The 135,807-nt window shown below is 38.4% G+C and overlaps 5 protein-coding genes and 5 pseudogenes across 5 annotated transcripts; 4 read left to right on the forward strand and 6 right to left on the reverse strand.

The window, feature by feature from the left end:
- Positions 1-8,332: 8,332 nt before the first annotated feature.
- Positions 8,333-9,270, reverse strand: LOC134389107 (olfactory receptor 7D4-like; annotated as a pseudogene).
- A 17,438-nt stretch (positions 9,271-26,708) lies between these two features.
- LOC134388400 (olfactory receptor 7E178-like) lies at positions 26,709-27,668 on the reverse strand. Its single transcript, XM_063111406.1, has one exon. It carries the CDS (start codon positions 27,633-27,635, stop codon positions 26,709-26,711), a length of 927 nt encoding a protein of 308 aa, XP_062967476.1. The 5' UTR covers positions 27,636-27,668.
- Positions 27,669-36,348: 8,680 nt separating this feature from the next.
- On the reverse strand, positions 36,349-42,056 carry LOC134387572 (ataxin-3-like; annotated as a pseudogene).
- Positions 42,057-43,804: 1,748 nt separating this feature from the next.
- LOC134387573 (putative gustatory receptor clone PTE01) lies at positions 43,805-44,558 on the reverse strand (annotated as a pseudogene).
- Positions 44,559-44,585: 27 nt separating this feature from the next.
- Positions 44,586-53,128, forward strand: LOC134387574 (putative gustatory receptor clone PTE01; annotated as a pseudogene).
- A 7,987-nt stretch (positions 53,129-61,115) lies between these two features.
- LOC134388399 (olfactory receptor 7E178-like) lies at positions 61,116-62,066 on the forward strand. Its single transcript, XM_063111405.1, has one exon. The coding sequence runs from the start codon at positions 61,140-61,142 to the stop codon at positions 62,064-62,066; it is 927 nt and encodes a 308-aa protein (XP_062967475.1). The 5' UTR covers positions 61,116-61,139.
- A 12,316-nt stretch (positions 62,067-74,382) lies between these two features.
- On the forward strand, positions 74,383-75,321 carry LOC134387842 (olfactory receptor 7D4-like). The gene has a single exon (XM_063110339.1). It carries the CDS (start codon positions 74,383-74,385, stop codon positions 75,319-75,321), a length of 939 nt encoding a protein of 312 aa, XP_062966409.1.
- Positions 75,322-89,480: 14,159 nt separating this feature from the next.
- Positions 89,481-90,419, reverse strand: LOC134387575 (olfactory receptor 7D4-like). Its single transcript, XM_063110009.1, has one exon. The coding sequence runs from the start codon at positions 90,417-90,419 to the stop codon at positions 89,481-89,483; it is 939 nt and encodes a 312-aa protein (XP_062966079.1).
- A 15,771-nt stretch (positions 90,420-106,190) lies between these two features.
- On the reverse strand, positions 106,191-124,399 carry ZNF699 (zinc finger protein 699). Its single transcript, XM_063109513.1, has 7 exons — positions 124,362-124,399; positions 123,944-124,033; positions 120,418-120,470; positions 118,597-118,730; positions 115,508-115,570; positions 113,250-114,710; positions 106,191-107,157 (listed from the first exon to the last, which is right to left on the reverse strand). The coding sequence occupies exons 3-6, from the start codon at positions 120,463-120,465 to the stop codon at positions 113,252-113,254; spliced, it is 1,704 nt and encodes a 567-aa protein (XP_062965583.1). The 5' UTR covers positions 120,466-120,470; positions 123,944-124,033; positions 124,362-124,399; the 3' UTR covers positions 106,191-107,157; positions 113,250-113,251.
- LOC134387576 (phosphatidylinositol 3,4,5-trisphosphate 3-phosphatase TPTE2-like) lies at positions 108,669-110,574 on the forward strand (annotated as a pseudogene).
- Positions 124,400-135,807: the final 11,408 nt, after the last annotated feature.

Below are 135,807 nucleotides of genomic sequence, written 5' to 3' on the forward strand. Positions count from 1 at the left end.
GCTATACTACAAAGCTATAATAACCAAAACAGTATGGTACTGGCATAAAAACAGACACACTGACCAATGGAATAGAATAGAGAATCCAGAAATCAACCCTCACACTTACTGCCATCTGATCTTTGACAAAGGCACCAAGCCTATTCACTGGGGAAGGGACTGCCTCTTCAGCAAGTGGTGCTGGGATAACTGGAAATCGTTATGCAGGAGAATGAAACTAGATCCATACCTCTCACCATATACTAAAATCAACTCAAAATGGATTAAGGATTTAAATATACACCCTGAGACAATAAAACTTCTTAAAGAAAACATAGGGGAAACACTTCAGGAAATAGGACTGGGCACAGACTTCATGAATACGACCCCAAAAGCACGGGCAACCAAAGGAAAAATAAACAAATGGGATTATATCAAACTAAAAAGCTTCTGCACAGCAAAAGAAACAATTAAAAGAGTTAAAAGACAACCAACAGAGTGGGAGAAAATATTTGCAAAATATACATCTGACAAAGGATTAATATCCAGAATATATAAGGAACTCAAACAACTTTACAAGAAGAAAACAAGCAACCCAATTAAAAAATGGGCAAAAGAGCTAAGTAGGCATTTCTCTAAGGAAGATATCCAAATGGCCAACAGACATATGAAAAAATGCTCCACATCACTCAGCATCCGGGAAATGCAAATCAAAACCACATTCAGATACCATCTAACCCCAGTTAGGATGGCTAAAATCCAAAAGACTATGAACGATAAATGCTGGCGAGGCTGCGGAGAAAAAGGAACTCTCATACATTGTTGGTGGGACTGCAAAATGGTGCAGCCTCTATGGAAAATGGTATGGAGGTTCCTTAAACAATTGCAAATAGATCTACCATACGACCCAGCCATCCCATTGTTGGGAATATACCCAGAGGAATGGAAATCATCAAGTCGAAGGTATACCTGTTCCCCAATGTTCATCGCAGCACTCTTTACAATAGCCAAGAGTTGGAACCAGCCCAAATGCTCATCATCAGATGAGTGGTTACGGAAAATGTGGTACATCTACACAATGGAATACTACTCAGCTATAAAAACGAATGAAATACTGCCATTTGCAACAACATGGATGGACCTCGAGAGAATTATATTAAGTGAAACAAGTCAGGCACAGAAAGAGAAATACCACATGTTCTCACTTATTGGTGGGAGCTAAAAATTAATATATAAATTCACACACACACATACACACATACACACACAAACGGGGGGGGGGTAAGAAGATATAACAACCACAATTATTTGAAGTTGATACAACAAACAAACAGAAAGGACATGGTTGGGGGGGAGGGGGGGAGGGAGAAGGGAGGGAGGTTTTGGTGATGGGGAGCATTAATCAGCTACAATGTATATCGACAAAATAAAATTAAAAAAAAAATAAAATAAAAAAAATAAAGCACTGCAAAAAAAAAAAAAAAAGTTGGTTTTTTGAAAAGATAAATAAAATTGACAAACCATTAGCATGGCTAACAAAAAAAAGAAGAGAGAAGACTCAAATAACAAAAATTAGAAATGAAAAAGGCAATATTACAACTGATTCATCTGAAATACAAGGAATCATTCGAGACTACTATAAACAACTATACGCCAACAAATTTGAAAATCTGGAGGAAATGGATAAATTTCTGGACACACACAAGCTCCCAAAACTGAACCGTGAAGACGTAGAAAATTTGAACAGACCAATAACAATAAAGGAGATTGAAGCTGTTATCAGAAGGCTCCCAACAAAGAAAAGCCCAGGACCAGATGGATTCACAGCAGAATTTTACCAAACATTCAAAGAGGAATTGACACCGATTCTTTACAAACTATTCCAAAAGATTGAAACGGACGCAAATCTCCCAAACTCATTCTATGAAGCAAACATCATCCTGATACCAAAACCAGGTAAAGATATAACCAAAAAAGAAAACTACAGGCCGATATCCTTGATGAATATAGATGCAAAAATCCTCACTAAAATACTAGCAAACAGAATACAGCAACACATACGAAAAATTATTCATCACGATCAAGTGGGATTCATCCCAGGGATGCAAGGTTGGTTCAACATACGCAAATCAATAAATGTGATACACCATATTAATAAACTCAAACACAAGGACCATATGATCATCTCTATAGATGCTGAAAAAGCATTTGATAAAGTTCAGCACTCATTCATGACAAAGACCCTCTATAAGTTAGGTATAGAGGGAAAGTATCTCAACATAATTAAAGCCATATATGCCAAACCCACTGCCAATATCATCCTGAATGGGGAAAAGCTGAAAGCTTTTCCTTTAAGAACAGGAACTAGACAAGGATGCCCACTCTCACCACTCCTATTCAACATAGTGTTGGAAGTACTAGCCAGAGCAATCAGAGAAGAGAAGGAAATAAAGGGCATCCAGATTGGAAAAGATGAAGTCAAACTGTCCCTGTTTGCAGATGACAAGATCCTATATATCGAACAGCCTAAAACCTCTACAAAAAAACTCTTGGAATTGATAAATGAATTCAGCACAGTAGCAGGATACAAAATCAACACACAAAAATCAGTAGCATTTTTTTTCTCCAATAGTGAACATGCAGAAGGAGAAATCAAGAAAGCCTGCCCATTTACAATAGCCACCAAAAAAATAAAATACTTAGGAATTGAGTTAACCAAGGATGTGAAAAATCTCTATAATGAGAACTACAAACCACTGCTGAGAGAAATTAGAGAGGATACAAGAAGATGGAAAGATATCCCATGCTCTTGGATTGGAAGAATCAACATAGTGAAAATGTCCATACTACCCAAAGTGATATACAAATTCAACGCAATCCCCATCAAAATTCCAAAGACATTTTTCTCAGAAATGGAAAAAACTATTCAGACATTTATATGGAACAATAAAAGACCACGAATAGCCAAAGCAATGCTCAGCAAAAAAAATAAAGCTGGAGGCATAACACTACCTGACTTTAAGCTATACTACAAAGCAATAATAACCAAAACAGTATGGTACTGGCATAAAAACAGACACACTGATCAATGGAATAGAATAGAGAATCCAGAAATCAACCCACACACTTACTGCCATCTGATCTTTGACAAAGGCACCAAGCCTATTCACTGGGGAAGGGACTGCCTCTTCAGCAAGTGGTGCTGGGATAACTGGATATCGATATGCAGGAGAATGAAACTAGATCCATACCTCTCACCGTATACTAAAATCAACTCAAAATGGATTAAGGATTTAAATATACACCCTGAGACAATAAAACTTCTTAAAGAAAACATAGGAGAAACACTTCAGGAAATAGGACTGGGCACAGACTTCATGAATACGACCCCAAAAGCACGGGCAACCAAAGGAAAAATAAACAAATGGGATTATATCAAACTAAAAAGCTTCTGCACAGCAAAGGAAACAATTAAAAGAGTTAAAAGACAACCAACAGAGTGGGAGAAAATATTTGCAAAATATACATCTGACAAAGGATTAATATCCAGAATATATAAGGAACTCAAACAACTTTACAAGAAGAAAACAAGCAACCCAATTAAAAAATGGGCAAAAGAGCTAAGTAGGCATTTCTCTAAGGAAGATATCCAAATGGCCAACAGACATATGAAAAAATGCTCAACATCACTCAGCATCCGGGAAATGCAAATCAAAACCACATTCAGATACCATCTAACCCCAGTTAGGATGGCTAAAATCCAAAAGACTATGAACGACAAATGCTGGCGAGGCTGCGGAGAAAAAGGAACTCTCATACATTGTTGGTGGGACTGCAAAATGGTGCAGCCTCTATGGAAAATGGTATGGAGGTTCCTTAAACAATTGCAGATAGATCTACCATACGACCCAGCCATCCCACTGTTGGGAATATACCCAGAGGAATGGAAATCATCAAGTCGAAGGTATACCTGTTCCCCAATGTTCATCGCAGCACTCTTTACAATAGCCAAGAGTTGGAACCAGCCCATCATCAGATGAGTGGATACGGAAAATGTGGTACATCTACACAATGGAATACTACTCAGCTATAAAAACGAATGAAATACTGCCATTTGCAACAACATGGATGGACCTTGAGAGAATTATATTAAGTGAAACAAGTCAGGCACAGAAAGAGAAATACCACATGTTCTCACTTATTGGAGGGAGCTAAAAATTAATATATAAATTCACACACACACACACACACACACACACACACACACACACACACACACACACAAACCGGGGGGGGGGGAAGAAGATATAACAACCACAATTATTTGAAGTTGATACAACAAGCAAACAGAAAGGATATTGTTGGGGGGCGGGGGGGAGGGAGAAGGGAGGGAGGTTTTGGTGATGGGGAGCAATAATCAGCTACAATGTATATCGACAAAATAAAATTTTTTTAAAAATGGAAAAATAAATAAATAAAAATAAAAATAAATAAAAAAAAAATTGAGCAAAAAGTACAGACCATTCACATACCCCCGACTCACCCACACCCTCACGCAACAGTTTCTCCTATTATTAACATCTTGCTTCAGTGTGGTACATTTATTACAATAAGAAACAATATTAATACATTATTAACTAAACTTTACATTAGTGTTCCCTCTTTGTGCTGTACAGTTCTATGGTTTTGCCCAACGCATAGTGTTATGTATTCACCCTTGCAGTATCATACAGAACAGTTTCACTGCCTTAAAAATCCTCTGTGCTGCACCTGCTCATCCATCTTTCCCTCATTCCCTCCTCCCCTGAACTCGGGTAACCACTGATCTTTTTTTTTATATATTGCCTCAAGTAGTTATCATTTCTTTGTATTGAGAACATTAAAAATACTGTCTTCTAAAATAAAATTTTTTTAAAAATACTCTTCTTCTAGCTAGTTGAAATTATACAATAAATTGTTGTTAATTATAGTCTCCCTACAGTGCCATAGAGCACTAGATCTTATTCCTCCTATCTAGCTGTAATTTTGTATCTATTATCCAACCTCTCGGTATCCTCTTGCCCCACTACCCTCCCCAGTCTCTGGTAACCACCATTCTACTCCCTACTTCTTTGTTGATCAACTTTCTTAGCTTCCACATATTAGTGAAAACATGCAGTATTTCTCTTCCTGTTCCTGGCTTACTTCACTTAACATAACATCCTCCAGGCTCTTCCATATTGCCACAAATGGCTGGATTTCATTCTTTTTATAGCTGAATAGTATTCCCTTGTGTATTTACACCACATTTTCTTTACCATTCATCTGTTGATGGACACTTGGTTGATTCCTTATCTTGGACATTGTGAATAGCACAATAGTCTCCAATAAAGTCTTCCTTGTCTACTTGATTCATCACGTGCAATTTTTATTTGACACAGTCAATGACTTTCCAGACTTCATAACCAGTTCCTACCAAACAATATTTTGTTCTGGCAATGAAATTGCCCAATATCTTCCTTGTTTAAGTGAATAATATCATATCCCACAAAGGACTTTGGACTGGAAGATGACCGAACTCAATTTGTGGGTGACCTGAATAAATTTAATTTGGAAAAGATTAGCTGAGGCATCCCAGTTGTCCCTTAGAATGCTCAGAACTTGTGAGTTCATTCAGAAGGTAGCAACAGTAGAAGAGGAATAAGGAGACTAAGTCGATGGAGAGAACATCAAGGATATTTAGATGGGGGTCATGGAAGGCATCATTAAGTGCTGTTATTTAAGTTGAAAAGCTGAATAAGAAAGGAGAGAACATTCTTGGCATGGAGAATAAAGTGTAATGCCCCAGAGGCTTAAAATAACAAGGCCTGTTCAAAGAACTACAAGAAAGCCAATAGGTTTAGACAAGTGGTTCTCAAACTTAGCATCCATCATAATCACATGGAGGGCTAGTTAAGCCACGGGTAGCTTGGTTCCAGCAGCTGAGGTTTGGATGTGGCAGGTCTGGGGTGGGGCCCAACTTTGCATCTATAATCTCTCTAGGGAGCAGTTAATAGGAGAGATAGCTGGAAAGAGGAAAGACTACATAATGAAGAGTCGTATAGACTCTGGCATAGAGTATAAAGTTTAATTTTAGGAATAGCAGAAATGATGGGAGGGTTTTAAGCAGAGATGTCATGTTTTAATTACATCTAAAAAAACAAATCTGGATGCCTGAGGAGAAACTGAATATGGAGAAATAATTTAGGAAACATTTTCATGAGTGGAAATAAAATGTTAAGATGAAATGTTTTTGAAGAATAGGAAAAAAGAATCAGATAACTGACACAGGCAAGTTTAGACAATGTTAATTGTTTTGACATTAGGAAAAAGGAAAAGAGGGTCTGAAATGACAAAATGTGGAGGGCCTCAGTGACCTGGAAGAGAGTTTATCTAACTGAAAATTTGAACAGATATATGCTTGTGAATTTTGACTGTAGAAACAAGAAGAGGATTAAATAGTGTTCCTTCCAGCATGAAATTTATCTATCTTGTCTATCTCTTTATTGTATGGGACAGACTTTGGAATGTTCCTCAGTTCTTCAGAAAACTTCCCTTCCAAAAAGTCAGAAATATGCACAGTGTTAAACACTGTGGTCATCAGATGCTCGATTTCTTCAAAATATAATGAACAGTGGAATCACGGGATCCTTGGTCAAACTTGTAATAGAGTTAGGAGAGGATGGGATAGGTGCTTATGATTGGACCACAGGCTTCAGGAATTTGAAGTATGCTGCACATGCAGATACATATGTTACCTTATTGTTTTGAACTTAACACTCTCTATGAAACATCTCCGAATTTGGATTTTCCCAATTCACTAGTACTTTTTATATGGACCCACCCACACTGCCCTAAAATTTCTATTGTGTATCTCCTCTCCGTGAATTTTTCCACCAGTGATTACAGCGCTGGGTTTGTAATTAACAAAATATTGCTGACCATCCAAAAACCCTACCTTGGAATTATCTTTAAAAATCTTACCAAATTAATTTTATTAGTATTTCAGACTCACCTAAAGAGAGGTCTTGCCTTTGTCCCAACTCCTGGGAGTTTACTTCTAAACCCGTGAAATGTCACCTCTGATAGGACTGCCTGGGTTATCCACGGCAGCCCTATCAGACCAGAGCTGGTAGTTGATCCTAATGAGATGACTCAGGATGTGGGTTGGTCAAGACTGAAATACCAACCATGTGACTATAGTGTTGGGGTCTTCAGACTATAGGATATGAGCTTGACATGTTGAGGAAATAGGAAATTGTGTTCAGTCACACAGAGAATAATTCAATCATGCCAATGCAATGGAATCTCAATAAGAGTTCTGGAAACCAAAGCTCAGATGAGTTGCCCTGGTTGGAAATACTCTTTGAGTATGGTTACACATTGTATCCAGGAGGAGGTAATGTGTCTGACTGCATGAGGAGTGGACAGCCAGAAGCTTCATGTTTGGATCTTCTCAGATTGTGCCCTGTGTATCTTCCTTTAACTGGTTCTAATTTGAATCCTTTTCCTATACCAAACTGTACTAATAAGTATAGCACTTCCCTGAGTTCTGTGAGTCATTCTAGCAAATTATCACACCTGAGAGAGTCTGTGGGGACTCCTAAATTTGTAACAAGATGTTCTGAGGTGAGGGTGGCCCGGGGGACCCCTAAACATTTGAAGCATGTCTGAGGTAAGGACAGTCTTCTGAGGACTGTTCTCTCAGATTTTGCAATTTGACAAACTCTGTCAGAGAGAAGGACAGAGGAAAAAAACTGAGCCAAGTGGCAATCCATCAAAACCTCTGAAAACATCCAGGGAGCTCTAGAGCTGGGATGGCCCCTTGGAGTTGTCTGGAATTGGGGCAGAGGGGTCAAGACTTTATACCTCACATCAATCAGTCATTGAACGTGAGCTGCCACAGGAAGGAGGAATGACCTTGGGTAAGGTGGCTCTCTGCAGCTGATGCTGAGCCTACAGGGACTGATTTCGGAGGGCTGAGCAGTACCTCCAACATTGGGAGCAACATGTCTCTCATTCCTGATTGGAGATTTTAAAAATTATGTTGAAATACAAATCATATAGAATATCTGAAACATCTGTAAGTGTAGAGCTCAGTGGCATTAAATAAATTCACCGTTTTGTCCAACCATCACCACTATCCATCTCCAGAACTCTTTTTATCTTGCAGAAGTGAAAATCTTTACCCATTAAACACTAATTCCCCATTCCCCCTACATCTAGACCCTGGAATCCACCCTTCTACTTTCTCTCTGTATGATTTCAATCCACCTAGGTACTTCAGAAAACTGGAATTGTACAACGTCCACTTGGTTCAGAGATCAGTGATGCTTCAAGGACAAGAGGCTGCTCTGCGGAAGAGTCTTCCCAGGGCTCTCTTCACATCCTTGTTCCTCAGGCTGTAGATGAAGGGGTTCAGCATGGGGGTGACCACAGTGTGCCTCACTGAGGTGGTTAACCTTCTCTGAGAAGAATGGGTCAAAGCAGAACTGACATAGTCCCCAAGGCTTGTCCCATAGTACAAGGAGACCATAGAGAGTTGAGACCCACAGGTGTAAAATGCTTTATACTTGCCTGCAATGGAGAACATCTTCATTAAAGAGGAGACTATATGATAGTAAGAGAAGAGGATCCCAATGACAGGAAACACCCACAGCAGTGCAGCTGCAACATACAAGAAGATGTTATTAATGAGGGTATCAGAGCAGGCCACCTTGAGAAGATGAGCCAGGTTGCAGAAGAAATGCAGAATCTCTGTACCTGTAGAGAAGGTCAGCCTCTTCATCAGTAGAATTTGAAGAAGGGAGGCCCAGCAAATGATGAACCAAGACATCAGAAACAACAAGGCACAGAGGTGGGAGGTCATGGTGACTGTACAATGCAGGGGGTGACAGATGGCCACAAAGCAGTCATACGCCATTACAGTCAGTAAGAAATTATCCGCCCCAGCAAAAAACATTTAAAAATACATCTGGGCAAGGCGCCCTATGTAGGAGATGTCTTTGCTCTGTGCCTGGATGTTCACCACATCTTTGAGACTGTGGTAGAGATGAAACAGATGCCAACAAACGACAGTTTGGAGAGGAAGAAGTACATGGGGGTGTGGAGGTGGGAGTCACAGGTGATGGCCAGGATGATGAGCAGGTTCCCGAGTGCCGTGAACAGGTACATGGACAGGAACCATCCAAAAAGAAGACGCTGAAGTTCAGAATTTTCTGAGAAGCCAAAGAGGAGGAATTCTGATAGTTCTGTGTGGTTTTCTGCTTCCATGTAGCTGGTGCTTCTGCTGTCAAAGGAGGAAAAGCAACATTCAATGAACAGCCAACTAAAACCTTAGCTAGTTATCACTTCACAATGTCTCCCTTGGCTGGACATCTTTCAACCTCTATGGAGTCCTTTGAAGAACACTGATCCACTCAGCCAAGTTGTAGCCCATTTCCATTTAAATGAGTAAAATTATTTTGTCTGTTTTTGATTTAGCTGAAATTTCTCTCTAACTTCTACTAACTGGATCAAATTCTCTTTTTTGGATCTGTGGTCACAAACTAATTTCTTTTATATGACATTTCTAAAGTAATTTAAAACATCTCATGTCTTTTTCTTTATAATACCCATACTGCCGTCATTATAATAGCTCTACGGTAGTGGAAAAGACATACATTTTCAACTCAAACAACATTTATTCTGTGACCTGATGCTTCCTGTTGATGTGACAGTTAACTCCTATTGCCTTATTCCCTTGTTCCAAAAATCTGGTTATTACCATGACTTTCTGTGTGTTTAAAAATGCCTTTCTGACAGTAGACAAAAAGAAATAATTACAATCAGAGCAGAACTAAAAGAAATAGAGACCAAAAAAATAATAGAAAAGATAAACAAACCTAAAGGTTGGTTTTTTGAGAAGATAAAATAGACACACTATTAGTTAGATTAACAAAAAAAAGGAGAGAGAAGACTCTACTTGATATATTTGATTATTTGACAATAATCAGAAATGAAAAGGGAGACATTACTACTGACACCACAGAAATACAAAGAATCATTAGAGACTATTATAAACAACTGTATGACAATAAATATGAAAATCTGGAAGATATGTGTAAGCTTCTAGACACATAAAAATTACCCAGACTGAACCAAGAAGAGATAGAAAACCTGAACAGATCAATAACAAGCAAGGAGACTGAAGTGGTAATTAGCACAACAAAAAAAAGTCCACATCCTGATGGCTTTACAGCAGAATTCTATCAAACTTTTAAAGAGGAGTTAGTACCAATTCTTGTGAAACTGTTCCAAACAGTTGAAACAGATGCTACTCTCCCAAACTCATTCTATGAGACCAAAATATCTCCGATATAGAAACCAGATAAAGACACAACAAAAAAAGAAAAATATAGGCCAATACCCTTGATGAGCTAAAATCCTCAACAAAATATTAGCAATTAGAATACATCACCATATTTAAAAAATTATACACTATTATCGACTGGGATTCATCCAGGGATGCAAGGATGGTTCAACACCCAAAAGTCAATAAGTGTGATACGTCACATCAACAAGCTCAAGGACAAAGACCATATGATTATCTCAATAGATGCTGAAAAAGCATTTGACAAAATTCAATGTTCCTTCATGATAAAGACTCTCAACAAATTAGGTATAGAAGGAAAATACCTTAACACAGTAAAAGCCACTTATGACAACCCCACCACCGGTATTACTCTGAATGGGGAAAAATTGAAGGCCTTCCCCTTAAGGACAGGAAAAATACAAGGATGTCCACTCTCACCACTTCTATTCAACACAGTACTGGAAGTACTAGCTAGAGCAATCAGGCAAGAGAAAGAAATAAAGGAAATCCAGATTGGAGAAGATTAAGACAAACTTTCCCTATTTGCAGATGAAATGATTCTGTATACAGAAAAACCTAAAGACTCTATCAAAAAACTCCTAGAGCTGGTTAAGAACATCAGTAACATTACAGGATACAGATAAATGCCCAGAAATCAGTAGCATTTATGTACTCAAATAATGAATTAACAGAAAGAGAAATAAAGAAAGTAAGCCCATTTACAATTGTCACCAAAAAAAATATGGTACCTAGGGATCAATTTAATCAAGGAGGTGAAAGGCCTCTACAATGAGAATTACAAATCACTTCTGAAAGTAATTAAAGAAGACACAAAAAGATGGAAAGGTATTCCATGCTCTTGGATTGGAAGAATTAACATTGTAAAAACGTCTGTACTAACCAAAGCAATCTATAGATTCAATGGAATCTCCATCATAATACCAATGCCATTCTTCACACAAATGGAAAAAAGAATCTTACCTTTCATATGGAAAAACAAAAGAACCTGAATACCCAAAGCAATTCTGAGAAAAAAAAACAAAGCCAGAGGCACAACTCTGCCTGACTTCAAATTACACTACAAAGCTGTTGTAACCAAAACAGCATGGTACTGGTATAAAAATAGACATTCAGACCAGTAGAGTAGAATAGAGAACCCAGAAATCACTCCTCAGGCTTATAGCCATCTGATATTAGACAAAAGCCTCAAAAATCTACATTGGGGAAAAGATTGCCTCTTTGACAAGTGGTGTTTGTAAAACTGGATATCCATATGCAGAAGAATGAAATTAGATATGCATCTCTCACCATACACTAAAATCAACTCAAAATGGATTAAAGACCTGAAAGTGTAAAATTACGAAGGGAAAATATAGGGGAATCACTTCAGCGGTTAGGTCAGGGCACAGGCTTTATGAACATGAGCCCAAAAGCACAAGCACCAAAAGAAAAAGTAAACAAATGGTACTATATCAAACTGAAAAGTTTCTGCACAGCAAAAATAACAATCAACAAAGTGAAAAGACAATCTACAGAGTGGGAGAAAATTTTGCCACCTATGCATCCAACAAGGGACTAATATACAGAACATACATAGAACCCAAGCAATTATACAGTAAAAAAATCAATGACCCAATCAGAAAATGAGTAAAGGAGCTGAATAGACATTTTTCAAAGGAAGACATACAAATGGCCAACAGATACATTAAAAAATGCATGACATCACTAGTCATCAGGGAAATGGAAATTAAAACTACATTGATATACCACCTCACTCCACTTAGACTGGCTATAATCAAAAAGACAGTGAATAACAAATGCTGGCAAGGGTGTGGAGAGAAGGGAACACTACTGCACTATTGGTGGGACTGTAAATTAGTACAACCACTTTGGAAAACAAATTGGAGGTTTCTCAAACAACTACACATAAATCTTTTCCATATGATCCAGCAATCCCTCTTCCAGGTATCTGGATATCCAGAGGAATGGAAATCATCATGTCAAAGAGATACCTTCACTCTCATGTTTATTAAAGCTCTGTTTACAATAGCCAAGACATGGAACCAACCTAAATGTCCATTAATAGATGATTGGATAAGGAAACTGTGGTATGTATACACTATGGAATACTAATCTGCCATAAAAAAAGTATGAAATACTCCCATTTGCAACAACATGGATGAACCTGGAGAAACTTATGTTAAGTGAAACAAGCAAAGCACAGAGGGATAAATACCTCATGTGCTCACTTATATGTGGGAGCAAAGAAAGAAAGGAAAGTAGGTAAGGAAGACCACAGTAGTCCCATTATCAAACACATGGAGGAAACATTCCTAGGGCTACAAATTGGAGTTGAGGGGAGAGTGGGACGAGGAGGGAGGTTGGGGGATAATTGGGAGGGGACAAATGTTACAAAACTAATTTCTGGTAATGGGTATGCCCCCAGTATGAATCTGGCCACCACATCATGGGCAGGAGGGGGTCAATCAGCTTTGTATCACATGAATATTTGTAATAAATAAAATGCCTTTCCGCACTGTGTGATCTCATTTGATGATGATGATGATTAGTCTCCTTTTATAATAATTATTTTGGGCATATAACTCACCCAATGTGTGTGTGTGCATAGACATGTGATTTATAAAATGGGTCTGAACCAAAGACGAGGGAGAAACTCAAGCACAGTAATAGTCAGGGACTTCAACAGTCCACTTTCAGCAATGAAGAGATCATCCAAACAGAAAATTAACCAGGACACCTCATAGTTAATCTCCACTGCAGACCAGTTGGACCTAACAAACATTCCTAGAACATTCCATCTAATAGCTATAGAACACATATTCCTCTCAGTGGTACATAAAATATTCTGTAAAATAGACCAGAAGCTAGGCCATAACAAAGTCTCAACAATTCGACAAATTTGAAATTATATCACCTATCTTCTAAGACCCCAATAGAATAAAACTAGAAATCAATAACAGAAGAAACATTGGAAACCATACAAATACATGGAAATTAAGTAGCATGCTTCTAAGCAATGAATAGGTCAAAGAAGAAATTTTAATGACATTTAAAAATTCCTGGAGACAAATGAAAATGAAAACACAACATACCAGAATCTGTGGGATATAGAAAAAACAGTTCTAAGAGAGAAGTTTATAGCAATAAATGCCTGCATCAAAAAATGATGGTGATGTTTGGAGGAGAATTTGAGTGTATTTAATGTCACAAAATTATACACTTTAAATAGTTAAAATGGTAAATTTTATGTTCTACATATTTTACCATAATAAAAATTTAAAAAATAAATAAGTAAATTCTGAAGTGTAAAGCTTCCAATAAACATCCTAATGTCACACCTCAAGGAACAAGAAGAACAAGCCAGATACAAAATTAGTAGAAGGAGAAAAATAACAAAGATCAGAGTGGAAATAAATGAATTAGAGAATTTTTTTAAAATGCAAAAGGTCAATGAAACAAAGAGTTGGCTTTTCTAATTGATAAACAGAATTGTTTAACCTTTAGGTAGACTAACCAAGAAAAAAAGAAAGACAAAGTCAAAATGAAAAAGAAGATAATACAACTAATTCTGTAGACATACAAAGGATCATAAGAGATTACTAGGAACAACCATAGGCTAACAAACTGGAAAACCTAGGCGCAGTGGATAAATTTCTGGACACATACAACTTACCAAGGTTGAATCATGAAGAATCAGAAAACTTAAATAGAAAAATAATGAGTAATGAGATTGAAGCAGTAATAAAAAGTCTCCCAACAAAGAAAATCCCTGGACCAGAGAGTTTCACTGTCTAATTCTACCAAATATTTAAAGAAAAACAAATGCCAGTTCTGCTCAAACTTTGCAAAAAGTAGAAGAGGAGGGCAAACTCCAAACTCATTCTATGAGGCCAACATTACCCTCGTATCAAAACCAAAAAATGACCAACAAAAAAAGAAAACTATAGAGCAATATCTCTAATTAACATGGATGCAAAAGTCGTCAATAAAATACTAGTGAACTGAATCCAACAACACGTTAACAAGATCATTTGCCGTGATCAAGTGGGATTCATCTCAGGGATGCAAGGACAGTTCAACACATGCAAATCAATAAATGTGATACACCACTTTCATAGAGAAAAGAACAAAAACCATCTAATCAGCTCTTTCTTGCTTCCTCTCACCATGTGATCTGCTTGTTCCTGCTGGCTGCCTGCATTTTCCATCATAAGCAGAAGCAGCCTGAGGCCCATACCAGATGCAGCTGTCCCAGAATCTGATTCTTTTCTTGCACACTGAGAAAGTATGAGATAGATGATGATAAGTTTTTCTGAACCTTTTGGAAGAGACTTCTTCAGTATCTCTGATGGTCTGGGGAGAGCTCATAATCATACAAGACATGATAATGATGAAAAATTTTTTCCTCCTCAGGAATGGCAGTTCTAGAGTAACATATCTACAGGGATTTATATAGAGATGAATCTCCACAATTAAACTGTAAATATTTGGAATTCAGTAAACATTTAATTGGTCAATTGAGAAACTTCCAGATTCTTCCCAAAAAATGTTTTCTTATTTTCTGTTTGCAATAAACTTAATAGAACCAAATATCTCAGATAATGCTAAGAAAAAAACAAAACAAACAAAACCATCTAATCATTTCAACAAATGCAGAAAAGCATTTAATAAAATTCAACACCCCTTCATGATAAAAAAACACAACAAATTAGGTATAGAAGGAATGTACCTCAACTCAGTAAAGACCACATATAACAAACCCACAGATAATATCAACTGAATGGACAAAAGTTTCAGGCTTTTCCCCTAATAACTGGAACAAGACAAGGATGTCCACTTTCACCACTCTTATTAAACATAGTACTTCAAGTTCCAGCCAGACCAATAAGGCCAGATTCGCAAATTGGAAAGGAAGAAGTCAAACTATCCCTATTTGCAGATGACAGAATCATATATATGTAGAAAAACCTGAAGACCAGCAAAAAAAAAAAAAGGATAGAACTAATAAATAAAGTCATTAAAGTTGCTGGATACAAAATCAACATACAAAAATCATTAGCATCTCTATACACCAATAATGAAATATCTGAAAAAGAAATCAAGAAAGTAATCCCATTTACAATAGCTACCCCCAAAATATAAATCGCTTAAGACTAAATATAACCAAGGAGATGAAAGATCTCTACAACCTTAAAACATTGGTGAAAAAATTGAATAAATAAATAAGTGGGAAAATATCCCATGTTCATGGATTGAAAGAATTAATATCATCAAAATATCCATACTACCCAAAGCAAGCTACAGATTCAATGCAACCCCTATCAAAATACCAGTGACATTCTCCATGGAAACAGAAGAAACAATCTAAAAATTTGTATAGAACCACAAAAAAAAAAAAAGAAAAGCAAAAGTAATCTTGAAGAAAAAGAACAAAGCTGGAGGCATCGCTTTAACTGACTTAAAATATACTATAAATGTATGGCAACCATAACAGCATGATACTGGCATAAAAACAGACAAATAGGCCAATGGGACAGAGTGGAAACCCCAGAAACAAATTCACTCATTAACAGCCAACTGATCTTTTGATGCAGGTTCCAAAAATACACTGGAGAAAGGACAGGCTCTTTAGTAAATGGTGCTGGGAAAACTGAATATCCACATGCAGAAAATTGAACGTGGACCCCTATCTCATTGTATACAAAATTCAACTCAAAATGGATTAAAGACATAAATTTAAAACCCTAAACTATGAAACTACTAGAAAAAAACAGAGTAAATGCTGCATGAAACTGGACTGGACCACACGTTTATGAACAAGACTACACAGACAGGAAACAAAAGCAAAAATCGATAAATAGGATTTCATCAAACTAAAAACATTCTACACAGCAAAGGACACAATCAGCAAAGTGAAGAAACAGCCTACAGAATGGGAGAAAGTATTTGCACACTATGCATCTGACAAGGGACTAATATTCAAAATATATAGGAATTCAAACAACTCAACAGCAAAAAAACAAATAACCCAATTTTAAACTATGCAAAGGACCTGAACAGACATTTCTCAAAAGAAGATATACAAATAGCCAACAGGCATATGAAAAATGTTCACCATCATTAATCATTAGGGAAATTCAAATTAAAACCATAGTGATATATCATCTCACTCCAGTTACAATGGCTATTATCAAAAAAAAAACAGAAAATAAAAAATCCTGGTGAGGATTCAGAGAAAAGAGAACTCTCATACATTGTTGATGAACGTGTAAATTATTACAGCCATTATAAAAAAAACAGTATAGAGGTTCCCCAAAAAATCAAAAATGGAGATATACCTTATGATCCAGCAATCCCATTACTAGTTATATATGCAAAGGAACTGAAATGGAAGTATCAAGGGACACCTGCGCACCTATGTTTATTGCAACACTATTTTACAAGAGCCAGGAGATGGAATCAACTTAGATGTCCATCAACAGATGAACAGATAAAAAGAAATGTGGTATATGTACACAATAGAATACTACTCAGCTATTTAAAAAAACAAAATTCTGCAATTTTCAACAACATGGATGGAATTGGAGTCCATCAAGTAAGTGAATAAGCCAGGTACAGAAAGAAATACTGCATGATCTCACTCATATGTGGGAGCAAAGAAGAAGAAACAGAAGGAGGAAGAAGAGGAAAAGGAGAAAAAAGATGCAGAGAGCAGAGTAGAATTACGGTTACCAGAGGCCAGGAAGGTAAGGGGGATGGGTGTGAGGGGGGACAAAAGGTGCATTAATGGGTACAAAGTTACAGGTAGATAGAAGAATAAGTTCCGGTATTCCAGACTGACTATATAATATTATATATTTATTATTATTATTTATTAATAGTTTATAATATTCTATTGTATTGTGTATTTCCAAATAGCGAGAAAAGAACATCTTGATTGTAATCACCACAAAGAAAAGATAAACATTTAAGTAATGGATAAACTATCCACACTAAGTGAAGCATTGTGCAACATATGCATGTATTGAAACAACACACTGAACTTCACAAATATATACAATAAAATAAAAATTGAAAAAATAAAATGGGTGTTGAGTCGGACTAAATGAAACAGAATTTTGGTCCATGAACTTACTACAGCGTGATCTTGAGAAAGTTGCTGAAACTCTTTTAGCTGCAGATACCTCATCTCTACAATGTAGTAAATCTTACATCAAAAGGTTGAGAAGTGAATTAAATGATATGATACATGTGATTTTTCTAGTGTGGTTTCTGTGACACACACTGGATACTTCATAAATGTTCTTAACATCACAATAAATTTATCTACCATGTCTATTATTGATCAATGTCCTCCTTAAAACTACTGCACCCACCAAGGATAGAATTCTGGTCATTATAAATATAACAGGTCTGTTACCTCTTTTGACCACCATACTGGCATTCTCATTAATGAAGATCCTTATGACTCCTTTTGGGAGGATGCCTGCCACGTGTTGTGGGGAAAATAGGATAATTTAGTCAGGCTCACTCCACATTTCTTGTAAACAAGTTGTGTGTGGGTGGAGTTAGTGTGCATGTGCACCCATGTATTTTTCTAGTTAATTTCAATTGTGCATTCTGCAGTTTTGTGAAGCAGGCTGGAGGCAGAGAGCTTGCATCTAAAAATAGGGCATGTTTACTCTGACGGCAGCTGCTTAGTTTCAGTTTTTCTTTGGACCTTGCTGGTAGCAGTTGAGTTTCTGAGTTTCTCCTTTATACTGCCTAGCTCCTAGATGTGCGTGTGCTGAATAAAGACTATACCTTCTTCAAGCAAGGCTCCAAGGACCTTTTTGCTAGTTACCTAGGTCATAGACCTGCATGTGAAGGATTTGTGAACGGGCTCGAGGGGTCTGTGAGCTCCAGACCCCAGCCCTAGCTCTACACATGTGTTCTTCCTGCAAGATAAAAAAGCATATAGACTAAGCCAAAAAGAGGAAGAAACAAAACCACACAACCACTAAAATCAAACCCAAGGCATGTGAGAGTGTGGCCATAGGCACATGCTCTCGAGTGCAGATGTATTGTCTTAAAATCAGCAGATTTAATTGTTAAAAAATAATAATTGATTGACTTAATTTAAAATATTCAAAGCTTATATAAGTCTAATCATTCTAGGAGTTTTAAAAGGAAAATTTAAGATTTGCAAATAAAATTTACATTTTCCATGACAGGAAAAGTGTCAGTATCATTAATGCTTAGATGATATTAAGTAAAGACCAAAAAATCTTTGTCAACCAATATAGTCTCAGAAGATGAGTAGGAGAGGCCTCTCTGAAATAGGAATATTTGAGCTGTCAATCAGCAGAAGCAAGGAAAGAATAAACATTCTAGGCTGAGAGAACAGAATGTGCAGTTGCTCTGGGGGTCAGTGAACTTGGTAATGAAGGGATTGGAGAGGCCAGTGTTGTGGGAGCAGAGAATGTAGAGTCAGTAGAAACAGAGGGTGTGAGGACCACAAATAGAGCATCCTGCACTCTTCCTCAGTGTGTCTCTCACATTGGAAGTTTTCTGTCTGTGAATCAGAGATTGTGACTGTTTTGTTTCACCTTTGGCTTTCCAGGAACTGACATGATTAGTTAGCACCATAGCACGTGCTCAACATATACAAATTGTTGGATGCATAAAAAAGACTGAGACCACAAGTGTCAACTGTCAGATCAAGAGGAATCAACCAGCTTATCATATGCTTGAATATAAACACAAAATTGAAAGTAAAATAGAATAAAATGCATTCATATCTATCATAAAATAATACCTCATGAACAATACTTATTCTAAAAAAGGAAAGCTGGCTTAACATTAAGATTTTTGTTAAGATAGTCCATCACAAAAATAGGTCAAAGAAGAGAAATCATAATCATAAACACAATAGAAAAATGCATTAAAAATTTAGCAGCCATTACTGTTGTCAGCAGCCAGGGCCAAACTATTGGTAAATGAAGAAACCAAAGACAATTTCCTAACCCAGTAAAGAATGGTTGTTGAAGCTACAGTCAACAGGATATTCTACATTAAAACACTAAAGTATGTGTGTTAAATTCATGGCAGGTCAAGTCAGTCTATTCCAACTTCAATCATTTCACATTCTTCCCAACAATTAAAGACATTGGTAAGATGAAAAATGGAAATTGGCCTAAGTATCAAATATTTGAAATATTATATCAATCGTAGATGATATTGTGAACTCTAGGTGTAACAACAGCAGAATAGAACTAATAACTGCTATCAGCAAGTCAAATCTGCCAGGAAAAAAAGTCAGAGAATATAATAGAAAAATCCAATCGAATTAGGAAGAAAATACCTCATGCATAATAGATCTTCTGTGAGGAGCTAACAAATAAATGGTTGGATGCAGGAAATGTTACAGGAGCCAAAAATCTATAGAAAAGAGTGGAGAAGGACCAGAGACTCTCCAGAAAATAACTCCTAATACAGAGAGGCTCTAGATTCCAAAGAGTGAGAGAAGGAAACAGAACAAGAGCTGGAAAAGACAACTCTCAGTGGAAATGAAAGTGCCTTCACAGTGCAGTGAAATAAGAAGTGAAAGATGAGGGAAAGTGGTTACTGGGATTTACCTTCATAGACTAAATAAATATGGGACTGTCCAAGTCTCATTATTCCAGAGGTAAAGCCCAGTACTCACTTTTTCTCCTCTGTTCCTTCTTATCTCCCCAGCCCTCACTGGATCATGCTGACTCTTTGATGGCTATTGCTGAGTTTTCTCTTTTCCATGATCTGTCCCTGTGAAACCCACTTGGGTTTTCACACAGGTCGGGATCAGAGAATTACAGGTGAGGAGCCAGAGAGCCTTTTTGTTTCCAGCTTCTATAGTGTTGAATTCTGAGAGTTCTCATTAAATGAATTGTGCAGTGTATCCCACCCCCCACCTCCACCCCCTCCCCCACCCTTGCTCCCCACTTGTCAAACAATTCAGCTCCCTTGAGGAACAAAAAAGATAGCAGAATGGAAAATTTTTGGTCAATTTTGTGTCCATGTAGGCAACAGAAGAAGATGGATTAATTTCCTCCAAAGAGAAACTCTTTTTTCTTTGGTTTGACTTAAAAATTACAAGGTATCCCCTAAGGAAAGATTGATTTCCACAAAGAACTAAATCCAGGAACTAACTTTCTTTGATGTGCTCTCTTGGAGAATCTTTGGAGATTTTATGGATCAATTAGTGTTGCCAATTTTATAAATTTAAGGAGGTCCTTCCTTTATAAAATTATTTTTCTCTTAATTTTTAGTAACTTTATTGAGAGATGATTGACATGTAAACACTGTACATATTTAATTTATACGACTCTCTGAATATATGAATATACTTGATAAGTATACATCTGTGAAACCATCACTGCCATCAAGGACATAGACATACCCATATCCAAAGTATCCTTCTACCCCCATCTTATTTTCATGTGTGTGGTAAAAACACTTAACATAAGATCTACCCTCTTAGCAATTTTATGTACACAAAGCAGTACTGTTAATTAGAGGCACTATGTTGTATAGTAGATCTCCAGAAGTTATTTTCTTGCATAACTGAAACTTTCTACCTTTTGAACATCATCTTCCATTTCTCCTCTCCTTCAAGCCCCTCACAACCACCATCCTACTCCAAAGAGGTCCTTTCTGAAGAAAAGTAAAGTTATTCACAGTTTTGTTTCTGTTGAAAGGACTCACAAGCAGAGAACTGATACATACTCTTCAACATTTGCTGGTGACACGGATGCTCTTGTGGATATTTGGAAGATCTCCATTTATTACCTCCAAATAGAGGGGTAGGGGCAGAAACATTACAGGTGGAAAGGATCAAAGAGTGAGTATTCAGGAAATACAGGTGGCAAATATAAACCAACTATAGAGTTTGTTGGGGGAGGGGAAGAGAGAACTCTTAGATAGGCTCTCTTAGTTTTCAAGGAAACAGTATGTTGTTATTAACCATTCTCACCATGTTATACAATAGATCTCTTGAACTTACTTCTCCAAATTGAAATTCTGTATCCTTTGTTCACCATCTCCCAAACTCCCAACTCCCAGCCTCGGGGATCCACAATTTTATTCATTATTTCAATGACTTCAAATTATTACATTCCACATACAAGTGAGATTATGCAGTATCTATCTTCCTGTGTTTAGCTTATTTTACTGAACGTAATCTCCTACAGGTTCATCCACCATGTCACAAATGACAGTATTTTCTTTCATTTAAAGGCTGAATATTATTCCATTGTATATATAGACCATATTTTTGTTACCCATTCATCCATTGATGGATACCTAGGTTGATCTCATATTTTGGCTATTGCAAAAAGTGCTGCAATAAATATGGGAGTGCAGATATCTCTTTAACATACTGATTTTGTTTTGTTTCAATATAGGACCAGAAAGGAGGGTGTGGAATCACCTCATAGTTCTATTTTTAAGTTTTTAAAGGACCTCCATACTGTTTTCCATAATGGCTATACAAACTTACATTCCCACCAACAGTGCTCAAGGTTCCCTTTTCTTCACATTCTCTTCAATACTTGTCATCTTTTGTCTTTTTGATAATGGCCATTCTAACAGGTGCATGGTGCTATCTTATTGTGGTTTTAATTTGAATTTCTCTGATGATTAGTGATGTTGTGCATTTTTTTCATATACGTATTGGCCATTTATATGTCTTCTTTTAAGAAATGTCTTTTCAGATTCTTGGTACATTTTTAAAAATCTGGTTGGTTTTTTACTTTTGAGTTGAGTTCCTTATATATTTCTGAATATTAACAACTTATCAGATTTGTTGTTTGCAAATACTTTCTGTCATTCTATAGGCTGCTAAAATCAATTTTCAATGAGTGCCTTGCAGAGGTTACACCTGAGAAGTCTTCTCAAGTCAAAAGGGATTGATGTACATACTGTTCTTTGGTGAACAGAAAATGTTCCTAAGTGTACTTCATTTTCATGACTATCAGTTGTTATTGTGATCTTGCTGTTTCTTCTTTTTATTTTTATTCTTTTTTTTAATGGGAGCAAAAATTATACATTTATTTAAAAAGACAGATTAAGTCTTTTTTTATTCTGGATTTTGTATGCCATCCCCTTCACAGAGCAATCTCTTATTGTCTAATGTAATGCTGTCCAATAGAAATCTAATATAAGCCATGTATGTAATTTTAAGTTTTCTGGTAGCCACATTAAAAACATAAGGAAAAACAAGTGGGATTAATTTTAATTATATATATTATTCAAACCAAATCATCTAATATACAGTAGGTCCACTTTTTATATGCATGGGCTCCACAGGGCCAACTGTGGGGCCTGAGCATCCATGGGTTTTGGTATCCACTGGGGGTCCTGAAAACAATCCCCCATGGATACCAAAATTTTTTAACATGTAAGCATTATAACAATTTTTAGGCTGTTTCAGCTTTACAATTCAGGTTTATATTAATTAGAATTATAAAATTAACATTCACTTTCTCAGTTGCATTACCACGTTTCAAGTACTCAATAGCCACATGTGCCTGCATATAGAACAGTGTGGATCTAGAATGAGGGATCCCAAAGATTGTAATTAGGTAGAAATCAATTGATTAATTTAAGGAACTGCATTGTTTGATATTTTTTATAGGGAGTGCAATTTAATAATAACAGATGTAGAACAATAGTATATTGTGGAGAGGACTCTCCCCTAAACAAAAAGGAAAATATTGAACTCATTGCCACCATCAAAAGAAACATACAGAATCACTATGTAGGGAGGAATCTTGGTTTTTACAAGGGAGAGGTCCATTTCACCCCCAAGGTGAGCCTGGTGAAATGATAATGGAGATTCCTTGTTTCACCAGATGAACCACCACTCATGGACATCTACCTAGCTCATCCTCTTTGGAGAGATTATGCATTCAAAATATGACTGTGCTTTTGATTCAAACTTATATTTCTTCAACACATCATATGACTGGTTCCTTCTCATGTTCACATCTCATCTCAAATATTTAATGAAAGCTTTCTGAGTATTGTTTGTAATGGAGCAAATCCACACCCATCTCTCTCTGTCACGTAACTCTTTGATTTCCCCACAGCACATGAACACCCAACTGAGCTCCCATTCACATTTTGAATTACCAACTATGGGTTACACTATCTTTAATGACTTATCCAAACACTAGGAGGGCATGACTCAAATTTACAAAATGACACCAAAGCATATGCTCTTCCATATCCAATAGTAGAGACTATTTTCTCTACTCAGTGGGGCTTCACTTTATGTAACCAATTTCTCTAGAAACCTACACTGAATAGCACATGATTTCTAGATTAATACAGGATGTCAGCTGTGCCATCAAGTTTACATACATGTGTGGGTCCACCTCTGGACTCCATTCTGGCCCACTGTTCACCTTTTCTATTACTGTGACAACTCACATTCTCTGAAATCAAATAGGTTTATAATAACACTTGATACCTCATAGGGCAAAACCCTCTATTTCATTGTACAGTCACTGCTGTTCCAGACATATTTTAGAACCACTTTGCCAAATGCCACAAAATCTTATTGGAGAATTGACTGTAATTTCATTGGAAAATATGTTAAGCTGGGAAAAGTTGACATTCTTAGAATGTTATGTTTTTCTAGTCATAGACATGGTATATCCCAATTATTTACATCATATTTAATGTTTTCCAATTAAATATATGAGGGTACTTCAAAAAGTTCATGGAGAGATTTGTATTATCTTTTCATGCTTATTTCCATGAACTTTTCGAAGTACCCTCATACAACTTTAGTAAAAGTTGTTTGTTAAATTTTGGTGGCTATTGTAAATGGTAATTTAGAATTAAATTATAATTCTGTTTTTAGTGTAAAGAAATAGATTATATTTTTGTATAAAAACTTCATGCGAATATCCTCGTGTACTCTATTGTTAAATTTAATGATTTTTCTATAAATTATTCTGTTTCTTATCATCAATCATATCATCTGAGAATGAATGCAATTTCATTTCTCCTATTCTGGTCCTTACATTTCATGTCTTCATCTCCTGCTACCCTACCTCCAACATTCAGTACTGCAAAACTCAGGATTAAATATGGTGAGCATTCTTGATTTTTACTCTTGAAAGTGTAATGCTTCTAATATTCTTTTATTAATTATATTTGCTAAAGGGTTTTGATGCATATTCTTTATCAATATAAAGCATGTTTCTTCTAGTCTTAATATTCTCCAAGATTTTGAATTTTATGTTTTATTATTTTTTATAGAAACTTAATTGATTGTATGTGTTTGTGGTGTAAAGAGTTGACTATCAATACTTGTATACAATATGTGATGCTCAAATTGGGATAATTAGCATAGTCATCATTATAAATTATAATAGAGAGAACAGAACTGTGGTTACTAGAGGTGGGAAAGCGGGAGGAGGGTTAGTAAGAAACAGGTTAATGGACACAAATAATGGATTCTATTTTGGAATGTTGAAATTCATCATAGTTTTTTATCTAATGAAATAATCATACAATCTCTTGTTTAATCATATAATCTCTCTTCAAGGCAATGAAGTACCCTCCTAATTCTCCTAATATTTTAAAGTATTCTTACATCCCAGTTAATCATTAGCGTGCATGGTGTATCTTAAGTTTTGGTATCAGGTTCCAGTTAAATCTATAAAATGAACATTTCCCCTTTCTCTGTTCCTTGTAAACATTTATACAAGATTGGAAGAATCTGTACTTTTTTTTTCTTTTAGCTTTAGATTTATTTTTCAATTAATTTATTTATTAATATTATTACTTTTTTTTACATTCTAATGTTCCACAGCAGTTGAGGTAGAGGGGAAGAGGTGTGGGGGAGTTAAATAGGGTGAGATGAGGAGGAAGGAGAGGGGTGTTGTCAAAGCCCATGGCACCCCCTCATTTCAGTAGGGCAAACAAGGGCGCTTCCTGCAGCAGCTGGGCTGGTTATGGATGTGGGAGGGCATGGCTGAGGCCCCAGGCCCCTTCACAGCCAGGAAGGATCTGTACTTTAAATGACTGGTGAAATTTCACTTAAAAACATTTTATTCTAGTGTATGAATTTTTAAGCAATGAGTGACACTTTATACATGAAAGAACTATAGATGTTTAGCTATTAAAGGATTACTTAAAATATCTTCTTGAGCCAGTCATAATTGTTTATAATTTTCTAGGAATTGGTCCATTTCATTTATGTTGTAAATATTAAGATGTTCATAAAATTCCCGTCTTTTCTATCCTACTATATACTTATGTCCCAGTTTTTTTTTTATGGTATTTGTTGTATCTTTTCTTATTCTCTGGATCATTCCTAGCAAAGACTTATGAGTTTTGTGAATCTTCTCAGTAAATCAAATTTTGGACTGTACTTTTTGTGGTTTTTGATACTATTTGTCCTTACCTTCATTATTTTCTGCTACCTTTTTCGGATTGGTTATGGTGTCATTTTTCTGACTTTTTACATTCCATATTTGGTTAATTTACTTTTAAATTTTTTTCTAAATAAAAACAGTGCTATAACTTATAGATATTGCATTAGACAAAATATTGATATATTAATATATTAGTTGCATTGTCTTTGCTACATATACATAAAAGAATATATGTCTATATATATATATAAGTGTGGGTACATGTATGAGTACACATTTAATTACTTATATATTATGATTGGCAAGACATTGAGTCATTATCAAAAAAATTGTGAAAAATTATGTGTTCTGACGAGTCCTCTCCCATCTTTTCCATGGTAATTATATGTCAACTAGGAAAGTCCTAGTTGATAACTATTTATTCAAACTAAACATTCATAGCACCCACTTAAATCTCAAAATACCTCATTTTGGAGAGAAAATTAGTCACCATGCCTGCTCAAAAATCTACTCACCATCATTAAGGACGAAGAGTTTAGGAAATGTCTTGGTCCTACAGGTAGAGTTTTAGATACTCCTAACAAGTAGAAAAAAATTAGAGGAAAAGTATAGAGAAAAGAAATAACAAGAATGAAAGAGGTTTGATTGTTTTGCAATGGTAGAAAACAAGACTGCTCATGACTTATGAGACCTGAGTAATAGAAAAGGAAAGAGAGACAGATGTACTGATGTACTATGTATAATCTGGGAGTGACTGTCACTTAAGTGGTTGATCCACTTTACTTTAACAGAGACAATTGTGCAAACAGAAATCAGAGTCTTATGGGTAAATATACACAAGGGCAGATTCAGGATTCCTTGTTGCCCATGGTTGATATTTCTGCCTTTAATACTCCTATGAATCAAAACAGACAGCACTGGTATTGAGATTAGGCTGTTCTGTTAATAATCCTCCACAGGGCCTTTTTGATATCCCTGTTCCTCAGACTATAGATAAAGGGGTTCAGCATGGGAGTGACCATCGTGTACAACACTGAGGCCACCACACTCTTCATTGGAGAATGAATAACTGAACTGAGGTATATGCCAAGGACAGTTCCATAAAATAAGCAAACAACTGACAGGTGAGAGCCACAGGTGGAGAAGGCTTTATATTTCCCACCTGCTGATGAGACTTTCAGGATAGAGGAAACAATTCTAGCATAAGAGTAAAGGATCCCTGAGACTGGAACACCACCAAAGATGGCGGCAAGAAAATACATTAATATGTAATTAGTGGAGGTGTCAGAACAGGCAAAGTGGAGGAGTTGAAGAGGGTCACAGAAGAAATGAGGAATTTCCACATCTGAGCAGAAGGTAAGTTGTGACACTATCAAGCAGTGCATCTGGGAGTTTAAAAGACTGAGGAGAAAAGACACTAGGACCAACAAGCCACAGAGGCGCAGGTTCATGATGATCAGATATTGTAATGGGTGACAAATGGCCACTAACCGGTCATAGGCCATCACAGCAAGAATTAGATTGTCCAAACATCCAAGAAAATAAAAAAAGGATACTTGAGTAAGGCAGCCTGCATAGGAGATGGATTTGCTGTGTGCCTGGATGTTCACCAGCATCTTGGGGATTGTAGTGGTGCTGAAACCCATGTCAGCCAAGGACAGGTTGGAGAGGAAGAAGTACATGGGTGTGTGGAGGTGGGAGTCAGAGCTGATGGCCAGGATGATGAGCAGGTTCCCGAGCACTGTGACCAGGTAAATGTACAGGAATAGCCCAAAGAGGATGGGCTGCAGTTTTGGATCATCTGAAAGTCCCAGGAGGAGGAATTCCGAGACAGTTGTTAGATTCCGTGATTCCATGTTGCTGGAACACCTTATGACAAAGAAGACAGTGTTGGAACACACAAAAGTGTAGAGTCACCTAGCTAAGCAATTTACAAGAAAAGTATTCACACTTGAGGACCATACACCTAGTTACTTTCAGCAATATTTCTCAGGTGTAAAGTCTTCTTAAAACTCTTTTTAAAAATATGTTCACTTATTTGTAACTGACACATAATAATTCTACATATTTATGGGGTCATATGTGGGTTCTAAAAATGTTTATGTCATAGAAGTAGAAAGTAGAGTAGTGGTTACCAGGGTCTAGGAAGGGGATGGGGAAAGAAGGATAGGAAGAGATCAGTCAACAGGTACAAAGTCACAGTTAGGTAGGAAGAATAAGTTCTAGTGTTCCATTACACAGTAGGGTGATTACAGTTAACAATAATATACTGTACGTTTCAAAATAGCAAGAATGGAGGCTTTCAAACATTCTCACCACAAAGAAATGATAGGTGTCTGAGAACTATTTCCTTATTAGTGTCTGTGCTGTTCACCTGTTCCTATATACACCCACTTTGGAGACACTGAGCCCCAAAAGTCAGAGGAGGAAGGACAATTTGAAGAAAAAAATTCATCAAAACAGTAAAATATCAGGCCCCTACTTTTGAAGAGACTTTATGAAATACAAAATATGCTTCTCTCTACAAGAAAAAAAAATTATTCTAACTACAGGACACTAAGAAGCAGTCGGTAGTACTTTATCTTACCTAAATTCAGTATAAGAAATCCCCTTGATTTTTGTGATGAGGAAGAGATGGAGGAAGGGAAGGATGAATTGGTGGAGCACAGAGGATTTGGGTGGCAGCAGTACTATTCTGTATGATACTGTAATGATAAATACATGACATTATGCATTTCCAAAACTCATAGACAGGTACAATACAAAAAGGAAATCCTAGTGTAAAATTAAGGTAATAATATATCAAAATTGATTCATAATCATAACAAATGGACCACACTAATGTAATACACCAATAGTAGGAGAAACTATATATGTGGGATGATGGAGGGTATGGGAATTATCTGTACTTTCTGTTCTATGCAAAACTAAAATTGCCATAAAAAGAAAGAAAAAAAAAGAATCAGGTTCAAAAAAGAAAAAAAATCCTTGATTTGGAATGGATCCCTAGAGGAACTAAAACCACATGAACTAGATTCTAATCCAAGATCAGAAGTTCATAATCACATTGCACTTTTTATGCCAGTTATCCTCATGAGTTTTTATCATTATTTAATTTTATGACATCCATCTTCCATTGATATAAGTGCTCATTCAAATGTGTGTGTTGTCTTGTAAAAGTCTTTTCATACATAACTCAAATACATAAATATTTGTCTTTGGTGAACCAGTGCTTCCAAAGTGGGTGTACATAGACTTCACATTGTGATGAATTTGTTTTCCTTAAATGCACAAAATCATACGGCATCAGTGATTCTGAACATGGTGTTAACTTATAATACACCAATGTTAAAACAATAATGAATACTGTGTGCCTATTTTTTATTATTTGCAGGGTTTTTTCTATTTTTGCTACATAATCCCAGGGAACTATCTGAAGCTGGGTTTATTTTTTGTTTGTGGTGGTTTGGTAAAATTCCTTAAAAATATTACTAATCCTAAAAAGCTTAACCCAACTATATGCTGTCTTTAAGAGACCCACCTCACCTATAGAGACACACATAGATTAAAAGTGAAGGGATGGAAAAAGATATACCATGCAAATGGAAACCAAAAACAAACAGGAGTAACTATTCTGATATCAGACAAAATAGACTTTAAACTGAAAATCATTAAAAGACAAAGAAGGACACTACATAATGTTTAAAAGATCTATCCAGCTAAAAGACATAAAAAACATAAATATATATGCACCCAACACTGGAGCACCTAGACATATAAAGCAAACACTCTTAGACCTAAAGAAAGAAATTGGCGCTAATACATTAATAGTGGATAACCTGAACACCTTTCTCTCAATATGGGACAGATCTTCCAGGGAACAATTCAGCAAAAAGACACAGTATTTAGTCAACACCTTAGACCAACTGGGCCTGGCAGATATATACAGAATATTTCACCCAATAACTAAAGAATATAATTTCTTCTCATCAGCTCATAGAACATTCTCCAGGATAGTCCACATAATAGGTCACAAATCCAGTCTCAGCAAATTTTTAAAAATTGAAATCATTCCAAGTATCTTCTCAGACCACAGTGGACAAAAATTAGAAATTAATAATAAGAGAAACTCTAGAAACTATATAAAAACATTGAAACAAAATAATAGGCTCCTCAATGACCTATGGGTCCAAGAAGAAATTAAACAGGATTCAAAAAATTTCTAGAACCTAATGAAAATAAAAATACATGATACAAAAACTTGTGGGATACTGCAAAAGCAGGACTAAGAGGCAAATTTATTGCAATAAATGCTCACATCAAAAGAATGGAAAGACTTCAAATAAATGATCAAACACTATGCCTCAAAGAATTTGAAAAATAACAACAATAGAAACCTAAAGGCAGTAGATGGAAAGAAATAACTGAGATCAGAGCAGAGCTAAGTGAAATAGAAACCCAAAAACAATAGAAAACATCAACAAAACAAAAAGTTGTTTTTTTGAGAATATAAAGAAAATAGACAAACCATTAGTTAGGTTAACAAAAAAAAGAAGAGAGAGGATCCAAATAACAAAAATGAGAAACAAAATAACAACTGATATCACAGAAATATAAGGAATCATTAGAGAATATTATAAACAACTGTATGACAACAAATATGAAAATCTGGAAGATATCAATAAGTTTCTGGACACCTACCAACTACCAAGATAGAAATAAGAAGAGATACAAAACCTGAACAGACCAGTAACAAGCAAGGAGATAGAAGTAGTAATTAGCAATTGTCCAACAAAGAAAAGTCTGGGTGGATGGCTTTATAGCTGAATTCTATTAACCTTTTAAAGAGGAGTTAATACTAATTCTCATGAAACTGTTCCAAACAGTTGAAACAGATGCTATTCTCCCAAACTCATTCTATGAGGCCAACATAACTCTGACGCCAAAAGCACATAAAGACACAACAAAAAAAGAAAATTACAAGCCAATATCCTTGATGAACCTAGATGCTAAAATCCTCAACAAAATACTAGCATTTAGAAAATAGCAACATATTTAAAAAATTATACACTATAATAAAGTGGGATTCATCCCAGGGATGCAAGGATGGTTCAACACCCAAAAGTCAATAAATGTGATACATCACATCAACAAGCTCAAAGACAAAGACCATATGATAATCTCAATTGATGTTGAAAAGGCATTTGACAAAATTCAACATTCCTTCATGATAAAGACTCTCAACAAATGAGGTATAGAAGGAAAGTATCTTAACACAATAAAAGCCACTTATGACAAGCCCACCACCAGTATTACTCTGAACGGGAAAAAATTGAAGGCCTTCCCCTTAAGGACAGGAACAATACAAGGATGTCCACTCTCACCACTTCTATTAAACATAGTACTGGAGGTACTGGCCAGAGCAATCAGGCAAGAGAAAGAAATAAAGGGAATACAAATTGGAGAAGATTAAGTCAAACTTTCCCTATTTGCAGATGAAATGATGCTATATACAGAAAAACCTAAGACTCTACCAAAAAACTCCTAGAGCTGGATAATAATATCAGTAATGTTGCAGTATACAAGTTAAATGCCCAGAAATCAGTAGCATTTATATACTCAAATACTGAATTAACAGAAGAAATAAAGTAAGCCTATCTACAATTGTCACTAAAAAAATACGATACCTAGGGATCAATTTAAGAAAGGAAGTGAAAGTCCTCTACAATGAGAATTACAAATCACTTCTGAAAGTAATTAAAGAAGACACAAAAAGATGCTAAGTTATTCCATTCTCTTGGATTGGAAGAATTAACATTGTGAAAATGTCTATACTATACAAAGTGATCTGCATATTCAATGGAATCTCCATCAAAATACCAATGACATTCTTCACAGAAAGGGAAAAGACAATCTTACCATTCATATGGAAAAAGAAAAAACCCTGAATACCCAAAGCAATCCTGAGCAAAAAAAAAAAAAAGCCAGAGGCATAACTCTGCCTGACTTCAAATTATACTACAAAGCTGTTGTAACCAAAACAGCATGGTACTGGTATAAAAATAGACATTCAGACCAGTGAAGTAGAATACAGAACCTAGAAATCACTCCTCAGGCTTATAAACATCTGATATTAGACAAAGGCCTCAAAAATCTATATTGGGGAAAAGATTGCCTCTTCGACAAGTGGTGCTTGGAACACTGGATATCCATATGCAGAAGAATGAAATTAGATATGCATCTCTCACCATACAGTAAAATCAACTCAAAATAGATTAAAGGCCTAGGTATAAGACCCGAAACTATAAAATTACTAAGGGAAAATATAGGTGAAACACTTCAGCTGTTAGATCAGGGCACAGGCTCTATGAACATGAACCGAAAGCACAAGCAGCAAAAGAAAATAAAAAAGAAATGGGACTATATCACACTAAAAAGTTTCTGCACAGCAAAAGAAACAATCAACAGAGTGAAAGGACAATCTACAGTGTGGGAGAAAATTTTTGCCACCTATGCATCCAACACAGGACTAACATCCAGAATATAAATAGAACTCAAGCAATTATACACTAAAAAAAATCAATGACCCAATTAAAAAATGAGCAAAGGAGCTGAATAGACATTTTTCAAAGGAAGACATACAAATGGCCAACAGATATATGAAAAAAAGCTCAACATCACTAGTCATCAGGGAAATGCAAATTAAAACCACATTGAGATACCACCTCACTCCAGTTAGACTGGCTATGATCAAAAAGACAGCAAATGACAAATGCTGGCAAGGGTGTGGAGAGAAGGGAACACTACTGCACTATTGGTGGGACTGTAAATTAGTTCAACCACTTTGGAAAACAAATTGGAGGTTTCTCAAACAACTATACATAAATCTTTTCCATATGATCCAGCAATCCCTCTTCTGGGTATCTGGATATCCAGAGGAATGGAAATCATCATGTCAAAGAGATACCTTCACTCTCATGTTTATTAAAGCTCTGTTTACAATAGCCAAGACATGGAACCAACCTAAATTTCCATTAATACATGACTGGATAAGGAAACTGTGGTATATATACACTATGGAATACTACTCTGCCATAAAAAAAAAAGAATGAAATACTCCCATTTGCAACAACATTGATGAACCTGGAGAAACTTATGTTGAGTGAAACAAGCAAAGCACAGAGGGATAAATACCACCTGTGCTCACTCATATGTTGGAGCTAAGAGAGAAAGAAGGCAGGAAAGAAAGACCACAGTAGAGCCATGACCCAACAGAGGGAGGGAACATTCCTAGGGCTACAAATTGGAGTTGAGAGGAGAGGGGGAAGGGGAGTAATATTGGGGGATAATTGGAATGGGATAAAGGGTACAAAAGTAATTTCTGGTAATTGGTATGCCCCCAGTATGAATCTGGCCACCACATCATGGGGTGGGGGGACAATCAGCTTTGTATCTCATGAATATTCATAATAAATTTTTGACAAATTATATACTATGATAAAGTAGGATTCATCCCAGGGATGGAACGATGGTTCAACATACAAAAGTCGATAAATGTGATATATCACATCAACAAACTCAGGGACAAAGACAATATGATTATCTCAATAGATGCTGAAAAAGCATTTGACAAAATTCAACATCCTTTCATGATAAAGACTCTCAACAAATTAGGTATAGAAGAAAAGTATCTGAATACAATAAAAGCCATTAATGACAAACCCACTGCCAGTATCATCCTGAATGGGAAAAACTGAGGGTCTTTCTCTTAAGAACAGGAACAAGATAAGGATGCCCATTCTCACCACTTCTATTTAGTGTAGTACTTGAGTTACTAGCCAGAGCAATCAGGCAAGGGAAAGAAAGGGTTTCAAGATTGGAAAAGATAAAATCAAACTGTCTCTTTTGCAGATGACATAATATTATATATAGAAAAAATAAAATCTCTATTAAAAAAAACTCCTAGATCTGGCCAATAACTTCAGTAATGTTGCAGGATACAATATAAATGCCCCCAAATCAGTTGTATATCTCTACTAAAATAATGAACTAACAGAAAGAGAAATAAACAAAGTAATCATATTTACAATTGTCACAAAAAAAATAAAATAGCTAGGGATCGATGAAACAAGGAGTTGAAAGACCTCTTCAATGAGAACTGCAATCCACTTTGAAAGAAATTAAAGACACAAAATGATGGAAAGATATTCCATGCTCCTGGAGTGGACGAATTAACAATGTGAAAATGTCTATACTACCCAAAGTGATCTACAGATTCAATGCAATCCCTATCAAAATACCAATGTCATTCTTCACAGAAAGGGAAAAAACGATCTTATCATTCATATGGAAAAACAAAAGAGCCCGAATAGCCAAAGCAATCCTGAGCAAAAAATATAAATCTGGAGGCCTAACACTATCTGACTTCAAATTATACTACAAAGCTATTGTAACTAAAACAGCATGGTACTGTTATAAAAATAGACATTCAGACCAGTCGGGTAGAATTGAGAACCCAGAAATCACCTGTCAGGCTTATAGCCATCTGACATTGGACAAAGGCAGCAAAACTCTACTTTGAGGAAAAGACTACCTATTCAACAAGTGGTGCTGGGGAAACTAGATATCCATATGCAGAAGAATAAAACTAGATATGCATCTCTCACCATATACTAAAATCAACTCAAAATGGATTAAAGACAAGTATAAGACCCGAAACTGTAAAATCACTAAGGGAAAATATGGGTGTAACACTTCAGCAACTAGGTCTGGGCACAGACTTTATGAAGAGGAGCCCAAAAGCACAAGCAGCCAAAGAAAAAATAAACAAATGGGTATCTACCAAACTAAAAAGCTTCTGCACATCAGAGAGAAATGACAACCTACAGACTGGGAGAAAAAATTTGCTAACTATGCATCTCACAAGGGACTAATATCCATAATATACAAGGAACTCAAATGATTTTATAGTAAAAAGCCAAATAACCCAATTAAAAAATGGGCAAAGGAGCTGAATAGACATTTTTCAAAGAAAGACACATAAATGGCCAACAGGTACATGAAAAAATGCTCAACATCACTAGTCATCAGAGAAATGCCAATTAAAACTACACTGAGATACCACCTCACCCCAGTTAGACTGGCTATAATCAAAAAATGGTGAATAACAAATGCTGGTGAGGATGTGGAGAGAAAGGAACACTCCTACACTGTTGGTGGGACTGTAAATTTGTACAACCACTTTGGAAAACAGTATGGAGTTTCTCAAACAACTACAGACAGATCTTCCATATGATCAACAATCCCACTTCTGGGTATATACCCAGAGGAATGGAAATCATCATGTCAAACGGACACCTGCATGCCCATGTTCATTGCAGCTCTGTTTACAATAGCCAAGACATGGAACCAACCTAAATGTCCATTGATGGATGATTGGATAAGGAAACTATGGTATATATACACTATGGAATACTACTCTGCCTTAAAAAGAATGAAATACTCCCATTTGCAACAACATAGATGAACCTGGAGAAACTTATGTCAAGTGAAATAAGCAAAACACAGAGGAATAAATACCGCATGTACTCACTCATACGTAGGAGCCAAGAGAGAAAGAAGGAAGGAAAGAAAGACCACAGTAGTGCATAGACTTGAAGAAGGAGAGAACATTCCTTGGGCTACAAAATGGAGTGGGGGGAAGGGGTGTGGGGGGGGAGTTTGTGAATAATTGCATAGGGGACATGAGGTACAAATGCAATTTGTGGTAATGAGTATACAGCCAGTATGAATCTGATACCCATATCATGGGCACAAGGGGTGACAATCAGCATTGTATCTCATGAATATTCATTACCAATTAATATATATATATTTCTAATCTTAAACATTTGTGAAGTGTTCTCTCTTCCAATCCAAGCTTCCTATGTATGGTTGAGAAATGTAGGACCAACACAAGATCCAAAACCTTAAATTAGCCTTTTTACCCCCGCTTAGAAGCTTTGCAAGTCAATTCTTTCTTATAAAGGGATTGCATTTCTCCTAACTTCACCTACTTAGTGAAGGTAACTCAGGTCCTCATTTCTCGTGGCAAGTCATAACATGATTTAGTCTGAGGAAACTTCAAAAGGAAAAAGGACAGAAAATAGAAAGGAAAAATACCCAGGTAGTTTTCTCTCTCTCTCTCTCTCTCTCTCTCTCTCTCTCTCTCTCTCTCTCTCTCTCTCTCTCTCTCTCTCTCTCTCTTTTTTTTTTTTTTTTTTTTTTTTTTTTGGTGGCTGGCCAGTATGGGAATCCAAACCCTTGACCTTGGTGTTACATGCTCATCTTTTTTTTTTTTTTTTTTTAATTACTGAATGCCTCTTTGGCTAGTATTTGGAGGATCACTATTTAGTCCTATAACTGACACATTTTTCCAATTTCTCATCATTTTGTTTGCAAACTGCTTAAAAGTCTTATTTCCTCTGTTGAACATTGTTCTCTTTGACTCATTACCAAAATGGACCCTATGCTGTAATCACACAGGATAATGTTGGAAAGTGTGAATATCTAAATGATTTTATTAAGGCATTATTTTTTTCCTTCTGTTTTCAAATTAGTTCTAACAGTTTCTAAAGACATGGTCACAGCTGCCTGAAGCATGTCTTCTTCACTCATAGCATCACCTAGATCACTCCCAAGTGCTCCTGAACTTGTGGTCGGTCTTTCACATGAATGTGAGACCTGTCCTGATGGATCTATCTGCTGTTGTTGCTGCTGCTGCTGTTTTTCAAAATAGGCTTCTCTTCTCTTCTGCAGCTCTTCCAAAGTAAGATTTGTATCTGATGTCGGTGGAATATCTTGCAATATGTTTCTGGAACTACCTTGCACACGGAGTTGAATAGTCCTGTGGAGATCTGCTTCTTCATCTTCCATGTCAATTTCTTGTTGACTTGAGCCCTCTGCAAATCCTCCTCATCTTTATCTAATATTCCTGACCCATAATTTGCTTCTAAGACTTGTTCTAGGTCAGTTTTATGGACTCTCTCCTCTTTTAATTGTGCTAATTTTCTTCAATAGGTTTTGGTCAGTGCATATGTTGGACCCTGAGCATCTGCAGTAGTTGGTCATCTTCACAATCTGGCAGATCACCCTTAACAACAAGTATAGAATAACCTTCCTGTTGTAATTGAGCCAAGAAACGTGTAAGGTATGTATCTGATATTAATTCTGGACCTGTCAAGAGAGAATTCAAGTTAAACTACTGTTTTCCTAATTTTCTAACTGTAAACCAGTGTTCTTTATAATTGCATATAAATGATCTTTCATTTATAGGCTCAATCCTGAGCCTCTGATACTATTTGTCTGGAGCCCTATATGTTCATCTTTAAAATGGGTATGTTAAATGGGCCTGTTGTATAAGATTGCTGTATGAAATTAAATTAAGTAATAAATTTAAAGGGCTTAGACAATGGTTCTCAATGCTGATTGATCATTATAACTACCTGTCAATGTTACAAAATTCACTGACGCTCTGGCCACAGCCTAGAAAGAATTAAATCAGAATCACTATATGTAAGTCCTTTGATAATACTAACATACCAGCTAGAGTAAGAAGAGTCTAGAGGCACGTAGTAAATGCTCCATTAATGTTACCTATTATTATTACTACCATTATTTCCCACTCTCATATTGGAATAGAAATACTTAGTAATACTTGCTTCAGAACTCATATTTATTACCAATAAAATGAGGATTTTTGCTAACCCTGCATGATCACATTCCCCTGCATCGCAGTTGCCCATGGGCAAATATTCTTGTGAATTTATTGGATGTAATTTCCTTTCAATGTTTCCATGCTATTAAAATTGATTTGTGTATCTATAAATAATTTTCTTAAAAACTTACCTAAATGTTATCACACTACACATATTGTTTTCTGAGCATATTGTTTCTTTTACCACAATCCTGTATTTTAAGTCTCTGTGTGAAGTACATACATCCATTTCACACTTTAAATGATGCATAATATTACCTGAGGATGAACTTCAAATTATTTTTCAATTTTTTATTACAGAAAAGCTCAGAAAATTTTTGTGCCTCTCTCCATGTCACACAATTGAAAATTTCTATAACATATATTCATAAATGATAGTAGTTTGCATTGTAAAAATTAATACATGTTACATTTTAATATTAATTACCTACATCTGTTTTCCCAATAGAAAATTGGGCACAATAAAAAAAATGCTCTTATTTTTAAGAAAGATCCCTGAACTCTGTCTACCATGGTCTTTCCATGATAGATGAACATGAAAATTTCCATTTTGTATTGGGAATACTATTTGCATATCTCAGATTTTCACAATGGGCTCAAAAATGCATCACTGTTAATAAAAAACCCTATGATGCACAATACTCATGTGATAAGGTCCCTGTAAACCACCTGGCTCACTCCCCTAATTCACACATAAACTCACCAAATCCCATGAGAAGAAATGGATATTTAATTTACTTAATATAATTTTTTCTAAGTCCATCCATCTTGCTGCAAATGGTAGTTTTTCATTCATTTTTATAGCAGAGTAGAATTCCATTGTACAGAAAGAGAAATACCACATGTTCTCACTTATTTGTAGGAGCTAAAATATATACAAACGGGGAGGCAGGGAAGAATACACAACAATCACAATTCCTTGAACTTGTTAAGACAAGTGAACAGATATGATGTTGATGGGTGGGGGGGAGAGGGGGGTAAAGGGACATGAAAATCAACTACATTGTATATTGATAAATTAAAATTAAATTAAATTTTTAAAAAAAGAAATGGATGTTTCTACCTCATTTTGCTCATCTGAGACTAAAACAGGTTTGAAAAGAAAACAGTCATGTTTGTAGAGGGGATATAGCCCTGGGGTAAGAGTCAGGAGTCCTTTGTCTGAGTCCATATCCCTTATTCACTAGATGTAGAGTGTGTGTAATTCTCTCAATCTCTCTGGGCTGGTTCAGGTAGTCTTTGTCTGAAAATGAGGGAATAAACACTATCTCTAGGATGTGTGTGTCTCACCTAATAGAGGTTTGCCACTTAGTATTCAATTGATATTTTTTAAATTAGATGTAGAATCACTATTGGAGCAACAGGTTTATAGAGGAAATACAATCCCAGGAACGGTTTAAAGGGCTTTTGTTCTATTATAAGCAGAGAAATAGAAGCCTGTCACATCCAAGGGAACTTGTTCATGGAATGAAAGAAAATCCTAAAATGTGTCTCAGTAAATGCAATAAGATTTACTTCCTTTCCTCTCACCCCCTCTTTATTTTGCCTTTCTTTTTATGAAAAACTATAATTTCTTTTATAATTGATTGTTGTAAGTTTCTATTAAACCGGAAATGATAAGTCCCATAGAAAATCCATGACATAGGCTGGCCTGTTAGCTCTGTTGGTTAGAGCACAGCCTTGTAATGCTAAGGTCATAGGTTCGGATCCTCGCACTGGCCACCCACAAAAAAATTAAAGAAAATCCATGACATACATACACACAAGCACTATTTTGTCTTTGGTCTAGTCCTAGAGACAGAACTGAAAGTAATGATAACACAAACAGGAGTCCACCCGGTGTGTGAAAGTCCTGTCGCCTGTGCTCTGTTTTTGTGAACTAAGGAAGGGACTATTCAATATTCTAAAGAGATTGTTGTTTCTGTATTCTGCTCTGTGCCAAGCAAAGTACAGGCTCTGGTGAATCAGAAATGAATGAGACTCAGTTGTTTTCCTCCATGCATTCAGAATCAACCTATATAACCACAAAAATAAAATATTCTCTCAAAGATCTGGGAAAAACCAAACTTAGGAGGGACTGGATATTTTAGCTGAATGATACAGTGTTTAGCCTAGTAAGAAATAATAACAGTGCCTAAAATTCACTTTCCCCTACTATATGAATACTTCACATATTTTAGTTCCAATTATGTTTTATTCTTACTCAGTACATTGTATCTACTGGAGATCAACTCAAATGACCATGAGGCTCAGAGATTCTAAGAGGTGCCCAGATGCCCTGTGTCAAATAAGTAAAGTAAAGAGAAGTAGATTGTAGGATAGTCATTGCTAGACAGGGGTAAGGGGAGGGGGGAGGAAAGGATGGGGAGAGGGTTGTCAGTGGATACAAAATTGTAGAGAGGTAGAAAGCATAAGATCTAGTGCTCTATAGCAATATAGGGAGACACAGCCAACAACAAATTATTATATAACTTCAAGTAGCTAGTCCAGAAGATGTTGAATGTTCCCAAGACAAAGATGTGATAAATGTTTGAGGTGATAGATACGGTAAATAGCCTGATATGATCATTGCACACAGTGTAAATGTACCCAGATATCGTATTATACTCATAAATATATACAATTATCATGAATTAATTAAGAAAAATAAAAACAAAACAGAAAAATTTTTTTCAGACACAGAAGTAGATTAGCGATTACCAGTAACAAGGGGAATGGAAAACTGAGAAGTTGTTGCTTAACTGGAACAGTTTATGTTTAGGATGATGAAAAAGTTTTGGAAAAAGATAGAGGTAGTGGATACACAGCCTTGTGAATGTAATTAATTCCATGCAATTGTATGTTGAAAAACATTTAAAATGAAAATTCTTATGTTACCTAAGTATTACCATGATAAAAAAAAAAAACTCTAAATGTTCTCACCACAAAAAATGAAAATTTTGTGAAGTGATGGACATGTTAATTAACTTGATGTAATTATTCCACAATGCACAAATATAGTATTATAACACATTGAATCCATAAATATACTCAATTATTATTTCTTAATTAAAAAGAAAAGAGAAAATCAAATGATGGGTTTCTGTGGCCATACATTGAACTTCTTTACCCAGTTTTCCTATAGTTCAGAGAATTTAAGCAGAGACTAGAGGTCTATCTCAAGTTTCCAAAATACATCTTCTAAAAGTTTTCTGTGTTCTAACTAAGAATGGAACCTGACACTTACTTAATGTCTTCCCTGGAGATCAAGAGGGGATAAACTACCAAAATGAAGGAGAAAGTGAACAGATGAGGCAAACTCTAGGAGCAGAAGCAAGAGAGAGATCGGCCCTGAATTATCATGTACCAACCCTTTCTGTGATTCCCCCCTGTGACCACAGCTGTTCTCCCTGTGGCTGATCCTGCACTGGGTCTAGGTGCCCGGTGAATAGAGTCTCACCATCTGAATTCAGACCTGACTTCAACCCCTTTCTACCCTAGGATCTAGTAAGAATTACATTAAAATGCTGTGCTCTTATCCTCAACTGTAAAGTGACCATAATGTGAGTTGCTTTTTTTGGAGGAATCATAGTGGTCACGCACATGAAAGGTAACAAGCAGCATAAAAAGCTAAGTTTCATTTGTCATGACAAGAAGTTAGTAGTAGGGTCTAAAATCGGTAAATCCAGAAATATCAATATAAGAAGTTTTCCAGAAATATAGAAATATGTGTCAGAAAAAAAATAGTAAAAAGAATAGAAAGATATTGCCTCTGGTGGGTGAAGGGGTGGAATAAGGGGTACAGGGCACGAGACCTGCGTCGCGTATCATTAGGTGCTCCATCGTAGGATTATTAGTGGTGCTTCATTTTAGGGTAAGTATGGTTTTGTGTCACCTTGATAAAAATAAAAACTTATTTTTTAAGTGTTCAAAAAGAAAAAAAAAACAGCTAATAGACTGGCACTGAGAAGCCATAGGTATAGGTTCACAATATTGTGGTTACTTTCATTCTTTCATTATTACTATCATTATGACCTTCATGATCATTTTGAGTGCTTAGGGGATAGTTTAGAGAAACCTATTTCCTGGTCTGGTGGGACAGATGTCTACAGAAGCTAGAATCATTGGGGAAGAAAGCAAAATTGTGAATGAGAGCTCTTGCATCCCCAGCAGCACCAAAAAAAATTAATGTTACAGGCATCTGAGTTGAAACTTTACATGTTGGAGCCCTTCCATCTGACTATCCCAAATTGTCCCGTTGCTCCTGGTGGTGAGCAAGCAAATTCCTCCAGTCCCTTTTGCATTCAGTGTCTCCCCCAGCACTTACGGGGCTGGACTGTGTCTCTGCTGGGGCACAACCATGAAGTGAGGATCCACTTCCCCTTCCCTGCTTGGTGCGTGATGATGGCTCAGGCTCCGTCCTCAGGACTGGCAGGAAGACACAGTCAGACATGTGCTTCCTGAGCAGACGATGAACCTGGGAGGAGACAGAGATATGGAGCTGACTGGACTGGAACTGGAAACCTGAAGGGCTGGAAGGCATGAGTGGATATTTATAATTGTGTAAGTTTGGGAGCTCAATGCACAGAGCTCATAATTAATCAAGTTGATCCATGTGATTCCAATCTCCAAAGACTTGTTAAGATTAATAGAGAAGGAAAAGAAGAAAAGCAAATGTACTGAAAAGGGTCTGGGCTTTTCCTCTTGTCAGGAAAAGCCTTCCCTATGCTCCTCACTTTTTTTAACCTTCACTTATACATATTTGTGGGGTACAATGTGTTGTTTTGATACATGCATATCCTGCACAGTGATTCACATGAGTAGAGAGCACAGGACCTGTTAGTCCACCACTTCTCCCCTCTGATAACCATTATCCTACTCACAATTTCAATGAGAATCACTTTTTTTTTTAATTCTCAATTCTGACTTCCATATTTCAGGTATGTTATAAAATTCAGGTTCATTTTTTTTTAATTAAACAAAGTAATATGGGACTTTTATATCTGCCAGTCCACAGAATTACTCATGTAATTTGTAGATAATTTGGTCTTATAAATGAAGACTCTGATACAATACCTGTTTTCTCAGTTAAGACTCATGTCTCTAAAGAGAACTTCCATTTTTCTCTCTATAGTCCTGTTGGGGGTGTTAGACTTTCTGTGTTGTAGATGTATGGTTTTCGCCATTTGGCATGATATTCTAATTCTGTCAAGTGGATGTATGTTGGTACATTAGACAACTATTTCTTTGGATGCACTTATCTGGAGACAATGATTTGCTTAAATACTTGAGGGGATCTCACAAATGTCTGCCTTCAAAATGTCGACCACAGTCCTATCAAGGCATGGTTAGAAGAGGATCTGATTGTAACCTCATTCATGAGGATGTTCACTAGCATGTTCACTCATGAGGAGAATTACATTGCCTGTGGTTAGGGTAAACTCTTTCATGTTTTTTCCTTTATGACCTGTAATCACTTTAAGATACTCAGCAAATACTCATGGGCAGCAAAGAACCCAAAACATGCCAGTTATTTTTGAATGAAAGGTCCCACAAAACCAGCAGTTCTCCACCTTGGCTGCATGATAGACTCACCTGGGGTGCTTTTCAAAACCTTCATTCTCATGCCAAACCCCAGCCCAATTAAATCTGAATTTTGGGTGGCGGGACCCCAGGATGAGGAGTTTTAAAGCTCACCACTTACTTCCAAAATGTACTCAAGATTGAAGGCCAGTGACACATATTCTCTCCCATAACCTACATTAATAGATGTGATCAGGGCCAAAATTTTGTGGACAATGGATGTGAACTGTGGAAAGGGTTGAGAGTTGCACATATATTAAAAGGGAGAGAGTTGTGCATTTCTCCAGGATGCCTGTGTTATAGCTGACAGATACAGAAGATTCCATAGGTGTTATAGGATTCAATTTTGCAGTGGTTTAGACACATGTAGAATCCCACAATATTCCTTCCATCGCATTAAAGATGTTCAAAATGAAGCAACATTCAGATATGTAAAATCAGAAGGGATAAACACCACAAGAGCTACAAATGTTATGTGACCAAAGAGGCATGCATACCACCTCCAGATATTTTGTTTTGCAATCTTTTCTAGCCCACAGACTAAAAGTACAAACTGGCCCAAGTACTGAGATTAGGCTGTTCTGCTGAGGGACCTCCAAAAAGCCTTCTTGATGTCCCTGATCCTCAGGTTGTAAATAAAGGGCCTGAGCATGAGGTGACCAACACAGTGTATGTCTCTGAGGCCACCACACCCTTCTTGGGGAAATGTCAGACAGTCAAATTGCAGTACCTCCCAAGGCCTGATGCATAAAATAAGAAAAAAACTGACAGGTGCGACCCACAGGTGGAGGAGGCTTTATGCTTCCCACCTGTTGATGGAACTCTCAAAATTGTGGCATCAATTTGAGGATGAGAAAATGATCCCTGAGAGTAGAACACCACCAAAGATGGCAACAACAAAATGCATTAATATGTTGTTAGTAGAGGTGTCATCACAGGTCAGCTTGAGAAGGTGAGGAGGTCTCAGAAGAAATAAGAAAATTTCACATGTGTACAGAAAGTACAGTGTGGCCTGATTAAGCAGTATAGCTTGGAGTCCAAAAGACTAATGAGAAAAGATACCAAGAGCCACAGAAGCAAGGGTTCATAATGACCAATGCTGCAGGAAGTGACAAATGACCACAAACTGGTTATAGGCCATCACAGTCAGAAGCAGACAATCCATGCATCCGTAGAGGATCAAAAAAGACAACTGAGTCAGGAAGCTCACATAGGAGATGACTCTACTGTGAGTTTGGGTGTCCACAATCATCTTGGGGACAAGGGTGGAAATGAAACAGATGTCAACTAAGGACAGGTTAGAGAGGAAGAGAACCTGGGGGTGTGGAGGTGGGAGTCAGCTGATGGCCAGGATGATGAGCAGGTACCTGTGCACCATCACCAGATACATCAACAGGAACAGCCCGAAGAGAAGGGGCTGTATTTCTGGATCCTCAGAGAGCCCCAGGAGGAAGAATTCCATAACTCCTGTTAGATGCTGTAGTTCCACATGGCAGAGACACCTTCTGGAAAGTAAACAAGGGTTTGTATATGGAGGAAAATGAAGGAGAACACATTTTTTTTTTAAGTTTTTTTTTTTTAATTTTATTTTGTCGATATACATTGTGGTTGATTATTGTTGCCCCTTACCAAAACCTCCCTCCCTCCTCCCTCTCCACCCTACCACCCAACAATGTCCTTTCTGTTTGCTTGTCGTATCAACTTCAAGTAATTGTGGTTGTTATATCTTCTTCCCGCCCCCCCCCCGGTTTTGTGTGTGTGTGTGTGTGTGTGTGTGTGTGAATTTATATATTAATTTTTAGCTCCCACCAATAAATGAGAACATGTGGTATTTTTCTTTCTGTGCCTGACTTGTTTCACTTAATATAATTCTCTCGAGGTCCATCCTTGTTGTTGCAAATGGCAGTATTTCATTCATTTTTATAGCTGAGTAGTATTCCATTGTGTAGATGTACCACATTTTCCGTATCCACTCATCTGATGATGGACATTTGGGCTGGTTCCAACTCTTGGCTATTGTAAAGAGTGCTGCGATGAACATTGGGGAACAGGTATACCTTCGACTTGATGATTTCCATTCCTCTGGGTATATTCCCAACAGTGGGATAGCTGGGTCGTATGGTAGATCTATCTGCAATTGTTTGAGGAACCTCCATACCATTTTCCATAGAGGCTGCACCATTTTGCCGTCACACCAACAATGTATGAGAGTTCCTTTTCCTCCACAACCTCGCCACCATTTATCGTTCATAGTCTTTTGGATTTTAGCCATCCTAACTGGGGTTAGATGGTATCTCAGTGTGGTTTTGATTTGCATTTCCCGGATGCTGAGTGATGTTGAGCATTTTTTCATATGTCTATTGGCCATTTGTATATCTACCTTAGAGAAATGCCTGCTTAGCTCTTTTGCCCATTTTTTAATTGGGTTGCTTGTTTTTTTCTTGTAAAGTTGTTTGAGTTCCTTACATATTCTGGATATTAATCCTTTGTCAGATGTATATTTTGCAAATATTTTCTCCCACTCTGTTGGTTGTCTTTTAACTCTGTTAATTGTTTCTTTGCTGTGCGGAAACTTTTTAGTTTGATATAATCCCATTTGTTCATTTTTCCTTTGGTTGCCCATGCTTTTGGGGTCATATTCATGAAGTCTGTGTCCAGTCCTATTTCCTGAAGTGTTTCTCCTATATTTTCTTTAAGAAGTTTTATTGTTTCAGGGTGTATATTTAAATCTTTAATCCATTTTGAGTTGATTTTAGTATATGGTGCGAGGTATGGGTCTAGTTTCATTCTCCGGCATACAGATATCCAGTTATCCCAGCACCATTTGCTGAAGAGGCAGTCCCCTCCCCAGTGAATAGCCTTGGTGCCTTTGTAAAAGATCAGATGGCAGTAAGTGTGTGGGTTGATTTCTGGATTCTCTATTCTATTCCATTGGTCAGTGTGTCTGTTTTTATGCCAGTACCATACTGTTTTGGTTATTATAGCTTTGTAGTATACCTTAAAGTCGGGTAGTGTTATGCCTCCAGCTTTATTTTTTTTGCTCATCATTGCTTTGGCTATGCATGGTCTTTTATTTTTCCATATAAATGTCTGGATAGTTCTTTCCATTTCTGAGAAAAATGTCTTTGGAATTTTGATGGGGATTGCATTGAATTTGTATATCACTTTGGGTAGTATGGACATTTTCACTATGTTGATTCTTCCAATCCAAGAGCATGGGATATCTTTCCATCTTCTTGTATCCTCTCTAATTTCTCTCAGCAGTGGTTTGTAGTTCTCATTATAGAGATTTTTCACATCCTTGGTTAACTCAATTCCTAAGTATTTTATTTTTTTGGTGGCTATTGTAAATGGGCAGGCTTTCTTGATTTCTCGTTCTGCATGTTCACTATTGGAGAAAAGAAATGCTACTGATTTTTGTGTGTTGATTTTGTATCCTGCTACTGTGCTGAAATCATTGATCAATTCCAAGAGTTTTTTTGTAGAGGTTTTAGGCTGTTCGATATATAGGATCATGTCATCTGCAAGCAGGGACAGTTTGACTTCATCTTTTCCAATCTGGATGCCCTTTATTTCCTTCTCTTCTCTGATTGCTCTGGCTAGTACTTCCAACACTATGTTGAATAGGAGTGGTGAGAGTGTGCATCCTTGTCTAGTTCCTGTTCTTAAAGGAAAAGCTTTCAGCTTTTCCCCATTCAGGATGATATTGGCAGTGGGTTTGGCATATATGGCTTTAATTATGTTGAGATACTTTCCCTCTATACCTAACTTATAGAGGGTCTTTGTCATGAATGAGTGCTGAATTTTATCAAATGCTTTTTCAGCATCAGTAGAGATGATCATATGGTCCTTGTGTTTGACTTTATTAATATGGTGTATCACATTTATTGATTTGCGTATGTTGAACCAACCTTGCATCCCTGGGATGAATCCCACTTGATCATGGTGAGTAATTTTACATATGTGTTGCTGTATTCTGTTTGCTAGTATTTTAGTGAGGATTTTTGCATCTATATTCATCAAGGATATCGGCCTGTAGTTTTCTTTTTTGGTTATATCTTTACCTGGTTTTGGTATCAGGATGATGTTTGCTTCATAGAATGAGTTTGGGAGATTTGCGTCTGTTTCAATCTTTTGGAATAGTTTGTAAAGAATCAGTGTCAATTCCCCTTTGAATGTTTGGTAAAATTCTGCTGTAAATCCATCTGGTCCTGGGCTTTTCTTTGTTGGGAGCCTTCTGATAACAGCTTCAATCTCCTTTACTATTGCTTTGTTCAGGTTTTCTACGTCTTCATGGTTCAGTTTTGGGAGCTTGTGTGTTTACAGAAATTTATCCATTTACTCCAGATTTTCAAATTTGTTGGCATATAGTTGTTTATAGTAGTCTCGAATAATTCCTTGTGTTTCAGATGAATCAGTTGTAATATCGCCTTTTTCATTTCTAATTTTTGTTATTTGAATCTTCTCTCTTCTTTTTTTTTTTGTTAGCCGTGCTAATAGTTTGTCAATTTTATTTATCTTTTCAAAAAACCAACTTTTTGATTCATTGATCTTTTTGTATTGTTTTTTGGGTTTCAATTTCATTCAGTTCGGCTCTGATCTTAATGATTTCTTTCCATCTGCTAAATTTAGGTTTGGATTGTTCTTGTTTTTCTAATTCTTTAAGGTGAAGTGTTAGGTTTTTCACTTGCCATCTTTCCATTCTTCTGAGGTGAGTATTTAGTGCAATAAATTTCCCCCTTAATACTGCTTTTGCAGTATCCCACAGGTTTTGGTATGATGTATCATTGTTTTCATTAGTTTCAATAAATTTTTTGATTTCCTGCTTGATTTCTTCTTGGACCCATATGTCATTAAGTAGAATGCTGTTTAATTTCCATGTGTTTGTATAGATTCCAGAGTTTCGTTTGTTATTAATTTCTAGTTTTAATCCATTGTGGTCTGAGAAAATACATGGGATAATTCCATTTTTTTTTAATTTATTGAGACTTGATTTGTGACCTAATATGTGATCTATATTGAAGAATGATCCATGTGCTGAGGAGAAGAATGAATATTCTGAGGTTGTTGGATGGAATGTTCTGTAGGTATCTGCCAATTCCAATTATTCTAGAGTAAGGTTTAGATCTTGTGTTTCTCTACTGATTCTTTGCCTAGATGATCTGTCTAATATTGACAGTGGGGTGTTCAGGTCCCCTGCTATTATGGTATTAGTGTCTATTTCCTTCTTTAGGTCTAATAGAGTTTGTTTTATAAATCTGGCTGCTCCAACATTGGGTGTGTACATATTTATGATTGTTATGTCTTCTTGATGGATCAGTCCTTTTATCATTAAGTCCTTTTATCATTAAGACAATGTCCCTCATTGTCTCTTTTTATGGTTTTTAGTTTAAAGTCTATTTTGTCAGATATAAGAATAGCTACTCCAGCTCGTTTTTCTTTTCTGTTTGCATGGTAAATCTTTTTCCATCCTTTCACTCTTAGTCTATGTGAATCTTTATGGGTGAGGTGGGTCTCTTGAAGGCAGCATATAGTTGGGTCCTCCTATTTGATCCAGTCAGCCAGTCTGTGTCTTTTAATTGGGGAATTTAAGCCTTTTACATTAAGAGTTGTTATTGAAAGGTGTTGATTTATTCCTAGCATTTTATTGGTTGTTTGGTGGTCTTAGGTGTCTTTTGTTCCTTGCTTTCTGATTTACTGTTTGGTTTCTGTGTTTGTTGGTTCCTTAGGTTATAGATGGTGTTTTTGTTTGTTCGTTTTCTCTTCATGAATGCCATTTTTATTATACTAGTGGGTTTTGATTTTTCTTGGGTTTTTATGGCAGTGGTAGTTATTTTTCAGGAACCAAACCCAGTACTCCCTTGAGGATTTCTTGTAAGGGTGGTCGTGTGGTAGTGAACTCCCGCAGTTTTTGTTTGTCTGAGAAATATACTATTTGCCCTTCATTTCAGAAGGATAGCCTTGCAGGGTAGAGTATTCTTGGCTGGCAATCTTTGTCTTTTAGTAATTTGAATATATCATCCCATTCCTTTCTAGCTTTTAGGGTTTGTGATGAAAAGTCTGGTGTTAGCCTGATTGGGGCTCCCTTATAGGTGATTTGACGCTTCTCTCTTGCAGCTTTTAAGATTCTCTCTTTGTCTCTGAGTTTTGCCAATTTGACTATAACATGTCTTGGAGAAGGCCTTTTTGGGTTGAATACGTTTGGAGATCGTTGATCTTCCTGGATCTGAAGATCTGTGATTTTTCCTATACCTGGGAAGTTTTCTGCCACTATTTTGTTGAATATGTTTTCAATGGAATCTCCATTTTCTTCCCCTTCTGGAATACCCATGACTCGGATATTTGAGCGCTTAAGGTTGTCTGATATCTCTTTCAGGTTTTCTTCAATGTCTTTGATTCTTTTTTCTTTCTTTTTGTCTGCTTGTGTTATTTCAAACAGCCCATCTTCAAGTTCAGAGGTTCTGTCTTCAACTTCGACAAGCTTGCTGCTTAAACTCTCCGTTGTGTTTTTTATTTCACTGAATAACTTCTTCAGTTCGGCAAGTTCTGCTACTTTTTTTTTCAGGACATTGATTTCCTTGTACATTTCCTCTTTCAGGTCCTGTATACTTTTCCTCGTTTTATCATGATGTCTAGCTGAGTTTTCTTGTATCTCATTCAGTTTCCTTAGAATTATCACTCAAAATTCCTTGTCAGTCATTTCAAGGGCTTCTTGTTCTATAGGACCTAGAGTTTGAGATTTATTAACTTTTGGTGGTGTACTTTCTTGATTTTTTGTATTTCTGGTATCTTTTTTTTTGATGTTCATTCATTGTGGCAGGGGGTTTCACAGTCCACCGGTTTGAGACTATTGACTAACTAAGATGTTGCTGTGGTTGCCAAATTGGTATGGCTACCTCCGTGAATGCTCAGTTGGCCTCTAGTGCCTTGTGTGTGTGTGGTTGCCTCAGGTCTTGGGCCTCTCCGGGGAGCCACCTCTCTGGTCAGCATGGACTCTGCTGGGCTGCTGGATCATGGGGCGGTACCGCAGGGTTTGTGGTCTCTGCTGAGCTTCCACTTCCTGTGCAGGACTTCTCCCTGTTCTGTGCTCTCTGGCCCGGGCTGTTGGATCATACAGTTGCGACCCCACAGGATATGTGGTTTCTGACGAGTCTCCGCCTCCCTAACCAGACGACTCCCCGCTCTGTGCGCACTGGGCTGGGCTGGGACGTGTCTTCTGCAACCCTTGTCTATCAGCTGGGCCTTCAAGACCCTGCTCGGCACCGCATTGCCCAGGAAGTCTACCAGGTTTCTGCTAGGCACCGACGACCGGTCGCTCTGGGTGCCTTTGTAGCACTGTGTAGATCTTTCTCGGGACTTATCACCTTCCTCCTGGTATTGCGGTTATTTGTGTACTTGTCTTATCTCCCACACCAGAGTGTGAGCTCCTCGGGGGAGGAGCCCACAGCACATGGTTCACCTTTGTATCCCCTCAGCCCGGACGAGTCCAGTGCCCGCCTGCAGTCAGCTCTCCGGCAGGTTCAAGCGAACTTGGGAACTCTCCAACCACACTATTCCTAACCAGAAATCAGTTAGGCGTTTTTCCAAACTGGTGGCCGCAGAGATGGTATCTGCCTCCCAGTAACAGGAAGTTTACCGGGGCCGGAGCCCAGGGTATGGTGGAGTGACAGTCGGCCCAGCCCGTACTTCCTTGCCCTCCCGACGCTGGCCAGGGATGCCCCACGCCACCAGCCCCGCCAGAGTACCTCGGAGGGAGTGGGAGGGGAGGCCGGCCTACAGGCCCCGGGAAGCCACTCGCCAGGGCAAGCAAGTGGGAAGATTCAGTGAGGAGCCGAGCCGGGCGAGGAGGACAGGCTTGAAAACCTCAAGACATCCACTTTCCTTGCACTCTCATGCCACTTCAGACCAGCTTAGGAGCCATGCTATGCTGCCCCAGACAAGAAGTTCCTCATACTAGGAATAAAACTTTTATACTCTCCTGAGTGTGTGGCATTATCAGCCTCAGCATCCAAAGCAAATTCTGGGTGGGAGTCCATCCTGTCTCTGCAGAGTGTCCACAACCCTTGATGTAGGAAGTGGGGCACTCAGACAACAACCCCCACCACCGGGGTATTTCTTCTCCTGCTTTGGCTGCTAACTGGTGCTGCTGCCTGGTGGCTGCCCTGCACTTTGAGCTGCTGGCTCTGGCCAGCTTGTGCTTTGGGCTGTGCCAAGTAGTGGTAGAAACTTTTAAATGAGGTCAGTTAGATCTATAAGAGAGAGCCAGAAGGACCCAATAAATACAGCCCAGCACAGCACAGCTCCTAAGCTGGTCTCAAGTGGCATGAAAGTGGCTGGCTTGAGGTTTTCATTGTGGTTAGGGAGTAGGTTTGGCATGGGAGGTCCTACATGCAGGCACAGACTTGTGTGGTTTGCATCTCCTGCCGGTGCCAGAAAGGGGAACCCTGAGGCTTCTTATCAACTTGCCAAAGCATTGGGCAGAAGGAGAAAAGGGAGGCATGGGGCTTAAAAGCTATCAGTATTCAAACATCCAGAAAAATGGAGTTAGACCCTTTATTACATGGCTCTTATACAGTCTTTGTAAATGGTTCACCACGAGGGAATTTAATGCATTGCATTTGGATAAAATAAAGGACACTTGACTGCTTATTAATATCTTTCAATGGAACAATTTTTTTTCTTTAAGGGAGAAGACTATTTCTTATTTCTTATGTTTCCTTCAAAGGAGGGAACTAATAGTTTAGTGTGTTTAAGAAGTTCTTAAATCTCTAAGTATCTATCCTCACTCCTGTAAATTCTTCGTCCAAATGTTTCCAAATGGGAGGTCTACAGAAACAGGTCAATGGAGCAAACTAAGAAGGAGAGGGTTCTAAGAAAAATGTGTTTCCACAACTGAAAAGCAGTGCTACAGGTCCTCAAATGTGAGTGCTTTACTTATGAACTGCTTGAATACACAATACAGACACACTGATGGGTGCCTGAATGTTTCCTATGTACCAACCCTTGTTTATTTTCCAGAAGGTGTCTCTACCATTTGGAATCACAGAATATAACAGGAGCTACGGAATTCCTACCCCTGGGACTTTCTGAGGATCCAGAACTTCAGCCCCTCCTCTTTGGGCTGTTCCTGTCCACGTACCTGGTCACGGTGCTCAGGAACCTGCTCATCGTTCCGGCCGTCAGTTCTGACTCCACCTCACGCCCCCAGTTACTCTTCCTCTCTAACCTGTCCTTGGCTGACATCTGTTTCATTTCCACCGTGGTGCCCAAGATGATCGTGGACATCCAAACTCACAGCAGAGTCATCTCCTAGGTGTGCTGCTGACCCAGATGTCTTTTAAAAACCTTGTTGCATGCTTGGACAGTGCACACCTGACTGTGATGGGCTGCGATTGGTTTGTAGCTACCTGTTATCACCTGCACTATGTGGTCATAGAGACACACTGCTTCTGTGGCTTGTTGGTCTTGTTGTCTTTCTTCATCAGTTTTCTGGACTCCAAGCCTCACTGCTTAATCACGTGACAACATACTTTCTGTACAAATGTGGAAATTTCTCATTTCTTCTGAGACCCTCCTCAGCTCCTCAAGCTGGTCTGTGACAATACCTCTCCCAACAACATATTAATGTATTTTATTGGTGCCGTCTTTGGTGGGGTTCCACTCTCAGGGATCATTTTCTCTTACACTCAAACTGTTTCCACAATTCTGAGAGTCCTGTCAACAGGTGGGATGTATAAAGCCTTCTCCACCACTGGGTCTCACTGTCAGGTGTTTTCTCATTTTATGGAGCATGCCTTGGGGCTGTACCTCGATTCAAGTGTCTGATATTTCCCCAAGAAAGGTGTGGTGGCCTCAGTGGTATGCACTGTGGTGACCACCTCATGCAGAAGCTCTTTATCTACAGCCCGAGGACCAGGGACATCAAGAGGGTTTTTTGTAGGTCCCTCAGTAGAACAGCCTGATCTCAATACCTGGGCTGTTTTTGTTGTTGTTTTTGTTGTTGGTGGTGGTGTTGTTTTGTCTGTGGATTAGATAAGATTGAAAACCAAACATCTAGATTTAGAAAGTATCCCCCTTTGGTCACATAATATTTGTAGCTCTCATGGCTTTTATCCCTTTTGGTTTTTCATATCTGAATGTTGCTTCATTTGGAACATCTTTAAAGGGATGGAAGGAATATTGTGGGATTCTACATGTGTCAAAACCGCTGCACAATTGAATCCTATAACAGATGTGGAATCTTCTGTATTTGTCAGCTATAACACAGGCATCCTGGAGAAATGCACAATTATCTCTTTTTTAATATACACACAATTCTCAAACCTTTCCACAGTTGTCCATTGTCCACAAAATTTTAATATCAATCACATCTATTAATGCAGGTTATGGGACAGAATGCATGTCACTGGCAGTCAATCTTGGCTTCATATTGGACTGGAGTTTGACATGAGCAGGAAGAATTTGCAAAGCACCTCAGGTGAGTCTACTGTGCAACCAAAGTAGAGAAGTATTGATCCTTGCCAGATCTTTCATTCAAAGATGACTGGTATGTTTTGGGTTCTTTGCTGCCCGTGAGCAGATGCTGAAGACGTTAAAGTGATCAGAGGTCATAAAGGAGAAAATATGAGATTGCCCTCACAACAGGCAGTGTGGTTTTTCTCATGAGTGAACATGCTAGTGTACATCCTCATGAGTGAGCTTAGAACAAGATCCTCTTCCAATCACGCCTTGAGATGATTGCAGCCCTGGTCTACGTTTTTAAGGCAGACATTTGTGAGACCCCCTGAAGTATTTAAGCAAACCATTACGTTTCCAGATAAGTTGCCCAAATAAATCATGGTCTAATGTTACCAACATACATCCATTCGACAGAATTAGAACGTCATTCAAAATAACAAAAAAATACACCTCCAACACATAAAATCCAAAACCCCCAAACACGACTATAGAAAGAAAAACTGAAGTTCTCCTTAGAGACCTAAATCTTAACGGAGAAAATAGATGTTGTATCAGAGTCTTTATTTATAAAACTTAATTCTCCATAAATTACATGAATAACTCTGTGGATTGGCAGATATAAAAGACACACATTGCTGTGTTTAATTACAAAAATGTATCTGAATTTTATAAGATTCCTGAAACATGGAATTCAGAAATAAGAAATACAAAGAAAAAGTGCTTTTCACAGAAATAGAGAGTAGAATAATGGTTACCAGATGGGGTAAGGGGTGGGAGGGGGACGAGAAGTGGGGACTAATGGGCATGAAACTGTGCTGTGTACCCTAAGTGGAGCATCGTGCAGTGTGCACATGTACTGAAACAACACATTGTACCCCAAGTATATGTACAAGACAATTTTAAAAAACAAAAACAAAAAGAGGTGAGTAGTACAGGCAAGCCTCTTCCTGACACGAGGAAAAGCCCAGACTATTCCTTGTATATTCACTGTTCTTTTTTCCTTCTGTATTAACATGTATATTTTTTTAATTATTTTCTCATTCTGTGCTACAGGTATGTCCTGCTTTGCCGACTTGTATGAATAGCAATTTGGAAGCAGGATTTGCATTGAGCCTTTCATAGCCCCTGATAGAGTAATAGGTATATTAAAGCTATTTAATTGGTAATTCTAGAATTAAATAAATTAAGAATTCAGTTACCAATTTACCACTATTTCATATTTAAAGGTTAAACATTAAGGGTTGGATATTTTGCAAGGGATCAAGAAGGTATATGAGCAGGAAGATAAAAATTCTGCATAAAACAAAGACCCCAAATGATTATAAACTATATCCATTCCCATCTTCATTCAAAATTTTATGTTCAGAAGTTAGTTTTAATGAATGCAACATATACTGCTTTTAGTATCAATGGAAACATAATTAGAGAACATCAATTGCACGAAGGACCTAGACTGACGTAACTTTTAAAAAATGAAAATTCCTCGGCATGTTTATGATTCACAATAAATAAAAATCTGTCTCTCAATATTATCCTTCACATTTTTTAAATGATGCATTATCGATCGTACATATTTTTGGAGTACTGCGTTGACTGCCATCACCTGTGTACAACCTGTGATGATCGAATCAATATTATTAACATATTTATTATGACAAATCATAACTATTCTTTGTTCCCCTTACCCAGCATTTCCCAGCCCACCCTCCCCTTCCCCTCCTACTTCTAGTTAATATTAACAAGTCTTTGGAGATTGGAATCAGGTGGACCAATCTGATTAATTATGAGCTCTGTGTATTGAGCTCCCAAACTCATACAATTATACATATCTACTCATGCATTCCAAACCTTCAGTTTTCCAGTTCTAGTGCAGCAGGCTCCATACCTCTGTCTCCTCCTCAGGTTCATTGTCTGCATCAGGAGCCTCATGTCTGACTCTGTCTTCCTGCCAGTCCTGAGGACAGAGCCTGAGCCATCATCACACAACAAGCAGGAAAGGGGAAGTGGATCCACACTCTGTGGTTGTGCCCTGGCAGAGACACGGTGCAGCCCTGTAAGTGCTGGGAGAGACACTGAGTGCAAAAGGGACTGGAGGAATTTGCTTGCTCGTCGCCAGGAGCAGCGGGACAATTTGGGATGGCCAGATGGGAGGGCTCCAACATGTGAAGTTTCTACTCAGATGCCTGTGATGTTAATTTTTTTGGTTCTGCCAGGTGTACAAGAGCTCTCATTCATAATTTTGCTTTCTTCCCACACTGATTCTAGCTTCTGTAGCCATTTGTCCTGCCAGAGCAGGAAATTGGTTTCTCTAAACCATCCTCTAAGCACTCAAAAAGATCGTGAAGGTGATAATGGTGACCATAATGAAATAATGAAAGTAACCACAATATTATGAACCTATACTTAGGGCTTCCAAGAGACAGTCTCTGAGCTAAGATTTTCTTTTTTAAACATTTAAAAAATAAATTTTAATTTTATTAAGGTGACACAAACCCATACTTCACCTAAAATTAAGTACCACTAATAATCTTATGATGACACACAGTAGTCTTTAGCCCTGTACTCCTTACTCCACCCCTTCACTCTGGCTGTCCAGAGGCAATTTCTTTCTATTTGTTTAACTATCCTTTCTGGACTTTATTTCTGTATTTCTGAAAGACTTCTTATATTGATATTTCTGAATTTACCAATGTTAGACCTTCTTAGTACCTTCCTATAATGACAAATTAAACTTAGTTTTTTATGTTGCTTATTATCTCTCATCTGCATAACTATCATGACCCCTCCCAAAAGAAAATGACACATGTTATTTTACTGTTGAGGATAAGAGCACAGCATTTTAATGTAATTTGTGCAAGATCCTGGGGTAGAAAGGGGGTGAAGTCAGGTCTGAATTTAGACAGTGAAATTGCATTCACTGTGCACCTAGACAGTCTTTTTCCTGCCAACCCAACCTGGCATTTCTCACCCTCTCAACCCAGGCAGAGATCCCTGGTCAATGTGCTAATCTCTTTGGGTTTCTGGCAGACCACAGAAGAGAGCAGGGGTGACTGCATTGCATCAGCTATGGGAAGAATGGCTGCAGTCACAAGTGGGAATCATGGTAAGAGTTGGTACATGATAATTCAGGACCGATCTCTCTCTTGCCTCTGCTCCTATAGTTTGCCTCATCTGTTCACTCCCTCCTTCATCCGTGTAATTTATCCCCTCTTCATCCCCAGAGGAGGCATTAAGTAAGAGTCTTGGGTTCCATTCTTAGTTAGAACACAGAAAACTATTAAAAGATGTACCCTAGGAAGCTTGGAATAGACCTCTGGACCTCTGCTTAAACTCTCTGGAGTACAGGAAAACAGGGTAGAGAAGTTCAGTGCGTGGCACAGAGACCCATCATTTAATTTTTTTTCTTTTTAATTAACAAATAATAATTGTCTATATTTATGGGATACAGTGTGATATAATCCCTATCCCCTTACCACTCTCTAGCAACCACTATCCTACAATCTACTTCTGTTTACTCTATTTATTATCTGGATGACATAGGACAAGGTCTTAGTATCTCTGAACCCCAAGGTCATCGGAGTTGATCTCCAGTTGACAGAATGTATTGAGTAAGAATTAAACATAATTGGAACTAAAATATGTGATGGATTCATATAGGAGGGGAAAACAAATTTTAGGCATTATTATTATTATTTACTAGACTAATCACAGTATCATTCAGCTAAAATATCCAGTCACTCCAAAGGTTGGTTTTTCCCAGATCCTTGAGAGAATATTTTATTTTTGTGGTTATATATGTAGATTCTGAATGTCTGGAGGAAAACAACTGAGTCTCACACATTTCTGATTCACCAGAGCCTATACCTTGCTTGTTGAATAGACCCTTCCTTGCTTCACAAAAACGGAGCACAGGCGACATAGCTTCCATACATTGGGTGCTTTCTTATTTGTCCTGTCATTGCTTCCAGCTCTGTCTCTAGAACTAGACAAAAGACAAAACAGTGCTTGTGTGTATGTATGTCATTGATTTTCTTTGTTTATTTTCCTTATTTTTTGGTGGCTGGCCAGTGTGAAGATCTGAACCTGTGACATTAGCCTTACAAGTCTGCACTCTAACCAACCAAGCTAACCAGCCAGCTTATATCACAGATTTTCTATGGGACCAATCATTTCTCATTTAATATAATCTACAATAATCAATTATAAAATAAATTATAGAGAATTTCACAAAAATTAAGGACAAAATAAAAAGGGGGAAACACAGAATGAAGTAAATCTTATTGCATGGATTGAGACACATTTTAGGATTTTCATTCATTCCGAGAACAAGTTCCCTTGGATGTGATAGGCTTGTACTCTGCCTATAATAGAATGAAAGCTCATTAAACCATTCCTGGGATTTTATTTCCTCTATAAACCTGCTGCTCCGATAGTGATTCTACTTGTAATTTTTTAAATATCAACTGAATATTTATTAGGTGGCAAACCTCTATCAGGTGACACACATATCCTAGAGATAGGTGTTATTCCTCCCGTTTTCAAGTAAAGACTACAAGTCCAGAGAGGTTGAGAGAATTACACACACTCTACATCTATTGAATAAGGTATATGGACTCAGACAAAGGTCTCCCGACTCTCATCCCGACTCTCATCCACAAACATTTTGATTATTTTCTTTTCAAAATATGCTTTAATCTTAGATGAGAAAAGGGAGAAAGTACCTTCCATATCTTCTCATGGGATTTGGAGAGTTTACCTGTGAATTAGGGGGATGAGTCAGGTGGTTTGCAGGGACCTTATCACATGAGTATTGTGGATCATAGGGGTTTTTGTTAATAGTGATGCATTTTCCAGCCGATTCTGAAAATCTCAGATATGCAAATATTATTCCCAATACAAAATGGAAATTTTCATGTTGATTGGTCATGGAAAGACCATGGCTAGACAGAGTTCAGGGATCTTTCTGATTCTATATCTTAATAATAAGAGCATATTTTTATTGTGTCTGATTTTCTACTGGGAAAACAAATGTATGTAATTAATAGTAAAATATAACATGTATTAATTTTTACAATGCAAATCACTATCTCTTATGAACCAAACTTATAGAAATTCTCACTTGTGCGATATGGAGAGAGGCACAAAAATTTTCTGAGCTGTTTTGTGATAAAAAGTTGAAAAATAAATTGAAGTTCATCCCCAGGTCACATTATTCATTATGTCAAACATCTATTTCTACATACATCTATTTCAAACACAGAAAGACTTAAAGCACAATATTGTGGTAAACGAGAACTTCTTAGAAAACAGTATGTGTAGTGTGATAGCATTTAGGTAAATTTTCAAGCAAACTGTTAATAGATAAACAAATCAATTCTAATACTATGGAAACATTGAAAGGAAAGTACATCCTATAAATTACTGATAGTATTTGCTTCTGGACAGCTGAGGTGCAGAGGAATGGGATCATGCAGGGATAGCAAAAAACTCAAGTTTTATTGGTAATAAATATGAGTTCTGAAGGAAGTACTACTAAACACTTTTATTCCAATATGAGAGCCCGTAATAATGGTAGTAATAATAATAATAATAGATACCATTAATGGAGCATTTACTAAGTGTCTGTTGATTGTTCTCTATCCTTGCTGTATGCTAGTATCACCAAAGGACTTACATGTATGATTCTGACTTAATTGGTTCCAGGCCGTGGCCAGAATATCAGTAAATTTTACAACATTGACAGGTAGTTATAATGATCCAACAGCAATGAGAACCATTGCCTAAGACCTTTGAATTTATTACTTAATTTAATTTCTTATAGCAACCTTACAAGATGGGTTGAATTAGCATACCCATTTTAAAGATGAGCATATGAGACCAAGGTCAAGGGTTCAGATCATAAATGAACGTCATCTTCAGGATCACTTATGTCATATGATTTTGTGCACTTAAGAAAAACATTTTCATCACAATGTGAAGTCCACCAAGGACAAATATTTATATACTTGAGTATTGCATGAAAAGACTTTTCTTTTTTTTATTTTTTTGATTATAAATATTTAGAGGTGAAGTATTGACTATCAGTACTTGTGTACAGTATGTGATGATCAAATCAATATGACTTGCATGTTCATCAATACAAATCGTAATTACACTTTGACTCCCTTATCTAGTTACCCCCTAGCTCCCTTCCCTCTCCCCCTTTCCCACCTCTAGTAACTATAACTCTGCTCTCTCCTTCTGGAAGTTCAACATTTTATTGTGGTCTTTCTTTTCTTTCTATGTATGAACAGACTTTTACCAGACAACATTTGAGTGAGCACTTATCTCCATGGAAGATGGATGTCATAAAATTAAATAATGATCAAAACCCGTGAAGATAACTGTGATATGAGCATTTGGTTTAAGTTTAGAATCCAGCTAATGTGGTTTTAGATATTCTATGGAGACATTCCAAATCAAGGGAATTTCTTTTTTAAAACATTTTTCTTTTTTCCTTTATTTTTATAGAAGTTTGAGTTTTACACAGAGTAGAAAGTACACATAGTTGCCCTACTCCCCACCTACATTTACAGTGTCTCCTGTTACTGACATGACACATTAGTGTGGGGCAATGGTTACAATTGTGAATCAGTATTGATACATATTAATTTAATGTTACATGAGGGTTCCCTCTATGCATCGGACAGTTCTATGGGTTTTGCCAAATACATAATGTCATGTATTCACTGTTACAGTATCACACAGAATAGTTTTCCTGCCCCCAAAATCCTCTGTGCAACACCAGTTCATCCCTCCCTTCCTCCGTCCCTTCCTCATCCCCCAAATCAAGGGGATTTCTTAAAGTGAATTTAGATAAGATAAACTACTGCTGACTGCTTCTTAGTGTCCTGTAATTACAGTAATTTTTTTCTTGAAGAGAGAAGTGTGTTTCTTATTTCATATTTTCTCTTCACAAGCAGGCCCCTGATATTTTCTGTGTTCATAGATTTTTTTTTTTTACCTCAAATTGTCCCTCCTCTGCCCTTCTAGGCTCAGGGTGTCCAAAATGTGTGTGTCTAGAAACACGTAAACAGCAGACACTAACAAGAAGATAGTCCTCAGACGTTTATCATTTCTTTGTGGTGAGAACATTCAAAATCCTCCATTCTTGCTATTTTGAAATATACAATATATCACTGATAACTGTAGTCACCCTACTGTGCAGTGGAACACTAGAACTTATCGTTCCTACCTGACTGTGACTTTATACCCATCGACTACCCTGTCCCCAACCTCCTCTCCCCCTCCCCTTCCCAGGCCCTGGTAACCACTACTCTACTTTCTACTTCTATGAGATCGACTTTTTTAGAACCCGCATACGACCCCATAAATATGTAGAATTATTACACGTCAGTTAAAAATAAGTGAACACATTTTTTAAAAGTTTTAAGAAGAGTTCACACCTGAGAGATACTGCTGAAAGTACCGAGGTGTATGGTCCTCAAGTGTGAATACTTTGCTTGTAAATTGCTTAGTTAGGTGCCTCTATAATTCTTTTGTGTGTTCCAGCACTTTCTTCTTTGTCATAAGGTGTCCCAGCAACATGAAACCACAGAATCTAACAACTGTCTCAAAATTCCTCCTCCTGGGACTTTCAGATGATCTTGAACTGCAGCCCATCCTCTTTGGTCTGTTCCTGCACATGTACCTGGTCACAGTGCTCGGGAACCTGCTCATCATCCTGGCCGTCAGCTCTGACTCCCACCTCCACACACCCATGTACTTCTTCCTCTCCAACCTGTCCTTGGCTGACGTGGGTTTCAGCAGCACTACAATCCCCAAGATGCTGATGAACATACAGACACACAGCAAATCCATCTCCTCTGCAGGCTGCCTCACTCAAGTGTCCTTCTTTTATCTTTTTGGTTGTTTGGACAATCTACTCCTGGTTGTGATGGCCTATGACAGGTTGGTGGCCATTTGTTACCCACTGCAATACCCAGTCATCATGAGCCCCCACCTCTGTGGCATGTTGGTCCTGGTGTCTTTTCTCCTCAGTCTTTTTGACTCCCAGATGCACCGCATGATAGTGTCACAAGTTATCTTCTGCTCAGATGTGGAAATTCCTCATTTCTTCTGTGACCCTCCTCAACTCCTCCACTTTGCCTGTTCTGACACCTCCACTAATTACATATTAATGTATTTTATTGCTGCCATCTTTGGTGGTGTTCCAGTCTCAGGGATCCTTTATTCTTATGCTAGAATTATTTCCTCCATCCTGAGAGTCTCATCAGCAGGTGGGAAATATAAAGCCTTCTCCACCTGTGGCTCTCACCTGTCAGTTGTTTGCTTATTTTATGGAACTGGCCTTGGCGTATACCTCAGTTCAGTTGTTCATTCTCCCACGAAGAGTGTGGTGGCCTCAGTGATGTACACCATGGTCACCCCCATGCTGAACCCCTTCATCTATAGCCTGAGGAACAGGGACATCAAACGGGCCCTGTGGAGGATTATTAACAGAAGAGCATAATCTCAATACCAGTGCTATCTATCCATTTTGATTCATAGGACTAGAAAAGGGAGAAAAGTCAACCATGGGCAACAAGGAATCCTGAATGTGCCCTTGTGTATATGCACCCATATGACTCTGATTTCTGTTTGCACAATTGTTTCTGTTACAATAAAGTGCATCTTGCACTTAAGTGACAGTCACTCCCGGATTATACATAGTACATCAGTACATCTGTCTCACTTTCCTCTTCCATTACTCAGGTCTAGTAGTCAGGAGCAGTCTTGTTTTCTACCATTGCTAAACAATCAGACCTCTTTCATTCTTGTTATTTCTTGTCTCTATACTTTTCCTATTATTTTTTTTCTATTTGTTAGAAAGATCTAAAACTCTACCTGTAGGACCAAGACATCTACTAAATTCTTCCTCCTTCATGATGTTGAGTAGATTTTTGAGCAGGTATGGCGACTAATTTTCTCTCCAAAATGAGATATTTTGAGATTTAAGTGGGTGCTATGAATGCTTAGTTTGAATAGTTACCAACCGGGTCTTTCTTAGGAAAACTGGGATCTATAATTACCATGGAAAAGATGGGAGAGGACCTGTCAGAGCAGAGGTTTTTTCACAATTTTTTTGGTAATTATTCAATTTTTCCCCAATCATAATAGATAGGTAATTAAAGTATATATACACACACATGCACACACACTTATATGTGTATAGACATATATTCTTGTATGTATATACAGCTAATATAATGCAACTAATATATTAATATATCCATATTTTAACTAATGCGGTATTTAAGGGGTATCTATAAGTTCTAGCAGTTTTTTCTTTAGAAAAAAGGTTAAATGTAAGTTAACTGAGTATGGACTCTAAAAAGTCATAAAAATAACACCATAGCCAATCCAAAAAAAGGTAGAAAAAAATAATGATGATACACACAAATATTATTTAAATACAAAAATGCATAGTAGCAAGCATTAGTATGTCCAAAATTTTATTTCCTGAGAAGATTCACAAAACTCCTAAATCTTTGGCAAGAATGATGAAGAGAATAAGAAACGATACAAATAATATTACAAAAGAAAACTGGAACAAAGTATAGAGTAGGATAGAAATCAATAAGGGAATGTTATAAACGTATTAATGTTTACAGCATAAGTGAAATGGACCAACTCCTAGAAAATTATAAGCAATTATGACTGAATCAAGAAGACATCATAAGTAATCCTTTAATAGCTGAACATCTATAGTCCTTTCTTATATAAAGTCTGTGCTTAAAAAAAAAAAAAAAGAAAAGCCAAACAGTGGGCCAGAATAGAGTCCAAAGATAGACCTACACAGGCATGTAAACTTGATGGCACAGCTGATACCCTGCACACATCCAGAAATCATGTACTATTTCATATACGTTTCTAGAGAAATTGGTTGCACAAAATGAAGCCCTGCTGAGTAGAGAAAATAGTCTGTTAGACATGGAAGAGCATATGCTTTGGTGTCAGTTCATAAATTTGAGTCATGTCCTCCTAGTGTTTGGATAAGTTGTTAAAGATAGTGTAAGCCATAGCTGGTAACTAAAAATGTTAATGGGTGGAAGCTCAGTTCGGTGTTCGTGTGCTGTGGGGAAAATCAAAGTGTTATGTGATGGAGAGACATGGGTGTGGATATGCTGCTTTAGAAATAGCAGTGAGAGAAATCTTTCATGAAATATTTGAGATGGGACTTGAATGTGAGAAGGAGCCAGTCATATGATGTGTTGAAGAAATATAAGTTCAAATCAAAATCACAGTCATATTTTGAATGCATGAACTCTCCAATGAGGATGCGCTAGGGAGATGTCCTTGAGTGGTGGTGCTGATTATTCATCTGCTGAAACAAGGAATTTGCATTATCATTTTGCCAGGCTCCACTATGGGGGTTAATGAGCCCCTTCCTTGTAAAAACCAAGATTCTGCCCCGCATAATGATTCTGTATGTTTCTTTTGATTGTGGCTATGAGTTCAATATTTTTTTTTCTTTAGGGGAGAGTCCTGTCCACAGTACTAGAGATGTTTAGCTGTTAAAGGATTACTTATGTTAGATATTAAAGGATTACTGATTCTCTACATCTGTTATTCTTCAATTGTACTCCCTCTAAAAAAAATAAAACTATATAGTCCCTTAAATGAATCAATTGATTTTTATCTAATTACTATCCATGGGCTCCCCCATTCTAGATCTGCAGTGATCAATATGCAGATACATGTGGCTATTGAGTACTTGAAATGTGGTTAATGCAACTGAGAAACTAAATGTTAACTTTACAATTCTACTCAATATAAAATCCAAATTGTAAAATTGAAACAGTATAAAAATTGTTGTACTGCCTACATGTTAAAAATAATTGGTATCCATGAGGGATTGGTTCCAGGACCACCAGCGGATATCAAAATCCACAGATGTTCAAGCACCACATTTGGCCCTTTGAGACCAATGGATATAAAATGTGGATCTACTGTATATAGGATGGTTTTGTTCTAGTAACACATATAATCAAAATCAATTCTGCTTGTTTCTCCCTGTGTTTTTAATGCAGCTACCAGAAAACTTAAAATTACATATTTATCTTACTTGCTTTTCTGTTAGACAGTACTACTTTAGACAAAAAGAGATTGGTCAGTGAAGGGGATGAGGTATAAAATCGAAAGTAATGAAAGACTTAGTGTACTTTTTTAATAAAAATGTAAATTTCTTTCTCATTTAAAAAGAAGAAACGCCAAGATCACAACAGGAACTGATAGTCATGAAAATGAAATACACTTAGGAACAGTTTCTGTTCACCAAAGAACAAGGTATATTCGTCAATCCCTTTTGACTTGAGAAGACTTCTCAGGTATAACCACTGCAAGACACTCACTGAAAATTGATGTTAGCAGCTTATAGAATGAGAGAAAGTATTTGCAAGCAACACATGTGATAAGGTGTTAATATCCAAAATACATAAGGAACTCAGACAACTCAAAAGTAAAAAACCAACCTGATTTTTTTTTAATGTACCAAGAGTCTGAAAAGACATTTCTCAAAAGAAGACATACAAATGGCCAATAGGTATATGAAAAAAATGCTCAACGTCACTAGTCATCAGAGAAATTCAAATTAAAACCACAATGAAATTTCACCACACACCTGTTAGAATGGCCATTATCAAAGAGACAAATGATAACAGGTATTGAAGAGAATGAGAAGAAAAGGGAACCTTGCACACTGTCGATGGGAATGTAAGTTTGTACAGCCATTATGGAAAACAGTATGGAGTCCCTTCCAAAAATTAAAAATAGAACTATGAGGTGATTCCACAATCCTCCTTTTGGGCATATATTCAAAGAAAATAAAATCAGTATGTCGAAAAGATATCTGCACCCCCATGTTCATTGCAGCACTATTCACAATAGCCAAGATATGAGATCAACCTAAGTATCCATAAATGGATGAATGGATAACAAAAATATGGTCTATATATACAGTGGAATAATATTCATCCTTCAAATGGAAGAAAATCCTGTCGCTTATGACACAGTGGATGAACCTGGAGGACATCGTGCTGAGTAAAATAAGCAAGGCACAGAAAGACAAATACTGCATGATCTCACTTGTACGTGGAATGTAATAATTTGAAGTCATCGATAGTGTATAAAATTGTGGTTACCCAAGACTGGAGATTGCGACTTTCAGAGATGTTGAAAAAAGGATTCAGAGTTTCAATTAGATAGAAGAAGTAAGTTCAAGAAATCTATTGTACAACGTGGTGAGAATGGTTAATAACAATATATTGTATTCTTGAAAGCTGAAAGTCAGTTTAAGAGTTCTCTCTTCCCCTTCCCCAACAAACTCTATAGTTGGTGTATATTTGCCACCTGTATTTCCTCAATACTCACTCTTCAATCCTCTCCACCTGGACTATTTCTGCACCTACCCCTCTATTTGGAAGTAATAAATGGAGACCTTCTGAATATCCACAGAAGCCTTCATGTCACCACCAAATGTCGAGGGGTATGTATCAGTCCTCTTCTTGTGAGTCCTTTCAACAGAAACAAAACTGTGAATAACTTTACTTTTCTTCAGAAAGGACCTCTTTGGAGTAGGATAGTGGTTGTGAGGGGCTTGAAGGAGGGGAGAAATGGAAGATGATGGTCAAAAGGTAGAAAGTTTCAGTTATGCAAGATAAATAACTTCTGGAGATCTTCTATACAGCATAATGCTTCTTATTAACAGTATTGCTTTGTGTACATAAAATTTGCTAGGAGAGTAGATCTTATGTTAAGTGTTTTTACCACACACATGAAAATAAGATGGGGGTGAAAGGATACTTTGGATATGGGTATGTCTATGGCCTTGATGGCAGTGATGGTTTCACAGATGTATACTTATCAAGTATATTCATATATTCAGAGATTCGTATAAATTAAATATGTACAGTGTTTACATGTCAATCATCTCTCAATAAAGTTATTAAAAATTAAGACAAAATAATTTTATAAAGAAAGGACATCCTTACATGCATAAAATTGCAGACACCAAGTGGTCCATCAAACCTCTAAAGAATCTCCAAGAGAGCACATAAAAGAAAGTTAGTTCCTGGATTTAGTTACTTGTGGAATTCAGACTTTCCTTAGGAGACACGTTGTAACTTTTAAATCAGACCAAAGAAAAAAAGTTTCTCCTTGGAGGAAATAAGTCCATCTTCTCCTACTGCTGCCTATATGGACACAAAATTGGCTGAAATTTTTCATTCTGATATCTTTTTGTGCCCCAAGGGAGCAGAATTGTTTGGAGAGTTGGGGGGGAGAGGGGAAGAGCACAATTCATTTAATGAGAGTTCTGGGAATTCAACCCTTGAGTAGCTGGAAACTTAAAAGGCCCTTCTTGCCCATCACCTGTAATTCTCTGATCCCAGCCTGTGTGAAACCCAAGTGGGTTTAACAGGGACAGATCATAGAAAAGAGAAAACTCAGCAATAGCCATCAAAGAGAGTCAGTGTGGGGCCGAGCCCGTGGTGCACTCGGGAGAGTGCAGCGCTGGGAGCGCAGCGACGCTCCCGCCGCGGGTTCAGATCCTATATAGGAATGGCCAGTGCACTCACTGGCTGAGTACCAGTCACGAAAAAGACAAAAAAAAAAAAAAAGAGTCAGTGTGTTCCAGTGAGGGATGGTGGGATAGAAAGAAACAGAGGAGAAAAAGTGAGTACTTTGCTTTACCTCCAGAATGATGAGACTTGGACAGTCCCATATTTATTCAGTCTATGAAGGTAAATCCCAGTAATCACTTTCCCTCATCTTTTCCTTCTTATTTCACTGCACTTTGAAGGCTCTTCAGTTTCCACTGAGACTTATCTTTTCCAGCTCTTGATCTATTTCCTTCTCTCACTCTTTGGAATCTAGAGCCTCTCTTCATTGAGAGTTACTTTCTGGAGAATTTCCAGCTTTTCTTCACTCTTTTCTATAGATTGTTGGCTCCTGTAAGATTTCCTGGGTCCAGCCTTTTGTTGGTTAGCTACTCACAGAAGATCTATCATGCATGAGGTATTTTCCTAATTCGATTGGATTTTTCTATCATATGCCCTGACTTTTTGCTGGCAGATTTGACCTGCTGATTGCACTTATTAGTTCTACTCTGTTGTTGTTGTTACACCTTAGCATTCACAATACCATCTACAAATAATCTAGTTATTTAGAATATTTGATACTTAGGCCAATTTCCATTTTTCCTCTTACCAGTCTCTTTAATTGTTGGGCAGAATTTGAGATGACTGAAGTTGGAAAAGACTGACTTGGCCTTCCATGAATTTAACACACATAGCTTAGTGTTTTAATGCAGAATATACTGTTGGCTGTGGTTTCAACAACCATACTTTATTGGGTTAAGTAATTGTCATTGATTTTTTTTGTTTTCCAACAGGCTTGCCCTGGCTGCTAACCATAGTAACGGCTGTTAAATTTTTCAGTGCACCTTTTCTACGGTGATTGTGGTTATGATTTCTCTTCATTGACCTATTTTTGTGATGAAATATGTTAAACCAGCTTTCCATTTCTAGAATAAGTATTGTTCGTGAGGTATTATTTTATGATAAGATATGAATGCATTTTATTTAACTTTACTTTCAATTTTGTGTTTATGATAAGTTGGATGATTTTTTTTGGTGTCACAGTTGACACTTATGGTCTCAATCTTTTTTATGCATCCAACAATTTGTATATGTTGAGCACGTGCTATGGTGCTAACTAACCGTGTCAGTTCCTGGAAAGCCACAGATGAGACAAAACAGTCACAACCTCTGATTCACAGACAAAATTTCCAATGTGAGAGATACATTGAGGAAGAATGCAGGATGCTCTAGTTGTGGTCCTTACACCCTCTGTCTCTAATGACTCTACATTCTCTGCTCCCATCACACTGGCCTCTCCAATCCCTTCATTACCAAGCTCACTGACCCCCAGGGCAACTGCACATTCTGTTCTCTCCCCCTAGAATGTTTATTCTTTCCTTGCTTCCCCTGATTAACAGCTCACATATTCCTATTTCAGAGAGGCCTCTTACTCCCCTTCTCAGGCTAAATCGGTCAAGAGCGATTTTTTTGTGTTTACTTAACATTCTCTAAGCATTAATGATACTGACACTTTTTGTGTCGTGGAAAATGGAAACGTTTATTTTCAATTGTTAAATCTTCCTTTAATACATCTAGGATGATTTGATTTACATAAGCTGTGAATATTTTAAATCAAATCAACCAACACTATTTTTTAACAATTAACTCTGCTGATTTTAATACAATGCATCCACACTCAGAGCACATACACGTGACCACACTCTCACACATGCCTTGGGTTTGATTTTAGCGATTGTGTGCTTTTTTTTCTTCCTCTGTTTGGTTTAGTCTGAATGCTTTTTCTCTTCTGGGAAGAATGCACCTGGCAGGCATCTTCTGAAAAAGGGAACCATAGGGATCTTCATTAATGAGAGGTGCCTGTATGACGGTCAAAAGAGGTGACAGACCTGTTGTATTTACAAGGAAATGTTGTATATACAGAATTCTATCCTTGATGGGTGCCTCGGTTTAAAGGGGATATTGATAAATAATAGACATGCAAGATAGATTTATTGTGATGTTAAGAACATTTATCAAGTGTCCAGTGTATGCCACAGGAACTACACAGAAAAATTACATGCATCGTATCATTTAATTCACTTTTCAACCTTTTGATGTAAGAAGTATATACTACATTGGAGAGGTGAGGTATCTGCAGCTAAGGAAGTTTAAATAACTTTCTCAAGGTCACACAGTAGTAAGTTGATGAACCAAAATTCTATTTCATTAAATCTGACTCAATACTCATTTTATTTTTACAATAAATATTAAAATTATTTATTAGTATTTATTATTAGCATATTCTTTATTACAAATCGTGATTTTTCTTTATATTCTTTACCCAACCCATCACTCCCTAAACCTCCTTCTTCCCTCTGCCCATCTCTAGCACCCTTAGATTTTTTTCTGTCCTTCTGAAAATTCAACATATTGCTCTGGTCTTTTTTTTTCTTTCTTTCTTTCCTTCTGCAGAAAATTATGTTAAGTGAAATAAACCAGACAAGGAAAGAGAAGTATTGCATGTTCTCACTCATAACTGGGTATTTTTTTATTTTTATTTCTGACTGTATATATTTGTGGGGTTCAGTGTGTTGTTTTGATACATGCATATATTGTACAGTGATTCACTTAGGGAGGATAGTTTATCCATCACATAAATGTTTATCTTTTCTTTGTGGTGATTACAGTCAAGATCTTCTTTTCTAGCTATTTGGAAATACACAATGCAATAGAATATGATTAACTATAGTCAGCCTAGAAGGCAGAACTTATTCTTCTGTGTATGTGTAACTTCATATCCATTAATGGCCCTTTCTCCCTCTCACCCTCAGCCCCCTTAAATTCCTGGCCTCTGGTAACCATAATTCTACTCTACTCACCACATCTTTTTTCTTCTTCTTCTTTTTCATCTTCTTTGTTTTTGATTCCATATATGAAAGAGATCATGCAGTATTTCTCTTTCTGTGCCTGGCTTATTCACTTAACATTATGGTCTCCAGTTCCAACCATATTGCTGCAAATGACAAAATTTTATTTTTTTAATTGCTGAGTAGTATTTTATTGTGTATATATACCACAGTTTTTAATACATTCATCCATTGATAAACATTTAGATTTATTCCATCTCTGCCTATTGTGAATAGTACTGCAATGAACATGGAGTGCAGGTGTCTCTTTGATATATTGATTTCATTTCCTTTGGAAATGAATAAACCTAGAAGTGAGATGGCTGGATCATAAGGTATATCTATTTTTAGCTTTTTATGTAAACTCTATACTGTTTTTTTATAATAGCTGTATTAATTTACATGTTCTTCCAAAATGTATGAGAGTTCTCTTTTCTCTGTATTCTCACCAGGATTTGTTGTTTTTTGTCCTTTTAATAGCCATTCTAATTTGAGTGAGATGATATATCATTATGGTTTTAATTTGAATTCCCCTAATGATTAATGATGGTAAGTACTTTTTCATGTGCCTGTTGGCCATTTGTATGACTTCTTTTGAGAAACGTCTGTTAAGGTCCTTTGCCTATTTTTAAATTGGGTTATTTGTTTTTTTGCTGTTGAGTTGTTTGAGTTCCTATATATTCTGATCAGTCCCTGTCATACGCATAGTGTACAAATACTTTCTCTCATTCTGTAGGTTATTTCTTCACTTTGTTGATTGTGTCCTTTACCGTGCAGAAACTTTTTAGTTTGATGAAGTCCCATGTATTGATTTTTGCTTTTGTTGCTTGTCTTTGTAGTCTTCTTCAAAAAAAGCATTGCCCAGTCCAGTTTTACATAGCATTTCTCCTATGTTTTCTTCTAACAGTTTCATAATTTGCGGTCTTAAATTTAGGTCTTTAACCTATTTTGAGTTGAATTTTGTATACAATGAGAAAGGGGTCTAGATTCAATTTTCTGCATGTGGATATCCAGTTTTTCTAGCACCATTTACTAAAGAGGCTTTCCTTTCCCCAATGTTTTCTTGGCACCTTCATTGAAAATAAGTTGGCTGTAAATGAGCAGATTTGTTTCTGGGCTTTCTGTTCTGTCCCATTGCTCTATTTGTCAGCTTTTATGCAAGTACCATGCTGTTGTGGTTACTATACATTTCTAGTTATTTTAAGTCAGGTAATGTGATGCCTCCAGCTTTGTTCTTTTTGTTCAAGATTGCTTTGCCTATTTGGGTTTTTTTATGGTTCTATACAAATTTGAAGATTGTTTCTCCTATTTTGATGAAGAATGTCACTGGCATTTTGATAGGGATTGCATTGAATCCATAGATGGCTTTGAGTAGTAAGGACATTTTGATGATATTAATTCTTTCAGTCCATGAACATGGGATATCCTTCTATTTATTTGTTTCTTCCTCAGTTTCTTTCACCAATGTTTTAAGGTTGTAGAGATCTTTCACCTCCTTGGTTAAACTTAGTCCTAAGCACTTTATTTTGGGGGTAGCTTTTGTAAATGGGATTACTTTCTTGATTTCTTTTTCAGATATTTTATTATCGATGCCTAGAAATGCTACTGGTTTTTGTATGTTGATTTTGTATCCAGAAACTTTACTGAGTTCATTTATTAGTTCTAGCAATTTTTTTGCTGGAGTCTTTAGGGTTTTGTATATATATGATTGTGTCACCTGCAAATAGGGATAGTTTGACTTTCTCCTTTCCAATTTGGATGCCCTTTCTTGCTTTCTCTTGCCTTATTGATCTGGCTAGAACTTCCTGTACCATGTTTGATAAAAGTGGGGAAAGTGGGCATCCTTGTCTTATTCCAGTTCTTAGGGGAAAAGTTTTCAACTTTTGTCCATTCAGTTGATATTATCTGTGGGTTTGCCATACGTGGCCTCTATTGTGTTGGTAAATTCCTTCTATGCCTAATATCAGAAGTGTTTTTTATCATGAAGGGAGTTGAATTTTATGAAATGCTTTTTCTGCATTTATTGAAATGATTAGGCAGTTTTTGTCCTTTTTTCTATTAATGTGACATATCACTTTTGCATGTGTTGAACTGTCCTTGCATCCCTGAGATGAATCCCACTTGATTATGGCAAACAATCTCATTAATGTGTTGTTGGATTTGGTTCACTAGTATTCGGTTGAGGATTTTTTTTTTTTTTTTTTTTTTGCATCTGTGTTAATTAGAGATATTGCTCAATTGTTTTCTTTTTTTGTTGGTCTTTTTTTGGTTTTGATATGAGGGCAATGTTGGCCTCATAGAATGAGTTTGGAGTATTTCCTCCTCTTTAATTTTTTGCAAAGTTTGAGCAGAATTGGCATTAGTTTTTCTTTAAATGTTTGGTATAATTTGGCAGTGAAACCATCTGGTTCTGAGCTTTTCTTTGCTGGGAGACTTTTTATCACTGCTTCAATCTCATTACTCATTATTGTACTGTTTAGGTTTTCTAATTCTTCATGATTCAACCTTGGTAAGTTGTATGGATCCATATATTTATCCATTTCTTCCAGGTTTTCCAGTTTTTTAGTGCACAGTTGATCATAATAATCTCTCATGATCCTTTATATTTCTATAGCATCAGTTGTAATATCTTCTTTTTCATCTCTGACTTTATCTTTCTTCTTTTTTTTTTCCCCCTTGTTTAGTCTAGCTAAAGGTCTATCAATTTTCTTTATCTATTAAAAAAGCCAACTCTTTGTTTCATTGATCTTTTGCATTGTTTTTTAAAATCTCTAATTCATTTATTTCTGCCCCAATCTTTGTCATTTCTCTCCTTCTACTAATTTTGTAGTTGGTTTGCTCTTGTTTTGCTAGTTCCTAGAGGTGTGACATTAGGTTGTTTATTTGAAGTTTTTATACTTTAGAATTTTTTTATTTTTTTACATTTTTAAGGTGGTAAAATATACAGATCATAAAATTTACCACTCTATTTTAAGTGTATAATTCTGTGACATTAAGTGCACTCATATTCTTCTGCAACCATCACCAGCATTTTTTGATGCAGGCATTTATTGATATAAACTTCCCTCTCAGAACTGTTTTTGCTGTATCCCGTAGATTCTAGTATGTTGTGTTTTCATTTTCATTTGTCTCCAGGAATTTTTTTAATTCCTTTTTAATTTCTTCTTTGACCAATTCTTCGTATAGAAGCATGTTGTTTAATTTCCATGTATTTGTACAGTTTCTAAGGTTTCTTCTGTAATTGACTTCTAGTTCTATTCTATTGTGGCCTGAGAAGATAGTTGATGTAATTTCGATTTTTTTGAATTGTTGGGACTTGTTTTATTGCCTAGCTTATGGTCTATTTTGGAGAATGTTTTATGTGCTGCTGAGAGCAACTTGTGTTCTATTGCTTTTGGATGGAATGTTCTACGAAAATTTGTTGGTTCCAAGTGGTCTGGAGTGGAGATTAACTCAGATGTTTCCTGATTAATTTTATGTTTGAATGATCTCTCCATTGCTGAAAGTGGAGTGTTAAAGTCTCCAACTATTACTGTGTTGGAGTCTATCTCTCTGATTAGGTTGAGATCCATTTTCTAAATCACATCTCTATACCACACAGTGGAAGAGTTATATGTTCAAAATAATTATTATAGGGAGAGGAAAGGGGAGAGGTTGGGTGAGGAGCATAAAGAACAAGTGTGATTTGTAATAATAAATATGCTAATAAAAAATAATTATTATAAAAGAATATCAATAATAACAAGTATGATCTAATGAGATCACACTGGGCACAAATGGATTTTAAACCTCACAAAGTAATAGTGATAACCACATTTTTAGAAACAAGGGAATAAGGCAATAGGAGTTAACTGTCACATCAATAGGAAGAATCAGGTCACAGAATAAAGGTTGTTTGAGTAGAAAATCCATTTCTTTATCAATACTGTAGAGCTATTAGAATGATGGCAGAATGGGTACTATTTTTAAAAAGATATGAAATGTTTTAAATTACTGTAGAAAAGTCATATCAAAGAAGAAATTAGTTTGTGACCATAGATTCAAATAAGATAATTTGATCCAGTGAGTAGAAGTTAGAGAGAAATTTCAGCTAAATCAAGAAAAGTCAAAATAATCTTACACATTTAAATGGGAATGGGCGACCACTTGGCTGAGTGGATCAGTGTTATTCAAAGGACTCAATAGAGGGTGAAAGATGTCCAGCCAAGGGAGACATTGTGAAGTGATAACTAGCTGAGGCTGTCAGTGGGATGTTCATTGAACACTGCTTTTTTCCTTCTTTCCCAGCAGACACACCAGCTACATGGAAGCAGAAAACCACATAGAACTATCAGAATTCCTCCTCCTGGGCCTTTCAGATAATCCAGAACTCCAACCGATGCTATTTGGACTGTTCCTGTCCATGTACCTGGTCACGGTCCTCGGGAACCTGCTCATCATCTTGGCCATTACCTCTGACTCCCACCTCCACACCCCCATGTACTTCTTCCTCTCCAACCTGTCCTTTGTTGACATCTGTTTAATCTCCACCACGGTCCCAAACATGCTGGTGAACATCCAGGTACACAGCAAAGACATCTCCTACATAGGGTGCCTCATTCAGATGTATTTTTTTATGTTCTTTGCTGGACTGGATAACTTCTTACTGACTGTGATGGCCTATGACCGCTTTGTGGCCATTTGCCATCCACTGCATTACATGGTCATCATGAACCCCTGCTTCTGTGTCCTCTTGGTCCTGATGTCTTGGTTCATCATTTTCTGGGCCTCTATACTTCAAATTCTACTGATGAAGAGGCTGACATTCTCTATACGCACTGAAATTCCACATTTCTTCTGTGACCTGGCTCAGCTTCTCCAGATGGCCACCTCAGATACCCTCATTAATAACATCATCTTGTATGTTGCAGCTGCGCTGCTATGTGTGTTTCCTCTCACTGGGATCCTCTTCTCTTACTATCAGATTGTCTCTTCCTTAATGCAAATGTCCTCCACTGCAGGCAAGTATAAAGCATTTTCCACCTGTGGCTCTCACCTCTCTGTGGTCTCCTTGTTTTATGGAACATCACTTGGGGTCTACCTCAGTTCTGCTGTCACCCATTCTTCCCACAGAAGCTTGGTTGCCTCTGTGATGTACACTGTGGTCACCCCCATGCTGAACCCCTTCATCTACAGCCTGAGGAACAAGGAAGTGAAGGGGGCCCTGGGAAGACTCCTCAGCAGAGCAGACTCTTGTCCATGAAGCATCACTGATCTCAGAACTAAGTGGACACTGTGTGTTGCTCAGGCAAATGTTGTAAATTTAAATATCCTGTCTCTTTTTTCTCCTGATGACATGCTTCATTCTCTTATTACCAAAGCACCTATGGCTTTGCCTTTATTTCTTTTGGTATTGGCTTCTCCTCAACAACTCCCTCAGTATTCCATTTTTTGACTTCTTTATATGCTGTCTATAAAGTTCAAATTTTGGCTAGTTTTCTTATACCTATTCCTAAGATTTCTAACTTGAGATTTAAAGCCCTTATATCAAAAACTGATAAGGTTTCTCCCAAAATTGTTCTCTCAAACATTGATGCTATTTACCTTAATTTGGCTATGTTCTCGTTTTTCCTGGAAGAATTGAGATAAGATCATAGGCTTGTCAAAGCCATGTGCTTACCACATCAGTACTGTCCTTGTTTTATTGCATGACTTTATTTAATCCTGAAAACATTTATGTAAGATTTTTTCTCTCATTCATCCCATTGTCCAAACGAAGAGATGAAGGTTGATATGGACTGTAAGCTGGCAGCCTGATACTCCCACCCTTCTCACTTTGTCTTCCTACTCTTTACAAGAACAATGATGTGATTTTCAACTTCAAAGCAGAAATGTAGATTTGAAAGCTTGTTTGTCCAGGTGGTTCATAGAGATAGACTGCCTGGGACAACTCTGAGATGTTGTTTCACTCCATGTAATTCTTCCTTTCCCTACTCCTATTTTCTTCCCTCATCCACTTCTTTCATCATTATTTTTATTTATTTTTTATTTTTATTTTATCATTACATGACACGTTTCTTGTTTTCTTCTTTCTTTCTTTCATTTGACTTTTCTTTCCCACTTTTCTTCCTTCTTTCTTTCACTTGAATTTTCTTTCCCATCATTGCAGTTTCAAGAAATACTCCAAGACCAAAAAACATATTAATGAATGTAATAGAATAAGAACCGTCCTCTCATGTTGTTTAATTACTTTCTGGAACTCTCTAGAGGTATCATTACAGACATACCTGTAGACGGTGTTCAGAGCTTCATTTGCTTTTTGAGAAGAATGTTGATAGAATCGTGTCTTCAGTGAAAAGTGGAGCAGCATCTCAGTGTTGATTCCACCTTCCTTGGGGTCCTCTCACTTTCTCTATTACACACCATCCTTCTGCCAATGATCATCACCAACCAGCATGAACCTACTTTTCCGATGCATGGCAGCAGCAGTGGCAGAGAATTATTCCCCACTGGGGCAGCACTTGATGGAGAGATTTAGGACATACACCACCTTTTTCACCCCTCACCCGAAGTGCAGGTCTTGTTCCAGTTTCCACATTCTCCCCACATGATTGAAACTCTGTTTATTCGTTGTGAGAGCTGACTCAATGCAATATTAATTGCCTATTTTTCTCTTCCCTGCACCTACTTCTTTCTCAAATCCATGTGCTTTTTCTTTCCAATAAAGTGGTCATACATGAATTCTTGGCTGCACATCTGCTTTTGCTGGAGATAAAACCAACACAGGTGATGAAGACCGTGAGGGGTATCAAGACTATATCTGAAAGAAATTAGGGACTTTTGGAGGGAAAAAACACTAATCGAGGATGTGTAAGAAATTAGTTAGCAGGAAACTAGGAGAACTTGTGTTCTGAAAGCAAAGTGGAGAAAGTTTATTACTAAAAGAAGAGTATATGTTCTATTTGTCTTATTTTCAGTCTCTCTATTTTTTATTTAGATATATTTTTTATTGGAGCATAGTTGATTATACATATGTGGGTACAGAATTGACTATCAATACCTGTGTGCAATATGTGATGTTCAAATCAGGATAGTTAGTATATTCCAAACTATACAATGTACTCGATTTTCATGGCCCTTTACCAGTTTCTCTCTTATCCCCTCCCACTCCCCCATCTCTTTAAATCTTAGACTTGCAGAAGACTGCTTGCCCATTCATTTAATAGAAGAAATATTTTTTGTGTACCTACTGTAGTTTCAGTGCTGGGGACCTGGTTACAAAGAAGTAGTCCCTGTCCTCATGTATCTTACATTCCAGTGGAGGAGAAGAAAAACAAAGTGGCAAACTAATAAAACATTTTAATTGTGGAACGTGCTATGAAAAAATAAAGTAGCACAAAGGAGGGATTCAAACAGATATTTGTACACCCGTGTTCACAGCAGCCTTATTCACAGTATCCAAAAGATGGAACTAACCCAAGTGTCCGTCGAGAGATGAATGGATAATGAAAATGTGGTATATACATCCAATGGAGTATTATTGAGCCTTAAAAATGAAGGCAATTCTGACACATGCTACACCATGAATCAAAGACATTATACTAAATAAAACATGCCAGTGTTCAAGGGGCAAATATGGTATGATTCCACTTTTATGAGGTACCTGAAGTAGTCAAATTTATAGACACACAAGGAAGGGTAGTGATTACCAGAGGCTGGGGAAGGGAGAAATGGAGAGTTAGTGTTTAATGAGTACACTGTTCCAGTTTGGAAAAATTAGATAGTTCTGGAAATGGATCATGGTGATGGTTTCACAACAAGGTAAATGTACTTAATGCCAAGTGCACAGAACTACAAACTCAAAAATCATTAAAAATAGTAAAATTTTCTGTTATATATATTTAACCAAAATTAAAAAGTTGAAGTAGCATTTTAAAAATGGGGGGAAAGTCATAAGATTTATTTCAGATAATATTTTCCTCTTTTATTTATTTATTTTTAACTGACAAGTAATAATTGTATATATTTATGGTGAACAACATGATGTTTTGATATATACACATACACACGTGCATGCACATTGCAGAATGCTATTCAACATATGTGTTACTTCACGTAATTGTTCTGTGGCGAGAATACTTACCTACTATCCATGATTTTCAAGAATACAATATATTGTTATTAGTTGTTGTCACAATGATACACAATACTTATTCTTCCTGTCTAACTGACCAACAACTCCCCAAACTCCCACACCCCAGATTCTGGTAACCACCATTTTTCTCACTGTTTTGATGAGTTTGACTTTTTACATTCCACATATAAGTGAGATCATGTGGTATTTGTCTTCCCATACCTGGCTTATTTAACTCAGCATAATATCCTCCAGGTTCATCCATGATGTAGTAAATAACAAAATTTCCTTTTTTTTAAGGATGGAGGCTCCTGTCAAGATGGCGGAATAGACGGTCCCCAGTGTCACTCTCCCCCACAAATCAACCAAATTTACAACTATAAAAATGTAACGTCAGCCAAGCTGGGGCCACTGGAGCTCAGGGAAAGAGGAGGAGAGACCTATGGAGTTCATGAAGGTGGGAGAAACCACGATGAGAGAAAGAAAAAGCTGCTCTGAGCTTTTCAGGACGTGGCTGCTTTAAGGCTCAAGCTGCTGAGCGCATGGAGCAGGAGCCAGCAGAAGCCGCCACTGTGTCCTTCAAATGGAGTTACTTGGAGGCGGCAGGGGAGATGAGGGCCTCGGTGGCCCCCAGGACAGCAAGACCACTAATAGGGTTCGCAGGGACCCATTCAGGAGCGAGGAGCCAGAACAACTGAAAAAAAGGAGCCATTCAGAAGCCAATGAGTCAGCACAAGGGACCAGTGCAGTGCCCATCCCATGGGAAGTGTTTAGAGCATGGGCAGTAGGCAAGATGGGAACACTGGGAGAACACTGGGACACAGCAAGGACAGCTGACCTGCCCCCCAATCAGCACAGGACCACTCAGAGGAGAATGGTCAGGAATGAAGAATTGCATGGGGTGCAGTTTGATGAAAAAACTCAGGCCCAGGTCAGAAATTCTACAGAACACAGATCCACCAGGTCTCTGGAGAGCCAGAAGTACCTATAAGATCAACCATTAAACCCTAAGCTGCACAAAAAGCCTTCCGTAGGGAAGCAACGGCAAAGTAGCAATTTAAACAACCACACAGCTCAAGTACTGGTTCCCACAGGAAGTTCTCCTGTGTTAGAAGCAAAGGACAAAAAATTAGTTCTGGCCCAGGCACAGCACCAGCACCTTGGGGCCTGCCTGGGAACCATAGGCTTGGATCCAGGGACCGGACCCCAATCCCACTTCAAGGCAAATTGTGCCAGTGCCTCGGGGCCAGCCCAGGGACCCAAGGCATGAATAAGAGGACTGGATCCCCCTACCACAACCAGGCACACCAGGCCAATGCCTCAGGTCCTACCCAGTGACCCAAGGCATGGAGCTAGGGACTGGACCCTCCTCCCACAGCCAGGCACACCAAACCAGTGCCTCAGGGCCTACCCAGGGACCTAGAGCATGGATAAAGGGACTGGACCACCCTCCCACAACAAGTCACACCATGCCAGTACCTTGGGGCCCACCTAGGGACCTGAAGCAAGGAGAAAGGGGCTGGACCTCTATCCCAGAACCAGGCACACTGCACCAGCACCTTGGGGCCTGCCCAGTCCAGAGGCATGCAAAAGGGGACTGGACCTCTCTCCCACAATCAGGCACACCACGCCAGTGTCTCGGGGCCCACCTGGGGACCCGAGGCATGGAAAAGGGGACCAGACCTCTCTACCACAGCCAAGCACACCAAGCCAGTGCCTCAGGTCCTTCCCAGTGACCTGAGGTATGGAGCTGGGGACTGGAACCTCCTCCCACACCAGGCACAAGATAACAGCACCTCAGGGCCAACCTGGGTAACCAAGGCATGGAGAAGGGGACTGGACCCTTCTCCCACAACCAGGCACATGGCGCCAGTACCTTGGAGCCTGCCCAGGGACCCAGGGCATGGAGAAGGGGAACGGACCCCTGTCCCACAACAGGCACACCAAACCAGCTCCTTGGGTCTCACCTGGTGACCCAAGGCATGGAGAAGGGGACCAGCCACCCCTCCCACAACCAGGCACATGGTGCCAGTGACTTTGGGCCTGCCCAGGGACCACAGGCATGGAGAAGGGGACCAAACACATCCCACAACTAGGCATACCGCCAGAGCCAAGGAGTATACAAAAAACAACACCTCCACATGGGTGGCCCACCACAGCCACCACAATAACCATGGCTGCTGCAAAAGCGGCTAGTCACCACAGCCACCGTGCAGATGGTGCACCAACCACTGGAGTGCATTCACACAAGAAGAGTCACCAGCAGAGACAAAGAAAATAAGAGGATGTCTCTTTCCACAAAGCCCATTTCAGAGTGACAGAAGAAGCATCTGCTCTATGATAATATTGGGGGACCTGATCACATCTCTCAGCATTGGACAGATCATCTAGGCAACAAATGAACAGAGTAACCATGATTCTTTCAGAAGGAGAGAAGAAATCTAGGGCAATTAGAGGGGGGAGGGGGATGGAATGGGGAAAAGAGGAGAGATTAGACAAGGGGCATAAAGAATAATTACGATTTGTAACAATTCATATGCTAGTAATATTGATTTAAACAACATATCTCAGTGCTCAAGTCAAAAAATATGTATAATCGATTTTGATTCTATAGATAAAATAAATTTTAAAAAATAAATAAATAAAGATGGAATAGTATTCCATTGTGAACATATACCACATTTTTGTTATCTATTTATACATTGTTAGACACTTTAGTTGTTTCCATATCCTGGCGACTGTCAATAATGCTGTAATGAACTTGAGAGACACAATATCACTTCGACATACTGATTTTGTTTCCTTTGGATACATAACCAGAAGTGGGATTGCTGCATACTATGGTAATTTTATTTTTAGTTTTTTGAGGAACATTTATACTCTTTTCCAAAATGGATATAGTAATTTATATTTTTACCAGTAATGTGCAGAGTTTCCTTTTCCTTCATATCCTCCCCACCATTCGTTATCTTTGGTCTTTTTGATGACCATTCTAACAACTGTGAGGTGATATCTCATTGTGGTTTTCATTTTTATTTCCCTGATAATTAGTGATACTGAGCATTTTTTTCATATACAGTCATGCAACATTTAAAGGGGTTCCATTCTGAGAAATGTGTCTTTAAGAGATTTCATCATTACGGGAACATCACACATTGTACTTACACAAACCTAGTTTGTATAGCAAACTAGACACCTGGGCTATGTGGTACAGGCTATTGCTTGTAAGCTACAAACCCATACAACATGTTACGGCACTGAATACTGTAGGCAACTGGAAATCAATGGTATTCGTGTAGTTAAACATAATATAAAAATTAAAAGTATAGTAAAAATATGGTATAAAAGAAAAAATGGTACACCTGTATAGGGCACTTACCATGAATAGAGTTTGCAGGACTGGAAGTTGCTCAGGGTGAGTCAGTGAGTGACTCTGAAGGCCTAGGACATTATTACACATTACTGTTGACTTTATAGATGCTGTACCCTTAGGCTACAATAAATTTGTTTAAAAAATTTTTCTTTCTTCAATAATAAAATAACCTTAGCTTACTTTAAATTTTCTACTTTATATATCTTTTAATTTTTAAAAAACTTTTTGACTCTTCTGCAATAACACTTAGCTTAAAACACAAACACACTGTATAGCTGAACAAAAATATTTTCTTTGCATCTTTATTCTATAAGATTTTTTATTTTTAAATTTTTTTGTTAACTTTTAAAACTATTTTTTTGTTAAAAACAAAAACACACACACATTAGCCTAGGCCCACGGGGTCAGGATCATCAATATTACTGCCTTCCTCCTCCACGTCTTGTCCCACTGGAAGGTCTTCAGAGAGAAGACTTGGATATGCACGGAGCTGTCACCTTCTATGATAACAATGCCTTCTTCTGGAATACTTCCTGAAGGATGTGCCTGAGGTTGGTTTATAGTTACCTTTTTTTTTTTTTATAAATAGGAGTACATTCTAAAACAACAATAGAATGTATAGTACAGTAAATACATAAACCAGGAACATAGTTTTTATTATCATTATCAAGTATTATGTGCTGTACATAATTGTATGTGCTGCACTTTTATATGACTGACAGTGCAGTGGGTTTGCTTACAACAGCACCAGACGTGTGAGTAACGCATTGCATTATAACGTTACAGTGGCTACAACATCACTAGATGATAGGGATTTTTCAGCTCCATTATAATCTTATGGGACCACCATCGTACATGTGCTTCTTTGTTGACTGAGACATCGTTATGTGGTGCATGCTGTTCCTGCTGGCCATTTGTATGGCTTCTTTTGAGAAATGTCTATTCAGGTCCTCTGCCCTTTTTTCAATTGGGTTATTTGGTTCTCATATTGAGTTATTTGAGGTCCTTATATATTTTTATATTAGCCCCTTAACAGGTGTATGGTTTGCAAATATGTTCTCCCATTCTGTAGGTGTCTCTTCACTCTGTTTGTTGATTCCTGTGCTGTGCCTAGCTTACCCACAGGGGGACCCTCCCACAGGTAGCTCAGGCTTTTAAGATAGAAAGCCAAGCATTTGACACATTACTGAAAGGATTGTTGTTTACTTCAGATTTTTTTCATTTTAAAATGATTTCTACCCACCCCTCATAGCAAAGTAACAGTTAATAACAGTTAGCTAACATTCACCGAGTGGTTGCTGAGTGCCAGGAACAATCCTTACCTATAATTTAATTTTCGTGACTTTGTACTGGTGGTATTATTCTTATTCTCATTTAACAGGTGAAGAAAGTGAGGCACAGAGAGACTTAGTAATCTACTTAGAGGACCCACAACTCACACAACTAGCCACCAGTGTAGATAATAGGAAAATTCATTGCTGTGTCTCTTTTATAATACACTATAATACACATAAAATGCAGAGAATAAAAAAGCTTAATGTGGCAATACTGCTCTTATTATTTAACAGGAAGAAACATCAAGATCACAATGAGAAAGTAAATAAAGGGAAAAAGAGAGAGAAAGTAAACTAAGGATAGCAATTGATTGTCATGAAAGTGAAATACAGTTGGGATGCTTATGTTTTCCAAAGGACAATGTATACGCCGATCTCTTTCGTGGTTGGAAGCCACCAGTAAGTCTTTTCAGATATAAGCTGCTTCAAGAGTTTACTGATTTTGGCAGCCGGTGATCCCGTTGTCACATGGAAGCATATTCCACCTCATAATAACCCTCTTTAAATGTAAATATATGACAGAATGATGAACATTATGCAGAGGAAAATTGCTGGGAAGAAATATACCAGAATTCTGCAGTGATAATCTCTACATGGGATTTCATAACAGAGTGCAAACAATTTTTTAGGTTGGGTTTCACACAAGCAGATCCTAGGAAAAACAAATGATGGAATGGGGAAATATGACTGGAAAGGGAAAGAAATTAAGCAAGGGTAATACATCAAGCAAACTCCCATGAAGAGAAACTTTGGCTGAATCCCACAAGGAAGCTCTAGAGACACTGTAGGTCACACCCAAGGGTCATCCCAAGCAGGCACACATCAGTTATTGGTTCAGGGATGTTCCCAGAAGAAACAGATTCCTGAGTATATCTGGATCTTCCAGTGCACAGAGAGTGTGTTCCCCCAGCCTGAAGACAGATCCCAAAGAAGATACACAGAATCATGCCATTGCCAGTTAAAGTACATGGGGAGTTTCTGTGCAAATCCGAGGCACAGGAGAGGGGTACAAGCACCCCCTGTTACTACGAGGCTGTCTAGAGTAATTGAAGAAACCTGAGCTTTTGCATCTACCTTGTGCTCAGTGATACCTCCACCACCTGTCTGACCTTGGATAAGACCACTCACCCATTATAGACCAGGTTTTCTTATTTCCGAAATGAGTATAGAAATGCCTATGTCCTAAGATTGCTTTGAAAAGTACAGATGATGAATGACAAGCACCTGCCACCCGGAAGTGCTCGGTATTGTTGATAGTTACAGGTGCTGCTGGAGCCAGATTGGCTGGATTTTCATCCTAATTCTGTTCTTTGCCACCAATTGCATAAGATTGGACAAGTTACTTAACCACTCAGACTCTCAGTTTCCTCATCTTTAAAATGGCACAGACCTCATAGGTTTGGACTGATAGTTTAAAAGTTACTATATGAAAAGTATTCAGAATAATGACTGGATATTCAGATGAATGTGATAAATATTTCATGTTATTATCATTTGCCTGTATTTCCATGCAGGTGAAAATATTTACATTTCATAATAAAAGGATTGCATTCAGAACAACACTTACTACATTTGGCTAAAACATTGTTCAAAACATTCATGGAAAGATTCATACTTTCAATTCCATTTTCAACAAACTTTTGGAAGTACAATTTGAAGTCATCAAAATTTAATCCAGCAACCCCACAGGTTTTTGTACATTGAATTTTAATTGTAAAAGATCTCCTTTCAGCCGTCAATGGAAGAATGTCCTTGAGGACATTACAGTAAGTAAAACAAGCCAGTCACAAAATGACAAATACTGTAGGATTCCATTTGTATGAGGTACCTAGAGGAATCAACATCACACAGACAGAAAGTAGAATGGTGGTGCCAGGGTCTACATGCAGGGGGAATTGGGAATTAGTATTTAATGGGTAAAGAGTTTCACTTAAGCAAGATGAAAAGAGTTCTGGAGATGAATGGTGGTGATGGTTGCACAGCAAAGGTAACTTTATTAAATGTCACTGAACTCTACAATTAATGAACGTTTAAGGTATTTTATGTTATTTGTGTTTTAACACAATTTTAACAATCTCCCATCAGGAATGAGAGACATGTTGCTCCAAATGTTGGGGGTACTGTTCAGCCCTTTGAAATCAGTCCCTGTGGGTTCAGCCTCAGCTGCAGAGGGCCACCTTACCCAAGGTCATGCCTCCTTCCTGTGGCAGCTCACGTTCAATGACTGATTGATGTGGGGGCATAAAGTCTTGGCACCTCTGCCCCAATTCCAGACAACTCCAAGGGGCCATCCTAGCTCCAGAGCTCCCTGGTGGTTTTCAGAGATTTTGATGGATTGCAACTTGGCTCAGTTTTTCCCTCTGCCCTTCTCTCCAACAAAGAGTTAATCAAGCTGCAAAATGTGAGAGAGCAGTCCTCACAAGTTTGTCCTTATTTCAGACACCCTTCACATGTTCGGGGGTCCCCAGGACCACCCTCAATTCAGAACATCTTGTTACAAATTTAGGAGTCCCCACAGACTCTCTCAGGTTTGATAATTTGCTAGAATGATTCATGGTACTCAGGAAAGTGTTATACTTATTATTACAGTTTAGTACAGTGAGTGAAAGGATTCAAATTAGAACCAGTTAAAGGAAGATTCAAAGAGGACACAGTCTGAGAGAATCCAAACATGAAGCTTCTAGCTGTCGGCTCCCCGTGGAGTCCAGACACATTACCTCCTCCTGGATACAATGTGTAATAATAGTCAACAAGTATTTCCAACCAGGGCAACTCACCTGAGCTTTGGTGTCCAGAATTCTTTTTGAGACTCCATTGCATTGGCATGATTGTAACTGAACACAATTTCCAGTCCTCCCAAGATGTCAGGCTGATATTACGTAGCCTGAAGACCACAACACTATAGTCACATGGTTGGTATTTCAGGCATGACCAACCCTCATCCTAAATCATCTTATTCGGATCAACTTCCAGTTGTGGCCAGAAGGGTCCACCATGAATAACCCAGGCAGTCCAATCAGTAGGGAAATTTCAAAGGTTTAGAAGTAAACTCCCAGGAGCTGGGACAAAGGCAAGACCTCTCTTTAGGTAAGTCTCAAATTTCTAACTACATGCCTGCCCTTTCATAGGTATTGATTTCAGAAGCACTGCCTGGTAAACTTCCTGTATGTTAATCTCCATCTCAGAGTCCTTCCCAAGGAACCCAACTTGGGACATCTCATTACCTATAAAATTAATTTGGTAAGATTTTAAAGACAATTACAAAGTAGTTCTTTGGATGATCAGCAATATTTCGTTAATTAGAAACCCAGTGCTGGGATCACTGGAAGAAAAATTCAAGGAGAGGAGATAAAAATAGAAATTTTAGGGCACTGGGGGTAGGGTTGGGGGTGGGTCATTATAAAGAACACTAATAAATTGGGAAAATCCAAATTCAGAGAAGTTTCATAGACAGTGTGAAGTTCAAAATAAGGTAACATCTGTACCTGCATGTGCAGCATACTTCAAATTCCTAAAGCCAACGATCTAATCATAACCACCTACCCCTTCTTCCCCTAATTCTGTTACAAGTTTGACCAAGGACCCCCTGATTCCTCTGTTCACTATATTTTGAAGTAATTGAGTATCCAGATGACCACAGTGTTTAACACTGTGGATATTTCCGACCTTTTGGTGGGTAAGTTTACAGAACATGCCAAGGTCTGTCCCATACAGTAAAGAGATACAGAGGTGACACCAACACGTGTAAGGTGCTTTAATTTCATGCTAGAATAAACAATACTTAACTCTCTTCTTGTTTCTACAGTCAAAATTCATTAGCATATATCTGTTCAAATTTTCAGGTAGATAAACTTTCTTCCAGGCCACTGAGACCCCCACATTTTGTCATTTCAGATCCTCTTTTCCTTTTTTATAATAAAACGATGTGATCTAAACTTCCCTACCTCACTTTTATGATTCTCTTTTCCCATTCTTCAAAAAGAGTTCATCTTAACATTTTATTTCTGCTCATGCAAGAGTTTCCTAAGTTATTCCTCAATATTCAGTTTCTCTCCAGGCAACCAGAATTTTTTTTTTTTTTAGGTATAATTAAAATGTCACATTTCTGCTTAAAACCCTCCAATCATTTCTGATTTACTCCTAAAATAAAATCATTTACTCCTAAAATAAAATTTATACTCTATTTCAGCGTCTATAAGACTCTTCATTATATAGTCTCTCCTCTTTCCAGCTATCTCTGCTATTACTGTTCCCTGGAGAACTTGTAAATGCAAAGGTGGGTCCAACCCCAGACCTGCTGTATCCAAACCTCAGCTGCTGGAACCAAGCTACCTGTGGTTTAACAAGCTCTCCAAGTGATTATGATGGATGCTAAGTATGAGAACCACTCGACTAAACCTACTGGCTTTCTTGTAGTTCTTCAAACAGGCTGTGTTATTTTAAATCTCTAGGCCATTACACTTTATTCTCTATGCCAAGAATGTTCTCTCCTTTCTTATTCACCTTTCCACTTAAATAACAGCACTTAATGATGCCTTCCATGACCCCCATCTAAATATCCTTGATGTTCTCTCCATCGACGTAGTCTCCCTATTCCTCTTCTACTGTCGTTACCTTCTGAATGAACTTGCAACTTCTGAGCATTCCTAGGGACCAACAACAAGGGTGCCTCAGCTAATCTTTCCCAAATTAAATTTATGCAGGTCACCCACAAAATCAGTTTGGTCCTCTTCAAAGTTCTTTGTGGGGTGTGATATTATTTACTTAAACAAGCAAGACATTGGGCAATTTCATTGCCAAGACCAAATATTGTTTGGTAGAAATTTGCTATAAAGTCTGGAAAGTCATTGACTGTGTCAAAGGAAAATTGCACCTGATGAGTCAAGTAAACAAGGAAGACTTTATTAGAGACTATTGTGCTATTCATAATATCCAGGATAAGGAATCAACCAAGTGTTCTTTAACAGAAGAATGGGTAAAGAAAATGTGGTATATATACTCAATGGAATGCTATTCAGCCATTAAAAGGAATGAAATCCAGCCATTTGTGGCAATATGGAAGAGCCTGGATGATGTTATGTTAAGTGAAGTAAGCCAGGAACAGGAAGAGAAATACCGCATGTTTTCACTAATATGTGGAAGCTAAGAAAGTTGATCACATAGAAGTAGGGAGTAGAATGGTGGTTACCAGAGGCTGGGGAGCGTAGTGGGGTTAGAGGATACTGAGAGGTTGGATAATAGATACAAAATTACAGCTAAATAGGAGGAATAAGATCTAGCGTTCTATGGCAGCGTAGGGTGAGTATAATTAACAACAATTTATTGGATAATTTCAGTTAGCTAGAAGACAGTATTTTGAATGTTCTCAATACAAAGAAATGACAAATGTCTGTGGTAATGGGGAAAAAAGATGAGTGGTTACCAGGATTTCAGGAGAGGAGAGAATGAGGGAAAGAAGGATGAACAGGTGGAGCACAGAAGATTTTAAAGGCATTGAAACTGTCCTGTATGACGCTGTAATGATGAATACATGACATTATGCATTGGGCAAAACCATAGAACTGTACAGCACAAAGAGGGAACACTAATGTAAATTTTAGTTAATAATAATGTATCAATATTAGTTCATATTGTAACAAATGTACCACACTGATGAAAGATGTTAATAACAGGAGAAACTGTGGGGGGGGTATGTGAACTCTGTACTTTCTGCTCGATCCCTCTGTACACCTAAAACTGCTATATTAAAAAGTCTATAACAAAAAAATAAAGACTATCACAATAGGGAAGGGGATTGATTGTAACTCCACAGGAACAAGAGATGAGAGGATTTTCAAATGCTGGGGTGAGCTAATAGAAAAGAAATAGAAAACATTAGTGGGGAGGTTGGTCAATGTTTTTAGGCCAGCTGTCTTTGCTAATTGCTGTTAATTGTCCACTGGTCCTGCCACATTGTACATCACAGGAAGCTGTTCAGCATCACATACCCAGCAGGTGGCAATTGTGTCACTCAATTCTTGCTCTTCTGAATTATGAGTCTGAATCTGTGAGTCTATTTTGTGTGTGTACATACATATAACGTGATCCGATGAATTCTGTGATCCTGGATCTGTGCTCTATGAGGGTCAAGATTTTTGTCTGGTTTTTTTTTTTTTTTTTTTTTTTCCTTTTTTCACTGCTGTATCCCAGGCACCCAGGACAGTCTGAGCAATATAGGTGCTCAATAAACATTATCAAATGTATGAATTTGATAAGCACCAATGGTTATTGATTACACGTACTATTTCGTAAATCTTTTCCAACAGTTTCTTAGTCAATACTTGAACTGGCTGTGTTGACCCACAGGACTGCAAACGCCAAGGTGAAATGCAGTAATGTAAGGAGTTGAAGGAGGGAGTGGGACTGGGGGGATAGAACCAAGGATGACTGAGTCACCATAAGAGGTTTAAGCAAAGTATTCACAAGTCAATTCTGACCAAAGACAGAGAAATAGAGAGGGAGAGAAGCAAAATTCAATGTAGTTTCTTTAGCCCACTGCTGCTAGTTCTGCTCTCTCAGAAACCCCAGGACCAACGTTCCCATCAGTGAACATAGAGCTTTCTCCCAAGAAGTCTTTGTAGGGCCTTCTTGATGTCCCTGTTCCTCAGGCTGTAGATGAAGGGGTTCAGCATGGGGGTGACCACTGTGTACATCACTGAGGCCACCATGCCCTTCGAGGAAGAGGAGGATGCATCAGAACTGAGATACACACCAAGGCCTGTCCCATAGAACAACAAAACCACAGACAGGTGAGACCCACAGGTAGAAAAGGCTCTATACTTGCCGTTAGTGGATGGGATCCTCAGGATGGAGGAGATGATTCGGCTATAGGAGAAAATGATCCCTGAGAAGGGCACAAAGCCAAGAAGACCCATCACCATATATAGCAGGATGTAATTGACGAGTGTGTCTGAGCAGGCAAGCGTGAGGACCTGAGCAAGTTCACAGTAAAAGTGTTGAATTCCCCAGTTGGAGCAGAAGGACAGCCGCAGCATCAACAGACTCTGGATCAGGGCATATGACAAGCTGAGGAACCAGGACACAAGAACCAGCAGGCCACAGTGATGGGGGTTCATGATGACTGGGTAGTGTAGGGAGTAGCAGATGGCTACAAAACGGTCATAGGCCATCACGGTGAGGAGAAATGTGTCCATGCCTCCAAACACCATGAAAAAATACATCTGGGCAAGGCAGCCTGCATAGGGGATGGATTTGCTCTGTGCCTGGATGTTCACCAGCATCTTTGGGACAGTGGTGGAGGTGAAACAGATGTCAGTGAAGGACAGGTTGGAGAGGAAGAAGTACATGGGGGTGTGGAGGTGGGAGTCAGAGCTCACAGCCAGGATGATGAGCAGGTTCCCGAGCACAGTGACCACGAACATGGACAGGAACAGCCCAAATAGCATCAGCTGATGCTCTGAGTCTTGGGAAAATCCCAGGAGTAAAAATTCTGAAACACTTGTTTGATTTCCTGGGTCCATGTTGCAGATATATCATCTAGGCAATATAAGAAGAGAAAGAACATAAATGGACACTGGATGGGCTCTAAATTTGCTCTGCTTTTTTATTTCTTGAGGTGAAGGATTGGACATAAAAGCCTTAATATTACAAAACTTAGGAATCCTACGTTCTGTCATTTACTGTAGTCAACATTTCATAATGTTGACCATCCCTGGTCCATTGGTCTCCTGGAGATTCACCCACTCCCTTTATCACTGGCTTAGAGTCATTAGATCTGCAAAGTTAAGAGCAGCTTTAGACCGTAGAGATAAAATGGCCCACACTCACTCTAACACGAATGAAGCCCAGTAAACCTAAGTAAAGGTCTTGATCATCTTCCTTGTCTGGGGCACAAATGGGACTCAGAAGAGGGTAGATAATCATGTCCATGCAGTGACAAAATTTGAGAACAGGGATAATATCTAGACAGAATATTTCAGGGTGAGTGGATTTAGGTTTATTTCCCAAGGCATAAAAAAAAAAAGGAAGGAAGAAAGAAAAAGAGAATCTTTTCACCAAATAATTAACCATGTTAACAAATGCTTAATGCATAATGTACCAGGATCATCAACATTCTGTCTGCAAAAACAGATGCTTCCTGGGGCCAGCCCATGGCTCACTTGGGAGAGTGTGGTTCTGATAACACCAAAGCCACGGGTTAGGGTCCCTATTTAAGGACGGCCGGTTGGCTCACTTGGGAGAGCGTGGTGCTGACAATATCAAGTCAAGAGTCAAGATCCCCTTACCAGTCATCTTTTAAAAAAAAAACCAGTTGCTTCCTGGACATTTGCCACATGACTCAATGCTCTTCATCTGTGAAGTTGACAGATTGGTTAAATAGTCCAAAGAAAACATGGATATTCAAGGGTTAAATCATTTTAATACCACAAGATAAGGCACTACAAAGGTCACAAAGAGAATTTTGAGTAATGCCCTCTATGGTGCTCATTAAATACTGGCAGAAGAGAGAGGTTGCACCAGAATGTTTACATATGAGCCTGAAATTGTGAACATTTCCAGATACAGCACTCACATTAAGGTGATGGTTAGAACGGCACTGGGGAGGTGGGAGCATTCCACCCAGTGCCCACTTAGCCTCTGTTCTCTCCCCTCCAGGTCCTGCAGTTCCAGTATCCAGAGGCAAAGGAATGCCAGGTCCTGTAATCATGGGCAAGAAATAGAATAAAATTATAAAACAATATTCAGTGTTTTGTCTGATATAAGCATTTTTACAAACTTGCTATCCTATAATGCCCCAAGTAACAAGGAGGAAAGGTTACCATTAGCTATTATCAATGTCAGTCTTCTTAGGTATAAAAGACCAAAGTGGATAGTGTCTCTGGAAGGATAAAAATGACTATATCATATGAAACTTCTTAAATATGGATAAATATCAATGTTCTGCCCTGTGGGGACAGGCAGTTTGCAACCATCTCAGATGGCTTCTGATATGTTGAGAAATGTTCTAAGCCAATTGTCATGACTCATCTTTAATGTATAAATTTTTATAAAAGATTCTCTTCATTTTTAATAAATGTGGCTTACTTACTTGCATTCTGGTTTGTTTTATTGAGTAGAATAGGAAAAGGCATGCAGGACCCTGGGCATTTCCTGGAGCGTACTATGCATGTTAATGTCATCAACAGCACTGGAAAAGAGGAAAATCATTTCATTTCCTACTAGATATACTGAAGGGACTTCCCTCCTAGTGTCCAGTCTTTCTTTCAATTCTCCACTCACTGATTTTCCCAAATAAAAATCTGATGTATCATTCCCCTACCTAAAATCTTTATATGTCTTTCTGGCCTATTCAGGCTTTTATATTATAACAAATGCCATAAACTGAGTGGCTTGTAAACAGCAGAAATGTATTTCTCACTGTTCTGGAGGTTGGGAAGTCCAAGATCAAGGCACTAGCGTATCAGTGTCTGGTGAGGACCTGCTGTCTAGTTCGTAGATGGTGCCTTTTCAATGTGTCTTCACATAGTGGAAGGGTCAAGGCAGCCCTTTGGGATCTCTTTTATAAGGGCACTAATCCCATTCATGAGGTATCCACCCTCATGACTTAATCACTCCCAAGAGGCCCTAGCTCCTAATACTGTGGCCTTGAGGGTTAGAATTTTGACATATGAATTTCGAAGGGACACAAACTTTCAGACCATAGCAGTCACTTTCTGAAAACATCTGAAATCCTTGGTTTATCATGAATGCACTCCAACCTTCTGATCCTACAAAATATTGCAGGGTGAGTGAATTTAGGTTTACTTTCCAAGGTGGAGAAGAAAGAGAAGAAGAAAAGAAAATGTTTTCACCAAATAATAAACCACATTAACTAATGCTCAATGCACAGTGTATCAGGGACCATCAACATTCTGCAGTAACAAAAATAAAAAACTTTTGACCCTCATTTCTCAGCACTTTTCAACTCTTACCCTAAATTCTGATCATTCTGAAAAGCTTTACTTTGTCAAGATGGGTCATGTCCTCTTTTCTCTCCATGCTTTTCAAGAGCTGCTCCTTCTCCCTAAACCTCTCTCTACTTTCTTCTCCCATTTCCTACCTGTCATTCTGTACTTGACATAGCTCTCATCTGTTTAGGTGATTTCTAACCCCCTGAGTTCTCAATACTAGCTGAGTTCTTGGCACATACGAGACTTTTCATATTGGCTTGGTAGCTGAATTAATGAATGGATGAACATACAAATATTTTTCCATTGCTGCAGCTCCTCTAATATAATCTGTGTGTCTGTTACTCTAAAACCTTCAGCAACCCTTGCTCTCAAGGAAGTTACTATATGGAGAGAAGATAAAATGGTGTTGAAGGAAGAAAGGTAGAAACGGAGTCAGAAAATATATATATAATGTTTTCACCCATTAAATAGCCAGGCCTTCCTCTCAATGCAAAGCAGAATGTTTACCCTCCAGATCGCAACAGTTTATTCTATTTTCTTTTGCTCTTATTTTTTCCTGTTCTCTCTCCAGGAATCCTTTCCCACAGTAGCAGCAGCAACTGCTTCTCCACAGCCTTTGTCTGAAACACTTACACTCATATCCCTGCATTTCTGTCCTGATTATCTTGCAACGCAAAACAGAAGGTAAATGAAAGAGCAAGTAGGGAAATCACACGTCTACAAGAAATTTCACAAAGAACTAATGTTCACAGTGGTTATTCTTCTGGGATTATAAATGAGGATATTCATCATCTTCAAAACTCCCTTCTTGGAAGTTATGCAACATTTATATTCTTGGTGCTTTCACTTTCATGTGCAACTGCTAAACACCCTCCATCCCTGAATGAGGAAGCCGTCCCTCCTTGAGGTCTCTCCTCAAACACCTGAAAATCCACTTTCATGAAGAGAGCAGTAAAAGGCAAGTGGGTAAAGACACTCCTTCCTCTGCCTTTAGATACAGGAGCCCCAGGACATAGAGAGGAAAGAGCCAGAGGGTAGGTGGATGCTGAGCAAATGTCCCCTCCCCTTCTTCCCAGCGCTATTCTAAGCATCGCCTCATGTCTGACCCTCATCATTTTAGAATTGTAGACAAACATCCTGGTGCGACTTCTCTTCCACTGCATTTAATAAGCACCATAGAGGATAGTACTCGAAATCCGTTTATGATTTTTCCTAATTTGAGGACTGGTGAAAGAAAGGGTCAGCCTTTGAAGCTGGAATATGTTCTCAGTTACATGTTGCTTCCCCTAAGAAAGAGTTATATAGTCCACATGAACATTCAAGTTTAAGTGCTTTGATGAAAGTCAGTAGATAGTTATTTGGCAAGAGATGTGGTTTTATTTCTTCAATAGGCAAATGCTGCTCCTCCCAGCCAAAAAACAATCAAGAGAATGAAAAATGTTTGAAGAAAAATATAATGGACATGAGTGAGAAAAACCAGTGAGAATCAACCTTGTTCTGATGGACAAAGCATTGGGTCTAAATGCTGCGGGCTTGTTCAGAGGTCGTTGGAATTTAAATGACTGCAATGATTACTTCTTTCATAAAGTCCCACCTGGGACTGCAGCAGCAGCCAAATTATGATTCATATGGGTCATGACATTATAAGTAATAATCTTCATCTCCAGAAGTTACCCAAACATTAGAAACCTTTCTCCTTAGGATAGGGAATTAAACATTAGAGGTTGAGAGGGTACACACATTAGTCATTTATACTTCTTTTTCTATGCACCAAATAAATATGTCCTATTTTGTTTCTAGTGTCTAGTGTTGGGAATTTTTGTTGAGCCATGCCCCGAATTATAGAATTGAGCTATGCTGTCTGTCAGTCACTGAAAAGTCCTGGAAGACATTCTGCTCTTGCAAGAAGGGCTTCTTTGGGTCAGGCTAAGAGTTAGCTGTTGGGGATACAAAGATTGGGTCTTTGTTCTCACAGTCCCACCTTCCAGAGATAGACACGGATACAGAAAATAGTGATTGCAATACAGATATTAAGTGCTAAGATAAAACATTTATCTTAGCATATTTATTTGTAGAGTATAATACAGGAGGACCCCTAAACCCAACCTGGAGTGATGGAGTCGGAGAAGGATTCCTGGAGGAGGGGATATCTGGGCAAGGAGTTATCCAGGTGGAGGGCTGAGTAAAAAGCAGCAGGGAGCAGCATGCCCTTAGCTCAGCTGTTGCTTAAGCACAGGTGATAGATGAAAACAATGAACAAAGATGTTGGAGAGGTGGGCACGGACCACACCTCCAGGAACCTTGAAAAGAATAATGCATGGAGGACGAGGTTGTGCAGGGACTGCAGTCAAAGGAGTAATACAATCTGAATTGCAATTTTCCCTAGTGCCTGGAGTGAAATATGGATGTAAGGTAGGTAAACTGAGGGCAAGAGAACATGGAAGGGGACTCCTCACGTCATTAGAGTTGAAGGAACCAATTCAAGAATTTTTTTATGGAAGGAAACAAAGAGCAGGAGAGTGAAGGAATGATGCCAATGTCTTGATAACAGCCTCAGCTTATAGATGAGACTTGACACCCAAGTGAAATCAAAGAGAGCAATGGAGACACGTGGGCTTCTACCCTTCCCTAATGTTCCCAGAGCAAAAGGGTAGGATGTCAAGAGGGGACTGGATGTTGGACTTGCCTGTGTCCTTCACTTTCCCTCTCTCACCATCCCCTCTGCAGTCTTTATATACCACAGTCCAAGATACCAGGGAACACAGACTCTTCTCTCTTGAAGGTGCTTAATAAGAACCATGGATAAGAACGAAGGAGGCGGAAAGGCAGATCTTTCTGGAGATGCAGGATATGTTTCCAAGAAAGTGAGGATGACCAAGAAGAATTCAGAAAGGGTTGGTCTAGGCTGAGAGCAAACGGAGGCTCTGGAGTTCTTGAGTCAGGTAAGAAGAGAAAAGAACTAGAAGAAACCAGAATCTCACTGTAAGGGACCTACAGCCTTTAGTTCCTTGGGGCAACTATTTGTACAACTCAGACTGGTAATTGTACCATAGACTACAGTCTAGAGCAATGCTATGGTGTCAAAGAGTGCCTTGAGGGGCCAACAAAGATTAGCCTTCCCATAATCTCCTCAGCCACCCACCTAAATTATATACAGTCAAAGTAAAACCTCACTGGGCACTGGTAACTTTAAGCAAGTAGTCTAGCCTTTCTCCCTTCCAAGCAATTAGCCTCAAGATCTCCTTCCCCAAGGACATCATAGGTATCCCTGCCATATGTTTAGCAATAGTCAATGCCCTTTCCCCTCAACCACCTCGTTCCTTTATTTCCCTCAACACTTACTGGGCTACGCAGGTTTGGCAGTGTGGACCCACCACAGGGACCAACTTCCCCAAATCTTGTTGTCTCATGAAGATGGGTGATGAAGACAAAAGATCCGCCCTCCAAAAGAGCAGGAAGACAGAGCCAGAATGTGGTACAGGGCCTGGCTGATTTTTCCTGGAGAAGGCATGAGTGTCTTGGACCTGGGGCATAGTAGCCTGGATAACTATAAGTAGATGAGTCACAGATGGCTCCCTGGGGGTTGTATCCCCTCTGAAGCTTGTTAGACAAATTGATCAATGGCGAGTTCATTCCCTGAGCAGTTTGGCTCCTCAAAGGCAGGAACTGTACAGGAAGGGGTCTATGACCTGCCAATTTCTTATCCCTGGGAGACTAACACTGGGGCCCCTGTGATTCCTCTCTCCTGAGTCCCTATTTTGGGGGTGAAGAATCACTCTAGTCTTCCTTGGATCTCCTCTTGGGGACAAGTATCAGCATTTTCTGACTTGTAATTTCCTAATCAGGCAGATGGTTGAGTGGCAAAAGGGTCCCAGGATTCACTAGGGTAGTAATTCCCAAAAGTCAGCCTGCACCAGATTGACCTTGAGGGCTTGTTTAAACACTGATTGACAGCCCCCCACACACACACCCCGAGCATCTGCAAACAGCCCAGCAATGAACACTTAGCCACTAGGACCCCCAGGTCTCCCCTGCTGGAATGAGGAGGGTGCCACGGGCTTCAACCAAACCCCCCTCCTTCCTACTCCTCCCACCCTTTTTCCTTTCCCTTTTTCTTCTCCCCCTCCCCCCAACTGTTCCACAACATGTCACAATGTAAAAATATATATATTAATAAGTTAATTAATTAAAAATAAATAAAGAGAAATAAACACTGATTGCTGAGACCCACCCCCAGGTTTCTGTCTTGGTAGGTCTAAGTTTGAGGCTCATCATTAGCAGTTTGGGCAAATTTGATGGTCCCCAGGATAATCCTTTATAAACCACGGTCCTGGGACAGTGTTTCACAAATTTAGGTTTATCAACACTACCAACTGGGGATCTTGTTAATATATAGCGTCCTACTCTATCCTAGACTTACCTGCTCAATATCTCCAGGGTAAGACCTGAGAATCTACTTTTTTTAAAAGTTACAACTGCTTTATTTTTTTAATTTTTTATTACTATTTAATGTGGTCTAATAAATATGACAAAATTTACCATTTTAACCATTTTAAGTGTATAATTCAGTGGCACTGTGTACATTCACAATGTTGTACAACCATCACCAGTATTCATTTCCCATACTCTTTCATCATCCCAAATGGAGGCTTTTTATACTTAGAGTAATAATTCCCTATTCCCCTTTACCTTCAGCCTCTGGCCACCTCTACTGCAGTTCCTGTGTGTGCATTCCCTATTCTAGGTTCCTTATATAAGTTAAATCATATACTATTTGTAATTTTGTTTAATTTAAATTTATTTTGTCAATATACAATGTGGTTGATTATTGTGGCCAATTACCAAAACCTACCTCCCTCCTTCCTCTACTCCCTCCCTCCCAACACTGTCCTTTCTGTTTGCTTGTCATATCAACTTCAAGGAATTGTAATTGTTGTGTCTTCTTCCCTCCCCCCCACCCAGGTTGTTTGTGTATTCATTTATTTATTTTTAGCTCCCACAAATAAGTGAGAATATGTGATATTTCTCTTTCTGTGCCTGACCTGTTTCACTTAATATAATTCTCTCAAGGTCCATCCATGTTGTTGCAAATGGCAGTATTTCATTCTTTTTTATAGCAGAGTAGAATTCCATTGTAGAGATATACCACAGCTGCCATGACCACTCATCTAATGATGGATATTTGGGCTGGATCCAACTCTTAGCTATTGTAAAGAGTGCTGCAATGAACATTGGAGAACAGGTATACCTTTGACTTGATGATTTCCATTCCTCTGGGTATATTCCCAGCAGCAGGATAGCTGGGTCATACGGTAGATCTATCTGCAATTGTTTGAGGAACCTCCATTCCATTTTCCATAGAGGCTGCACCATTTAGCAGTCACACCAACGATGCATGAGAGTTCCTTTTTCTCTGCAACCTTGCCAGTATTTACCATTCACAGTCTTTTGGATATTAGACATCCTAACTAGGGTGAGATGGCATCTCGGTGTGGTTTTGATTTGCATTTCCCGAATGCTGAGTGATGTCGAGCATTTTATCATGTGTTTGTTGGCCATTCGTATATCTTCCTTTGAGAAATGCCTATTTAGCTCTTTTGCCCATTTTTTAATTGGGTTACCTGTGTTTTTGATGTAAAGTTGTTTCAGTTCCTTGTATATTCTGGATATTAATCCTTTGTCAGATGTATGTATTGCAAATATTTTCTCCCACTCTCTTGGTTGTCTTTTAACTCTGATAATTGTTTCTTTTGCTCTGCAGAAGCTTTTTAGTTTGATATAATCCCATTTCTTTATTTTTCCTTTGGTTGCCCGTGCTTTGGGGGTCATCTTCCTGAAGTCTGTGTCCAGTCCTACTTCCTGAAGTGTTTCTCCTATGTTTTCTTTAAGAAGTTTTATTGTTTCAGGGTGTATATTTAATTCTTTAATCCTTTTTGAGTTGACTTTAGTACATGGTGAGAGGTATGGGTCTAGGTTCATTCTCCTGCATATTGATATCCAGTTCTCCCAGCACCATTTGCTGAAGAGGCAGTCTCTTCCCCAGTGTATAGGCTTGGTGCCTTTGTCAAAGACAGATGGCTGTAGGTGTGTGGGTTGATTTCTGGATTCTCTATTCTATTCCATTGATCAGTGTGTCTGTTTTTATGCCAGTACCATGCTGTTTTGGTTATTATAGCTTTGTAGTATAGTTTAAAGTCAGGTAGTGTTATACCTCCAGCTTGATTTTTTTTTTTTTGCTCAGCATTGCTTTGGCTATGCGTGGTCTTTTCTTATTCCATATAAATGTTTAGATAGTTTTTTTTCCATTTCTGAGAAAAATGTCATTGGAATTTTGTTAGGGATTGCATTGAATTTGTGTATCACCTCGGTAGTATGGACATTTTCACAATATTGATTCTTCCAATCCAAGAGCATGGGATATCCTTCCATCTTCTTGTATCCTCTCTAATTTCTCTCAGCAGTGGTTTGTAGTTCTCATTATAGAGATTTTTCACATCCTTGGTTATCTCGACCCCTAAGTATTTTATTTTTTTGGTGGCTATTGTAAATGGGCAAGCTTTCTTGATTTCTCTTTCTGCATGTTCACTATTGGAGAATAGAAATGCTACTGATTTTTGTGTGTTGATTTTGTATCCTGCTACTTTGCTGAAATAATTTAGCAACTCCAAGAGATTTTTTGTAGAGGCTTTAGGCTGTTCGATATACAGGATCATGTCATCTGCAAAGAGGGACAGTTTGACTTCATCTTTTCCAATCTAGATGCCCTTTATTTCCTTCTCTTCTCTGATTGCTCTGGCTAGTACTTCCAACACTATGTTGAATGAGAGTGGTGAGAGTGTGCATCCTTGTCTAGTTCCTGTTCTTAAAGGAAAAGCTTTCAGATTTTCCCCATTCAGGATGATATTGGCAGTGGGTATATCATATATGGCTTTAATTATGTTGAGATAATTTCCATCTATACCTAACTTATAGAGGGTCTTTGTCATGAATGAATGTTGAATTTTATCACATGCTTTTTCAGTATCTATAGAGATGATCATATGGTTCTTGGGTTTGATTTTATTAATATGGTGTATCACGTTTATTGATTTGCGTATGTTGAACCAACCTTGCATACCTGGGGTGAATCCCACTTGATCGTGGTGAATAATTTTACGTATGTGTTGCTGTATTGTTTGTTAGTATTTTAGTGAGGATTTTTGCATCTACAGTCATCAAGGATATCGGCCTGTAGTTTTCTTTTTTGGTTATATCTTTACCTGGTTTTGGTATCAGGATGATGTTTGCTTCATAGAATGAGTTTGGGAGATTTGCGTCTGTTTCAATCTTTTGGAATAGTTTGTAAAGAATCAGTGTCAATTCCTCTTTGAATGTTTGGTCAAATTCTGCTGTGAATCCATCTGATCCTGGGCTTTTCTTTGTTGGGAGCCTTCTGATAACAGCTTCAATATCCTTTACTATTGGTCTGTTCAGATTTTCTACATCTTCATGGTTCAGTTTTGGGAGCTTGTGTGTGTCCAGAAATTTATCCATTTCCTCCAGATTTTCAAATTTGTTGGCGTATAGTTGTTTATAGTAGTCTCGAATGATTCCTTGTATTTCAGCTGAATCAGTTGTAATATCACCTTTTTCATTTCTAATTTTTGTTATTTGAATCTTCTCTTTTTTTTTTTTTGTTAGCCATGCTAATGGTTTGTCAATTTTATTTATCTTTTCAAAAAACCAACTTTTTGATTCATTGATCTTTTGTATTGTTTTTGGCTTTCAATTTCATTGAGTTCTGCTCTGGTCTTAATGATTTCTTTCCATCTGCTAAATTTAGGTTTGGATTGTTCTTGTTTTTCTAGTTCTTTAATGTGAAGTGTTAGGTTGTTCACTTGCCATCTTTCCATTCTTCTGAGGTGAGCATTTAATGCAATAAATTTCCCCCTTAGTACTGCTTTTGCAGTATCCCACAGGTTTTGGCATGATGTATCATTATTTTCATTAGTTTCAATAAATTTTTTGATTTCCTGCTTGATTTCTTCTTGGACCCATATGTCATTAAGTAGAACATTGTTTAATTTCCATGTGTTTGTATAGTTTCCATAATTTCATTCGTTATTGATTTCTAATTTTAGTCCATTGTGCTCTGAAAAAATATATGGGATAATTCCAATTTTTTTTTTAATTTGTTGAGACTTGATTTCTGACCTAACATGTGATCTATCCTGGAGAATGATCCATGTGCTGATGAGAAGAATAAATATTCTGAAGTTGTTGGATGGAATGTTCTGTAGATATCTGCCAAGACCAATTGGTGTAGTGTGTTGTTTAGATCTTGTGTTTCTCTGCTGATTCTTTGCCTAGATGATCTGTCCAATATTGACAGTGGGGTATTCAAGTCCCCTGCTATTAAGGTATTAGTGTCTATTTCCTTCTTTAGGTCAAATAGAGTTTGTTTTATAAATCTGGCTGCCCCAACATTGGGTCCATATATATTTATGATTGTTATGTCTTCTTGATGGATCAATCCTTTTATCATTATGTAGTCACCCTCATTATCTCTTTTTATGGTTATTAGTTTAAAGTCTATTTTATCAGATATAAGAATAGCTACTCCAGCTCATTTTTCATTTGTTTGCATGGTAAATCTTTTTCCATCCTTTCACTCTTAGTCTATGTGAGTCTTTATAGGTGAGGTGGGTCTCTTGAAGGCAGCATATAGTTGGGTCCTCCTTTTTAATCCAGTCAGCCAGTCTCTGTCTTTGATTGGGGAATTTAAGCCTTTTACATTATGAGTTGTTATTGAAAAGTGTTGATTTAATCCTAGCATTTTATTGATTTTTGTTTGGATGTCTTAAGTGTCTTTTGTTCCTTTCTTTCTGATTTACTGTTTGTTTTCTGTTTGTTGGTTCCTTGGGTTGTAGATAGCCTTTTGTTTGTTTGTTTTCTCTTCATGGATGCCATTTTTATTATATGAGTGGACTTTGATTTTTCTTGGGTTTTTATGGCAGTGGTAGTTGTTTTTCAGGAACCAAACCCAGTACTCCCTTGAGAATTTCTTGTAAGGGTGGTCCTGTGGTAGTGAACTCCAACAGTTTTTGTTTGTGTGAGAAATATTCTATTTGCCCTTCATTTTCAGAAGGATAGCCTTGTGGGGTAGAGTATTCTTGGCTGGCAATCTCTGTCTTTTCGTATTTTGAATATATCATCCCATTCCTTTCTGGCTTTTAGTGTTTGAGATGAAAAGTCTGATGTTAGTCTGATTGGGGCCCCCTTATAAGTGATTTGATGCTTCTCTCTTGCAGCTTCTAAGATTCTCTCTTTGTCTTTGTGTTTTGCCAATTTGACTATAACACGTCTTGGAGAAGACCTTTTTGGGTTGAATACATTTGAGGATCTTTAAGATTCCTGAATCTTGGGCTGAGCCCATGGCGCACTCGGTTCGGATCCTATATAAGAATGACCAGTGCACTCACTGGCTGAGTGCCGGTCACGAAAAAACGACAAAAAAAAAAAAAAAAAAAAAAAAGATTCCTGAATCTGAAGATCTGTGTCTTTTCCAATAACTGGGAACTTTTCTGCCACTATTTTGTTGACTATGCTTTCAATGCAATCTCCTTTTCTTCCCCTTCTGGAATACCCATGACTCAGATATTTGAGCGCTTAAGGTTGCCTGATATCCCTCTTATATTTTCTTCAATGCTTTTAACTTTTTTTTTTTCTGCCTGTGTTATTTCAAACAGCCCATCTTCAAGGTCAGAAGTTCTCTCTTCTACTTTTGCAAGCCTTCCAGTTAAACTCTCTGTTGTGTTTTTTATTTTGTTGAGTGAATTCTCCAGCTCGGCAAGCTTTGCTACATTCTTTTTCAGGGCATTGATTTCCTTGTGCATTTCTTCTTTCAGGTCCTGTATACTTTTCCTTGTTTCATCATGTTGTCCAGCTGAGTTTTCTTGTATCTCAATCAGTTTCCTTAGAATTATCACTCGAAATTCCTTGTCAGACATTTCAAGGGCTTCTTGTTCTATAGGCTCTAGAGAGTTATTACCCTTTGTGGTGTTCTTTCTTGATTTTTCATATTTCTGATATCTTTCCTTTGATGTTTAGTCATTGTGGCAGGGGGTGTCACAGTCTCCTGGTTTGACACAACTGTCTGGCTAGGATGTTGCTGGGGTTTCCATTTGGTATAGCTACCTCAGTGTCTGCTCGATTGGCCACTAGAGCCTTGTGTGCATGGTTGCCTCGTGTCTTGGGCTGCTCCAGGGAACTGCCTTTCTGGTCAGCATACACTTGGCAAGGCTGCTGGGTCGTGCACCAGCACCACAGGGCATGTGGTCTCTGCGGAGTTTCCACCTCCCCTGCTGGATGTCTCCCTGCCTTGCACGTACTCTGCTGGGCTGCTGGGTCATGCACCAGCACCACAGAGTGTGTGGTCTCTGCAGAGCTTCCACCTTCCCTGCTGGATGTCTCCCTGCTCTGAGCGCACTTGGCTGGGCCAGGGGTGGAGTCAGGTGGCACATGTGAGGCCTACCTGCTGGGTCATGGGCCAGCACCACAGGGTGTGCGGTCTCTGTGGAGCTTTTGCCTCCCCGCCACCAGTGAAATTATCTTATAAAAGCTTTCTTTGAAAAAAACTCAAAAACAGATTCACTGGTGAATTACTCCAAACACATAAGGAACACATATGTCAAATTTTATATAAAGCTTTTCAGAACACTTTTCACCTCCTTTTATGAGACAGCATAAACTGATAGGAAACACAGACAAGTATATTATTATAAAAGAAATCATAGAACAAACCTCTCATGAACATAGACACAAATAATTTTTTTATTTTTTTTTTATTTTATTGAATCAAAATTGATTATAAATACTTTTGGGGTTCAACACTGAGATATGTTGATCAAATCAATATTACTAGCACATATATTGTTACAAATCATAATTATTCTTTTTGCCCCTTGTCCAATCTCTCTCCATCCCCTTCTTCCTCCCTTCCCGTCTAATTACCCTAGATTTCTTCTCTCCTTCTGAAGGAATCATGGTTACTCTGTTCATCTGTTGCCTAGATGATCTGTTCAATGCTGAGAGGTGTGATCAGGTCCCCCAATATTATCATAGAGCAGATTCTTCCTCTGTCACTCTGAAATGGACTTTGTGGAGAAAGACATCTTCTTTTCTTTCTCTCTGTTGGCTACTCTCCTTGTATCAACACACTCCAGTGGTTGGCAGACCATCTGCGCAGGGGTTGTGGTGTCTAGCCACTTTTGCAGCAGCCATGGTTATTGTGGTGGCTGTGGTGGGCCAACCACATGGAGGTGATGCTTTTGGCATGCTCCTTGGCACTGGTGGTGTGCCTGGTTCTGGGGTGTGTCTGGTCCCTGGCTCCATACCTCAGGTTCCCAGGAGGGCCCAGAGGCACTGGCGTGGTGTGCCTGGTTGTGGGATGGGGGCTCCACTCCCCACCTCCATGCCTCAGGTCACTGAGCAGGCCCCAAGGTGCTGGCATGGTGTGCCTGGTTGTGGGAGGGGGGAACACTCCCCAGCTCCATACCTTGGGTCCCCAGGCAGGGCCACAAGGTGCTGGAAGTTTGCCTTGCTGTGGGGGTGTCCAGTCGCCAGCTCCATACCTCCACTCACTGGGCAGATCCCAATGCACTGGTGCAGTGTGCCTGGTTGTGTGTGGGGGGGATCTGGTCCCTAGCTCTATGCCTCAGGTCACAGGGTGGGCCCCGAGGTGCTGGCATAGTGTGCCTGGTTGTGGGAGAGTGGTTCGGTCCCTTTCTCCATGCCTTGGGTCCCCAGGTGGGCTCTGAGGTGCTGGCGTAGTGTGCCTGGTTGTCAGAGGGGATTCCGGACCAGGCACACCATGCTGGACCCCTTCGCCATGCCCCAGGTCCCTGGGCAGGCCCCAAGGTGCTGGCATGATGTGTCTGGTTGTGTGGGGGGGGGGGGTCTGGTCCCCATATCATGCCCTGAGCCTCCAAGCAGAGCCATGTGATGCTGGTGGTGGGATGTGGACTGGGGTCTGGCCACCGTCTCAATGCCTTGGGTCTCTGGGCAGGCCCCAAGGCGCTGGCAAGGTATGCCTGGATGTGAGAGTGGGGTCTGGTCCCTGGATCCAAGCCTCCAGTTCCCAGGCAGGCTGCAAGGTGCTGGTGGTGTGCTTGGACTGGAACTAATTTTTTTGTCCTTTGCTCACTTTTAAAATGGGGGGGACTTCCTAGGGGAACCACTACTTGAGCTGTGTGGTTGAGCTAAATTGCTGCTTTGCTGCTGTTTCCTTAGGGAAGACTTTTTGTGCAGTTCAGGGTTTAATGGTTGACCTTATAGGTACTTCTGGCTCTCCGGAGACCTGGTAGATCTGGATTGTGTAGAAACTCTGATCTGGGCCTGAGTTTTTTTATCAAACTGCACCCCATGCAAGTCTGCATTCACAACCAGTCTCCTCTGAGTGGTCCTGTGCTGATCAGGGGGCAGATTGGCTGTCCTTCCTGAGTCCCAGTGTTCTCCTGGTGGGTCTGTTTCCCCCACTGCCCATGTTCCAAACACTTCCCTTGGGACAGGACCTGCACCGGTCCCTTGCAATGACTCATCCACCTCTGAATGGCTCCCTTTTTTCAGTTGTTCTGGCTCCACGCTCCTGCGTAGGTCCACAGGAACCGTATGAGTGGTCTTGCTGTCCTAGGGGCCACCAAGGCCCTCTTCTCCTCTGCCACCTCCAAATAACTCCATCTGAAGGGCACAGCTGCAGCTTCTGCTGACTCCTGCTCCATGCACTCTGCAGGTGGAGCCTTAAAGCAGCTGTGGCCCAAATGCTCAGAGCAGTTTTTCTCTCTCTCATCGTGGTTTCTCCCACCTTTACGAACTCCGTAGGTCTCTCCTCCTCTTCGCCTGAGTTCCAGCGGCCCCAGCTTGGCTGATGTTACATTTTTATAGTTGTAAATTCATTGATTTGTGGGAGAGAGTGACACTGGGGACCATCTATTCTGCCATCTTGACCAGAACTCTGACACAAATAATTTTCAAATGTAGCATATTGAATCTAGCAAAATGAAAAGACTAATAGGCTAAGATACCATGTCCAAAGTATGGTTTATTTCAGGAATAAATGTTGTTTTATCATTTAAAAATTAAGGAATGTATAATTCATCATATTAGTAGACAAGGATTTTTTTTAAGGATGCTGATACATGCAGAAAAGGCACTAGATTAAATCCAATATACATTCATGACTGTTTTTTAAAAAAACCTGACAACCCAGGAGTAAAACAATTCCATTAATCTGACAAACACTTTTAAACACTTAAAAGTATCTAATAAACACTTACAGATAGCATTATACTTAGCAGTGAAATATTGAACACTTTTTCCTAAGTTCAGGAACAAGGCAAAGATGTTCATTTTCATCATTTCCATTCATTACTCTAAAGAAATGCAGTAGTCCCTCCTTATCCACAGTTTTGTTTTCCACAGTTTGTTATCTGCTGTCAAGTGCCATCCAAAAATATTAAATGAAAAATTCCAGAAATAAACAATTCATGTATTTAAAATTGCATGCCATTCTGAGTAGCATGATGAAATCTCTTGTCATCCCATTCTGTCCTGATCAGGATGTGAATCATTTCATTGTCCAGCATCTCCACACTCTATACACTATCCACCCATTAGTCATTTAGTAGCCGTCTTAGTGATCAGATCAACTGTCACAGTACTGGACTGCTTGTGTTCAAGTAATTCTTGTTTTATTTAATAAAGGCCTCAAAGCACAGGAGTTGTGAGGCTGGCATATAGTTAAAATTATTTTATTTTGTTATAAGTTATTGTTAATTTCTTACTGTGGTTAATTTACAAGTTAAACTTTATCATAGTTATGCGTGTAAAGACAGTCTCTAACTTACAGTGGTTCTACTTATGATTTTTTTGACTTTATGACAGTTCGAAGGCCATACACATGTACAATACTCCCTCATGATGCTGGGTGGCAGCAGCAAGCCACAGCTCCCAGTCAGCCACTCAATCATGAGAGTAAACAACCAATACTTTGCAGAGCACTGTGTTGCCAGATCATTTTGCCCAAATGTGGGCTAACGTAAGTGTTCTGAACACATTTAAGGTAGGCTAGGCTATGAAGTTTGGAGGATGTATAATTGCATTTTCAACTTATGATATTTTCAACTTATGATGGGTTTATTGGAAAGTAACCCTGTTTTAAATCAAGGAGCATCTGTATAGAAAACAACAGTACATACAGAGTTCAGTATCCATGGTTTCAGGCATCCACTGGGGGTCTTCAAATGTATGCCCTGCAGATAAGGGGGGACTACTGTAAGGCAAGAAAAATGAGTAAATGATAAAGTTTAGAAATTAACTTTCTTTTATTGGTATCGACAAGATTATACTTATATAGAGAGAAAATACAAAATAACCCACAAACTATTTGAATAAATAATTGAATTCATAAATGTCACTGGCTATGAGGTCAATGTACAAAAAGATATTGTAATTCTATGTACTAACAAAAAAACTGAAAAACAAGTAATAAATATTTACAAAGCAAAATATACCACATGCCTAGAAATAAATTAAACAAAGGTATTCAAAACCTCTAAAACCAAAACTATAAAACACTGTTGAGAAAAGTTAAAAAGACCTAGGTAAATGGACAATTGTACCATGTTCATCAATTAGAAGATTCATTGTAATAATGTCAATTTTCCTCAGATTATTCTAAAAAATCAATGCAATTCCAAGCATAGTATCAGAAAATTTGTGAAAACTCATAGATTCTGAAATACAGAAACATAAGGAATAGACGGAATAGAGAAGACAATCTTAGATAATTAAAAAGCTGGAAAGCTCTATCCAATTTCCAAAAATACTACAAGTAACATGAATTAAGATAGTATGGTATTGATGCAAAGACAGACAAATAAACCAAGAGACAGAGCTTGCCTACCTAAGCAGAGGGGAAAGCATGGACTATTCAATAAATCTATACACACCCACCCTGTTCCTACCTCATATCATAAAAAAAATTATTTAAAACAGATCACAGACCTAAACAAAAAAGGTAAAACAAGAAAATCAAGAAGAAAACAAAACATATTCATTACCTTGGTCCATGCAAACACTTCTTAAACAAGACTCAGATCTCCAGTTATTTTTATGCTCATTAAAGGTTGAGAAGCTATCTTTAGCAATTTAAAGACATGTTAACAGATGGCACATGACCTCTCTAAAAAGATTTTTAGGAATTACCCAGCCCTGACTGAGTTCTCAGACTTCACAGTTCCCACCCACTGCTAAGATCAGAGTAAACACAAGGTGCTAGCTCAAAATATTATTACCTCTATTCTTAGAACCCACCTACCCTCTACTGCCTCCTCTCTCCTCCCCTTTCCATATGCATCACAACTGCCAGGACTCCAATTCAGTTGGTGCAGACTCTAACCACAGTTAGATGAAAATAGGTGCTCGCCCTAAACAAATCAGAGTATTACATTCTTCTGGCCACAGGGATTGGATTATGGTGGCCAAGTGAGCCAATCAGAACCAATCAGTTTCCCTTCTGATACTTACACTGGGACTTTACAAAAAGACAATCACTCTCTTCCCCCTGCAGAAAGTAGCCTAGAAGTTCTGGGGCCTACTATGAACAGACAGCCTGCCTGGAAGAAAAGCTAACGTAATATGCAGAAATAGAAGATGCAGATAATAACCTTTAGCCCCAGGATACAGTCATGCCTGAAGCTAGTTATACCCAAGGACTTTTTAGTAATCAAACCAATAAATTCCCTTTACAGCTTACAAAAATAGAGTGGGTCCCCTGCCAACATGGCTGCCACTCCCACCCTGTCATGGTTTCCGTTTTGTTCCAAGGCAGGTGGGGATGGGGGCAGTGGACAGATCAGCCAGGATCAGGAAGGGGGTGCTGTTCCAGAGGCCAGCCAGGAGTGTGTTGCTAATCCTGGGTCAGTTGCTAATCCTGCGGCAAGGAAGGGCATAACCCCACAGGCCACGTTATCTCGAGATTAACTGTTGATTAAATTCAACCAGTAAACAATATCATGCAGAAATTAAAGTGGAACCCTTTATGTCTCTGGTTGGTATGCCGTAGAAGTAACAAAGTTATGGATGCTTCCACAGCATCTGCAGAATCCTTTGGCAATGACAGTAATGGCACTGATCCAAATGAATTATCATCAGAAATCTGTGATGGAGCCAACAATGAAAGCCAAATAGAACAACTCCCCAGGTCCCATGATGGCAATGAAGACACTGACTCTCTCCTTATGATACATCAGGACAACTTGCCAGGCTAGATAATGGTGATGATGGCTTTGATTCTTCATATGACAGCAAGCGAAAGAAACTTGCATGTGCAATTTTATCATCCTTTGCATTCAGAATCCTTGGAATTGTATCGGGTGTTAAGGATATGTTGCTTAACACTATAAATATGATTAGTAATGGTGCCATAAATGAAAACCCTTGTTTGTATCATTTCGTCAGTTTTATAATTTCATTATTCTTTCCTATGGGTATTCTACTTATAGGTAGAAGGGATAAAAACATACTTTTCAGACATGCAGACCACTTTGGATTCTGCAATTACAGTGGGCACTTTGCAAGTCGACAGCTTTAATAGTCTGTATAATTTTAATTCTCCTGGAGATTCCCCCACATCAGCCATTTTATTACGCCTTTTGCATACTACCATTTTGCTGAGTTTTCCACCTGACAAACCAGATGAGACACCTTGCAAAGCAGACCAGAAGGCAGGTTTCCAGAAACAGAAGATGGTATAGGAGGGATGGATTTGACCTGGACCTCACCTACATTACTGGGAACATTATAGTAATGTCATTTCCATCTGCTGGGAAGGAATCTATGTATAGGAACCCAATAAAGGAAGTTGTATGATACCTGGATACTAAGCACCCAAAGCACTATTGAGTCTACAGCCTATGCAGTGAAAGAGCTTATGATCCAAAGCACTTCCAGTATAGGATCCATAGTCTTGATTGATCATTGCAATGTCCCCTCTGTGTGAGATGGTGGCATTCTCCAAGGAAGTAGATGAGTGGCTGTCTCAAGATAATGAAAACATTGTAGTGATTCACTGTAAGGAAGGTGAAGGAAGAACTGGAACTATGGTTTGTGCCTGCCTTATTTCCAGTGGAATACTTTCAAAAACAGAGGAGAGCCTTTCTTATTTCAGAGAACGATGAACAGATAAAACCATCAGCACTGAATTTCAAGGAGTTGAAACTCCTTCTCAGAGAAGACATATGTTGGATATTTTGCAAAAGTGAAATAAATCTATGCCTGGACTCACTCCCTGAGAAAAAAAACTCTGGATAAGAAGATTTATTATTTATTCAATTGTTGGTGTTGGAAAAGGCAATGGAAGTGATCTAAAAATACAAATAATAGGCAGCAACAGCCTATCTTTTCCTGTTGTTCTTTGGGAAACTGTATATTGTATTATGCCCAAGCTAACGAAGTAACAATTCAGGTGCTTTACTGTCCAGCACTGTGTGATGATGTGAAAGTGAAATTTTTCTCTTCTGATCTTCCTAAATATTATTACAACTGCTCATTTTTCTTCTGGTTTCATACATCTTTTATAGAAGAGAACAGGTTTTATCTAAAAAGAAAAGAACTGGATAATCCTCACCAGCAAGAAACATGGAAAATTTACCATCCAGACTTTGCAGTACAGGTATCATTTTCATGAGAAAAGACCTAGTTATGTTGTAGCTGGATCTGACTGATTAAGCATAGTTCCCCGTCTAGGATAAAATCATATTACATATTTATATCTGCTACATATTTATATCTATGTTACGTATTTCCTTGCTACATATTTACAGCATATGTATATCCTTGCTGGCATACCTGTATTTATATATATGTACCTATGTTCAGAAATCTATTAAATATTAACAAGTAAAATGTCAAAAAAGTAAAACAAAATAAAAAGTTAAAAGAGAAGCCAAAGAATGGGAAATGTTACCTGTAATAAATGTATATATAATATACATATCATATTTTATATATAATATATAAAACATGGTTTATATATATGTATGCATATGTATCTAGATATGAAGATATACATACATCCAATAAAGAACAAATACCAAAAAAATCTATAACAAAAAAAACCCAACTTCAATTAAAAAAAAACAAAAGGAACCAAAAAATGGGTGAAATACTTCAAAAGAAGCCCTGATAAAGAAGATGTCCAACCAGCTAATAAGCACACAAAAAAGTACTCAAAACTATTACATATCAGGTAAATGCAAATTAAAACCAAAAACAATATCTCCATACACTCCACTGATTGGCTAAATTAGAAAGTGCTGGGCAGGTATGTGGAACAACTGGAACTTTCATGCACTGTTTTTGGGATTATTGGTAAAATCAGTATTTTTGAAAATCTGGAATACCTACCAAAACTAAACATAAAGTCTACCTTTTGATTCAGTAATCTCATCCCCATGTATACAGCATATATCAAGAGAAGTGCATAAGTCTATCAAAATATCAATTAAAAGGCAAACTAGACATTATGTTGAACAAAAGCTGCCAAACCCATAACTGTACACATTGTATTTTAACAATTATATGAAAATCAAGAACAAGCAAACCTAATCAATTGTGATGAGACAAAATTGTGGTTGTCCCTGTGGAGTAATTATTGAGAAGAAGAATGAACTTCCTGGAGTCCTGGAAATGTTCCACGTTTACCATGATGTATACATTTGTAAAATTTCATCAAGCTGTACACTGAAGATTAGCACACTTCATGCACACTGGTGTATGTATACCTTAATAAAACAGTAAAAAGTGATTAAAGGGAAGTGGTATAGTTACACTTTTAGATATAAAGGGGAAATACAATAGAAGGAATAAGGGTAACTAAATGTACTTGAAGTAGCTCACAGTGTTCATCTTCTCACATAAAAAAAGGGAGTAAAATCTTCCCTGTCTGAAGGTGTTAAATATAAATCTTCCACTAAAATGAGATGACACTGTGTCTGATGCTTACCTCAATTATACCTAGGATAATTTCCCTCATTGTCCACAGCCCTTCTTGCTTTTGAGATCATAGTAAGCTTGCATGGATGTCTTTCCCCATGAAGAGTTACATGATGGGACTGGACTATGAACAGGACAGCAATCCTGCCCCAAACTGGGGCCAACTCTAATAAGGCAGTGGATGTGCCAGAAGGACTGCAATATCAGCAAAATAACAATGCCAGAACTTGCCAGAAAATCCAAGAAGCTGTGTATGGCCATGATCAAAGAGCCTATGAGATGTCTATGAAGCTGCTGACTATGAGGAAGCTGATGTCAAAGACTTAATGTTCAGTTTTAAGCAAGTATTGCTCAGTGGGACCAATAATCAGGTAACTGAGCTGAAAACTGGAGCCTGCCAGGCCCCTACACATGTCTCCCTGTCTGACAGCCTCACTAAAAGGAGAATAATGGTTTCTTCCCTTATGCTTTCCAAATCTCATGCAAACTCTTATTTTAGACAACTCTAACCTAAAACTGGAAAAAGTGATTTAATAAATGTAGTCCCCAGCCATATCCAAGTTAATATAATTTGTAAACTCAAAATATTGGGTCCAATTCCCAGCCATGAGCAAGAACAAAGAACAAAATATAAAAATAGGATATCAGATGAGACAATCCTCCTATAAGACCTTTGCACTTATTAATTTCTTCTGAAATCACTTATTAGACATGAAAAGCTTTTAATAAAAACTGATAATCTCAAAAACTGTAGATTCTCTTAGTTAAAAAGAAGGGGAAGAAAAATATTACATACGCCATTTCCAGTACCTGCCATGCTAGACCAAAAAGAAGATATCAACAAAAGCAAAGTATTGATATTACAATGACTACACACTTAGAAAGCAATGAGCATTAACTAGAAACCAACTAAAAAATAAAGACCACCCCTGCCTACCAATGAAAAATTTACTTCAAATCCTCCATGGATCCAAAAGACTTTGTAATGGAAGTAACAGTCACATCAGAACCAAAATCAAAACACTTCATACTAAAAAGTATATGGCTAGTGCTGAGAATGTAAATATCACCTTAAGAATGTAAGTATCAGGAAACACTGGAGATTAATGAGCCAGCAATCCTCTTTGAGGATGAGGCACTAATCTTCATTTCTAGTATAAATTTTCTGATACACAAAAAGTGATGTTCATGAAGGTTTAACCAAATGGTTTACATAGACAGGGCTTCCCTCAGGTGTCCTCAAGTCTTCCCAAAAAAATGAGCTACAATTTCCTACTTTCTTACATTCATAGGGTGTCTCCACAGTATAAGAACGCACAAGTTGCCAAAGATTTGAAGAACGTTTGCAGACATCCTCATATTCCTTACCTCTATATGTTTTCTCTAGAGTGAGTTTTTACATGTCTTCGAAAGTAGGCAGGACAAACAAAGGCTTTCCCACATTCCTTACATTCATATGGTTTCTCTCCAGTGTGGCTTCTCACATGTCTTCGAAAGGATGAGGGACAACTGAAGGCTTTTCCACATTCCAGACATTCAAAGGGTTTCTCTCCAGTGTGCATTCTTGCATGTACAGTAAGGTATGAAGAATGACGAAATGCTTTCCCACATTCCTTACATTCATAGGGTTTTTCCCCCGTGTGCGTTCTCATGTGTATCCTAAGGGCTGAGGGATAAATAAAGGCTTTCCCACATTTCTTACATTCATAAGGTTTCTCTCCAGTGTGAGTTCTTATATGTACTGTAAGGTGGGAGGAACTAATAAAGGCTTTTCCACATTCCTTACATTCATAGGGCTTCTCTCCACTATGAGTTCTTAAGTGTTCAGTAAGGGATGAGGAACGACTAAAGGCCTTCCCACACTCCTTACATTCATATTGTATCTTTCCAGTGTGATCTCTCACATGTGCTCTGAAGGATGAGGGACAACTAAAGGCCTTCCCACATTCTTTACATTCATAGGGTTTCTCTCTACTTTGATTTTTCACATGTGTATTAAGGGAAGTAGGAAGATAGAAGGCTTTTCCACATTCCAGACATTCATAGGGTTTCTCTCCAGTGTGTTTTCTCATATGGATACTTAAGGAGGAGGGGCAATTATAGGCTTTCCCACATTCCTTACATTTATAGGGTTTCTCTCCAGTATGTGTTCTCACATGTACAGTGAGTTTTGAGGACTCACTGAAGGCTTTCCCACACTCTTTACATTCATAAGGCTTCTCTCCAGTGTGAATTCTTATGTGTATAATAAGGTGAGAGGAAGAACTAAAGGCTTTTCCACATTCTTTACATTCATATGGCTTATCTCCACTATGAATTCTTTTGTGTTTGGATAGTGAGGAGGAACAACTAAAGGCCTTCCCACATTCCTTACATTCATAAGGCTTATCTCCACTATGAATTCTTTTGTGCTCTGTGAGAGATGAAGAACAACTAAAAGTTTTCCCACATTCTTTACACTCATAGTTTGTCCTTCCAATGTGAATCTTCATATGTGCCCTAAAGAATGAGGAACAATTGAAGGCTTTGGCACATTCCTTACATTCATAGGGTTTCTCTTCAGTGGGAGTCTTCAAATGCTTCTTAAAACAAGCAAGAAAATAAAAAGCCTTCCCACATTCTTTACACTGATAGGGTTTGCTTCCGGTATGAGACTTGATGTGATTCTTAAGGGATGAATGATCCATGAAGGCCTTTCCACACTCATGGCATTCATAGGATTTTACTTCAGTAGTTCTCTCAAGCATATTAACCTTTGAAATTTGGCTAAAGGTTTGTCCACGTTGATTTTCTTCATTACATTCATACACATTCTCCAGCATATGACTTCTTTTAAAAATAAAAGGCATATTATTAGCAAAAAAATTTTACCATTTTCAGTGAATATGTATGTTTTCTACCCTTTCAAGTTACAAGCCAAAAGTTCTCAGAGGGTTCTACCATAGGCGATACCATCACCAAGTTTAGTGGATTGAATTATGTCCCCCCAAAACTCATTGATGCTTGAATTGTGTCTCCCAAGTTTTACGTATTAGGAATTTAGCCCCTACTGTGACTGTAAAGAGGGTGGGAAATCCTATTATGGTAATTGTAAGGTGGGGCCTTAAAGAGGTAATTGGGTTGTAGGACCGTGCAGTAGTGAATAGATTAAAAATAGTGGTCAGGGGCGTGATTCTGAGGGCTTTAAAAGAATAGGAGAGTCTTTCTCTCTCTCTCTGTTCTCTCTGCTTCCACCATCTTGCAATGTGAGACCCCTGGGTCACTGTCGCCACCACCAGATGGACTTTGGACTTCCTAGCCTCAGAAACTGTAAGCAGTAAATTTCATTTTCTTTTTAAATCACCCAGTTTCAGGTATTCTGTTATAAGCAACATAAACTGACTAATACACTGAGTTTTTGACTTATGGGATTTTTTCTAATAATTGTTTACAATTGAATTAAGTGTCAAACATTCAACATCTAAGTCCCATTTGTGGAAAAAATATTTCATGAAAATTCTTTGTGAAATCACAATTTTGACTTAAGTTTATATATATATAATATATATATATATGTTTGTTAAGTTCCTTGACATCTTAAGATTCCCTACTGAGGCACTACTTTCTGTTACGTGAAAGGCACTCACCTCAAATGTCTCTCATTGATTTTGTTCTGATGTTCAACACTATGGTATTCCCCGTTTTCCCATAAAATAGAGGACCAGGAATCATTCCTTTTGAATCTTACTATTTTCTGTTCATTGTATATATTTTCTCCATAAACGTCTTGCAGAGCAACTGATTCACTAGTTTTGAGTTGAATCTCAAAACCTGAAACAAAAAAATCAAGGCACTTGTGAGCAAAGGACTTTCAGCAGTGCGGCTATTTCAGAACTTTGGTATTAACAGGCACAAGGGTCAAATGGAAAGCAATTAACTAAGAAATAATTTGGTGAAGATTGAGACTGATGGTAACATACACAGGATATTATTAGGAGAGCAAAACAGAAAGAAACGGGATAAAATGCAAATGACCAAACACTAACTTACAAATGGTTAATATAGAAGGTCTTTGCACCAAGAACAAAGAAAAGTATGAGAGGATTAATAAAAAGTCAATATAGCAATCTACAGCATCTGTGGAAGATCAGCCTCCTCAGACAAAACAATATCTTGTTTTTATCTGATGTTTTCAAGTGTAATATCCCACAACCAGGACAGTTTCTCCCAAAGATTCTTGCCTTCCTGGTGCTCCCCCATACAGATGCCCTGAGTAAGTCTTCTCTCGACTGTTTCCAGGTCCTCCTGTTGTTCCCACTGGAAGATCACATGGGATGTATCTAGAGGGTACCCTGACATGCAGAAAGGCATATTGTGAGAGACAAGTATGAAGAACCACAAACATTTCTTCCAGACAGGGCTAAAACTTTGGTTTTCTGATACTCTAAAGATGGACAAGTGTGAGTTTAACTGCAACAAAATGTTTGTGAAATTCATTTTTTAAAAAGTGGCCAGGGAAGACGGGGGTGGGGAGTAGCCTCTGACATCCAGAACTGATCTGATCTGACGTTCACACCTAAACTTCAATATTATTACAACATAGTCTTATACTCACAGCCGGGATATTTTGTTCTCCAGTTGAACATAAATAATCTTACAAAACACCAACTTTGGACAAAGTTACTCTGAGACCATAATAAAATGAAACAAAACAAGGTTACTTCATAATTTTGTCTAAGGACAGACAAAACAAAGGCACCATGCCACCACAAAATACTCAGTAATAGAATTGCCCCTGCTTTCTGTCAGCATCCAATCTAAAGTGACCACCTGTGTACTAGTTAAAATAATATTCCCCCAAAAAAATCATGTTCAAATAGACCAACAGAACAGAAGAGAGCACAGAAACAAATCTACATAAATACAGTCAACTGATCTTTGACAAAAGAACAAAAGCAATACAATGGAGAAAAGACAGTCTTTTCCACAAATGGTATGGAACAAGTGGACATCCACATGCAAAAAATAAATGAATCTAGACACAGACCTTATACCCTTCACAAAAATTAATCCAAAATGGATCACAGACCTAAATGTGAAACACAAAACTAGAAAAGACCTAGAAGATAACAGAACAAAATCTAAATGTCCTTGTGTTTAGCAATGACTTTTCAGATACAACACTAAAAACATTATCCACGAAACAAAGAATTGATAAGGTGGACTTCAATTCTTTACAAGGCTCCAGCCTTGTAAATACTTGCAAAAGACATACCTGATAAAGGACTGTTATCTAAAATATGCAAGGAACTCTTAAAACTCAACAATAAGAAAACAACCCAATAAAAAAATGGGCCAAAGACCTTGAGATATACCTCACCAAAGAAGATAAACAGATGGCAAATAAGCATATGAAAAGATGCTTTACATCATATGTCATCAGGAAAATGCAAATTAAAATGAAACAACACTACACAGCTATTAGAACAACCAAAATCCAGAACACTGACAACACCAAATACTGGTGAGGATGTGGAGCAACATGAATTATCATTCATTGCTGGTGAGAATATGAAATGATACAATCACTTTGGAAGTCAGTGTGGTATAAAATTTAATTTAATTTATAAAATTAAATATACTCTTACCAAATGATCCAGCAACTGAATTGTGCTCCTTGGTATTTACTCAAAGGAGTTGAAAAGTTACGTCCACTCAAAAACCTGCACATGTTACAACAGCTTTATTCATAATTGCCAAATTTGGAAGCAACCAAGCTTTCCTCCAGTAGGTGAATGGATAAACTGTGGCACGCCCACACAATAAAGCATTATTTTGCACTAAAAAGAAATGAGCTATGAAGTTATTAAAAGGCATGGGGGGAACTCAAATGAACATTACTATGTGAAAGAAACCAGTTTGAAAAGGCTATATACTGCATGATTCCAACTGTATGACATTCTGCAAAAGGCAAAACTATGGAGACAGTAAAAAGATCAGTGGCTGCCATGGTTAGGAGGGAGAGAGGGATGAATAGGAGGAACGCAGAGGATTTTTAGGCCAGTGAAATTACTCTGTATGATATTATAATGGTGGATACATGTCATTATACATTTGTCCAAATCCATAGAATGTACAACACCAAAAGTGAACCCTAATGTAAACTATGTACGCTGGGTGATAATGACATGACAATGTAGGTTCATCAGTTGTAACAAATATACCTCTCTGGTGGGGGATGTTGATAGTGGAGGAGGCTATGCATGTACGGAGGTTGGGAATACACTGGGAATCTTTGTACCTTCCACTCAATTTTGCTGTGAACTTGAAACTGCCTTAATAAACAAATAAATAAATACATAAATACAATAACCTATTAAAAAATAAAATTTAAAAAAAATATTCACTGTAAAATAAGCCCCAAGTATACACGTGTACCTGGTTGTCTCTGAGTAAAGGGCAAACCACAAACCTTCCTGTGCCCCAAAGTGACCCCTAAAGTCTGTGCCAATCCTGTCAACACTTAATAAGCCTCAAGGCTTTCAACCACAGAAAAGGTCAGTTAGATACATGTTTAGTTTCATGGTGAAGCCATTAAATTATAAACTTTTTAGGGTCCGTGACCATGTCTGTCTTATTTACCAACATATTCTCATTCCTTAGCCCAAATCCTAGAACAAGGTCAATTAGGGAGGTAAAATTGTTTACTGAACCACCACATGAAAGAATGCTGCCATTCTTACCCAGTGAGGCCAGGTTCCGGAAGTTTTCCAGCATCACATCTTTGTAGAGGTTCCTTTGAGCAAGATCCAGCAAAGCCCACTCCTCCTGGGTAAAGTCCACAGCCACATCCTCAAAGACCACTGAGTCCTAAAACATCCCACAAATTCTGTTCAGAAAGGTATAACTCCACCAATGTATGCATGAGTATGGATGAGACTGACAAAATTGGGGAACTGAGAGTCAATTCGAAAGAAGTTCAGAAAATTCTATGGTCTCCCAACATCTACTCTAGGACTCAGTCATCAGATCTCTTTCCCTCTCTACCCACACATACTTCCTGACTGATCAAATCCTGTCCCATAGATATAACTTTTAAAACACTACATTTATGTCTCCACAGTCTAATGGTAATGATAGGAAAAACCAAACTATTTTTCCTATTCTCTTACACAGTCACCCAATATAGCACAAAACAATTCTGACACCAGATGTGTGGAAATTCCCCACACACCAAGCAATTCTCCAGCAGACACCAGCTGGGTCTTACAATTCAATCCTGACACTATCTACCTGGAGATAACATCAGATTCCACAGGTTAAGGACTCAGTCCCACAAAACTGCCCTCCTTTTCAGACACCAATCACAAATAGGCTGTCACCTATACTTCTGACCAACTGACTATAAGTTGGGGGTCCTACTACCACCTCCTTGGGTTCAATTAATTTGCTGGGACAGCTCGCAGAAGTCACAGAAACGCTTATTTATGTTTATTGGTTTATTATAAAGAATATTACAAAGTATTCAAATAAGCAACCAGTTGAAGAGATAAAACAAGGTATGGTGGGAGAGTGTGGAGCTTCCATGCCTTCTCCCAGCGTGTCACCCTCCGTGTTCAGCTATCCAGGAGCTCTCTGAACCTAGTACTTCTGGATTTTTATAGAACTGATGAACTTATAGAACTGACCAACTTAACCTTCGGTTCCTCTCCCAACCCCAGAGGCTGGTGTTGGATGGAAAGCTGTAACCCTCTAATCATGCCTTGGTCTTCCCTGTGACCAGCCCCTATCCTGAGGCTATCTAAGGGCTGACTGACCAGCAGTCATCTCATTAGCATACAAAAGGCACTCTTATCACTCCAGAGATTCCAAGGATTTTAGGAGCCCTGTGACAGGAAACTAGACAAAGACCAAATGTATGTTCTACAACATTACAGAGGGTAACCAATCCCAGTCTTAAAAGGGTCCATAACAGTCCACAGCACATTGCACAAATGAGAGAAAAGCTCTAGAAATGAAATAATTTTCACATTGACCATCAATTCCTTGTTAAAGAAACAAATTTCACTTGCTACCTTATTCTCACCTAAGCAATCAACACAACATGCAACACCAGGTCAAATCTGGACAAGGTTTTAATGAATAAAAAACACACTGAGGGTATGAGACCTTTTCCTTTTTCTCCCTTTGCAAACCCGAGAAGCCCAGGAGACTGAACAACTTTCAAGCCAGTCCACAGCTGGCCATTATTTTCTTGTATTCTAGGCCAGGCATCTGTAAACTATAAGGCATGGGCTAAATCCGGCCTGTCACCTGTTTGTGTAAATAAAGTTTTATTGGAACAAAATAAAACATGTGTTTATGTACTGTCTATTGCTACTTTTGCACTAAAATGGCAGAGCTGAGTTGCAACAGAGGCTCTATGACCTTCAAAGCCTAAAATACTTACTATGAGATCCAATACAGAAACAGATTGCTGACCTGTGCTCTAAAACAATTAGAAGGAAACTTGGTGGAATGGAAATACTCTTTTGGAGAATTATTACATTTTACTTACCTGCATCTTATTTTTCTGTAACTCAGAAGCCATTCTTTCTTCCTCCATGTCCCCTTCATGAAAAAGCAGGATGTTGACAAGTTAGAGGTAAGGCAGAAGACGACATGAGAATCTGGATCCCCACACAATTCCCACACTCATAAGCCTGGTTGTTGCAGAACATTAATTATGAGTGACAACTCCCCTCAAAACACACCCACAAACATACATACAAACCCCCCCTCCCACCAGGAACCCAAATAAACATAAACTGATCTTTTACAAAGGTGGAGCAATTTTATCTCCCCTAGAGCGAGAAAACAAGCTCTGATCCTCAATGATCATAAAGCAGAGGTGAAGAGTGCCTTTTTGTAAGATAACTCAAGCCTAAAAAAGTTAGGCTGTAGGGCCAGCCCGTGGCTCACTTCAGAGAGGGTGGTGCTGACAACACCAAGTCAAGGGTTAAGATACTCTTACCAGACATCTTTCAAAAAAAAAAAAAGTTAGGCTGCCAATCTGCCCATGATAACAAAAAGCATAAAATGTGTCAAGCAGTGTCTTCAACCATAAGTATATATATGTTCCCTGTCTCAAAGAAAGCACTGATTTATACACCATGTCTCTGGGGGCTCCATTCCCAATATTTCTTTCTTCTGCACCCCTTGGCAGACTAACAAGCATTACTGCTCAGCTCCTGACCACTGCCCCCACACCCATGAGCTGTAGGGTTCCCCAAAACCTGTTTCTGAGAAACAACATCAATCCATTGAGTTCCACATGTAGGAGGCAGACAAGACGGCTATGCTGTGATTCACATGCTAAATTTGCCTGTGCAGTACAGTAGTAGCAGAATAAGAATACCTGACCTGTGTCATCCTGGAAAGTGGTATCTGCAGCACTAGTTCACAAATTTCAAACAAAAATTCAACAGTTCCTTCCACTGCAGCTGAACAAGTAGCATATTTAAAAGCCAATAAAAAGTTGTAACATTCTTTACTATATTAATAACAATAAGTGTCATTTGAGCAACTATGATGATGTGAGAATGATTTGCAAAGAGATGTCCATATGTTAGATAACACCATTTACTTCTCACAGAAAATCTGCAAATCAGATATTATTACAACCAGCTAATAGTTGAGAAATCTTAGAAAGAGTTAATTATCCACATGCTCAATATTACCCAATTAGAAAGTTGCTGAGACAGAGCATGAATGAAAGTCTATTTGTCTTCAAAGCCTAAATGCCCTATAAGTACACTTCTGAATACAATATAGTTGTTATTAATTAAGGCCCTTACTCTCTTACATCACCAGGATTTAGCCTAGAACCCTGTTGGGTTAAGAGTAAACAAATGAAGTGTTCTATTCAGATGTGCTGTCTTTGAACCCCTTCTCCTGACTAAGCCCTACGTCTCAAGCAAGTATGCCTCCTCCCTTGAGGACCTTACCTACTGCTCCTTCATTTCACATTTACTTAAGTAATATTTACCCTGATCCTACTACATGCTGTCAGTCACAGAGAATAAAGCACTGAACAAAATAGAAAAATCCTGAAGCACATGGATGTTACACTATTTGCAGGGAGGACAATAAATAATCAAAATATATCAGGTGGTGGTACATGCTACATAAAAATGCAGCACATTATAGGGATGAGACACACATTTATCTTTAGCGTGTCAGGACTGGTTATGTGGCAGGGTAGAAGCAGAAAACTAAAATAACTGTTTTAGATAACACTGGAAATGCACAACTGGTTTAGTGTATCTATATAATTATATGCATCAACAACTAGCAGGGAGAAAAAAAAATAATGGTCTAACCATTGATTTATAAGGTTGAAAAAAGAAGAGCATAAACATTTAGAAAGAAAATAGGACAAAATTAATAATATTTTTTAAAAGCTAGTAAACAGAATGAGAAAAACTAAAAACATTATCCTTTGAAAACTAATGAAACTGACAATCTCAGCAATTTTAAGAGCAACAGAGCTAGACAAAAAAAGTTATTAATGAGTCATAATTACAGATGTTGCAAGGAGAATACAACAAAAATTTAAAGGAATAGATATGAAAATGTACAAGTAATGAATTTCTAGTAAACAACATAACTTTCTAGCAACGATCTAAAATAACTACGAAATCTGACTACATTCAGTCATAAAAAACATGCCCACAAATGAAACACAAGTTGCACACTGTTGTACAAGCAGGTTCACCAAATAAGTAAGGAATCCATAATTAATGTAGGTTAAAAAAAATTTTTTTTTCCTGAGTCTTTCCAAAACCAAAAGAGTACAACTCTAAAAAATATGAAAGATCTCATACACATAAGTACAAAATATATAAATATTAGTTCAGTTGAGAAATGAATAATTGAGAATAAATCACATACCAAGTTCATCTCATCCTAGGAGTGAAGGATGGTTAAAAACTGAATCATTGACTAATATAATTCACGACAATAGAAAAAGATTATATGACTCATCCCCTTAGCTAAGAACAAAACAGTGACAAATCTATTTCAAAATCCATTGGCGGCAATAATTTAGCCCACTAGAAAGACTAGAAGGGAAAAGGTTTTACTAGAAAAAATATATATATCTACAAACACCTACAGCAAACATCCTATTTAATAGTGAAATGGCAGAACAGTTCCCTCTGAGACCAGGAATAAAGAGAGGACACAAATTATATGCTATTCTCCATAGAACTAGAGATCCCGGCAAGTGCAGTAAAGAAACAAAAAGCAACGGAAAGTGCAAAGAATAAAAAGGAAAAAAGTTGAAACTGGCCGATGACCAAATTTTCTTTGTGAAATTTAAAGAATCTATAGATAAATGATTAAAATGTATCATTTTATTAATGATAAAATAAATTTGGTAAGGAGGCGTTAACAAGGTATTTAAAAATGAGTTCACTTTTGTGTATCTGAATACAACATATCAAACTGATGCTCACAGAAATTCAGATTAAACATGAATGCATAAGGAGGGGAGAGGAAGGGACGGAGTGTAGTGGGGAACCCTGAGCATTTTCTGATTGTTAGACCTGCCCCCTTCTGCGGGAGAAACTGTTTTAGAAATTTTATGCTCAACTGTCTTAATCGCAAACTCTGGCTTGCCTGTTTCCTGCACCCGCCTGTATCCATGAGTTAATAGGAGACAGCAACAATCTCCCCCACCGCCCTACGGTCTGGATGCAAATTAGGCTCCAGAGCTGACCAATGAACCGTGTCCCATAATCAGCCAATACAAATCAGCAGGGCTGCATCCCTCACTTACATAGGAGGACCTGAATGGGAACTTGGGGAAAGTTAGGGTGGGAATTTTGGCTGTATAAGACCGCCTGTTTCCTTTGTTCGGGGAGACACTAACCTAGGAGTCTTCACTCCCCAGTGCTCTCCTTGCTTGCAAGCAATAAAGAGCTGTAACGTCAAAAAGAGCTGTCAACTATTAAAAGAGCTATAAAACCAATGTTGGTCTTGGGTTCCTCTGTGCGAGCGCCTCACAACACGAGTTGAGGGAAATGTCACCCCGAGCTCACCCAACACGCCGAAATCCACAGATCAGGGGAGAGGGAAGGATGTGGAGGTTCTTGTCCCTCCGACGCGAATGGCAGAGACGCTTTTCTTTTCTGGAAAGAGACCAAAGGATGCTTTTGGAGGCTGATTAAACACGACAGTGGTTCTCCAAACTCTAGCCCGCATCACAGTCACCCCGACTGCTAGACCCAGCCCAGAGTTCCTCATTCAGTAAGTTTGGAACGAGCTGCGGCCGCTGGCAGAACTAATTAAGGGGGCGGGGGCGGCGGCAGGAGGCCCAGGGCGCCCGGTCCAGGCGGGGAGCAGCGGACGCCGCCCTTTAACGGCCTACCCCCAGGCCCAGCCCTCCGCCTCCCACAGACCCAACCTGGGGCAGAAGGGGCCAGGCAGGGTAGGGTGCTGACTGAGGCGAAAATTTACCTCAGACGCAGGAGGAGGTGCAAGTTGACATGGCGGCCGGGTCGCGCGTGCGCAGGCGCGCGCCCCTGCTTCCGGTTTCATCGCCGCTGACCGCGTAAGGGGCGGGGCCTCGGGAGGTGGGGGACTTGGGGCGGTAGGATAGAGGCGGGGGAAGCTACAGGCTGGTTCTATCCGGGAGCGGATGAGAAATGCTAGTTTTCGCAGGGTCTGGGGCTAAAGAGAGAACCAGAAGCGTAGACAGGGCTGGGGTGGGGTTAGGCCAGTATCAGGGCTGGGTCGACTGGCCCTGCAGAGTGGGACTGGGGCAAGACCAGGCCTAGGGGCGTGGCTTTTCATATTAAAGGAGGCGGGGCTAAGGGTGGGACATGGTTGAGGGGAGGGGCTAAGGTTAGGTCCTCCTATCCAGGTCCCCATGGGCCAAGAATAGGATGATCATCAATTGTTTCAGTCTATGGACTCTGGGGAAAAAAGAAAAGAATAAGGATGTTCATCGATTGCGTTTATACCTATCCTTTCCTTTCGTTAATTCTTTCCCTAGGCCTTTAATTTTCCCTTTCATTGTTTTATTGATTACTGCCGGTGGAGAGGAAAGCCACTGACAATTATCTAAACAGGTCCTTTTTTACCTGGAAACCTTACTGTACTCTAATAGCTGTCGGATTATTATTTTCGTCTTCAAATATAATATTTTCTATGCATTCTTTTTTTCTTGTTCTAACTCTTAAAACTCATTTCTTTTTCTTATTGTTTGTGCAGGGCATCCTAAACTATGTTATAAGTCAGAGATAAAGTAAGAATTCTTGGTCAGTAATGGTTACCAAGGCTCCCCAGTAAGTTGTTTGCTGTAGGTTGTGGCCTTTATCAAGTTAGTAAAGTCTCTTTTTAAACCTTATTTATAAAGATTTTTAAAAGAATTTTTGATGAATGTTAGCAAATGTTTATGCATCTTTTGTGTTGATAACGTAATTTTGCTCCTTTGATTTAGTTTATATCTGGATAAAATAATTAATTTTATATACCCTAATGAGTCTATACTTTTTTAAAAGATGGTTTCTGGGTTTCCTAGTTTGCATTCCCAAACTCTACAGCATAAAAATATTATCCTAATTTTCTTCTAAATTTTATCTCTTTTTTAAAAAACGTTTACATCTTTACTCCTTGAGAATGTATTTTGGTTGTGAGGTAAAGGTCTGTTATGTAAATGAGCCACAGATAGCCTCTGTGTAGTAGTCCCTAGATAGTTCATTTCTTCACTACCAGCTCAGTTCTGTGAGCTCAAATGCCCACAAACTCAAATTTTTACAAATCTAATTGCTGTTTTTTAAATAGCCCAAACAAGCAGGTGCTTAGTGATTTAGAAACTGCCTGCTTTGTATATATGATGAAATCACACCTACCACATACCAGTCATTGATAAGAGCTCTGTGGTTAAAAGACGCCAAGCTGCAATGACTCTTCAGAGCTCTGTGAACCAGAGACTCCCGGCCATGCTGCTGAGCAATGTCACCTAGATACATATGTCCTCTCTCTGGCCCTCCTTTCCCCAAGTAGTTCCCTTGCCCTCATCCCCTTCTGCGTAGTGACCCCTGAGCTTAGCCTCTAGATAGACTCCTACTGTGAGGAACTTCCACAAATTTCTGTATATGACTGCAATGCTATTTTGTTTCTATAAATTTTGCTACTTCAGGAACCTCGTGTAAGTGGAATCATACAGTATTTACTCTTTCATGACTGGCTTATTTCATTAAGCATTATGACCTCAAGACTCATTCATGTTGTAGCATGTGTCAGAATTTCTTTCCTTTTTAATACTGAAGAAGGGCTGGCCAGTTAGTTCAGTTGGTTAGAGCACAGTACTGGTAACACCGAGGTCAAGGGTTGGATCCCCATACTGGCCAGCTCCCCACCCTCCCCTCCAAGAAATGTAAAGACTGAATAACATCCTACTGTATGCATATACCACATTTTGTTTATTCATTCATCTGTTGTTGGACACGGGTTGCTTTCACCTTTTAGCTATTGTGAATCATGCTTAAGGACAGGTTTTTATGTGAACATAAATTTTCATTCTTCTTGTGTATAAAACTAGCAGTGGGATTGCTGGGGCATATATTTAACTTTATAAGAAACTATCAATGTGTTTTTCAAGGGGCTTTACTATTTTGTATTTCCACCAGCGATGTATGATAATTCCAGTTGCTTCTGAGAGCAGACAGGCTGCTCTCCAGAGGAATCTAGCTCACTTCTGTTTGCTGCTGGCTTCAGAGGAGGATGAAGGAAATGGTTAATGGACATCTGTGGTCAGCACCCAAGGATGTGTTCACTTGGTGAATCGCATACGAGTAAACAACCAAGAAATATCAAGGATTGCAAACAATCCTTGAGAATGTTTGAAGCTGTGAGAACACTTTCTTGGGATGTTCCCAGGGGGCGCATTATAGATAACCACGTGTTTGAGAAGAGAGGTAATGGCCTTCTGCTCTTGAGAAAAATAAAACAGAATTTATGCATTAATGCTTCTCTCGCATGCACAAGCTTGCTAAATGTAATAAAAGCTGTAACAGCCGTTGGGTCGGGGCTACTCGCCTGACCCCCGCTCTTCACCTGCATCTCATCTGCTGCGTCTTCCTTCACGTCTCCGATCATTTTAATCTACATCTGGTGCCCACACGTGGGGTGCAAAAGGTAAGACACGGGAATGGATGGGACCGAGGAGGATTTTTTACTGATGGTGAATAGTTACGCCATCTCTTCAGGAAATTTAGAGTTGGGGCATAATGGGGAATTCCCCGTCAGTGTTAAGTGATTAAATGGCAGTATTGAAATCATTGTTGACTGCTTCAGGATTAAAAATTAAAGAGAAGGTTTTACTTTCATTATTACAAAAGATACAGAAACATTGCTATTGGTTTACTCCAGACAATAAGAACGAATTCGATTTAAAAATTTGGAGGCAGGTCAGTAAAGCTTTACGGAGAGCTCATCAGGCTGGAGAAGTTATATCGGCAGAGGAATGGGCAGCTTTTAACATGGTGGCTTTAGCCTTGCAACCTTTTCAGTCTGATTCAGATGATAGCAGTCAGCATCCTCAATCTGATTCAGAAAAGCCACAAAAGAAAATTCTTTTTGCACATATATATGAGACTCCTCCTGAGCCTTCTGCCCCTCCCGTGCCCAATTCACAGTCTGATGATCATTATGATTTTTCCGATGATGAGACTGAGATTCCAAAACCTGAATTAGAAATGTCTTATTCAATCTAAATCATATCCACCATTACCTAAGACCCCTGACGATCCAAAATTGGATGTTTTGGACGATCTTATTCAAAAACTGGAGGTTTGCTTACAGAATGCACAAGCTTTTCTTGTTGTACAGCAGAAATCAATCCCTCCATCTGCTTCTGCCCCTGGCATTCCACATCGTATTTTTAAATTTCCAAATTCCCCTCAAATGACAAAGGTTATGTTAGATGCTGATTCAGGGGCTCCCCAAAAGGCTCTTCCTGACATGCCTCCTAATGGATTTTTAAATTTTCCCATTTTAAGACAGGAAATGCCTCCTAATGGAGAATTTCCTAATGGATTTTTTCAAGTGCAATATGATCCTGTCAATTTTCAATATTTAAAGATACTTAAGCAGGCTGTTAGTACTTTTGGTATTACCTCCCCTTATGTTACTGGACTTTTAATGTCTTTTGCTGAGGACAATTTACTTATCCCAAAAGAGTGGGAAACGCTTGCTCGTACAACTTTAGAATCTCCTCAATACGTACAGTTTAAATCATGGTGGCGAGATGAAACAGAAAGGGTGTCTCACCTAAACGCTTATCAGCGTAATGGAGGGCCTGATGTGGAACAACTTGCAGGTACTGGTGCCTGGGCTGATCTTCAACAACAATGTCAAATGAACCCTGCTGCCCTTGCCCAATTAAAGGCAGTTTGCCTTACGGCTTGGCAGCGGATTCAAGACTCAGGACAATGCCCCCAAACTTTTGTTAAGATAATGCAAGGTCCTAATGAACCCTATACTGATTTCTTGGCTCGGCTTCATGTTGCCGTCAAAAGAGCAATTAGTAAAGAGCAAGCTCAAGCTGTTATGCTTGAGACTCTTGCATATGAAAATGCTAATGCAGACTGTAAAAGGCTAATACAACCAATCAAACAATCTGGAGGAGGTATTGATCAATTTATAAAGGTGTGTCGAGATGCTGGTTCAGCAACAGTCAATGCCAGCCTTCTTGCTGCTGTCCTCTGTTCTGGGTTACGGGCAGACAGATTAAAATGTTATAAATGTGGGAAGATGGGTCATATTAAAAAAGACTGTCACGGGCCGGCCCGTGGCTCACTCGGTAGAGTGCGGTGCTGATAACACCAAGGCCACGGGTTCGGATCCTATATAGGGATGGCCGGTTGCTCACTGGCTGAGTGTGGTGCTGACAACACCAAGCCAAGGGTTGAGATCCCCTTACCGGTCATCTTTTTTAAAATAAATAAATAAATAAATAAATAAATAAATAATAAAAAAGACTGTCATGGGCCGGCCCGTGGCTCACTCCGGAGAGTGTGGTGCTGATAACACCAAGGCCATGGGTTCGGATCCCATATAGGGATGGCCGGTTGCTCACTGGCTGAGCGTGGTGCTGACAACACCAAGTCAAGGGTTAAGATCCCCTTACCAGTCATCTTTTTTTTAAAAAAAAAAAAAAAGACTGTCATAAGGGCAATAATCCTCCTCCAATGGCACCAGCCATACCGCCTGGAGTTTGTAGACGATGTAAAAAAGGAAAACATTGGACTAACAAATGCCGATCTAAGAAAGACAGAGATGGTAACTTACCGCCCAATTTACCATCGGGAAACAGGCAAGTGGGCCCGGCTCGGGGCCCCAAGAAAAACAATACGAACTCTTTCAAGTTCCAATATCCAGTGACTCCCACCACTCAGGAAACCAATTTAAAAAGGGAGTATGCGATCTTTTTCGTGCAATGCCAGGAAGCGCTGCCCTAGATATTCCCTGCATACAGGATTTCCCACTTTCTCCTGAAGATGGCATTAAATTAATTCCTACAAATGTCTACGGCCCATTACCAAATAATTCAATGGGGTTGTTAATTGGCCGAAGTAGTTTAACTAAACAAGGTGTAACTGTGCATATTGGAGTTATTGATTCTGATTTTACTGGTCATATACAAATTATGATGTCAGCTAGCTGACCGGTTAATTTTAAAATTGGACAAAAAATTGCTCAATTGTTGCTTTTGCCCTATTTAAAAGGACAAACCAGTCCACACCTACGGGACGGTGGATTTGGAAGAACTAATGCTCATGTTTTTTGGCAGCAATTTATTAAGGACCAGAGACTGTAATTGACTGTGTCATTTAAAGATGGGACTAACTTGCAATGGCTTGTGGATACGAGCGCTGAGGTTTCTATAATTTCTTTACAACATTGGCCCCAAGCATGAAAAGCTCATCCCATTTCTACCACCTTCATAGGTGTAGGAACCTTATCGAATATTTTACAGAAAGACATACCTATAGAATGTTTTGGTCCTGAAGGACAAAAGGCCGTTCTTCAACCTTTTTGTGCTAACATCGCTATTACCCTGTGGGGGACGGAACTGTTGCACCAATGGGGCGCTATGATTACTATTCCAGCCATTTTGGAAACAGCTAAAGAGTTAATGTTTAAGGAAGGTTTTGATCCGTCTAAACCTTCCGTAACACACTTACACCCCAAAGTTTCTGTTAATCGTCAAGGTCTTGACTACACCTCTCCTTTTTAATGGGGGTCACTGTGAAGCGCCTCGCTCTGCCCATAAAACGGAAAAAAACTTCACCTATTTGGGTGGATCAGTGACCCCTGACACAAGAAAAATTGGAGGCACTTAAATTATTAGTGAAAGAACAACTTTCTCTGGGACATATTATAGAAAGTTCCAGTCCTTGGAACTCAACTGTATTTGTTATTAAGAAAAAATCTGGTAAATGGAGAATGTTGACTGATTTGAGAAAGATTAATGCTATAATGTTACCAATGGGACCTTTACAACTGGGACTTCCAAATTTAGCTTTACTTCCTCAACATTGGTCTGTTATTGTTATAGATCTTAAAGATTGTTTTTTCCACATTCCTTTGCAACCAGAGGATAGTGAAAAATTTGCTTTCACAGTCCCTGTTTTAAATAATGAAAAACCTGCTTCTAGATAGCAATGGACTGTTCTTCCACAAGGAATGATGAACAGTCCCACTATGTGCCAACATTATGTCAATCAGCCTTTGGAGATTTTACAGGTTCAATTTTCGGATTTGGAAGTTATTCATTATATGGATGATATTTTAATTGCTATGCCTCCAACTTTTTCTTGCCCAGAATTATTACAGATTATTCATGCCACACTTCAGGATTTTGGTCTTTTAATTGCGGAGGATAAGATTCAATCACAGCCTCCTTTTTCTTATTTAGGACAAAAGATTACTGAACAAATCATTATTCCCCAAAAGGTACAAATTCGAAGGGATTCATTGCAGACTTTAAATGATTTTAAGAAGTTATTGGGAAATATAAATTGGCTTCGCCCTTCATTGGGTATCCCAACATATGCCTTGCATCATTTATTTTCAACACTAGAGGGCGATCCAACCTTGGATCGCCCTCGAGTGTTCTCCCAAGAAGCAGAATCTGAGTTACGAAAATTGGAAAATATCCAACAAGCTCAACTGCAAAGAATTGCTGACTATACAAATTTATAACTTGTGATTTTTCACACACTTCATTCACCCACCGGTGTGTTACTACAACAAGATATTATTGAATGGCTTTTTCTTCCGCATAAAACTACTAAATCATTGGAAACATATATAGATAAAATTTCTGTTTTCATTACTAAAGGACGGCTCCATTTTCGTCCATTAACTGGTCAAGATCCTTGTATTATTGTACTGCCTTTGTCTCACAGAGAGATACAACCCTTATCTGCTTTGAATGTATGGTGGCAATTGGCTGTTAGTGAATTTTTATGAAGTTTTACATCTCATTATCCTTCTCATAAGATGCTCAATTTCTGCAGAGAACGTCTTGGATCCTTCCTCATTGTGTTACATTTTCTCCTATAACTAATGCAAAAACTTATTTCACAGATGCTAACAATTTTGGCCTGGCAGGATATATGGACACAGTAAACCATAAAGTCCTTCAAAGTCCTTATACTTTGGTTCAGAAAGCTGAATTATACGCTATATATTTACTTTTAATTGATGTAGGAGATATTCCTTTGAATATTCTTTCAGATTCCCAATATGCTGTCCAAGTGGTACAAACTATAGAAACTGTTACTGTTCCTTCTGATTCTAATGCATTACCCGCTTTATTTCGCTTACTGCAGCAAGTTATTCACTCCCGTTCTTCATCTCTTTTTGTTACGCACATTCACGCTCATACCAATTTGCCTGGACCGTTGAGTAAAGGCAATGCACTAATCGATACTCTTGTAGGTTCTGTTTTGCAGGCCACTGAGGCTCATTCCCATTTTCTTTGTAATGCTAGCTCTTTGCATCATGATTATCATATTTCATGGACTCAAGCCCATGCGATAGTACAACAATGCCCCATTATGTCAAAAATTAGATGCAGTTCCTTTATCGGCCGGGGCCAATGACCATGGGAATGCTCCTTTACAGCTATGGCAAGTGGATGTTACTATTGTTCCTGAATTTGGTAAACTGAAATATGTTCATATTTCTGTGGATGCTTTTTCAGGTTTTATGTGGGCAACACTGTTGGCATCTGAGTGTGCTGATGCAGTTATTTCTCATCTCTTGCAGGCCTTTGCTGTCATGGGAATTCCTATATGGTTAAAAACTGACAATGCCCTTTCATATTTATATAAAAAATGTCAGTTATTTTTCCAGGCTTATTCTATCAAACATTTTACTGGTATCCCTTGTAATAGTACAGGTCAAGCCGTTGTTGAATGGCATAATAGAACACTTAAATCTTTACTACAAAAACAAAAAGGGGGGAGACTATATGGAATCCCCAAGAGGACGAATAGCCCCAGCTCTATTTACTCATAATTTTTTGAATATAAATGCAGAAAATTCAACACCAGCAGAAAGACAATGCAGACAATTCAACCACCAATGAACCGCTACAACAACCTATATATTATTATGATACACTAAAATCCCTTTGGCTTCCAGCGGTAGTTAACCGTTGGAGCAGAGGTTATGCTTATTTCTCCACAGATACTGAATCCTTTTGGATACTGGGTAAGAGTATTAAACTGAGAAATGGCTCAAAAGAGAAAGAAGGAAATTGAAGAGGTTTGGAAAGGCATAGCAGATCTTCAGATTGACCCAAATAGCCAGAAAATGTTTCGTTATCTGCTACCAAGCACTCAAATGGTGACTATACCAACTTGGGGACAGATAAAGAAATTGACTCAAGAAGCGAATAAGATCACTGAACAACATGGTCATGGGAGTAATGCATCGGCAATGTTTTTGGTCATGATGGCTTTGGTGTCCACTCAGGTTGGTTTTGTCACTGCTGATAATCAGACTTATTGGGCCTATATTACACATCCTCCCATTAATCGGGCCATTTCTTGGTATGATGCCCCATTGTTAGTGTATACTAATGACTCTAGATGGATGCCTGGACCATATTCCCAGTGAGGACCTTTAAAGCCTGAAGAGGAAGGGACTAATGTTACAAATTATAAAGTGGGATCGGGGGAGACCTCCTATTTGTATTGGACATGGTGATCACTGTCTTAAAATTGCACCCCAGGCATGGTTAACTGTTACAAGAAATACTACAAAAAAGGAACAGTTATGACGACTGTTTTTATTAAGTGCCTATAGTTTCCACAATTCTTCATTTGATCCGAACGCTTCTGTACCCCATATTCCTCCCTGTCAAATACCTATTCTGAATCACTTGCCCCAATGCGCTCCCTGGACTAGTGTAGGGGAGAAACAGCCCAAGTACTGGTTAATATTTCCTATGGAAATGTCATTGATTGCAGTCCTATTGGCTCCACTCGGACCAAAGGCCCCGCTTCAGATCTAAAGTGGAATAAACATAATCATACTATAAGTACTACAGGAAATGAGTCTATTGTATGGCAAGGTGGAGGATTTGCACCTCCATTTCCTCATTTACCATATTATCCATTACAAAAAGATTTGTGGAAACTTCCCACATCTTTATATCCCTTACATACATGGACTGGAGGTATGATTAATTCCTCATCAAACTATTCCTTAAACTTCACTATAAAGAGTTTCATATATGTTCACAGTTGTGTACGATTACCTTATTTAATGATGACTGGACAAATTAATTGGAACCAAACCACTGGTGAGATAGAATGTTTAGGTAATTGCTCATTATATACTTGTTTAAATCATACCATGAACATTAATTTTTCTAAAGATAGTTTGTATATCTTGAAGGCAAGAATTGGCATTTGGTTACCAGTAAAACTTAATCGACCATGGCAGGACTCCCCTGCTGCCGGTTTCTTACAATACGTAGCTGAGTCTTTGCTAAAACGTTCCCGTCGATTTATTGGAACGTTAACAGTTGTAATAATGGGGATAATCTTTGTAACTGCAACTGCAACAGCTACAATAGCTTTACAAAGCTCTATTAAAACTTCAAAAGAAGTAGCAGAGTGGCATAAGAATTCACATGATTTATGGTCCACTCAACACCAAATTGATACACAAATACATGAAGAAACAGCTGATTTACAGCAAGCTGTGACAATGTTAGGAGATCAAGTTATCAGCCTACAAAGACAAATTCAAATGAAATGTCATTGGAATCAGACTAACTTTTGTATAACCCCAGTGCCTTTTAATGAATCTTACTGGGACAAAGTTAAAATGCATTTACTTTATCATAATAATCTAACACAGAGATTTTGCAGTTACAATCTCAAATTCAAAACACTTTTCAAAAGGAATTTCAACCTCTCTCAAAACAAAATGTTTTTAAAGGTCTGCTTGATAAGTTATATCAATTAAATCCTATCCCTCATTGAAAGGCTGCTTTCAAGTCTGTTGCTTATAATAATTGTATGCTTACTTTTCCTTTTAAATATAGTCTACGAACACTGCCGAGAACAAGGATGAATGAGTGAGCAAAGGCACGCTATTTTCTCTGTCATATACTGCAAATGGCAAAAACAAAAAGGGGGTGATGAAGGACATGGTTAGTGGACATCTGTGGTCAGCACCCAAGGACGTGTTCACTTGGAGAACTCGCATACGAGTAAACAACCAAGAAATATCAAGGATTGCAAACAATCCTTGAGAATATTTGAAGTTGTGAGAACACTTTCTTGGGATGTTCCCAAGAGGTGCATTATAGATAACCAAGTGCTTGAGAAGGGAGGTAACGGCCTTCTGCTCTTGAGAAAAATATAACAGAATTTATGCATTAATGCTTATCTCGCATGCACAAGCTTGCTAAATGTAATAAAAGCTGTAACAGCGGTTGGGTTGGGGCTACTCGCCTGAGAGAGCAGTGGCCCCCGCTCTTCACCTGCATCTCGTCTGCTGTGTCTTCCTTCGCATCTCTGATCATCTTAATCTATAGCAGGAAGTTCAGCTGGGTGGCTCACCTGAATCTGAAAGGCAATCCCACATTGCTGTGGAGAGGGTGTGGGATGTAACCATCTGGTTTGGGGTACAAACCCAAATGTATGGAACTCTGGGCTCTACCACCACTACCCATACTGAGAACTAGAGAAAGCTTGTAACATCCAAATACTATGCCCTGCAGGATCCTAGCACTGGAGAACCTAGTTTTCCTTTACTCCTAGCCAACACCAAGGGTTGGTTCCAGGTGCCTTCTTCCCCTCCCCATGTATGGCTGCTTTGATCTTTCTTTTTGTTACTTAAGATGAAAAATATTGTTTACTATGTATCAGGTAGTGTTTTTAAAGTTCTACATGAATTAATTCAGTTACCATTAATTCAGTTCACTCACATCCATCTCTATAAGGGAATATTGTCTCACTTTCCCAGAAAATTGAGACCTAGAGGTCACAAAGCTAGGGTCAAAGAAAATCAAAGCTGGACAGTAGTTAAAAGTAGTAAAAACAGATTTTTTTCATGACAGTTGCAATAGCGAGACAGAGACCTCAGTAGAGAAAAGGGCTCAATTCCCAGTACAGCATGGGCAAGTAGGAATTTACAGCCAAAGAGCAGGGTGGGAGTCCATGGACAGAAAATTACTAAAAGGAAACACCAAGAGTAAAGGGAGATTCTGGCTAAACCAACCTAGCAGGATTCTTGCTGAAGACAGGCCAGGGTGATCAGACATCACCTACAGGATGGTGGAATATGAGGAACACATTATATATCGAAGGTGATCTGATATGGAATGTGAAGGTTGGTTACACAAATTGGGTCATTCTTGTCATAC

This window comes from Cynocephalus volans, chromosome 10 (genome assembly GCF_027409185.1).
Source record: "Cynocephalus volans isolate mCynVol1 chromosome 10, mCynVol1.pri, whole genome shotgun sequence".
Taxonomy (NCBI): Eukaryota; Metazoa; Chordata; class Mammalia; order Dermoptera; family Cynocephalidae; genus Cynocephalus; species Cynocephalus volans.

Coding starts and splice junctions, on each gene's coding strand:
- LOC134388399 (XM_063111405.1), top strand. CDS start 61,140: ATGAAACCACAGAATCTAACAACTGTCTCAAAATTCCTCCTCCTGGGA.
- LOC134388400 (XM_063111406.1), bottom strand. CDS start 27,635: ATGGAATCACGGAATCTAACAACTGTCTCGGAATTCCTCCTCCTGGGA.
- LOC134387575 (XM_063110009.1), bottom strand. CDS start 90,419: ATGGACCCAGGAAATCAAACAAGTGTTTCAGAATTTTTACTCCTGGGA.
- LOC134387842 (XM_063110339.1), top strand. CDS start 74,383: ATGGAAGCAGAAAACCACATAGAACTATCAGAATTCCTCCTCCTGGGC.
- ZNF699 (XM_063109513.1), bottom strand. CDS start 120,465: ATGGAGGAAGAAAGAATGGCTTCTGAGTTACAGAAAAATAAGATGCAG. Junction 118,731..120,417: donor TACAGAAAAATAAGATGCAG/GTAAGTAAAATG, acceptor GGGATGTTTTAG/GACTCAGTGGTCTTTGAGGA. Junction 114,711..115,507: donor ATCAATGAGAGACATTTGAG/GTGAGTGCCTTT, acceptor TATTTTTAAAAG/AAGTCATATGCTGGAGAATG.